The sequence below is a fragment of the Mesocricetus auratus genome, unplaced genomic scaffold, assembly GCF_017639785.1.
Source record: "Mesocricetus auratus isolate SY011 unplaced genomic scaffold, BCM_Maur_2.0 Super-Scaffold_100030, whole genome shotgun sequence".
NCBI lineage: Eukaryota > Metazoa > Chordata > Mammalia > Rodentia > Cricetidae > Mesocricetus > Mesocricetus auratus.
In genome coordinates, this window is record NW_024429211.1 from 421,198 (window position 1) to 548,693 (window position 127,496).

The window sequence follows — 127,496 nt, forward strand, 5'->3', positions numbered from 1 at the left end:
ATGCAGAGCTCTTTGTCCTGAGCTAACATCTGCCTACCTTCTCCAAGGGTTCAATTCCTCTGCATCCCCTTTCAGATAGATCCATGAGAAGGGATAATTCATGTTTTTATCTGCTTGTAGCCTCCCCACTGGATCTTTTCCTCACAATTCAAGCAAAATACATAGTATGTGAAAATGAAAAAAATATGTGAAAAAAGACTCTGTGCACTGATAGAAAACTTTCTCTTCTATCTTTCCCAAACAATTGAATCTTCCTTGGTGTTTTCTAGTACTGTACAGACACAAATAGTTGTGCTTCTGGTCAGCTGATATGAGGTTCTGCTTCATGTAGCAGAAAAGGGTCTTCGATCCTGCAAATAGGAGAATCAAAATAGAGATCTATGCATAAATATAAACTCAACATAGTTTTTAGATTTTTTTCTATTTAAATCAGAAGCAAGGTTGCTTCACATGTCAATCCCAGCTCCCTCTCCCTTCCCTCCTCACACGCCCCCCACCAGACCCTCAGCCCCCCACCCAATCCCCACTGTGTTACCCAGTGAGGGTGAGGTCCTCCATGGTGGGTATCCATTGTCTGTCATTTCATCCAGGGCAGGGCCTAGGGCATCCCCCAATAGTCCAGACTGAAAGAGCATCTCTCATTGTGGGATGGGCACCCAATGTCCATTTGTGTGCTAGGGATAAATACTGTTCTACTACCCAATGCCCCATAGACTGCCTAGGCTTCCTCACTGACACCCACATTCAGGGGATCTGGATCAGTCTAATGATGGCCTCCCAGCCATCAGTCTGAGGTACAAGAGCTCCCCCTTGTTCAGATCAGCTGCCTCTGTAGGTTAAACCAGCCCAGTCTTGACCTCTTTGCTCATCACTCCTCCCTCTATGTCACTGGGTCCCAGGAGTTCAGTTCAGTGTTTAGCTGTGGGTGTCTGCCTCTGCTTCCATCAGTTATTGGTTGAAGGTTCTAGGATGGCATATAAGGAAATAGTGGAACTTGTTATCAGGGAGGGGCGTTTAAGGTAGTCTCTCCACTATTGTTTTTGTTTGCCAGTTGGTGTCATCCTTGTAGATCTCTGGAAATCACATTAGTATCTCATCTCTCCACAAACCTCTAACGACTCCTATTATGGTATGTCTTGCCCTTCTCTCCTCTATTCTTCCCCTGACTCAACTTTCCTGCTCTCCCATGTCCTCCTCTCTCCCCCTCTTCTCCCCTTCTCTTTTTCCCCAGCTCTCCCTCCCTTCTCCCCCCCCCATGCTCCCAATATGCTTAGGAGATCTTGCCTCATTCTGCTTCTCTGGGGTACCATGCAAAGACTCAACATATTTTATATGAATCTTTTATTAATTTCAAGTGCTGATAATATGCATAAGATATAGGGGCTTGTGCCTCCAATGCTCCCTGAACTCTTGAGCTTAACTGAGGATTCATGTACCTTGGACACTTTAGTAGCTAATATTGCTTGTGTACATGACTTCCCTCACATACTATTAATGTTAAATATGATGACTGTAACTTGAAAATTCTTTAAATGTATCTTTCAATGTTAGAATGAACAGAATTTTTTTCTTTAAATTAGAAACAATCTTGTTTTACATGTCAGTCCCAGTTCCCTCTCCCTCTTTTCCTCCCCTGACCCCACCGACGCCCTATCCCATCTCCTTTCTGCTCCCCAGGTAGTATGAGGCCTTCCATGGGGATCTTCAAAGTATGTCATATCATTTGAATCAGGGTGTAGGCCCTTCCCAGTTTTGCTAGGCTGAGAGAGTATCCCTCTATGCGGAATGGGCTCCCAATGTCCATTCTTATACTAGGGATAGATACTGATTCACTACCAGAGGCCCCATAAATTGCTCAGGACTCCTAACTAACACCTATGTTCAGGCAGTCTGGGTTGGTCCTATTCTGGTTTCCCAGCTATCGGTCTGGTGTATATGAGCTCCCCCTTGTTCAGGTCAACTGTTTCTGTGGGTTTCTCCAGCATGGTCTTGACCCCTTTCCTCATCAATCCTCCCTCTCTGAAACTGGTTTCCCGGATTTTGAATCAGTGTTTAGCTATGGGTGTCTGTTTCTGCTTCCATCAGCCACTGCATGAAGGCTATATGATCTTGATTTGAAAATCTACAGTCTGATACAAAGCAACTTTCTGAAATTACCTGAGAGATATGAAAAACAGATAGTCTGGGATGGGGTTGAATCTATTCAAATACTTTGAGATATCTGCAGTATTTCAAGGATACTAGCTTTGGATAAGTTCCAACTTGGAGCCATGAAAGAAGCTGAAAATACAATTGGAAAACATGCACGTTTGGGTTGCTAAAACCAAATATGATAGTTTGCCAGTTAAATCAGGTAGATATGGGAGATTTTCAGTAACAAGAGCCATATAGGAGACACCCAACTCTGTAAATCTACTTTGTCCAACTCTAAATGATCCTAAAAGGATGTATAAAAGGTAGTTTGGACTTTCCAATGAAAGCCTGAACAGAGCCCGTGTTTCCACAATCTGCTGAAGAGGCTGCTTGGTGTTTGTTCAGCCAAGGTAACTGTTTATTTACGCATCTTATAATGATGGTTTGTTTACGTGAACACCGTGATCTTCACAGGATATTTTTTCTCAGAACTCAGCCCCGCTGTCGATTGACAAATGACTGTATAGATGTGTCCATCCTAAGAACGTGTGGCAATCAGGAGTGTTTACACCACGCAGTCTACAATGTCTAGGCATATGAAGAAACAGGAAAGTGTGATGGCATGCCCAGAAGCAAAGACAGGGAACAGAAACACAGCAAACGTCAGCTGAACATCTGGACTTTGGAACAACTAGGAAGACGATTTGGCTTTTAATAACAAAAAGCATAAAGTCTTCTTCAAGCAAATTTGGGACAAAATGCGAACTCAAATTGGAAAAACTTTGAGTAGGCAAGTGTACATTTTGCTGTTGTTAGCTCCAACTTTTTTCCCCAGAGATTTTGATATCTAGAAGCTGCATATTTCTGAAATCTCTGCAGGACTTAATATGTAGATCACATGAAATTTGTGGGGAGAGATTACAATGTTTTAGATTGTGTCCATATATAGAGAATTCTAACCAGTCTTGTTAACAGAAGAAAGGGTGTAAAGTTAGTAGCGGAGACTGGAGTTAGACTCATGGGACCTCTCATGCAAAACCCATGGCTTCTGCTTGCATGGACTCTCCTCTTGGTTTGGGACCAGGACACTCAATGGTAATGGTGTGTATTTGTACATGCCCATCAGCACAGTACCACAATCTCTCCTCCTGTCTCTCTGGTCTCTATCTCTCCCTGTCTCTCTTGTCTGTTACTCTCTCTCTCTTTATCTTTGTCTGTGATTGCCTGTCTCTGTCTTTGTCTCTCTCTGTGCTAAGAATGGCTAATTTGTTTCTCGTTTAGGCTTACTATTTGGATAATCACATGATTTATCATCATACTCATAAGACCATATCCCTGTTTTAAGCACCCACACCCAGAATCCTTTAGTGTTGACCTTTTGTGTAGTCTCCTCAGATTATACCACTGTCCTGAAGTAGAAATTTTTTCTCTTCCTTTTTTTAAAAATTTGAGTTAGAAACAAGTTTGTTTCACATGTCAATCCCAGTTCCCTCTCCCTCCCCTTCTCCCCATCTCTACCCACCAGGCCTCCCAATCCCCCACACAATCTATACTCTGATCCCCATGGTAAGGTAAGGCCCTCCATGGTGGACCTCCAGAGTCTGTCATGTCATCCAGGGTAGGATCTGGGCCCTCCTTCAAGAGTCTAGGCTGAGAGAGCATCCCTCATTGTGGAATGGGCACTCAAAGTCTATTTGTATGCCAGGGATAAATACTACCCAAGGCCCCATAGATTATCTAGACCTCCTCACTGACACCCACATTTTGGGGGTCTGGGTCAGTCCCATGCTTTCCACACAGCCATCAATCTGGGGTCCAAAAGCTCCCCCTTGTTCAGGTCAACTGTTTCTGTGTGGTAAACCAACCCAGTTTTAAATCTTTTTCCCATCATTTCTCCATTTCTGACACTGGGTTCTGGGAGTTCAGTTCAGTGCTTAGCCATGGGAGTCTGCCTCTACTTCCATCAGCCAATGAATGAAGGTTCTGTTTCCCAGACTCTCTGGCCATAGGATTGTAGGCTGGCACTCCCCTGATTCATGTCTAAAATCCACATATGAGTGAGTACATACCATGTTTCTCTTTTTGTGACTGGGTTACCTCCCTCAGGATGGTTTCTTCTAGTGCCATCCATTTGCCTGCAAATGTCAAGATTCTATTGTTTTTTTCTGCTAATAGTACTCCATTGTGTAAATGTACCACATTTTCTCTATTCGCTCTTCAGTTGAGGGGCATCTAGGTTGCTTCCAGGATCTGGCTATTACAAATAATGCTGCTATTAACATAGTGGAACAGACATCCTTGTTGCTTGAATGGGCATCTTTTGGGTATATGCCTAAGAGTGGAATGGCTGGCTCCTGTGGTAGACTGATTCCCATTTTTCTGAGTAATCTCCGTACTGATTTCAAAAGTGACTTACGAGATGGCACTGCCACCAGCAGTGAAGGAGTTTTCGCCTTTCTATGTAGAATGGTTTTAATGTTAAGAGAATCCCCTATGTTGACAGAGAAAATAATTACATTGTCTCTCAGTGAATAAACTAACCAAGCAAATAAGAAGGTGTTATGGTACCACAGGGGGGAAAATCATCCCAAACTCCTTTAATCACATAAACTAGTCATCTGCTTTTTGTAAGAGAATTTTTTTAATTAGATGACAGGATTCTGGAACACAGCAGTTTAAGAGAATATCTGATATTCACATCTGGTTATTATTCTGTAGTCCCAACTGACCAGGAATAGGACTTAGAGAGAGGTCATAGGGGGCAACTGTGGGTGCGTGAGAAGCTGAAGTCAGCATAAACCAGGATGCTCTGTTGCATTTGCCTAAACAAGTCTGCTGTTTAGGGTCACTTTTCTGCAGACTCCAAACCCCTTCATTAGTGCTTACACCAGGCTTCCAGAAAGAAAGATTGTCATGGAGAACATCCTTTAACGGCACTACACCCCCAATGTTCAAAGTGACTGAGCCCGGTGGAACCTTCCCTGTACCCTAAGTGTGATGCAGGCCCACCCTCTGTATCTTTGATCACTCTAGTATGGTGGGCACCAGATGACTTCACAGGGTAGAGCAATCCATCTTCTGTTTCCAGCAGTCTGCCCATCTCTAACTTCACAGAGGTTAGCAAACTAATTTCTTGGTTCTCACATACAGTCGTAAGTGTGATCCTGCTAATGAGCCCCAGCATGCCCAAAGGAGCTTGCCCTGAGATCAGCTAGTGAGAGTGTTAAATAGACCCAGAGGACTCTTGATGTAGACACAAAGGAGCACTTTGGTAGGCAAAAGTTAGTATTGAGGAGCTAGAAAGAAGCTGAAGATTACAGGATAGTTCCCAGGGAACCTTGACATCGTTCCACCAGAAATAAATAAAAACAAAATCAGATAAACAAACAAACAAAACACCCAGCATAGCCCCCAAAGAGGGCAGGAAGAGGCAGCCAAAAAAGGGTAGACTGGAGAGCTCTGGAAGATCAGAAGCAGGGGTCAGGTAGAAGAGGGCAATGCAGGCAGGAGTGCTATAAGTCCTTGTCTAATGAACACCATCAAGAGACTGAATTTAACAGCAAGAATGTCAGCAGAGGCATGAGAAAGAATATTGGAATGGTGGGATGAGAAAAAAAATCTTTTAGCCCCTAGCAGGAGATAAGAACGTGCATAATCCTAGAGAGATATCTTCTTCCACCCTTGTATCTCAGTTTATTCTGAGGACCACTGAAGCCATTTTACAAGGGAGAGCAAACACACAGCCAACCCTACACATACAGAGAAGAATGCACAGACACATACATGAACAGATATACACTCATGGAGACACACACAGAAACACTCACTCAGACACACGGGCAAATGGAGATACCCAAATGCACAAACATAAAACAGAGTCACACACACACTCATAGAAACACATAGACATTCACACACACACACACATAGAGACATTCTCGTGGAGATATGTACACACAGAGATGCACTGGAGACTCACACAGAAACATAGATGTTTACACACTCAGAGATTAATATACGGACACACATAGACACTCACATAGTTACACATACAAATAGACCCAGAGACACAGAGACACATTCACACACACACACACACACACACACACACACAACAAAAGCATGCACACACACACACATACACATATACTAACACAGCCAGACACAAAATTATGCAAACACAGACATTCAAAGAAAAACAGAGGCACACATACAGACATAAATACAGAAACACACAGAGAGATTCACAGAGATACTCAGACACACAGACACTGACATAGCACAGTGACAAATAGACATCTTCATATTAATGCACATTAACACAGACAAGGTATTCTTAAATACACACATGGATGCACATACAAACACACATTCACAGACTCACAGACACAGACATATGCAAACACACAAAGGCACACAGACATACATACAAAGATGCACACAGATATACATACGCAGACACAGATACACATTTGGTCACACACAAAAAGACACGCACCCACTCACACTGATACAGAAGCTAAAATACAATTTAGACATACTAAGACACACATCAAAATCAAGACATAGAGATACACACAGACAGGTACATTAATACAGATGTAAACAGACATGAGTGACCCCAGAGTCACACAGAACAAACACAAAGTTACACACACCTGGACAGTTTTACTAAGACGCCTAGACACACACAGATATTCAGAATCACTCACATAGGTACATAGACACATATAAATTCTCTCTCAAACACACACACACATTCTCTCTCTCTCTCTCTCTCTCTCTCTCTCTCTCTCTCTTTCTGTCAGAGACATGGTCATACACACATACACTCAGTCACACATAAATAGTCACAGACGCTAACACAGATAGAGTCACAGGGACACACTCACAGACACAAGCACAATGGGAACCTCCTCAAATTGACTCACACATACATATGCAGATATACAAATACATTCTTACACGCACACACACACACACAAACACACAGATATTATCTCTATCAATCCATCTCTCTCTCTCACACACACACACACACACACAGAGATCACACCCTTTAGAGACTCACATGTAGACATACCCACACAGATGCAAACAAGCAAACATCCACAAACACACATACCCCCACACTGGCACATAGATATATACTGAGTCATGCACACACAGACACTTGAACAAACATACAGACAGACACACACGCGCGCACGCACACACACACACACTCACACACACACACACACAGAGAAAGAGAGAGAGAGAGAGAGAGAGAGAGAGAGAGAGAGAGAGAGACAAACACAGGTACACTCACACAGATATTCATGCAGACATACATATGAAGACAAATACAGACATAATCATACAAATGCACACAGAAAAATACACACATTCACAGACACTCACACACACACACAGGTACACACATACACAGATACACACATAAGCATACATTTCCACAGACACAGACATATAAATACATTTCTTTCTGTGTCTCTCTGAAAAATACAAAAATAAACGTCTCTGAGTTCATTTCACTCTGCGTGTCTTTCTGTTTTTCTCTGGAAAAACCCACAAAGAAACATTCTTGAGTTCAATTTCTATCTGTCCCCAAATTCTAAAGGAGCACATGCTAGCCTCTGACATATTTCAGGGGCTCTAAAGACATACCACCATTCCAGGCTCTATTCTTTCCTTGGCCAGAAGCCCAGAGTGGGTTTCATGGATGGATAGGTCCAGCTGGAAACCTACAGAAGGCATTTTTGTGTTTGAGTAGGACAGAGGTTTGTGATGGTCATGGTAGACCTTAAAGGCATACATATTTATCAACCTTTGAGGTATTACTTGGTAAGAATCCACAGAAACTATTCTGTACTAAGCATAAGATTAGGGACCATTATCTTCATTATTATGTGTGAGTACACACAGAGATGAGTATATGCTTTGAAAATTCCATAACAGTTTAGTCATTTAAAAATATGCAATGCACAAATGTTCTTAAACATTTGTGATTGCCTCCAACTCCCTGCAGATAAAGGTAACAAAGCGTTCCCCCATTCAAGCTGTTCCTAATCTCCCTGTGGGGTTTTCTAATGTAATTTTAAGACATAAAATGTATTCATGATCACACCAATAATTACATGCTTGGAAAATAAAATGATTTTCTTATTCCCCATTAACATTAATTGTTTCCAGAACTTCAGCCTCTGGCAAGAGCCTATCAGTGCCATAGGGCAGCAGTGCCCTTGGGGCCATGCTGTTGTAGAATAGGAGCTTGGAAATACAAATCATCAATACACTCATTTAAATCTCATGTTGCCATAATTAGATTTTTTCATATAATTTGCCTAGTTTCCCATCCCCTCCGCAGCCTTTTCTTCCAGTGATTTATAGCAGTACCTTCTGTAATGTAGTTAGAAAATTAACAAATATTTTCACCAAGCCTGTATGTTATGTATTTTGTTTCTTTTAAACTGCCTTTTCTTGTTTCGGACCACTGGATGTATTTATTTTTAATAATAGAAGATAGTATTTTAGTTACAGTTTCTCCCAATGGAAATCAACCATATGCTGTGAAATGATTTTTAATGTCTCAGCCCTATCCAGTTGGGAATTATTTGAATTTGTTTGGATAAATCTCCATTTATACATAGATTAAAGACAGGTCTTGTTCCTCCCTACTGCTCCTTTTATTTTGCCCTTCAGCCTCCTGATTCTGCCACCGAGTACACAGTGCCTTCCTTAAATTTATCATTCATATGCATGTTAGCAAAGCCCTCTAAGGGATTTTTTGTTATGTCTCTCCAGCTGGCTCCGCCAATCCACTTGTGGCAGTCTCCTGGACCTCAGTTTAAAAGAGCAACATTCAGGATAATTAAAATTTGATAGAATACTTTTCCACTCGGTTCCTCTTGTCATCTGCAATGTTTGAAGTGCCGTGACCCCACAGCATACACCTGCCAACTGTCAGCCATCTCCCCAAATCTTCTCTAGCAACTCTCTTCAAGTCTTCCCCCTTTATGTCTTATTTCTGTAGATGCCAACAAGCTTGGCCCCTGAGAAAAATCTACCTTAGGCTCTACTGTGCATTTAGGAAAATTTCCCAAGAATGTGTGGGATCAGGAGTCTGGATGGATGATTGAAGATAGCGTTAAGTGTCTTGAGTCCCGGAGGCTGTTTCTCTAATACAGCTGTATTTAAATCCTAAGGAGGGTTCCTGCTTTCCCCTCCACCCAAATCCTGAGACATCTGCTTGTAACCAAAGGAACATATCCCCGCTTCCTTGAGGAGGAATGGGCTGCAGGCACATTGAACTTTGCTGTTTCAAAGTGAATTTTATTCCCTATCCCTTGTGGGTGGTGGGGAGATTTCACTATTCATGTTATAGTGCCATCTAGCAGTCAGAACAGGACGTCTCTGGAGCAAAGCACCTTCAACACAGCCCTGCAGCCGGAGAAAAGAATAGATTCTGAACATCACAGATGCTGATGACTGGGTGATAATGCGGCTAGTTAAGCAGAGTATTTAATACAACAAAAATCATACCTACTACGCATCCTTAAATAGCATATCAGTGTATAAAATAACCATGACTTGGTGGCCCATTCTCCCATCTCTAACAACCAGATGAAATCCTTACTAGAAATAGATCAGCATTTAAAAAGTGATTGATGAATCCAAATACAAAATCAAATGTTGTCTCTACAGAAAAACACAGATTGCTTTTGAATTGTTTTTTGTTATCTGTGATTGTCCTCAATTGGTAAAATCTCAGAGATAATTTTTCCCACCTCTCTGTATATTATTCAGCCCATTATACCCAGGATTGTATGCACCACAGTTTGTAGTCATTCATATATCCATTGACAACTAGAACTTTTCTCTTTTTCTGCTATTGTAAATAATTCTCACCTGAATTTTTTATTCCCTCTGAAAAAAATATCCTTGTGTTGAAGTGAAATAGCCATACGTGGCAGTATATTTTATATTTTGTAAGGCACTGAACAAAAACAATCTTTCCTAGTGGAGAGGGATCACAAAACAGAGGCACCAAGACAGACTTACTCTGATTTCTAATAGGAACTAGGAGTTTTCTCAGTCTCGTGGCTCTTTCTAGACAACTGATCCCTCTAAACCTTCCTTGGCTGCTGAACAGGAGTGTATATCTGAGGACTTCCTATGTGATTCAGACACATGGAGACCAAGATATTGAAGATGAAGCTACCAATTGTGAAATTGAGGGCTTCCAGGCAAAGCTAATTTCATGCCCAGGAGTATGTTCATTGTGTTCCGAGGAGCCGAGGGCTCGGTGAGCTTTGTGTTTGACCGTGCAGAAAGGGAAGTAAAAGCAAATGGTACAGAGGGTTTCATTGCCTTCACCTTCACTCTGCCAAGAATCCAAAGAATTTGAGAATACTGTTTTAGAGACCAGTGGTTTTGCTTTAGCATTTTTTTCCTGGTTTGCCTTTCATTCTAATAATATTCACAGTTCCTAACTTGTCATTTCATCATATGGCCTCACTATTTATGTATCCATTTACTTATCTATTCACCTAACAAAGGTCTCTTTAAATTCTGCTGATTCTGTAATCCCTAGGAGCTTTGGAAACATTTGAGCGTAAAATGAAGATACCTGCTTCCACGTAGATTTTTTCACCAGGCTGTCTCTATATTTGCATGTTATGCATATTAATACAGCGAATAAAAGGGGGGTGAAAATAGCAGACAAAAAAAAATCAAAGCACATGAAGATTGAGTGTGCTAGATGCCAGAGGCTTCAAAACTAATCAAGCGAGCCTGGAAAAAAAATGTGTTTGACTTGAATTTTGATCAAAAAGGTACAAGAGCTGAGTCAATCAATAGAAGTGGAAGGTGAGTCTTCCTAGCTACAGGGACTAGACACTACAGAGCTCTCATATATGCCGGGAGTGACAAGAGGGTCTGTGTGTCTGGGAAGAAGCTGGACTGAGAGGGCCATTCAGAGAGTGTGCAGCGTGTTCGCTCCGGCCGCCACCCCATGTGTCATAATAAGCTACCATTGCGGGTTTTTTTTTAAAAGGGGTTTGCTTCAGCGTGACACGCTCTGCTGTGCAGATGCTATGGGTGTGGGGAGGCATGGGGGGTTCGAGGCAGGGAGCCCCGTTAGTTAAGGGGTTACTTCAGATGCTCAAAGTAAGGTGTAATGGACTCGGGGTCGGGTTTCACCCATGTCCCGGTGCTTTCTAGCTGCCTTTTAGTTTGACGAAACTGTGGTGTTATGTGCCTGACAGAGGTGTGAGGGAGAATCTATAGTAGCTCTATGTAATGTTCCAGGAACAGTGTTGGACCTTAGCAAGTACTAAAATAAGGTGAGAAACAAGTGCTCCGCTGTGCTCCCGGATCCGTGCTGCTCAGAGAAGCCTTGTTTAGCCGAGCTCCCGGACAGGATGCCGAAGGTGTGGCTTGGATCACAGCCACTTCGAAACCAGAATGTTTAAACTTGAGTCTACTGGGAAAATGTGGTTCTTAGCCTCAGGAGAGGGGAAAAAACTGCTCAGGGGGAATAAAAAAACTGTGCAGGCATTTATAAGTAGGGCCAGAGTTCAGTCACCAGGAAGGCTACAAGTCTGCCTCTCCTCTGCCTGCAGACTTCAGGTTACAAATGAGGTCTTTTTCCTCCTTCCTCAGGCTCCCCAAGCTTCTCCTGATTTCCCATACCTGTGAGTTATTAAAATTCCATGGTAGCTCAAAGCCTAATTGGTATACGTCTGCCTAAAGCTTAAAGGGCCGATAATACTAATAACCCTTGATTTAAGAAACACGAAAGCCTCTCCCCACTGACACCCACATCCAGAGAGGAGACCTAGGCAATCTATGGGGTTTTGGGGTAGTAGATCAGTATTTATCCCTGGCACACAAATGGTCTTTGGGGACCCATCTCACGATGAGGTATGCTCTCTCAATCTGGACACTTGTGGGAGGGCGTGGGCCCTCCCGGTAATGAAATGACAGGCTCTAGAGATCCCCCGTGGAGGGCCTCACCCTCCCTGGGGAATGGAGTGGGGATTGGGTGGAGGGCTGGGGCGGTCTGGTTGGGGGTGTGAGTGGGCGTGGAGGGGAGGGAGAGGGAGCTGGGAATGACACGGGAAGCTAGCTGGTTCCTAATTTAAATATATATATATAATAAAAAAGTGCAAAAAACAAAAACAAAAACGAAACACGCAAGTCAGAGGTCAGTTGCCAACGCCATCTCCAGGCTGTGAGCCCAAAGAGCCAGGTAGTCAGTGAAGGTTGAGGAAACCTGATTGCAAGAAACCGGCGCTAATCTGACCTTGGCTAACTGACCCATAGTTAGCTCACTTCCTTGCTTTCAAGTGTCACCCTGGGATCAGGGGCAGGTATGGGGGGGATTGGGGGGATTCTGTTCCAGCAACTGAGAACATTTCAATTACATGTCTGCAGGGGAACCGGTCTCTCACAGCCACCATTTTACAAGCCCTCGCCACCCCTTGAGGGCCTCATCTCCTGTCAATCACCTGAAATGAGAGGCAGAAGGAGATGGGCTGAGAGAGCAGCTCCAGTCTTGGAAGAAGAGAAGGGGGGGTTGGGAGGGGTGCCCTGCTAGCACATGCGCACTCTTTTCGCCGCAGTGCAGGGGTCTGCTCAGAAGGGAGGGGGATTTCCTGGCACATGCGCAGTGAAAACTCACTGCAGGCGCTCCCTTTTGCTCGGGGAGGGGGCTTCCTGGCGCCTGCGCACTCTTACTGCAGCATTGCAGAGTCTACTTTGCGACTGCGCCAGCCAGGCAGCTTCTAGAAAGATCCAGGGCTAGGCAGGGGCGGGGGCATGGGGGGGTTGCAGGCAGAGAGGGAGTTGGGCTGTGGCTCTCTCTCTGCTCCAGCCCCTCCCTCTGCAGCTTTCAAGCCACAAGTGTTCCTTTGCTCAGGTTACTGCGCCAACAGGCGGCTGCTGCATGGAACAGAAAAAGGCCTCTTTCTGTCCCCTGACAGTTTCTGACTGCGGTATTTGTTAGGGCTTGGAAATGTTGGAAATGTTGGAAATGTGCCGTGTGGGTCACCAAAGTAGAATCGAGTCAAATAACACATCCCAATTTTGGAAACAGCAGCTGCAAAGGGGGAATTTGGTTGAGTGGACTAACCAGAGGTGAGCCGCCTAGCCTCAGAAAAGGATCCCCTCAGCGTTTGAGCCTGCTTGCCCCTCAGCTGGCCCCCAAGCCTGGATTCTCTCCACTAGGGGCTCAGTTCCTTGCTAGGCATCTGCATTAAGGGGGCTTGTTAGAAAGACAAGATTCTCAGCTCGTTCCTGTCAGGAGAAAAAAAAAAAAGTTAGGAATTCTGAGACGACCCGCCCTGGTTTGAACAGCTTTGGAGTGATTTTGATGCACACCCCCAGAGAGACACTAAGGAAGGGGGCGCAGGGGACAATGTCCAGTAAGCAAGGGCCTCGATGCATCTTGGATCACTGCTTCCTAGGACCTCACCCTGAAGTCCAACTCTCTTGTGGCTGACCAGAACAGATGCTGGCTACTTGGGCAAAGCAATGGTCGCGGCTGCGAGCCTAGCTAGCAAAGAACTGGGTCTTTCAGAGCCTGTTTGGGAACTTGTGGAACTTAAAACCTTGTCTGTGCTTCCTTCCCCGATATGGTTGTGTGACAGGGTGGAAGTCTAAAGGGAGCTTTCTAAGGACATGAGGTTATCCTTGGGAAGCCTCTCCCTGTCCACTCTTTCCTGAGCTGCTGCTCCCTCGATTTCCCCCAGACCCCCATTCCTGCTTATTTATCTTACAGATCACTTTAAAAAAATGGTGCCACACATTACCCTCGGCATATCTGCTGCACTTCTGTTCATACACCCCTATTCTAAAGCATAGTAGAGCCAGTGAAATTTATTACAAATTCCTGACTTTTCTTTATCACGTACATGAAAAATAGTTCTTCCCTATGTTTTGTTCCCTCTGTGAGTCTTCTACTTATGGGTTGAGCAATTTATTCTTAAAGTTGTCTGTGCTTTTGTCATATTTTATGACGATAGGCTACTAAGTCAACATTTTCGTGGTAAGCTACCTTGTCATGGTCCACAAAATCCATATGTAGCTACTTTGATTCTTCATCAGTGACATTCATCAGTTTTCTGTTTTCCAACCTCCAGTCACTGAAGTTTGATCCCTTCCCCCAGTTTTCTAACACATTTCCTCTTGTTTTCAGTGTGTGCTACTCCAAAGCCGGGAACACAGTTGCTTCTTTCTTACCTAAGTCCAAAGCCAGGGAAACAGTTGCTTCTTTCTTACTCAAGTGTTCCAGCTTGGGGAGTGTGAGCTCACACATTTGTGCCTGTGAGTGGTGTGTGTGTGTGTGTGTGTGTGTGTGTGTGTGTGTGTGTGTGTGTGGACTTTAAAATTAAAAGTTGCAATTATGATATAAGGGATTCCTATTTTTCTTTTAAGACATATTTGTTATGTATTTACATTATGCTTGAATTCTTGCCATTTCCTGTGTGAACGCACTCTCCCTGAATTCAAATGTACAAAAATGTACACAGTTTTATCTTAATCCAATCCAAATACATTAGATAAGGAACATTTTTAAACAAACAGAAAAAAAAGCACATTCAGAGTATATTTGTGGTAAATCAGGCATCACGTAACCGCAGTTCCTGCAAGTTAGGACTGATCAAATTCTATCATCTCTTTCACAGTCCACGTCGGGAATTTTCCATAATTGCCTATGTCCCTTTACAGACCGTATTTTAGGGTTTGAAATAAAAAGTTACGTGTAATTTTATTGTCTTTTTGGTCAATTTTTATCAGGTAAACATTTTTGTCTTTTGTGTTTCTCTTTTGCAGATATGCAAATGTTATATTTTAGACATTCTTCTGCATTGATGCTCACATGATATTTTACTAGGATTAGATTTATATTACATGTTCTCACAGGGATGTGAATCTACGTTACTATACTGCTAATGTCTCTTTGGACACATCATTTTGAAACTTACATATGTTTTCCCAAAAGTATGTAGTGGTTTAATCCATTGCTGGTGATTTTAGTTTTAATCATTTCACTAAGATGAGATCCTCAGTTTCTTCATGGCTTATGCTTTCTCTTTGTGACTAATATGACTGCAGAGAACATTTATTAGTATGTCCATCCTAATAATGGCAGACATTGCTGAGTTTCTAAGTCCCTTGCCATTTCTTAAAGATATTGTTGGGATCATTCTGTAATGAGGAGCATTTTGTCGCCTTCCTTTCATTGATTTAGGAGAATTCACACACAATTCTCATTTTATGCACACAATTAGAATGCTACCACCAGCATCAATTTAAAAACAAACTTTCCTAAAAACTAACTGCAGTGTTCCAGGATCCTATTCAGTATAGCATAGTACATGTACTTGTCATGTCACCTTAGCACCCGTCAAACTGTCCATTTCATTATTTTTCATGTTGGTGCCTTTGTAGGTTTCTATCTGAAACTTTTGCAAAATGACCCTCAACTAGGACATATTGGGTGCTATTTGTGAATTAGCTGCATCTCCAGTTTATACACTCCTTCAATTATACCTAGAGAATTTATGTTAATCTCCTATTCTTGAGAGATGTTTTATATCTCTGACAATTCTCTTTTTAGCTAAAAAATGTAGAGAAATGTCATAAAGCTATTCAACATCGCCATCTGCCATCCAAAAATGGAAGTACAGATGAGACACAATAAAGAGGAATTATGAAGACAAATCAGATTCTGGACACAGCCCCCCAAAATTGTACTGATGGATTTTAATGAATGACAGATTTAAAATACCTTTATGTTTTGTAAAGCATGATTATACATTTCCTAAAATGCTCGGGCATTCAGCTTTTGAGTTCAGCATCAGCCTAGGTACATTTGCAAATCCTGGAAACAAAAAACAATAAATAACAGTAAACCCAAGGCCAAGGAACAAATGATGATACACCAGAAGCAAGGGAATAGTTAAAAGGTTGGCACAGAGCACCCCTTTAATTTTTATTTGCTCACTGCTTTTTAAAAATGAACATGTTAAAAATTTTAAGATCTTAACATGTACTTCACTTTGTATTTCCATCTGCATGGATAAGGTGATTTCTATCAATGTAAAGACAGAGGTTTTAATATCAATACAGGAAAAAATGTCATTATGCATCACCTCTCCATAAGGCAATTGTTTTTTTGTTGAGTTCACACAAACCTAGACATATGTGACAAGAGGGGATCTCATTTGAGGAATGGTGCCCAGCATATTCGCCTTTAGGAAAGTCTATGGAGCATTTTCTTGATTTATGATTGATGTGACTGGGTCCAGCTACCTGGTGGAGTTGCCACCTTTGGGCTGTTGGCCCTAGGTAGTATAACAAAGTAGGCTGAGCAAGTCATGGGGAGCAAGCAATATTCCTCCATGTTTTAGTTCATGCCTCCACGATCCAGCCCTGAGTTCCTCTGTCTTGACTTGGCTCATTGAATTATGACCCATAATATGTAAGCTAAATAAACTCCATTCCTCCTTAAATTACTTTAGTCATGGTGGTTTATAACAGTAATAGAAACCCTACTTAAGACAAATAACAATTTCAATTGCACTCATTCAATATCTACATATATCTTCACAGTTGCCATGGAAAATTATATAGCTAATATATAAAGCTATCTATATGTGATCTTCAATTTTCCCAGTGTTTACCATGAAGAACTTCACTGCTTTTTTCTTTATTTCACTATTTTAGATTTTGTGATGCTAAATATAAATGCCTCTTAAATTCTTTATATGTTTTCAATACATACTTGAATTATTGTTTTCTGTTTTGCAGGAAATACTGCTTAAGTTATTATACCAAATTTCATTCTTTTTTTCTTTTTTTCAATCCCAGTTCCCTCTCCCTCCCCTCCTGTACCCCCATCCCCCATCCTCCTACCCTATTTCCAATTCCTTCTGCATAGGGGACATCTATATTCATTCTTGTTAGCTTCACTATTAATACAGTTTCTGAGCACCCAGAAAATCATCATGATACTAATTCTATAATAAATGATGACATTAAATATGCAGTGTTTATGCTTTAATATCAGTAGCTCTCCTTGTGAAAACTAACTTATCTAGTCTAATCTGTTCGAGTATTCTTTAATTTATTAATTGATTTTGTGGGGGAACAGAGTTTCTCTGTATTGCTTTGGAGCCTGTCCTGGAACTCATTCTGTATACCAGGCTGGCTGCAAACTCACAGAGATCCATGTGCCTCTACCTCCCAAGTGCTGGGATTAAAGGTGTGCACCACCAACACCTTGCTATTAATTGATTTTTAATTAATATTTTATTTACATTAAAAACGATCTCATCTTACATACCAATCCCGTTTCCCTCTCTCTCCTGTCCTCCCATTCCTCTACCATCTTCCCATCCATTCCTCAGAGATGGTGAGGCCTCCTATGGGAGATCATCAAGTCTGTCACATCACTGAGGGCAGGATAGAGGGCCACTGCCCTGTATCTGGGCTGAGAGAGTATCCCTCCCTAGGAAATGGGCTACAAAAAGTCAGTCCACGCACTGTGCAAAATACTAGTTTTACTGCCAGCGGCCCCACAGACTGCCCAAGCCACTAAACAGACACCCCACGTTCAGGGGGCCTAATTGCTCAGGTCAGCTGTTCCTGTAGGTTTCTCCAGCATGGTCTTGACCCCTTTGCTCATCACTCCTCCCTCTCTAAAACTGGACTCCAGGAGTTCGCCTCAGTGCTGAACTGTGAATCTCTGCCTCTGCCTCCATCAATTACTGGATGAAGGCTCCATTATGGCCTTTAAGGTAGTCAGTCATCAATCTCATTATAGGGGAAGGGCATTGAAGGTACCCTTTCCACTCTTGCTTAGATTCTTAGTTGGTGTTACCCTTGTAGATTCCTGGGAAATTTCCCTGATGCTAGATTTTTCATTAAGCCCATAATTGCCCCCTCTATTAAGGTATCACTTTCGTTGCTTTCCTTCTCTGTTCTTACCCCAACTCGACCTCCCTGATGACTCATATTTTACTACCTCTTCCCCATCTCCAATCATTACTCTTCTATATCCCTCCCTCTCCCCATGCTCCTAATTTACTCAGATGTATTCCCTTTCCCCTTCTCCAGGTGTGTCCATGTATGTCTCTCTTAGGGAACTCCTTGTTTTCTAGCTTCTCTGGGGTTGTGGATTGTAGGCAGTCCTTTGCTCTATGTTTAATATCCACTTATGAGTGTGTACATGCCATGGTTTCCCTTCTGTGTCCGGATTACCTCATTCAGGATGGTTTCTTTTAGTTCTATTCATTTGTCTGTGAATTTCAAGATGCCATTGTTTTTTTACCCCTGAGTAATACTCCATTGTGTATGTGTACTAAGTTTTCTTTATTCATTGTTTGGTTGCGGGGCATCTAGGTTGCTTCCAGGTTCTGACTATTACAAATAATGCTGGTATGAACATAGATAAATTGATTTTTCCTTGTGTTATGAGTGTGCATCCTGGGTATATGCCGAAGAGTGGAATTGCTGGGTCTTGAGGTAGATTAATTCCCATTTTCCTGAGAAACTGCCATAGTGATTTCCAAAGTGGATGCACAAGTTTGCATTCCCACCAGGAGTGTTCCCCTTTCTCCACATCCCTTCCAGGTTAAGCTGTCATTCATGTTTTTTATATCACCCATTCTGACAGGTGTAAGATGGTATCTCAGAGTTGTTTTGATTTGCATTTCTGTGATGGATAAGGATGTTGAGCAGTTCCTTAAGTGCCTTTTGGCCATCTGCGGTTCTTCGGTTGAGAATTCTCTATTTGGATCTTTACCACATTTTAATATTGGATTACTTGGTGTTGTGGTGTTCAGTTTCTTGAGTATTTTGTATATTCTGGAGATCAAGCCTCTGTCAGATGTGGGGTTGGTGAAGAAGATATTTTCTCATTCTTATTTTAATATTCTTAAATGCCTACCATTAATTTTATGATTTTTCTCTTCAGAAATTGTCTTTAATATTTTAAGAATTATGAAATCTTTAATAATTGTTAGATAATTATGTGTCCTACACACATACCATACTATATGGTACTAATTTTCATCCAGATATTTAACATTTTACTTTTACTCTATCATGCATGACCAATAGTTTCATATAAAAATCACAAAAAATTTCTGATCTCATGTGTTCACCCTAACTATCAAAAATATACAAATGTTATTTTTTACTTAAAATATCTAGCATTCATTATATATATATATAATGCATTTAAATATATGATAAAAGATAGAAGTTCATATTATTGTAGATATAGTTGAATATCTCCACGTCTCTCCATTAGTAAATATGAACTTTTAAAGTACTGGTTCTTCATTTTGTAGCAAATTAATTCAGTGAACACTAGGCGTGATTAGGACTGGGAATTGCCTGTAAGATGTGAGACACCACCATTTTTAAATCATTTTCTTATTTTACTTCCCAAATATTCAACTATACATATACATGCATGATTTCTGTATTATGCAGCCATGAGTATTATTATTAATTTCATCCTTCCTATAAGCTACTAATGAAAGTGGTAAGACCTAGGAGGACATCAGAGTATGAATTCTACATTAAAAACATAAAATTAAATGAGAACTAACATGTTTTAAGTGAAAAAGAACTACTGTGTAATTTTGCTAGGAAAGTTGGAACCATGAAATCAGATGTATTTACATTTTTTTTCTGTTCAACTGCTGGCAATGGTTAATCAAAACAGGATAAAATGAAAAAGTTAAATACTTGGGAAGTAAATATATTATTCTTATTTTAACATTTGCAGCTGTTGATTTATACTTTTGTTCATTCTAAACCCTCCTGAAAGTTCTTGTCTTAGGACATGTGTGTTCTCTTAGAAGTTCAATTTTAACAAATTCAAGGACAGCTTGCTTTAAATAAAGGTATGAAATGTGTTAACTAGCTCTTCCTTAATGTCCTTAATGAGAAGAATTATATTCTGCTTTCTGCTCTACAGGTGGTTTTAGTTGATTGTGGGTGAACTCAGTGGCAGGGGCGCCACCCCTCCCGGAACTTCGAAACTTGTGGCCTCCTCGGTGGCCACTGGGACTGCTCAGTACCAGTGCACCAGGCTGGTTATTAATACTGGACAGCTATCGAGTTCCTGGACACTGGCAGGCTCTGGAGCAGGGAAGGGTGGCTTTTGTTTGCAGCACAGACGGCTTCTGGCAAGGTTCAATCTTAATCTGGCTCTTACTTGTGAACTGGAAAGCCAATTGTTGAGCATTTGCCTCTCCAGGCAGCCTCCCAGAAGCCTGTGGGCATGGGTCTCAGCTTCCAGCTCCGTAGGCTCTTCTCTTCAGAGTTTGTGGCTGGAACATGGAACTTCCTGCTCTACCCAGCCCTGTCTCTCAGCACAGATTCTGATCCCGCACAGCATATGACAGATAAACTTTTTTCCTTCTGGGAAAACGCGGGTGTGTTTTTTAATATTTATAAAGTCTACAGTCGTGCACAAGTAGATAAAGTTGCATCAAGTAGTTGTATTTGTGCATTTCTTCCGTTACTCAACATAATTGTCAAACAATTAAATTTATGGGTTTGAATTTCCTTCTGTTGTTTTTGTTTTGTTTAGCAAGACTACATTGTTTATTACAAGCAAGTGTAGGTATGGTATTTTTATTTTGTAAATTGTTATTTGTTCATTTTTAATCTTCGTAATTTAAAGAAAGAAATTAATGGAAAGGCAAAACTGAAGCTGAAAAATACTGACACCAAAATCTTCTATGGAAATAGGATTTGTGTCTATCTATAGTCATAACTATATGTAGTTAATCATTTCATTATGTTGACTTTAGAATTTTTGAAGAAAAAATGGTAGAATTCAATTTTACATAATAAATATTTGTACAATGGAAAAAATCACAGTCTGACTTTGAATTCTGCTTTTTGTAACCATCATCTATTTTAACCTATGTGTGCAGCATAAGTGCGTATTCCTATTGGTGTTTGAGATTACAAATAAAGTGTGCCAGCATTATTCAGTTAATTTTGGGTAGATATAGTGTGCCATAGCAGTCCTACATTATTATTAGTGTCCTTTTCAGTTGGTTACAATTTTCTTATTAAAAAAAACATTGTTTCAGGTGTTGTGTGTAGAGCTCAGGAAGGAGCATTAAAGATGCAGTAGGAAAATAAATTGAAAGGCTCAAAAGGATTAAGTGATGTCAAATACCATCTACTTCACAACTATGCAGGAATGTTTGTTCCTCCTGTCCTAGTGCCTGAAAGTTGTTGTTTCTTTCTCTGTTGATGTTTACATATTAAACAAGCATTGGATTATTGGTAATGTTTAAGACCAGTGATAAGTTATGGTATGTTAGTCTTACTTGATTATCATATATTGTGTTTTCCATGTATTTGGCTTAGTTTTCATGTACATTTAATTCGTTTTGACCAAACAATATTGAAATACATATACATATACATTTATCATCACTATTAATATCTTATTTGTAGAACATTGTTTAGAATTTAATTTCTAAATCAATGGATATACAAATCTCTATATTAGTATATGTGAACCCAGGCTTTCTTATTTCTTTCTATGTTGCCATCTTGGAATATTATTTTTATATGATATAAGAATAAATTTTCATATCCTAAATTTATAAATTATATTATTCAGTCAGTTCACATTAGCAACTATTTAAATACTGAATTGTGCATTTACTTATACTTGTTATTTTTTTTCTGCAACATTTGTTTGTAGGTGGCTGATTGGCAGATTCACTGAAAATACATAGTAAACCAGACAGGCTGGAGCAGAATGTAATCACAGAGGGAAAATGCTGTTTAATAAGGCACTGGTCAAGACATTCTGGATTTGAAAAAAATGCGGTAATGTGAGTGTTGGCCATATTGTAAAAGAAGCTAAGTTGCTATGCTTTTTGTTGTTTTCTTTTTGTGATGTTATGGTTCCTGTTTCAAAGGAAATTTTAATTCCTATTTTGGTTTTTTTAAAAAAATGGCAATGAAGATTGTTTTAAGATGTCCTAAGATTCTTTTCCATCACAGTCAATATGTAGGTATTATTCTGAGGACAAGGGAGAACTTATTCTTTTTTTTCTTTTATGGTTTTTCTAGACAGGGTTTCTCTATTGTTTTGGAGCCTGTCCTGGAACTCACTCTGTAGACCAGGCTGGCCATGAACTCACAGAGATCCACCTGCCTCTGCCTCCCAAGTGCTGGGATTAAAGGCATGCACCACCAATGCCCGGCGAGATATTTTATTCCTTTAATTTGGGAAGATGAGATGTTGAAAGCAGGAGGAATGTACCATACATTTTGCAATTAGATTACCTGGCTAGGAGTCACTCAAATTTTCCTTTACAGTACTTTAACTTTTGAGATTATAATATACCACAACATTTCTCCATGGCTTTGCTTTTTCTAAAGCCACAAATTGCCCCACCTGATTCTTCTTAAAATCTGTGACCTCTTCTTTCATGAAATGTTATAGCATGCCTAATATATGCATATATATATTCTAAATATAACCTGCTCAATCTGCATGATGTTACTTGCATGTATGTTTTCAGGGCTGATAATTTTTGAAATATGTCTGTATGACTTATGCACATCTCAGTAAATTTTGTGTTTAACACAGAGGACTAGAATCGCCTGCTGGTGAATCACATAGGCTAACAATTACTTGCTACAGTTTACATGATTCAACAGGGACTCTTTGATCAGACTTTGACAAATAAGATGGGCAATATGGCTCATGTCTCTAATCACAATGCTCATTAGCATGGGTTAGCGAGATTGCTGAGTTCGAGCGTAACCTGGTTTACAATGCGGGACCCTGTCTAACTCCCTAAATTTCCTGTGAGACAATAGAGTATGCTAGATACTTATCAGCCATTATCTTAGAGATTACACGAAGTTTATCTGTTTTTGTAAAGTGAATACAAAGCCTAAACCAATGAAGGTTTGAGAAGTAACATTTATTAATAGATATAATGTGACTCATTTTAAAGCATGAGATACAGTGATGCCATAAATAACCCCTCTTGTACTACACTTTTGTCTGATCTTCATTTTTTTCTTATCCTCTAAATTCATTAATTGTTGATCCACAACATTGATTTCTTACTTAGTCACAAACCACTGGGAAACAGACAGAATGCAGAATAATTACTGCTCAGGCTTATGCTAAAATATGTTTCTGAAGGGATAATGGTAACCTATGGAATTAGTGAATTCCTTATGTGGCTACTGTGGTGTGAAATCCTGAACAGTGAAATGAGGAGACTTGCTTTGAAAAAACAGAGATACATATTTTCTATTAAAAAGTCTTGCTTCCATTTGATGTCTTGAAATGAGGAGATTCCAACTCACTAACCCTCTTATTACTTCTACCTAATCAAAGTCCCAGGGAACTTAACACGCAAGGGATGTGTGGGTTCCAGGAATTTTGCTTAGCATAACAGAACCACAAGCTGGGCTTAATGATGTCACACTTTCAAAATCATGAAAACAGAGTTCTAATGCATTTTCTAGGCATTAACTATAGGATGGTGCTAAATCCAGAGAGTTGATATTGGTGAATAAAAAAAAACATTAGCTGAACTATTAAACCTTAGCTCAACAATTTAAAATGCACTCTAAAACCATATCATGTTCATGTATTTATACGTGCGTATACCTGGCTCTACAGGCTCTTTTGTTTTCAACCTGACAAGTTTTCTTTGAGTTGCTGTGTCCAGCTTAAATAGTCATTCTGTTTCTGTTCTTTACCTGGATTATTTAGGAATAATAGAATCTTCAAGCAGTCAAGTGTCTTGTTTTGGGTTATATATCTATATTCTAATTATTGATTTAGGGTTTATATAGCATTCTACTCAATGAAATTCTTCCGTTTTAGAAACATAAATGCATTTCTCCCTTCCTGATGTTTGTGAAATCGCCACATATTTATTTTATCTGCAATCTCTTTCCCCACTAGAATCACTTTCTAGACCATAGATTATTTGCTAAGTGTATTTAAATAATAGGAATGGATTTTATCTATTTATTCATGTAACTACAGATATTTCTGAATTCCTTTTTTTGTAGACATGAATTTCTTTCTGTTGCTTTCTTCAATTTCACCGTTTTTTTTTTTTTGGTTTTTACGAGACAGGGTTTCTCTGTATTGTTTTGGAGGCTGTCGGTCTGGCCCAGCCTCGAACTCACTGAGATCCACCTGCCTCTGCCTCCCGAGTGCTGGGATTAAAGGCGTGTGCCACCACCGCCCGGCTCAATTTCACCTTTTCTTTCTCCTATTTTCTATTCTTTTTTAGTTTTTGGAGACAGGGTTTCTCTGTGAACCCTTGGCTGCCCTGGAGATGGCCATGTAGAGCAGGATGGCTTCAAGCTCAGAGATCCACCTGAATCTTCCTCCACAGCCCAGCTCAATTTCACACTTATTAATGGCTTGCTAGCAATAAATCATTGAAGTTCACATAGGTGCAAAAAAGCGTTTAAATATTATTGTGAAAATAAATGTTTTCTTTTGTAGAATGCTTACTAACTTCATTTTATCACAACATTTGGAGAGTTAATTCACCCCAAACGTTCTTCTGTTATATTGGATGAAAAGTACGTTATCCTCTTTTTTATCTGTTGTAACAACAGCTAGTTTTGTTTTTCTTTCTTAAGTCTTGATTGCAGCTTGGAGATAAACGAGTAGAACATAATATTGTGCAGCTTGTCTTCATGTTCTTTGTGCTTGGAAGTCAGAACATTTGAATGTTAAGCTAGTTTGGCTTTAGTTACACTTGAACATGAGCTTGAAGCTGCTCACATCACACTCACCAATGCTTCTATCATTCTGGATATATTTCTCTCCTCTTACATTCAAGTCTTCTTCTTCTTCTTCTTCTTCTTCTTCTTCTTCTTCTTCTTCTTCTTCTTCTTCTTCTTCTTCTTCTTCTTTTCCTCCTCCTCCTCCTCCTCCTTCTTCTTCCTCTTCCTTATCTTCTTCCTCTTCCTCCTCCTCCTCCTCCTTCTCCTCCTTCTCCTCTTCTTCTTCCCCTCCTTCTCCTCCCCCTCCCCTCCTCCTCCTCCCCCTCCTCCTCCCCTCCTCCTTCTCCTTCTTCTTCCTCTCCTTCTCCTTCTCCTGCTCCTCCTCCTCCTTCTTCTTCTTCTTCTTCTCCTCCTCCTCCTCCTCCTCTCCCACCTCCTCCTCTTCTTCTCTTTGTCCTTCTCCTTCTTCTTCCTCTAACTCTCCTCTTCCTCTCATTACTATTGTTCTTCTCTTTTGTTTTACATTTAATTTACATTTACATTCCATGTAGTTATTTACCTTTTAAGTTTATTCAATACAAAGCAATTTCTAACTTCACAGAAGTGACAGCTGACCATGTCCATGTCCAATGCCACCTCCAAACTGGTATTCGGTTGCTGAGCCAGCCCCCAGCCTCAGTGTTTGCCAGAGCACTGCTCCTGTAGGATTCTCTGTCTGCCTCCTCTCTTGTGAATCTCGCCATTCATTCACTATCTGGACCTTGCATCAAGGCCTGTCTCATCCATGTTCACTGTAGCACCAGCACAATCTTATGAGGCAGGCAGATGAAATCTCAGAGCTTCTGTTAGCCATCCTTCCTAAAATCTCAATAGAAATATCTCCAGGCAAAGTGTTCCTTTATGTTGTCTCAAGACTTTAAAGACGGCATGACTTTCATTACAAGAAGGTCAAGAACATTCTCTTCTGACATTTTGGCATGTTTGGGCATATGAGCACTTTTCTTAGCAACCAACAATCCTTCCTTAAAAAGGAATTCATAGATGACAATCTCAGTCTTCGTAGGCATTAACATAGCCATGGCTGCAGGGTCTGAGATGGAGACTGAAAAAAACAAACACATTAAAAAAAAAGTGGACTGCAATTTCTAACAGCAATTCCAGGGTAGTATTCTTTTCAAATTTGTGGGTATTTTCAATATATAAAAATCACATCTTTATATAACTGCTAAGCTAATAAATGTACAGAAACCAATGGTTAATCTTTCAGTGTATGTAAACATCTTGTGAATCATTTCCATTTAAATTACAGCTTATGTTTCATGTATCACTAAGCTTTAAATAAATATAGCCCTTTATGGTTTAAAAAACATTTAAATGTGTTTATCTTTTTGGTGGGTACTTATTAAGAAACAGGAAATGGAAATTTTATCTTGTTGGATGATGCACGTTTTTCATGTGTCAACAACATTGAGCATGGTTATAGGACATGGTATTAAAATTAGTTCCCTTGCTTTGTATATTTTCTAGTCACTATTAGTTCATGGGATTGTATTTGATCTGAGAAAAAAGTTTCACTGCATATTCAAAATTTCTTGTTCTCTCTTTCCCATGCCCTGTGAATCTTGAAGTGTAGATGAAGAGAACGAGATCCATCAATTTAGGCTGGTGCTAGTGTGAAACACCTCTAATACATCTCTGCTTCAGCTGTGTTCTTGTTCCAGACTAATGCAACATCCTTCAGGAGTCTCCAGAATCCTGACCCTGAACAGTGATCTCCTTTCTTGACGTTTCTTTAGATTCTCATCAGAGTCACCATTATTTAGAAAATCTGAGCAATATCCTTTTCATACTCAGGCTGCGTGCTGCCTGAAGCCAGAAGTTGGGGCAAAGCGAGTCTCATAACACCCCCTTTGTCTGTCTGTCTGTCTGTCTGTCTGCCTGTCTGTCTGTCTCATATTTCGATAAGCAGTCTTACAAAACATTAATTCATATGTTTATCCATTCATAGATTACCGTGTAACAAGGAATATCTAACCCATATTATTTTTTTCCACAACACCTTCATATATCCTCCTTCAGAGTACCAATACTGTACCTGGTTATGTGATTCCAGGTGGAAACCTTGATACCAGTAAGGAACCAAGGGAAGCAGTCACATCGGCATTTGTACCAAAGGGTTTCGGGCATGGTGTTGATAGCAAGGACTTCCTCGTGTTACATGTTCTCTAAAATAAATCTTGAATGGAGTCATGCATTCCATGTCAGTAAATGAAATCTTAATATTATTGACTGAAATGATACCGCTGTCAGTCATTGTGCACATAATAGACTCTTTCTATGATTATTTATGAAGTCCTACAATGTATAGGAATTTTATTAACATGAAGATGATATCACATGAAGATAAATTAAGCCATGGCCAATACTCTGATTCATCTGAATCTTATTTGATCTAACATGTTAGATTCTCTCTCCCACACCTCCAACTCCTCCACCTCTTTCTCCCTCTCCCCTCATGTTCTCATCTTCTGTATTTCTCTCTCCTTGTCTTCCTCCCTCTCCCTCATTTCTCCCCCATCCTTTCATCTCCCTCTCCTGTCTTTCTTTCCCCCTTTCTCTCTCCCCTTTCTCTGTATTTATGTGCTTATCTGTATGGGCTGAAGTAGAAGGCAGAGTTTCATATTGAAATGCCTTTCATTTATGGCCTTTTAACCATATTTATTAATTTTTTAAAAAAGAGACTTTCACTGACTTAGAGTTTGCAGTTTTGGCTGGCCACAGAGCTTCTGGGATCCATTTGACTTTGACTTGTCCCAAGCATTGGAGCTGCATTATCATAGCAAACCCTATTTTTTTATGTGCCTGCTGAGTATCTGAACTCTGACATGGGGCTTGCATAGCAAGAAAGCACTTTAGCCAGGCATTGGGGGCGCATGCCTTTAATCCCAGCACTCGGGAGGCAGAGGCAGGCGGATCTCTGTGAGTTCGAGGCCAGCCTAGTCTACCGAGCCAGTGCCAGGATAGGCTCCAAAACAATACAGAGAAACTCTGTCTCGAAAAACCAAAACAAACAAACAAAAAACAAAAGGCAAACAAACATATATCTTCCCTATCCCTAGAGACTTGGGTATTTTAACATTATTGTAACTGCTTATATTTTTGTTGTCTCGACACAAACTAGAGTTACCTGGGAAAAGGGCATGCCAATTAAATAATTACCCTAGGTTGGACCGTAGACAGGTCTATGGCACATTTCTTGATAAATGATAAATATGAGTAATTGTTGGTTGTATAGGGTAGCAAGATGAACAAACCTTAGTAGGCATCCAGTAAGTAGCATTCCTCCATGGTCTCTGCTTCAGTTCCAATGGCCAAGTTCTTTCCTTGGGCTCCTGACTTGGCCTCCCTATTCATAATGGGCTGTAATTTGTAAGATTAAATAAACCTTTTTCTTCCCCAAGTTACTTTTGCTCATTGTGTTCGTCACAACAACGGGGAGGAAACTAGGACAGCTACCTTCTGTGGTATGAAAAATGTAGACAAAATGTATTGATTAGCTAGTAACTTGCTTCTAAATTAGGCCAATTTCTCTGACTGCCTAATAGGCAAGCCGTGAAGCGACTTTTGTCAAAGAACATTTATTTGTCCAATGGCCTAGTGTGAGGATAGGATTCCTCAAACAAGAGCATTTGCAAACATTTAGAGGATGGGGAAACGTGATTTAGGGCATGGAAAGGATGATTGGAAGAGAGGTAATCAGTCAGATCACATGTAATCCATCTTTATGATTACCTATGGGTGATATGTTCAAAAAAATAATGGTATTAGAGAGAGTTGAAGGTATTTTGTTTTACTTCCTGATGCCAAATTGTTTACTCATAGGACATATTGAGAGAACCTTAGAAGGTATCAGTGCTCTCAGAAAAGTGACCTTCAAGTTAGTGAAACGTTACCTAGACAAGCCTTATAAACAAGGCTCACATGCTCTTTTATATTTTCTTTTCCACAGTCCCCCCTCTACTCCTCCCACCTCCCCTATGTCACTTCCCTTCTCCCCCGGATCCACTCAGTGCCTGTCTTCCATCAAAAAAGAGTGGGCCTGCAAGAGACAAAACCAAACACATACACACACACACACACACACACAAACAAACACAACAACAACAATAAAAAACCCCAAACCACCACCACCACCATCACCACCACCACCAAAAGCAAAATACAGTAAGACAAGGCAAAATCCTTCACACCAGACAAGGGAAAGGCAACACAACAGGAGGAAATGACTTGCAAGGTCATGCCAAAGAGTCAGAAACACACCTGGTTCCACAGTTAGGAGACCCACAAAACAAGGAAGCTAACATCCACCAACTATGCTTGGAGGACGCGGTGCCGAGTCATAAAGACCCATGCTTGCCGCTTCCGTCTCTTTGCGCCCATATGTGCCTTGCTTAGTTGATTCAGTGGGTCCCTTTTTGCCGGCGCTCTTCATCTGTGCTTTAAAATCTCCCCACCTTTGATGCCCCAGGTTCCTAGGGGAGAGACCCAATGGAGACCTCCCATTTAGACTCTCTCTGCATAGTGCCTGTAGGTCTAGGCACCCCTTCCCATCTGCTTCACAGATAGCTTCTCTGATCATCCGTTATTTCTAACAGAAGCTCGTGGGACATGATTGATAGATTGTTCCACTATGTGATCCAATGTAGGTAAGTTTTTTTCTTTATTTTCCTACTGGGGATGCTTTTATGGCTTTCATGTTGTAGACATCAAGGGCATAAAAGTTGAGCAGATTTATAGGCAATAGGGTAAAATAAAATCCATTTCTAGAGATCATAAATGCTATAAAACCCCTATTTCTGATATAAATGTCTCTGAGTAACATTCATCCTCAGGTACCAATCAATGTATACATCATTTTTGTATATTCATGTGTTCATATATCCTTGCATGTGTGTGTGCAGGTACATATGCATGAGTACATGTTAGAGTTGGGGATAGACTTGTAGAACATGTGTCTCTCTCAAATATTCCACTTTTCTTTTTAAATTGGGTCTCTCTGAATATAGAGCTCACAGTCCAGTTCCTCTGTCTCTGCCTCTCTTGTATGGGATTACAGGTGTGTGTACCGCAGCCTCTAACTTTTTTCATGGGCTCTGTTGACTGAACTCAATTCCTCATGCTTATTCGGCAAGAACATCACCAACTGAGCCCATCATCCCAGTAAATCAATTTGAGAGAAATGTTATTTCTACAAGAAGTTAATGGTATGCAAAAATAAAGAGGACTGGGAAATAGGAGATGCGTAATGAAGAGATTTAGAAAAAATAGAGATTTCGGAGTCTTAAAATGATTTGTGTATGTTGATAAGCTTCCAGCACCGAGAAGATAGTATAAGGGGGATCAGGAGTCAAAGACACCCTCAGTTATTTAGTGACATGTATGTCAGCCTGAGTTACATGAGATTCTGCTTTAAGAAGTATGTGGGGAGAAGCTTTACACCCATTTAAATTGAAATATGTGGTCTCCTCTGAACTCTAATTCACGGGGAACAGCCATAAAAAAAGATGCTTTTGGAAAGTTACTGATATCAGATAAAAATTATCCAGCTATGCAACATAATTTGGGTTTGTGCTCATATGAAGAAATGTCTGGTTTAGAGAAGAATGCTAAAGTATGTACCAATCAATGTCGTTAATTTTTAAAGGCAGGTAAATAGAAACAATGAAAATGGAGCAAGAGGGGTGTTATTTATGCAGATTTATCCCAAGTTTCATCATCATCTATGCAATTTCCATTTTTTATGGATACACAATCTACAAGTTTTGATAGAAATGATCTATCAGAACATGATAGAAATTTCAGGACCTGTTAATTCATGATCAAATAGTGAAGGTCAGGTCAAGACACATAGCTGCCAGACCAAAAATGTTATACATTTTTCTTTTCTTTAATTTTGTTTAAATTAGAAACAGGCTTGCTTCACATGTCAATCCCAGATCTCTCTCCCTCCCTCTCTCCTATCCTGCCCTCCCAACCCCCCACCAATCTCTACTCTACTCCCCAGTGAGTGTGAGACCCTCCATGGGGGGTATCCAAAGTCTGTCATATCATCCAGTGCAGGGCCTAGGCCCCTGCCATGTGTTCAGGTTGAGAGACCATCCCTCCATGTGGAATGGGCTCCTAGAGCCCATTCTTATGACAGGGATAAATACCAATTTACTACTTGAGGCCGCATAGATTGCTGAGGCCTCCTCACTGACACCCAAATTTAGGGGGCCTGGATCAGTCCAACGCTGGCCTCTCAGGATCAGTCTGGGGTCCATGAGCACCCCCTTGTTCAGGTCAGCTGTTTCTCTGGGTTTCACCAGCTGGGTCTTGACCCCTTTGCTCATTATTCCTCCCTCTCTGCAGCCGGATTCCAGGAGTTCCGTCTAGTGTTTAGCTGTGGGTGTCTGCCTCTGCTTCTGCCAGCCAATGGATGAAGGCTCTAGGCTGGCATAAAAGGAAGTTGTCAATCTCATTATCAGGGAGAGGGCATTTAAGTTAGCCTCTTCACTGTTCCTTAGATTGCCAATTGGTGTCATCTTTGTAGATATCTGGAAATCTCATGAGTACCAGATCTCTCCTGAAACCTATAATGACTCCCTGCATTATGGTATCACTCATCCTGCTTTCCTCTGTTCATCCCCTGACTCAACCTTCCTGCTCCACCATGAATGTTATGCATTTTAAAACCAAAATACACAGAGCCATACTGGAAAAATGTGGCAACTAATAAAAATCTGGAAATACTTGTCTAGAGAGACAAGTCAAATAACGCTGAATATTGGATCATGCTGTAAGGGAGTTTATCCGCAAAAAATACAGATGAGGCGAGGATCCATGTTGCCAGACTGTTTACCAGGGATTGATTAGTGGTAGGAATCAGGGGCTGTGTCATCACGTGAGAAAACAGGCAGTGATGCAAAAAAAAAACAAAAACAAAAACAAAAACAAAACAAAACAAAAAACAAAACAAAACAAAACAAAAAAACTCTAGCCTTCAGATCCTCAAATAAATGGTTTGTTTTCATTGGAAAGAAGGTAGAATATAGCCGGGCGGAGGTGGCGCACACCTTTAATCACAGCACTCGGGAGGCAGAGGCAGGCAGATCTCTGTGAGTTCGAGGCCAGGCTGGACTGACAGCCTCCAAAACAATACAGAGAAACCCTGTCTCATAAAACCAGAAAAAAGAAGGTAGAATATAGGCGAGAAATCTGAGACCTTAAGTAACTCCTGTGTCACTCCAGTATAAAGGATAATCTGTGTGCTCCCCTCTCCCCATTTCCAACTACAACAGTGGACTTATAGGGGCAACCGTGAACACAGTTTTCGTGTTTCTTTGTATTTCCCTTTTGGAGTGAAGCATAAAACTTGAATCTGGAATGCACGAGGAAGAGCTGCATGGGGACCCAGAGAAGAGCATCCGAGCAAGGTAGGATGCGTTCTTCATAAGACTAGGTGGAGGATGCCCTGAAGGTGAAGGGCAATGCGAGTCAGGAAAGGGTGTGGGGTGGGAACGGGGCAGGAGATGACAAGAGACCAGTGGTTGGCAGCTCAGCTAGGGACAACCCTGGTGATCATGCATGACCAAAAGGGTGAAGTTAGGAGACAGGATAGGTTAGAGAATCCGGGTGAGAAGGAGATGTGGATGCATCTCCCAGAAGAATGGCTTCTTGTGCTGAAGAATTTTGAAATTTATTTACCGTTGGTTTTTCTTTAAAATATCCTCTAATCCAAGATGCCTGTCCGTGAGGAATGCTTAGAAAGCTGTCTGCCTGGGCTGGTTTAACCCCCAGAAACAGCTGACCTGACATGGGTTATCTCTTGAATCCCAGACTGATGCCTGGGAATGTAGCATGGGACTGATCAAGAACCCCTGAATGTGGGTGTCAGTAAGGAGGCCTAGGTAATGTATTGAGCCATGGGCAGTAGATCAGTATTTATCGCAGGTATACAAATGGACTTTGGATTTCCATCAAACAATGAGAGAAGCACTCTCACCCTGAACTCTTGGGGGAGGGTCTAGGTCTTGCCCTGGATGAAATGACAGACTATGGACACCCACATGGATGGCCTCACCCTCCCTGGAGAAATGAGGGTATATTAGAAGGGGTTGGGGGGAGGATGCGGGAGGAGGAGAGGGAAACGGAGAGGGATCTGGAACTGACTTGTGAAGCAACCTTGTTTCTAATTTACATTTAAATTTAAAAATAAATAATAATAAAAAAGCTAGATGTTGGGTTTTTGAGACTAAGATTTCAAACTAAATTTAAACTGGATGATTGACAGCATTGTGTGGTACTGACACAATCCCCATGATATTTCAATTGGGCTTACTTCATTTCTTGCTACCCTGGAATTAAAGGTGATTCTGGGGTTCCTCTTTACTGGCTCTGAGCCTGCCTAGATCTAGCACATGTGAATGGCTATGAGTCAGTTGGTTAATCTCTGTCAGGCATTGGATGAATTTTGCATCATTTAAGCATTTTTTTAGAAGATCAGTGATGGGTGTCTGTAACTCTTCAAATTACTTATAAAAGGACATTCTTTAGGTTAGATTGTAGTTCAGTTTGGGAGTATGCTCCTAGCATACTTGGGGCTCTGAGTTTGACTTCTACCACTACAAAAAAAAAAAAAGCAATTTAAAAGGAAGTTAATGCCAAAGCTCTCTTTAAATATTGTGTTGATTCTTGGAGTCATGTGGCTTGGGTAAATGATATTGACATGGACCATTCTTAACAATCGGAAATGCACTTTCTGTTGTTTGGAATAAACAAGAAATGCATATTGGAAAAAAAAAGAAAGAAAGCTGTCTGCAAGGCCCCTCCCTGCATGGCTGGGATTAGGTAGGCTATGGGATGCGTGGAAAGGGCTGCTGGGCACGCGGGCTAGGAGGCTTGAGAACACCCTTTCTTCCCTCTCACCATTTTTGAGGACTCCACCCTGCAAGGACAATAAATTCCCGTCAGATTGCTTACGTTTTCAGGCTTAGGGTAAATTCTCTAGACCAGCAGCAGTCAGACTGACTGACAGCTTACATTGCCACCTATTGTCCACTAGGTGGAGGCTGTGAACAGCCTCCAGGAGAAGCTGCGGAATGCGCAGGGTCGGCAGCTGCGCAGTGAAGGAAATGGAGGGGTCTGATGCTGGCAAGACCCGTCGCTCCTCGGCATGAAAGCCTCGGAAGAAGGTAAGCCTTGAGGTCTGTGGCCTGGGACCGGTGATGGGCATCCAGAATATTGAAGAGGGCTTCGTTGTAGGCACGGGGGTGGGCAGTCATCCCTGGGTTCTTAGCGCAGGTACAGATTCTCGGAGTCTGCCTCTTGCATTGTACTGTGCGGCGCAGGCACAATGTGTTCGTGATTTTGCTGTGTGCCTCAAAACCATTAACACGGAATCGGATGTGTTTCTTCTATCCTAAGTCCCCCCCACTGCGTTCCTTATCACGCAGTACTGTCACTATTTTTTTATTGCTCAATTATTTATAAATTTTTTAGCAAACAAAGGGAATTGCCGTATATTGGTATATTTTTTATTTAATCGTTGGTGAGGAAAAATACGTGGTCATTTTTTAAAGGATCCGTTTTTGCATGTCCTAAAGCAAAGGTTGTGCTTGAGACTTGGTGTGTGTCTTATTATTTTTGCATGTCTCTGTTACGCAAATTGTTAAGCTAACACCATTCCTTTGAAAAATTACATTATATTTGCCTAATTAGGTTTCTAATATACGGGATTTAAATTAAATCATTCCTTGAGAAGTTCATTTGTGCATGCAATTTATTTTGAACATATCTATCCTTAAACTCCCCTTCAGTTCCTCCCTGTCTCCCCTCCTCCGTCCCCCCCCTTCCCGCGCCCATCCGAATTCCTGTATTTTTTCCCTAGTAACACGTTGAGTCAGGGTAGTGCTCCCTGTATTTGAAAGGAGCCATCCACTGGAGCTTGGGAAAGCTACCACAATTCACACTCCCCTATGAAAATGTTCTTTACTTCCCCTGGCAGCCATCAATGGGCAGGCTCTGAGAGACATACAGCACACATTCTCTCATATGAGGGTTCTAGCTCTGAATATTTAGATTTGTGTGTTAGGCTTAAAATTCTGTTAGACACCGGAAGATGGAAGATGATTTGTTGGAGGAGTTAACAGAAGGGGAATAGCAGAACTCAAGTGATCCTTTTACGTTTGGGCATTCTTTAAAATGTTGTAGCTTCCCCTATATTCATGCCTTAGTTACATTTAATCGGGCCTTTTCTCTTGGAGTTCGTAGGATGAAAACATCAGTAAGAATTTAGGTCTTCTTTCTTTTATAACCTGCATTCTAGCACCTAGATTCCATTTAAACTTCTGAAACTACAAGGGGGCCTATTTTAATTGTATTTGTTATCTACCCACGTCTAAAGTCCCTCATTTCCTTACAGATACCCCATTTCTTTTTTGAAGATTCTAACGGAGAGGAAAAATTTTACAGCAAATATATTTATGCCCGTAGCCATGTAGAAATGTGACTGCTAGTATGATCAAATCTGGTAACCTATGAATAGTTCATACTATATTGGTATGAATTGGTATTCATAGTAATACCAATTCCTTTAATTATACATAACCTTGTTATTTGTTAATTTGAGAAATCAACCCAAAGATACATGCAGATTGGTTTCAGAATCAGAAGTGCATACTGAGGAAGAAATGTTACCAACTAAATGCTGCATTCTCAGGCAACGCCTTATTTCTTAAGGGGTGGAGTCTCCACTCATTTTCCAAGCTACCTGGGTCAGATCCCCTTCCTCCACTAATTTTAGAAATCATGGATCTTTCATATATTCATAAAAGAGTTATACTGTTTCACCCATATTACTTCGTAGGAAAAATCCTACTCACTGTGTAATTTACAGAGAGAGTAGACTTAATATTTATGTCATAAAATTGTGTAAACTTCCAATATAATGCCATACAAATTATTTTCATTGCAATTAAAAAAATTTGGAGAGTCTCACCTATTCAAACTCCCCATGACCAAAGCACTTTGTCATTACTGCTAATTTTATTAGCTTATTACCTCCTCAACTCACTCTTTTGACGGTGTCGCATAAATGAGGTTAGACAGTGTTTTGATTTTCTTTCTTCCCAACTTAATCCTTTTATTTAATACCACGGCTCTTGTATTATGGGAAGTGCGTTTCACGGCTGTTTAGATACGTAGTTTTCTAAGAATGGAAAGTATTTACAAGCTTTGATAGGCTGATAGGATATTCCTATAATTGCTCTGGAAAATCTCTTTAAATGCTTACTCTTTCATTAAAATACTTATCTTTTAACTTAAGAGTAGTATATATATATATATATATATATGTAATTTTTTTTAAGAAAATACATCCATGTCAGCTATTTAAAGATCACTCTTTGCTCCATTGGATGAGCTTTAATGTCCTTTATCATTTTGTGTTTTGCTTGTATTACCATCTTTGTTTGTTTTGCTGCTGCTGATGCTTTAGGTGTTAATGCTTCAATTCAATTCATATTATATCACAGGAAGAATATGGGAGGACTGAGGTAGCACGGGGGATGCCGTGAGGGGACACGTGCCCATCCAAGCCTGCGCCATCCTGTCAGGTGTGTCTGCAGAAGGGATGCAGGGTGAGTTCATCTGTCTGCTCAGCGTCCTTCGACAGCTCATCAGCTGATCAGAAAGATACAAGGATTGGCTTTGAATGCCGGATTTCCATTTCACTACACTGTAAGTCTATAAACAGCATCAAAATGTTCTAACCACTGCCAACGTGTGTGTTGTAAATTCTGAAAGGAAGGGAGGTCTGTGTCAAGGAAGCCCGTATTTCTTTGGTTTTCAGGAGTATTTTGAGTACACAGGACAGATGTTTCAATTGACATAGAAATGTAGGCACTGAATTTTTTTATTGCAGTGAAAACAGTAAAATGTCTGGGGTTTATGCTGGGCCTTCAAGTAATCTCTAGCTCCTCAGGATATTGATGACATCATAACAATGTTTAGCCTCATAATCAATGAACCTGGGAATTCTAAGATTTGTATACTCCTATTTTATTTTATTTTTGCAAAAAAGGAAATAGATATAAGTATACATAGCCCAAAATTATTTGTTTGTTTCTTTTTTTCTAATTTATTTTTATTATTATTACTATTATTATTTCCTTTTTATTTAAATTAGAAACAAGCTTGTTTCACATGTCAATACCAGTTCCCTCTCCCTCCCTTACAACCCTCCCCTTCCCATCAGGCCCCCCAGTCCCCCACCCAATCTCCACTCTGAACCCCAGGGAGGGTGAGGCCATCCATGGTGGATCTCCAGTGACTATCATTTCATCCAGGGCAGTGCCTAGGCCCTCCCACAAGAGTCCCTGCTGAGAGAGCATCACTCATTGTGGCATAGGCACTCAAAGTCTATTTGCACACCAGCGACAAATACTACCCAAGTCCCCATAGACTATCTAGGCCTCCTCACTGATACCCACATTCAGGGGGTCTGGGTCAGTCCCGTGCTGTCCACCCAGCCATCAATCTGGGATTCAAGAGCTCCCCCTTGTTCAGTTCAGCTGTTTCTGTGGGTTAAACCAGCCTAGTCTTAACTCCTTTGCCCATCAGTTCTCTCTTTCTGACGCTGGGTTCTGGGAGTTCAGTTCAGTGTTTGTCTGTGGGTTTCTGCCTCTGCTTCCATCAGTTGCTGCATGAAGGTACTTCTTAATGGTGTCTAGGTTATGTGTTCAGGTAGGAATGTTTGTGCATCAGTGGGTCAGAAGAGGGGACCTGATCACCTGGAGATAGAAATTATACCTAGTTTAGTTTACCTTGTGCGGTACTGGGGCTGGAACTTTGCTCTTCTGTGAGAGTGTCAAGCTCTCTTAGTTGCTGAGCCATCTTCTAGAAATGTTCAGTTCACAACGTTGTATCATTTGCAATTAGATGCAGTTTAACTTAACTATGAATTGCTCAGTGACCTTTCTCCTTTCCTCTTCCCCTCAAATGTTGTATGCCACAGCTAGTGGCTTGAATGATGATGATGATGATATATATATGTATATATATAGTACATATCATTTCTTACAATATACAGTTTCAGAGATTGTCTTACAGATTATCTAAAGAACTGTAGAATCTGGGGAAATGTGTCTCCGAATAAGATCACATACTGTCCTCAGTTCACAGCACACATATAAGGTGGTTACATCACTATGTGCACATAGACGCACTACCCATATTTACAAAGAAATAAGTAATGAGATGAATCTGAAGGGCTCTACCAGAGACGCATTGTAAGACGTAACTTCTGGTCATTATACACAATCTGGGATACATCACCTGCCCAATAGTTTTACCAGCCTGCCCTTTATGGGCCCTTCTTAATTTCTGGGCTGCCAGCCATATACTACCTGGCCATACAGAGTTCTCTTTGTGTCCCTCCAGGAAAATACGCGCAGCCTATGAAAAGTATGCCCTGACCTAGCTTAAGACTCTTTCATTACCAATGGTCGATGTGTTTTTACATTTCATTAAATAGTATTTAAATTTAGAAGCAGGCTGTTCTCAAAGGTACTCTCTGTGTTGCCCAGGCAGGTCTCCAGCTCTTAAGCTGGTGTGATCTTTCTGATTTAGGCTCCAGAGAGCTGTGACAACATGCACATCACCAAGCCTGGTACATTTTCCTTTAAAATATGTGTTTTTTGAGTTTACATTTGGAACATGTTTTCTGTGGAAATACCAACTGAACATTTACTTTGATCCTAGATACTGCAGCATTGTCAAACGTTTTGTATTTTAAAAAGGGTCTTGTGTTCCTTAGGGTTTTTGTATCCACAATGTTATGTCACTTTCACATAGGTGTATTATGTTTTGTTTAGGCTTGATCAATGGGCTCTGGTAAATACAGGATTCCTTATATTATTTCTTCACTTAAAACATCTGAGAGTAACCCTGGTACAAATGTTGGTTAGAAACATACAGGGGTGCACATATGTTTATTTTTCAATATGTAAAATGGAGCCTTTGAGGATATAATGATGAGTGTGTTTTTTTTTTCTGATGCCATTTTGGTTTAACAAATTCCTTTCAACCCAGGGAGGGTATGGCTTTCCATGAGGGATTTTCAAAGTCTCTCATATCATTTGGAGCAGGGCCTAGACCCTCCCCTTGTGTGTCTAGGCAGAGAAAGTATCCCTCTATGTGGAGTGGGCTCCCAAAGTCCATTCGTGCACTAGGGATAAAAATCCTAGCACTACCAGATGCCCCATACATTAACCACACCTCCAGTCCTATGCTGGTTTCCAGCTATCAGCCTGGAGTTCATGAGCAGCCGCTTGTTCAGGTTAGCTGTTCTGTGGCTTTCTCCAGCCTGGTCTTGACCCCTTTGCTCATCACTCCTCCCTCTCTGCGACTGGATTCCAGAGTTGAGCTGTGTGTGTCTGCTTCTGCTTCTATCAGCTACAGAAAGAAGTCTCTAGGATGTCATATAAGGAAGTCATCAATCTCATTATTGGAGAAGGGCATTTAAGGTAGCCTCTTGACTAATATTTAAATTATTAGTTGGGGTCAACCTTGTAGATCTCTGGACATTTCCCTAAAGTCAGATTTCTCTTTAAACCTGTAATGGCTCCATCTATTATGGTATCTCTTTTCTTTCTCTCCTCTATTCTTCTCCTGACTCAATCTTCTTATTCTCTCCTCTCCCTTCCTCTTCTTTCCTACTCTTTCTTCCAACTCCCTCTCCCCTCCCACCATGCTCTCAGTTAGCTCAGGAGATCTTGTCCCTTTCTTTCCCCTTCTTCAGGGAGTCATGTATGTCTGTCTCTCTTAGGATTCTCCTTGTTTCATAACTTCTCTGATGGTGTGGATTATAGGCTGCTACTCCTTTACCCTATGCCAAATCCATATATGAGTGAGTATATACACTTTTTGTCTTTTTGTGACTGGGTTACCTCACTCAGGATGGTTTCTTCTAGTTTGATCCGTTTGCCGGTGAATTTCAAGATTCCATTGTTTTTTTTCCCACTGAGTAGTACTCCAGTGTTTAAATGTACCACATTTTCTCCATTATTCAGTTGAGGGGTATCTAGGTTGCTTCCACGTTCTGTCTATTAAAATAATATTGCTATCAATGTAGTGGAACAGATGTCCTTGTTGCATCTTTTGGGTATATGCCTAAGAGTGGAATTTCTGGATCTTGTGGTAGACTGATTGCCGTTTTCCACAGGAAATTCCATACTGATTTCCAAAGTGGCATTTGACTGCATTATTTTCTTTTTAAAAGTATTTATTATGAGATCTGTCTGCATGTAAGCCTACAGGCCAGAAGAGGGCACCAGATACCATCGTAGATGTTTGTGAGCCAACATGGTCTTCCTGGGATTGAATTCAGGACCTCTGGAAGAACAGTCAGTGCTCTTAACTTCTGAGTCATCTCTCCAGCCCATTTTTTTATGTGTGTAGTGTAACATATTAACTTCCTTTTAAACTTTGTATATTCATTATTCTTATGTTTAATTTTGCTATTTAACATTGCTTTGAAGGCTTTTAAATTGTGTTTTGTTCATCAGAAGTTTATGAAGAGAAATTAATTGTGCTTTCTAAAATATGCTTTTACAGTAAACTATGAGCACTCTGTATGCTCATTGTGATGGCTCAACCTTAACCGTTAACTTGACAGAATTTGAAATCATTTGGGGGCAAGCTCTTGGGAAAATATCTGTGACAGGTTCTCTTGATTATCTTAGTTGTTATTCAAAGACCCATCTTTTTAAAAATTTTTTTTTTCTTTTTTAATTTTTTAAATTTATTTTTCAGTTTAAATTTAGATTAGAGACAAGGTTGCTTCACAAGTCAGTTCCAGGTCCCTCTCCCTTTCCCTCCCCTCCTCCCGTGCCCTCCCCCCCAACCCCCCAATATCCCCTCATTTCCCCAGGGAGGGTGTTAATTGTCGATAGGAATATCCTCTTAGCAGGAGACCGCAGATTTATAAAGTGAAGAAGGCTAAGAACAGTATGAATGCATTCATTGCTTTTTATTTTGAGAACATATTTTTATTGATTATTTTCTGATCACTCATTTGCCAAACTTCTACCAAACCCTTTCCACCTACCCAACTCCACATCATCTTTATCCCTCTCTCCAGAAAACAAACGGACAAATTATCTCCTTCTTGGCAATGGATACAATGATGTCAGTTGCCTCATGCCCCTTCCTGCCATTGTTCCTTCCCTAATGATGGGATATTACTTGAAATTATAAGTCAAAATACAGTATACCTCCTGATTTCTTTCTAGTGAATCCCTGCAATTCAACGTGGAACTAAACCCCAAAACACCATAGAGCCTGAATGGGACCTGACCAACTGAGCCTTCTGGAAAACATCCTCCTGGATCTCAGTCTATATTCCCAAACAGAGAAAAAAGTGAGTGGTGTATGGGTTAAATATTCAAAATCAGGTATTGATATTAAGTATTTTCAGTCTCTAAGAAAACTGTAGAGGAGATCATGAGTTTTTGGGAGATTGTAGGGAACATCATTTGAGTTAGGAGGTAGAGGGAAGGGTACACATGATGTAAATACAGTACCCATACATGGAATTCTAAAAAAAACTATCTGAAAAACTCAGAATACTGTTGACACTGAGTTCAGTGTACTGTGTCCTGTAACTTGATGTTTCCATCTGTATTGCTCAATTCTCTTTTGAAAGGTATTTCACAAATTTACTTCCCTTAGCTCTGTGCCCCTTAGAGTTGTTTAGTCTCTCTGAAGACTATTTATATTTGGGCTTCTGTAAGATTAAAATTTTGCTTTTATTCTCTTTTTTTTTTCACTTGTAAAACTACTTTGGATACATGTCTGTTAAGGGTATTATTTATGTAGGTAAGATACTCCTCTTTTAATTTTACAGTGGTAAAACATTGAATGTATTCAAGGTAGTAGTTTGTCCTCATCTGTGTGATTTTTTAATAGTGTTATTTCATTGTTTCAGTTGTCATTTTACTTAGTTATGGTGTTCTTGGGATTTTCTGTTGTTGTTGACATCCTTAGTTTTCATCTGTCATTCCAGTGAAGAGACTTAGGCCTAGAAATTCAAGGAACCAATAATCTTCCTGGTTTGGGAGGTAGGGGCAGATTCTCGCAAAGTACACCTGGAAAATTTTCCTGTTTTAAGCCATTCCACTGAAGTCCTTTTTACCACAAGGTCAGATCTTGGGTCTATGCACTAGGAGTCACTTAGTATAGGCTGCTGAATGAAGGATATCTGGGGGAAGGGAAACCGTTTTCTAATTTATCTATCGTTAGCCTCTGGATTGTAGGCAGACTACAGAGTAGTCTTGAAGTTTCCTGAAGTATTGTAGGAAACATTCCTTTAATCATGCCTCCCATGAGTGGGTCTACTTCTTTGTCTGGAATCACAGGGATACTTTTAGCATGGGATTTTTTTTGTCTCAGCTAGGTCCTTCTACCATTCTCTGTCCCAAAGAAGCACACAGATGCTATATTACTTATAAATCTGTTGGCCAGTGGCTAAGGTTTCTATTTGGTTAACTCTGTCTTAATTATTAGCCCATTTTCTAATAATCCATGTATTTCCACATAGTCTTGGCTTACCAGGGAATGTTGGACCCGCAACTCTTTGCCTGCTACATGATGACTACTCAGTGTCTCCACAAATAAGAGAATGATTTCCTGTTTGTCTCTGCTTATATCCTTATTCTGCTCAGCTGCATCACTTCCTGTCTGGCCACTCAGCCAATCAGTGTTTTATTCATTAACCAATTAGATAAGCACATACACAGAAGGACTACTTCCATCAGACACTGGGATCTTGTCCTTGTTCTCCCTGAGAGATGTCAAGTAGAGGCATGTCTGTACCATCCCAGGCTGTAATTGATTATATGAGTCTTCACTTTCTGTTGCGCTCTAAAAGGAGTGAGATGTATAAATTCAGAAAAGGGAGTGGTACAGCAGGATCGGGGTGTCTTTACCTATACAGTGTTAGATGACAGCTATAAATTTGCAGGTGCATCCTTCACACATGCGTCTCTCCTCTATTCTAGACCCCTTACTCAGAAAAGCCTCTCCTCGACTGTATGTTTACTCTCTGGGTTCAGTTGTAGGGCTATCAAAGCAGATAGACTGAGCAAAATGATTATTTATTCCTCCTTGAGTCTAGTGAGGTACAAACCGAGGAAGTACAAGGGGTATCAGCCTCTGATGGGTAGCCCATTTGAGAAAATAGGGGTACTTTTCCATACACGGTGATGTCCCAGGGAAATCCGAAGCTAGAGAACAGTAGAGGCAGAGCAAGCACTTCTTAGAGAAGTAAAGATAAGGAAGGCTATGTAGGAAACCCAGTTAATTGGGGCTATTAGTACAGTGTTCACAGCAAGATCTTTGAGATTTAAAATCTCTGTTGAGTCCCTTGTTCAAGTAAGATCTTTGAAAGATTGAATGCCCTTGGTATATTTAAGTGACACAGACCAGTATGTAAATATTGCATGTAAAGTGATATTACATCTTGGGGAAAAGCAGAGGAAGAGGTTCTATCTTGTATACTGGAGGGAAAAGCTGTCCACATGTGTGTCGAGGTCAAGTTTGTATGGAAAAAAATACTGAAAGAAAGCATAATTCAGTGATTAAAAACTACTGGCATGCTTTCACGCTTCATTAGAACTTCACAGAGAACATCTATGATAGAGCAATATAGGTGAAGCAGATGTTGGTAATTATCCTTTGAGAATAATGAGTTTTTCCTCTATTCAGTGAATAGGTATGCCGGGGAGTTGGTGGTTTGTGCAGCCTGAGATTCTATAAGTAACCACATGTATTGTGTGGAGAGGCAATAGCTGATGCCACAGTCAATGCGCTCTCTGATGATCCAGGTCACAGATGAACGTAGTTTGTTTCTAGTGCTTGTATTTATTTTGTAATTAGGGATGATATGTTAGTGATGAAACAATCGTTTTTTTTCATTTCACATGAATTCTTTTTCTTTATTTCTGTTTTAGCTTTACATTCTAATCACACTTCTCCCTCTCATAACTCCTCCAATGTTAGCTACCCCCCAGTTCATTCCTCCTCATGGGTAAGGGCTCTAATGATGACTCAACATAGTCTCTTACAATAAGTTGGGGCAGGGCCATGCTCCTCTCCCATGAACTAAGGCTGAGTTTGAGATGAATTCTGCATTCCCATTTATTCCTGCAACTGCTTCTCCTTGAAATTATATCGCTTTAAACAGCATTTGACTCTGGCTTTATCTTAAACAACGGTAATTCACCTCAAACTCAGTATGTAACAGAGACAGAAGACCTGCTGTTTCCTACACAGCATTCACTGACCTACCATGTGAAGAATTGATATTTATGTACAGCTCTTCCCCTGTCACCCTGAGACCCTGAAATCTTAGAGCAAAAATATTGTTGATAGCCCTCTTTGTCAGGTAGTTGGTTTTCAATGATATATTTTTATTTCATATAATGTATTCATATTTCTGTTCCCCCTTACTGAAATCCTGCTAGGTCTTGCATGCATACCCATCTGCCGAAATTTATACCCTTCCTTTCTCTGTCTTAGAATATAAAGACATATGATAAAACGGCTTCTCCTACTACTATCGATTCTACTCCTACTAGCAACAGTTACATTAATAGTTAATAATAATAAGCAAACCAGTATAGGATAAAATAAATAAATAACCAGAAGGAAAATAGTGGAACAATTACAAAGATGTGACACAACCTAACTTAGACTCACAAGAATCTTGTAAAACACCACCAGAAGTCATAATGTATAGGCAAGGGAATGGTAAGGTTAAATACAGAACTGCAACAAAGCACTATGAGAGAAAGAGAGAGAGCTTGTAAAATGCAACTGAATGGTTTCTTTGGGAGGCATCTATTGCTGCACCTGGCCTTATTGTTGGTTTCTGTATTCAGTGAGACTTTAGGGAGAAATGCATTTAGCTATCAGTTAGAAATGGCTTCTGATTTAGGGATGAGGGCTTGTGCTGACATTCTCCTGCATGGTACTTACTGGCCATCTCTCAGAGAGCAGAGAACTCTAACAATGGCATCTTCCTTTATTTCCAATCTACTACCGTCTACAGTCTCCCGGATTCTACTTTCCAAACCAGATTCTATTACCAGGTGAAAATTGTTACTGCTGTGGGGCAAATGAATTTTTTACTATTCCTCTCTGCACCCTGTATTATTTTTGATAATATTAGGGAGGAAACTGGTTCATATTCCCATGGAAGAAGAACATTTCTATCAAAATATCCTTCCTCTTTTTTACATTTTTGAGATTATGATTTTATTATATTTCCCTGTTCTTTCCACCCACAATCTATGTGAATTGTTATAAAATCTACGTATTCTTACATATAAGGTTTTTGGTCCATATTACTATTACTTTCAGGTTTCTATTCAGGGCTGAATGTTTAGACTTGTAATCTTCATTGAGTATCTAGCATGTGATTACCAGCATCTGTCACCACCAGTTACTTCAGTGAGGTTAACATGTAAGTTAATGCAGTTAAATTACGTTGAGTTGCTCTTTGAAATCATAAATCATTTTCAATCATATTTATTACTAATCATCCTGTGGATGTTGGATCTTTAATATCAGCTGTTCTCCACTTCCCTAATTTGGCAAACTTTTAATATAGTTTCTTATGTTGTGGTGACTCCTAATCATAAAATTATTTGTTTTCAAACTTATAACTGTAATTCACTACTGTAATGATCTGTAATCTCAATATCTGTGTTTTCTGATAGACTTAGTTGACCCTTCGCAAAGAGTGGTGTTTCCCCCAAAGGGTTGAGAACCATCATCCTATGTAATCTTTTATTTCCTGAAGGCTTCCTTTCTTATGGAATATTTTAAGATGCTAAGAATTCAGGGTCATTGTAATTGTCAAGTGTCACATATTAGAATCAACCCAAAAAAGCCCAAGGAACAATGGATATATTTCCTCACATAAGTATCTCAGAGGAAGAAATTCACATGCCTTAAAGTTAATGGAATTATGCATTCATAACCATACCTTGGACAATTGAAGTTATGATCAGATATGCTCACGTGGCTGATAATTGGTCAAATAGGTATAGAAAGGGAGGGGACCAGGCAGTAGAATTCACATCCTTTTACATCATGCATAGAAGTTTTGAAAAGGCTTTTGCTTCTCTTTCATTATGGGTTCATATGAGGCTAGCAGGTTTCCAGTAGGCCATATCGTAACTACACAGTTACTGTTGTCCTCAGCATGGCCTGTATAAGGCTTACTGGACAAACACAGATTTTCATCTGGCTTCACATTAGGATCTTTCCAGTAGCAACTGACCTAGGATCTGGGTGTTTAAATCAGCTACTTTGAGGAAGATGGGTGATGTAAAGGCTTACAATTATAGTCAAGGATGTGTCATTCTTTTATAACAAAGTTAACTTGATACACAGTGGATGCTGATACATGGAAGTTTGTAAGAATTTAGTATTATTCAAATTGGAGATAGAGTAATATTCAATTCTAGTAGTTCAATTATCAGATGCCATTTTAACTGAATCGATTTTATTTAAGCTTAATTTTAAATTAAAATATAAAATCATATTAATATTTTGTTATCTTAGAACATTATATTACTAAACTCTCACTTGTTTCTCTAAAATGGAAAGTCAGTGGGAGTATCTGTTTCCATGAATAAGAATGCACTTTTCATTGACAGATATTGAAAAGTAGCCACAGAGCTGTCTGAATGTAATTATGCCTTCACATCCTGCCCATAGATGAAAAGTGCATTCAAAAGATCATGCGTGACACTATTACTTTGTCATTTTATTTGACTTATTCTTTGAAATTCTCATGCATTTATTTAATAGAGCTTTATCATCTGTACCATCACTCCAGCAAATCTCAATTTCAAATTCATATTCTCCTTCTATCATAATTTATTCATCCTTCAAACCCCTTGATTTCATTTAGTTCTTCCCATATGTGTTCATGTGTTGAGTATCCACATAAGGTCATCCAAAATTTTCAACAATGAGGGAGGAAGAGAACATGATAGAATGGTTGAGAGAAAACGTAAGCACCGGAGGACAAATTATTTATTGAAATCTGAAAAATTTGCGAAGCTGTCCATATATGAAGGGTTTGGAGTACGCAATTGGAAGCCAGTAGGTTACTGTTTCTGTGTAACTCAGTGGTGATTCAGTTGCATTTCCTGGTGGTCTCTGAGGTGAGAGAGTCTCCGGGATGATACTTACCTGTTCTATCTCTCTTTCCCATAGAATCTGATCAGGAGGAATATTTGCTTCATGTTGATGTCTAGATGGATAATATTGATGGCCTTGGGAATGACAGTGAATTATAAATTTGAAGGGTGAGTGCTCTTAATTTTTCATAACATTGAATTTGTTCACATGAATATGTAGCACAAACTTGCAAGCCTCCATTATGCAGAGTAGTTCTTAAGATTTTTAAATAATAACACCTGACACTAAAAGTAGAAGTACTAATTTGAAAAATTGTTGTAATTTTGTGTAATCATTTTTCTTCAAGTAAGGCCCAGTATGTTCTAGGTAACTCTCCATGGCATTTCCTAAGAAATAGTATGTCACAGACAAAAATAGTTAATTCTGCTAATAATAAGGTACATTATGAATGATATGTTGATCTGACATTTTCACTCATGAATGAAAGTAATATAAATTAAGATAATCACCTTGCACTCACCATCTTCCAGAGATTGTTTTAGCAAAAAAGTTTGAAGCTGCTAAAATATAAATATAAATCTCATAGGAGATTTTGAGACTTTCTTAAGAAATTTTGCATCTTTCCCGCATTGGATTCACATAGGAGAAGACATTATGGGGAAATGAAGGACACAAGGAAAGGAGTCTCTCACATAATCTAACTAAAATTGAAGACAAGGCACACATATGGATTTACTATATTTGCTAAATTATAACACCCCAGATAGTCTCATAAAGTGCTTTATAAAATCAATTTATGTTTATAGGATTGTGTGTAAATATGAAAAACCTGATATCAGAAGAGATCTTTATGCTGTGCTTAAGATTTATTTATCTTTAGATTTATTTACTTTTGATTTATTTATATCATCATTAGATTAAAAGTGAAGTATAAACGATTGAGTCTCATGGTATCCTTCTGACTCCACACTTTTCCCCAGTATTCTCTCTGACACGGAAATCATGCTCAGCCATTGACCAATCAGCTTTTGATTTACAATGAGAGCATCACATGTTCAGTGTATAGAAATATCAATCCAACTCAACAAATAAGGGAAGCAAAGTTGAATGCAGGAGCACACATTACATAAAGAATATTTACATGATTGTTTGACTCTACAGTGCTTTGGGGTTTAGTAGTCTAGTCATGGATAGTACAAATATGTAATGGCATATCTCTAAGGTAAAGCTATCTTGGCAGTTTTATCTGTAGAAGAAATTACTGTATAGTTGCCCTTTTCTCTTTCATATTCTGTGTCAGGAATTATGATTGGGTGGATGTTAGATTCGGGGCTGGCCCATCTGGGGCATAGCTTCCAGTGAACAGTTGAAAAAGAAATATGGATATTAGTACTGTTAATGAGAGATATATTCCAGTGCGACTTGGCAGGGTGAGAGTCTAGGTGTGAGCTGTGCACTGTAGCATATATGGATATAAGCGTGGGATTTTGTGCTTTGACATAGTGAGCAAACTGGATAAAAGAGGAGAAATATTGGCGCTGTATATTTTGCTTTTTGTGTGAGAGTATGAAAAAAGAGCACAAATTATAGCAATGATATAGAACAGTGCCAGGGATTCCAAAATTGCAACCCGTGGGAAGAAATATGTAGTAAATAGAAAGTACATGGTATGTAAAAACAAACAGTTACCATATGAGTACTGTCTTTGCTACAAAGGAAAATCTATGAGACAACATTTAGGCGTAGGCATTACTTTAGATCAGATGTGTGCTGCAATGGTAATCAAAGATAATTCAACATAGATAATTGTGGTGCTATGCTCAAGCTTTAACAAGAAAATGATACTCTCACAGGCTGACTTGTGTAGCTATGCTACAAGGGGGAACCCAAGATCAGTCTTCGGGCTGTGGAAGCCTAGAAAATGAGAAACATAAGTATTTATTCTCCACTGAGACACAGAATGCATAAACTGTTGTAGTACAATCCACATCATTCTCTGATAAACTGGTTCGTGTAGCTATTAGAGATACATATCCATCAACAGTGAATTCCCCAGGGAGGTCAGAATCTAAAGGACAGAAGAGGTAGAGCAAGAAATTCTGAGGGAACTAAGTGTGAAGATAATAATTTATGCTCTGTTCACAGCATGGGCTTTGAGACTGCCATGGACACTTAGTGGCTTTACTGACATTATGTTCAGCAAGGTCTTTGGAATATCAAACGTCCTTTGCATTTTTAAGTGACATAGACCAGCATGTAAAGAGTGTCTATAAAGCGGTATTGCATCTTGGATGATGTCATATGAAAGAACGTATGAGCAGAGGAAGAGGTCCAACTTGTGTTGTCAGAAAGAGTGTTGAAGCAGAGTTCCCATGGAAAAAACCGCTGAAACAAAGCATTAATTCATGGTAAAGAACTGGGAGGCTTTCAACACTCATTAGAACTTCACAGAGAGACTCTATGACAGAGCAACGTAGGTGAAGACAATCAAGCGTATCCTTGATGTGGGCAACGATGCTTCCAGATTAATATCTTTGCTCCTGTCTTCTGTGGAAATGTAGGCTAGGAAGAGGATGATCTCCACAGTTTGGGCTTTCATCAGCAGCAAGGTATGCTGGATGGAGAGAAAATTGCTGCTACTTCAGCCACAAAGCACACCCTTAGTCTCCCCGATGACTGGGTTATTACAAAAATGGTTTAGTCTGAATGTTCCAGTGTGATTTTTGTAAATAGAGACTGTATGTTAGTGAGAAAGCACCCTTGATTTTCCTCTTCTTTTGTTCTCATACATGTGATTCCTTAAATTTGCCCCATCAGTTCCTTTCATAGATTTTATTTAGGGAAATAATGAACAGACCTTGTTTATTATCTTGAAGACAGTGCACACACAGGTTTCATTGACTTTTTTTGTGGTGTTCTGGTCCTTGTACACGTTAGGCAAATTGTCACCCATGAAGCTATAGATGTGGTTTTTATCACATCCTTCTGTGTGACTATTATAGGTTAGAAAGGTATTCCTTCTTAATAATGCTAAAGTTATAAAGAAATGGTGCACAACTAAACATGTAATCAATAAAAAATATAAGGCAATGTATTCTGAAGTTTACATGGAACTCAGGCCTGCGATAGCGTACTTCAAATGTTCATAAATATATTCTTCAGTTAATTATCTGATACAAGTCCTCCCCTTATTTCCCTACTGCCTGGATCCTTAGGAAATTTTATTTTCTCTAGCATCTTGTGCCAGGGTAGGAACCTGTGGAAACACACCAAGGTCACCTGTTCACCAGAGGAGGCATAGTGGAACTTTATCTCCTTTTCAAGAAAAAATCTATATCTATTGCTGCACACCTTAGAAAGTATTTATTAATGCTTCAGGGATTAAATTTAAGATATATTATCTTTGTATAATTTTAAAATTATACCTTTATTTTGGTACATGAGCTGTTTTATCTTACTTAAGTACATTAAAAAATTTGACTTTACAATATAATTGCATCTTTTTACCCTTTACCTTTCTTTTTCCCAAATCCTCTTATTTTAGCTGGCTTGTTCACTTTTAAATTTATGGCCTCTTCTTATCGTTTGTTCTTACACACATATGTTCTCTCTCTCTCTCTTCCTCTCTCTCTCTGACATATAGACAAACACACACACTTCTGAATATATAAATACAAAAATCAACAGTATGTGTATACAAGAGAAAAATTAAATTTTACTGTATTATTCATTTATGAGAACATTTGAGAAACTTTTTACCTAGTACATCTTTTGGCAATTCTTTTTTATTTTATCTTATTTTTTGTTCATTTTTCCAGACAGGGTTTCTCCATGTAGCATTGGGGCCTATTCTGGCAGTTGCTCTGTAGACCAGGCTAGCCTTGAACTCACAGAGATCCGCCTGCCTCTGCCTCCTGAGTGCTGGCAATTCTTAAGACAAGTTAAGTGATTATTAGTAAATGATATTTTTGAGTGATTTATTTATCTCAAATAATTTTGTATTTATAAGAGTGTGCATTGGTACGTGCGTGCATGTGTGTGTTCATGCATGCATGTGTGCACGCATGTCTGTGTGTGTGTATGTGCGTGTGTGCGTGCGTGCGTGTGTGTGGTGTCATATTGGAGTAAGTTTTGAAATCAGGAAGTGTGGGTGGAATGCTCCTGTCTTGTTTTTTTTCGCACTACAATATCATTGACACTTGATTTCTTGTGGTTCTGTTCAAATGTTAGAATAATTTTGATCATTAGGAAAAAAAGAATATCACATATGGAGATCTGTATACCCCATGTACATAATCTCTACATTGTGAATCTTGCATTCATAATATTAAAACTTCTTGTCTAGGAATTTGGGACTTTCTCTACCTTATGTAGATCTTACTAATCATATCAAAATGATTTTTTGCTTAAGTGTATATGTTTTTCATTTTCTCATTATTTATACCTAAAAATTTTCCCTCTTATTTCAAGATCCTGATGTAAGGTCTTACAATCCTGCTCATGGTAATCTCAGACTAAAGCACAGAAGAAAAGCTTCTCCCCAACTTCTGAGAAGGCTTCCTTGAAGACATGCTCACCATACCTAGCTTGTGGTATCATGTCTTGTTTTATTTTGTAGCTTTCATATTCAATTACTAATTTCTTGAATGCAATAATCCATTACATTTTATCTTATCATGTTTTAACATGTCTGATGACTGTATTTATGTATGTGTCTTCCTATTTCTGTAGAAATAAGACATAGTTTATTTTTTGCCATAAAAACACATAATTCTCATTTTCTTCAATAACTGCCCTGACGTCAATGTCCATTACTTGTTCAGGGAAGTGGCACCTACTTGTAGTTTTCCTTTTGGGATTTGAGAAAGTACTGAACCTTTTAGGATCCTAGGAATTTCCTTCTATTTAAACTCATGAAAATCTAGTTCTATGTATGACCCGATTTGTTGAGTCTTTTCTTCTTCTTGGATTGATCTTTCTTAATAAATGTTTTCATACATTCATATAATTCTTGGTTACTTTAATCATCATTCTCTCTGTTCTCCCGTTCTTCTGGAACTGTGTTTTCTAAGTTCCCTTGTCATACTCTATACTTTATTGTACAAAATATGAGAATTTAATGCAAGACATAAACATTCATGTAATTTCCATGTAGCCATCTCTCAAACTCTTACTGTACACTCCTCAGTCCACTGTCAGATCCATTACCTCCTCATCAATTATTATTGTTATGTGTATATAAACACAAACACACATATGTATGTTAATATGTAAACACAATCTGTTGAATCCATTTGTTGTTCCTAGCTCCCCGATATTCTGTGGATATGATAACAAAATAGTAATGCAGCTAGGCTTTATAATGTTTGATGAAAGTGTTGCTAAGGATATCTATGTTCCATGGATTCACTAACCCTGTGATTTTCACTGATTTGAAATATTAAACATGGTTTACCTCTTTTAAAGAAGGACTTCGGTTAAGTTATGGATATATTAGTTATTGATGAGATATACGAGTCAATAGTACACCTTTAGTTAAATTTAGCCATGATGTTCATTGTCATTCCAAGGTACCATAACTAAATTGGACAACTGAGTAGCTTGCTTCCTCAATGGCTTTCCTAATGCCTTTCTGGTCTCTGAAAGCTAATCCTCAGGTGTCTTGATTTTTATGTAGTTCCTGTTCAAATGTCTATAGATCCATAACAAAAAATTAGTGTTTCAGCATTCATGCCTTAACTTCCACTTCTTCAAAGCAAACATGAGCAGTTGTTATAGACTATTTTCTGTGTAGTCTCCTGGACTCCATTATCAACACTTTGAAAGGAGTTTCTCCTGACTGTCTGTGATATTCTTCCTAGGTAGTCACGGCCTCCAAATTTTGTATAATCCCCTGTAAGCTACTCCTATGATTCATATGTATTAGATAATTTGGAATGCATACAAAATGATTCCTTGTCATTTTTGATCATCCTTAAGGTTTTGATTTATTCATTTTGTAAATTTACTTCTTGAATCCTCATATAACTTCTTTGATGAAATGACTATTCAGAGGGTTAGCGATGTAGTTCTCATATTTGTATTTTTAACTTTAACTTTGTAGAGTATTTTATACTATCTGAACAGTGAACTTAATCCAATGGGATGTTTAAAATACTGAATTCCCTTGATTGAGCTATCTTTTTGTCCAAAGTTATGTCAGGACTTGTGAATTTTGATTTTGATTTTGATTTCATTCTTTGTCTGTCATTGTGTGGTGGTTGGTGTTTTATATGTTATCAATTTGTTAGGATCTGTGATCCAAACGAGACATTATATAGGAAAATTTATGTAATAGAGGGAAGGTTTTGAACACATAAGTGGAGATATCTTGCAGGACATGGGACTTGTATGTAGATTGCCATTTCTTCTTAGGCTCCTCCCACACATTACCCGATTGGCAAATATTGCCCCTGCAAAGTCCTGTATTTGTGTCTTCATACCTGTTTGAGTTTATGGTACATTTTATAAAATTTACATTTGGTGTTAATTGCAATACTCCCTCTTTTTTTTAGTCAATTCTGTCCCCAACTTAATTTTTTTATTAGTACTGTGTTAACTAATTCAAAATGTGTTGTCTTTGCTAAGTTTTCATATTTATTTATGTATTAGCATATGGGAAATTTATATGGATTTTGTGGAGCAACAACATGCCAGGGCATTAGCGTGTAAGCCACAGCCTCGTGGAAATACATAGATTGGTAGAAATGGGTTAACAATTAAGACAGAACTAGCCATCAGCTAAAAGTTTTCATAATTAATATTGCGTCTTTGTGTTTATTTGGGGTGACAAGTATCGTGTGACTTGGGGAGACAACAAAACTTTCATCTATACCTTATGATGTTTAAATCAGTTTTTGAATAGAGAAAATACTAATACATCTTCACTATGGATGTTATACTTTAAATCTCTGAATATCTTTGAAAAGTATTAACTTCTTTAAAACCGAGTTGCAACATTTAAAATATAAATGCATGTTATTAATAATCTTAAATTTATTTTTAGCATTAAGAATACTCACATTCATTTCTCCATGTGTTGTATCTTAATTTTTGTCGTTTATCTCTGACACAGATTCTAAACATTCTGCTTAGTGTGACACTTCAACCAGTAAAGCTGTGTTTCCTCTCTGCATCCCCAGAAGCTGACACTGGAGAAGTCCATTTCCCTGTGTTTATGGTATTGTAAAACCACTTGTTTCCTGATTTTTTAATTGTAATTGCTCATGTAAATAAATAGATTCCATCTTATTTTTTCTTTTATGTTATATTCTGGAATTTGCACATTATTAGACCTAAGTACATTTTTGGTTTCTAAGTCCTTTACTTTACACAGAGTTATGCCCTTTCACAAAAACTGTGAAAATCTGGTTTACGTTTGGCAACAGATATATAAGAAACAGAAGTATGTAGCATTTATTTTCCACAATAACTCTTTAGAGGAAACCTTCAAGGATATGTGAAACAGAGATGACAAGGGTGAATATTCTTGATTATTACTATCCCTTAAAGATGTACAGATGTGCTATTTCCATATATAATCCATTACATTTTCAATATGCTGGAGGGTTTTGTTTTGATTATTAATTATTATTTTGTCCAGTTTGTTGTCATTGTGCATGCGGATTTATGATTTTCTTGCCTTTCGCAGCTTTAACTATTTTATTATCAAATAGTGCCCAAGAATTAAGTATTAGCACAAACTTTTTAAAACTATTACCTGTATTCCCAAGGGAAAATTTCCTGCATAGTCAGAAAATGAAACAGAGCCACAAAAAGATTAGGAGCCCATGGAAACACAGCAGTGTAGCCCATCCACCAGATGGGTGCATAGGGGAGTTTTATCTCCTTTTCAATAACATTTTTGCTGAACATCTTAGAGAGTATTGTTTTCTATTAAGGTTTCAGAGATGAATTTTAGGATATAAGATATTTGTATAATTAAAAATTATACCCTTGAGGTCTAATACTTGTGTTTATTTCACTATATATATTTAACTGCTATTACAATATAATTTCATCATTTTTCCATTTTCCTGCTTCATTACCAGTCTCTCATATAATACTCTTTGGTTACTTTTAATTTATGGTTTCTATGTTATTGCTCTTCCAATCACATACAAACAAAAGCACACAAATACGCACACACACACACAATTCATAAAACATGTGTTATATAATTGAACTATATGTGTTATGTAAATGAAAATACAGGCTTACAATGTTCTTCATTTATTACAGAACTATTGAGAAAAACATTACCCTGTATATCTTTGGGAAATTTATAAGACAATTTAAATTATTAATAGCAAATGAATTTTTTGAATGCTTAGCTCATATCAAATACTTTTGTATTAATAACAATTTGTGTGTTTGTATCTGTGTGTGTATATGTGTGTGTGTGAGCTGTCTAATTGAACTAAATATTGAAAATATGAAGTGAATAGAATGCTCATACAATGATCTTATTTTCACAACAAATTCAAGAAAACAGGATTTCTAGTGGTTATGTACAAATTTATAATGCTTTTGGTTATTATGAGAAATGAGTAACACATACGGAGTTATGTATGCCCACTGCAGTTAATCTCCACATTGCTTGTGAATGCTGCATTCCCAGTAATACTGAAACTATTTGTCTAGGATTGGGGAAGATCTCATGTAGATCTTCTAATTAATTGCACCTGATTAACACGTGTTTAGTATTTATTCCTAAACATTTCCCCTTTTATTTAAAGATCCTGTAATGTCTCACAAACCTGCTTATGATAATCTCAGAGTCAATCACAGAGGAAGTGCAACTCCCCAACTTCTGAGAAGCTTCTATTGAAGATACAGTCGCCACAAATAGTTGGTGGTATTATAAATCTTGAATTTTCCATTTCATTGCAATTATTAATTTCTATTTTGTAAAATTCAATTACATTTTATGTTTCTTGTGTTAGCATGTTTTTGCTATATTTTCAAATATATTTGTTATATGTATGTATTATTATTTCCTTTGAAGTCATACATGATGTACTTTGCAACTAGACAGTTTATGGTTCTTGTCCTTGGAACACCTACTGCTCATTTTCTCCAGTAAATGCTCTGAGGACAATACCCAGAAAATGATCAGTGAAGTGCCATCCACTTAAAACTTTTCAGTTTCTAGTGTTTGAAAGTATAATGAACCTTTTATGAGTCTATATATTCCTTTTCATTTAAATTCATAAAATTCCAGTTGTATGCATGGACCTGATGTTTTGAGTCTTTTCTTCTTTTTGGATTAAACTTTCTTTAAAAATGATTTAACATTTTCTTGCATTTGTATGTGTTTTGGTCATTTTCATCCCAATTCCTCTATCTCACTCCAGCCTTTGGCACAGAATGTACTATCTAGCTCTCGTTGCTGTGTTCTTTTTTTTAATATTAAAATTTATTTTTAAATTTAAATTCAAATTAGAAACAAGGTTTCTTCAAATGTCAATCTCACGCCCCTCTCCCTTTCCCTCCTCTCCTCCCACCCCCCTCCCACCACCCACCCAATACCCCATCCTTTCCCCAGGGAGGAAGAGTTCTTCCATGGAGGAGTCCATAGTCTGTCATTTCATCCAGGACAGGGCCTAGAACCTCCCCCAAGATTCCAGGGTGAGAGTGCATCTCTCATTGTGGGATGGGCAACCAATGTCCATTTGTATGCCAGAAATAAATACTGGTCAACTACCAAAGGCCCCATAGATTGCTTAGGCCTCCTCACTGACACCCCCATTCAGGGGGTCTTGATCAGCCCCATGCTGGATTCCCAGGAATCAGCCTGGGATTCAAGAGTTAACCCTTGTCAGGTCAGCTGTTTCTAGGGGTTGAACCAGCCCAGTCTTAATCCCTTTGGTCATCAGTCCTTCCTCTCTGTTACTGGCTTTCTTGAGTTCAGCTCGGTGCTTAGCCGTGGGAGTCTGCCTCTGTCTCCATCAGCAATTAAATGAAGGTTCTGTTTCCCTGACTCTCCAGCCATGGGATTGTAGGCTGTCACTCCCCAGATCTATGTCTAAAATCCATATATGAGAGAATACATGCCATGTTTCTCTTTTTGTGACTGGGTTACCTCACTCAGGATGGTTTCTTCTAGTGTCATCCATTTGCCTGCAAATCTCAGGATTCCATTGTTTTTTTCTGCTGAATAGTACTCCATTTTGTAAATGTACCACATTTTCTCTATCCACTCTTCGGTTGATGGGCATCTAGGTTGCTTCCAAGTTCTGACTATTACAAATAATACTGCTATGAACATAGTGGAACAGACATCCTTGTTGTATGAATGGGCATCTTTTGGATATATGCCTAAGAGTGGAATTTCTGGGTCTTGTGGTAGGTTTATTCCCATTTCTTGGGCAAATCTCTATACTGATTTCCAAAGTGGCTGAACAAGCAGGCACTCCCACCAGCAATGGAGGAGTGTTCCCCTTTTACCACATCCTCTCCTGCATAAATTGTTGGTGTTTTTGATTTAGCCATTCTGACAGGAGTGAGATGCTATCTAAGAGTTGTCTTAATTTGCATTTCCCGGATGGCTAAGGATGTTGAGCACTTTCTCAAGTGATTCTCAGCCATTTTAGACTCCTCTATTGAAAATTCTCCATTTAGTTCTGCAGCCCACTTTTAAATTGGATCCTTTGGTGATTTGGAGACTTGCTTCTTGAGTTCTTTGTAAATTTTGGAGATTAACCTTTTGTCAGATGTGGGGTTAGTTAATATTTTTTCCCATTCTGTGGATTGCCTTTTTGTCTTGCTGACTGTGTCCTTTGCCTTACAGAAGCTTCTCAGTTTCAGGAGGTCCCATCTATTAATTGTGGATCTCACTGTCTGTGCTACTGGTGGTATGTTCAGGAAGCTGTGTGCTGTACCAATTGATTCAAGGGTACCACCCACTTTCTCTTCTAAGAGGTTCAGTGTGGCTAGATTTATGTTGAGGTCTTTGATCCATTTGGACTTAGGTTTTGTGCATGGAGATAGACATGGATCGATCCGCAGTCCTCTACATGCCAGCCTCCAGTTATGCCAGCACCATTTGTTGAAGATGCTTTCTTTATTCCATTGTATATTTTTAGCTTCTTTGTCAAAGATCAGATGTTTATACGTGTGTGGGTTAATATCAAGGTTTTCAATTAGATTCCATTGGTCTACCTGTCTGTTTTTGTGCCAATACCAAGCTGTTTTCAGGACTATAGCTCTATATTAGAGCTTGAAGTCAGGGATCGTGATGCCTCCGGACGTTGACTTGTTGAACAGGGTTGTTTTGTCTATTCTGGGTCTTTTGTTTTTCCATACAAAATTGATTATTGTTCTTTCAAGGTCTGTGAAGAATTGTGCTGGGATTTTAATGGGGTTTGTATTGAATCTGTAGATTGCTTTTGGCAAGATTGCCATTTTTACTACATTGATCCTACTTATCCAAGAGCATGGGAGATCTTTCCATTTTCTGAGGGCTTCTTTAATTTCTTTCTTTAAAGATCAAAGTTCTTGTCATACAAATCTTTCACTTGTTTGGTTAGCTTTACCCCAAGGTATTTTATGTTGTTTGTGGCAATTGTAAAGGGTGATGTTTCTCTGATTTCTTTCTCAGCCCTTTTATCATCTGTATATAGTAGGGCTACTGATTTTCTTGAGTTGATCTTGTATCCTGCCACTTTGCTGAAGGTTTTAGTCAGCTGTAAGAGTTCCCTGGTAGAGTTCTTTGGGACATTTATGTAAACTATCATATCATCTGCAAATAGTGAAAGCTTGACCTCTTCCTTCCCAATTTGTATACCTTTGATTCCCTTTTGGTGTCATATGGCTCTGGCTAGAAATTCAAGTACAATATTGAAAAGGTATGGAGAGAGTGGACAACCTTGTCTTGTTCCTGATTTTAGAGGAATTGTGTTGAGTTTCTGTCCATTTAGTTGGCTGTTGGTTTACTGTATATAGTTTTTATTATGTTTAAGTATTTCCCTGTTATCCCAGATCTCTCCAAGACCTTTATCATGAAGGGGTGTTGGATTTTGTCAAGGCTTTTTCAGCATCTACTGAGATGATCATGTGATTTTTGTTTTTCAGCTTGTTTATATGGTGGATTACATTGATGGATTTTCATATGTTGATCCATCCCTGCATCCCTGGGATGAAACCTACTTTATGTGGTGAATGATTGTTTGATGTGTTCTTTGATCCGATTTGCCAGTATTTTATTGAGTATTTTTGCATCAATATTCATGAGGGATATTGGTCTGAAGTTTTCTTTCTTAGTTGTGTCTTTGTGTGGCTTGGGGATCAAGGTTATTAAAGCCTCTTAGAAAGAGTTTGGCAAAGACCCTTCTGCTTCTATTGAATAGAATACTTTGACAAGAATTGGTTCAAGTTGTTCTTTGAATAACAGCCTCTGCCTATTATGTGCTGACGTTAAAGGCAAAAATCACCACTCCCTGACTTTAATAGGAAACTATTAATCTCTGAAGAGCTTTGAGAATCATTGACGTTTTCATATTTATATTTTTTATTTGTTTATTGCCTTCTCAAAGTCAATAAATTGTGATACTAAAACTGTAATTGCATGTTATTTGTACTCTTAAACACATGTTCATATCTTTAAGAAAACTGACATTTATTCCTATGATGTTCATTAATTTATATCACTTTTTTCTGATACAGAGTCTGACTGTGCTGTTTAATGAAGTTGCATTCAAAAACTACAACCATGCTTCCTTTCTGCATCTTGAGAAACTGACATTGGAGGAGACCTCTTCCCTGAGCTTATGGTATTGTAAAACCAACTGCTTCCACATTTCATTTGGATTGTGGATTACTCATGTAGACATTTAGATTGAACTTTATGTCTAATTATATTTTGGAATTTGCTGAAGATATTAGAGATAAGTACATTTCTTGATTACTGAGTTCTTCATTTACACCAGGTTAGGTCTTTTCAAAAAGGCAGCAAAAATATAGTTTGTATTCAGAAGTCATGTCTTCTAAAGATCTGCACATGTGCTACTTCCATACATAACAATGTCATACTTTCTATATGTTGGAGAGTTTTATTTTGATTATTAACCCATATATCACAAAGATTATGGTATGGATTCTACCTCTGAAGAGGCAACCAGACACACAAACATACAGGCTATCACACTTGTCACAGAGGAATATGACAGAGAGTGGTAATACTAATATTTAAGGAACACATACAATACACAAACCTACTGTGACTTTAGTGGTATGGAGGATGCATTGACTAGCTGTGTATTAGATCACAGTTCGTTCTCATTGACAAGCATAAGATTCATGAACTTCTACAACCCTGGTGAGGCCCACCCAGGGGACCCATATACAAAGAATTTTCAGATAGCAGCTTGTCATTTATGTGCTGTTACAGCCATTCTGCTTGAGAATAAGATATGAGCAGAATATCCAGTTGTAATCAATATTCTTTGAGGTTATGATTTTCAATAATTTTGTTAATCAGGAAACACTAAAAATGGTTTCTGTTTCTAAGCCCAAGAGATGAGTTGGTAGGAGATCTGGTTCAGCTTGAAACATTAAAGTATATCAGGACGCCATGTGTTCTGTTACAAGTACAGCGTAGGTGGTCTGTTTAAAAACCAATCCTGGCATTTCAAGACAGTGAGAGGTAGATGTTTAACAAGATTTCCCAAGATTCGACTCCAGTATCTGCTGCTGCCCCTTAAGCCTTCTTAAACACTGATACGGCTGCTGCCCTTTTTCTGCTACTTCCAGAAATATTCTTGCCAGTAGTGGCAGCAGTGGAAGTCAGTTACCTGCTTCTTGCTCTATCTCAAGAAGCTCCAGATGGCGTCTTCCGGGGGCAACGCTTCCGACAGCACAGAATCAACGAAACGTATGCATTCCCACCAAGGCTTAGCAGAGTTGGCCCATCGCGAATATCAGGCAGGAGATTTCGAGGCTGCTGAGAGACACTGCATGCAGCTCTGGAGGCAACAGCCTGATAATACTGGTGCCCTTTTATTACTGTCATCTATACATTTCCAATGTCGAAGGCTGGACAGATCTGCTCACTTTAGCACCATGGCAATTAAACAGAATCCCCTTCTAGCAGAAGCCTATTCGAATTTGGGGAATGTGTACAAGGAAAGAGGGCAGTTGCAAGAAGCAATTGAGCATTATCGACATGCTTTACGTCTCAAGCCTGATTTCACTGATGGCTATATTAACCTGGCAGCAGCCTTGGTAGCAGCAGGTGACATGGAAGGAGCAGTACAAGCTTCTGTCTCTGCTCTTCAGTTCAATCCTGATTTGTACTGTGTTCGCAGTGACCTGGGGACCCTGTTCAAAGCCCTGGGTCGCTTGGAAGAAGCCAAGGCATGTTATTTGAAAGCAATTGAGATGCAACCAAACTTTGCAGTAGCTTGGAGTAACCTCGGCTATGTTTTCAACGCACAAGGGGAGGTTTGGCTGGCAATCCATCACTTTGAAAAGGCTGTCACCCTTGACCCAAATTTTCTAGATGCTCATATCAATTTAGGAAATGTCTTGAAAGAAGCACGCATTTTTGACAGAGCTGTTGCAGCTTATCTTCGCGCCTTAAGTTTGAGCCCGAATCATGCGGTGGTGCATGGCAACCTGGCTTGTGTGTACTATGAGCAAGGCCTAATCGACTTGGCTATCGATACCTCCAGGCGAGCTATAGAACTGCAGCCGCATTTCCCCGATGCTTACTGCAACCTAGCAAATGCTCTCAAAGAGAAGGGCAGTGTTGCTGAAGCAGAAGATTGTTATAACACAGCTCTTCGTCTGTGTCCTACCCATGCAGACTCTCTGAATAACCTCGCCAATATCAAACGGGAACAGGGCAATACCGAAGAGGCTGTCCGCCTATATCGCAGAGCATTAGAAATCTTCCCAGAGTTTGCTGCTGCACATTCCAATTTAGCAAGTGTGCTGCAACAGCAGGGCAAGCTGCAGGAAGCACTGACGCATTATAAGGAAGCCATCAGAATCAGTCCTACATTTGCCGATGCTTACTCTAATATGGGAAACACTCTAAGGGAGATGCAGGATGTTCAGGGAGCTTTGCAGTGTTATACTCGTGCCATTCAGATTAATCCTGCCTTTGCAGATGCACACAGAAATCTGGCTTCTGTTCACAAGGATTCAGGGAATATCCCAGAAGCAATAGCTTCTTACCGCACAGCTCTGAAACTTAAGCCTGACTTTCCTGATGCCTATTGTAACTTGGCTCATTGCTTGCAGATTGTCTGTGACTGGACAGACTATGATGAGCGAATGAAGAAATTGGTTAGTATTGTGGCCGATCAGCTAGAGAAGAATAGGCTGCCTTCTGTACATCCTCATCACAGCATGTTGTATCCTCTTTCCCACGGCTTCAGGAAGGCTATTGCAGAGAGGTATGGGAATCTCTGCATGGATAAGATTACTGTCCTTCATAAACCACCATATAAACACCCAAAGGATCTGAAACTCAGTGATGGACGATTGCGTGTAGGATATGTGAGTTCTGACTTTGGGAATCACCCTACTTCTCACCTTATGCAGTCTATTCCAGGCATGCACAATCCTGATAAGTTTGAGGTATTCTGCTATGCTCTGAGCCCAGATGACGGAACAAACTTCCGAGTGAAGGTGATGGCAGAAGCCAATCATTTCATCGATCTTTCTCAGATTCCATGCAGTGGAAAAGCAGCTGACCGAATCCACCAGGATGGAATTCACATCCTTGTAAATATGAATGGGTATACCAAGGGTGCTCGTAATGAGCTGTTCGCTCTCAGGCCAGCTCCTATTCAGGCGATGTGGCTTGGATACCCTGGGACTAGTGGTGCACTCTTCATGGATTATATCATCACTGATCAGGAAACTTCCCCAGCTGAAGTTGCAGAGCAGTATTCTGAGAAACTGGCTTACATGCCCCATACGTTTTTCATTGGCGATCATGTTAACATGTTCCCTCAACTGAAGAAAAAAGCAGTCATTGATTTTAAATCCAATGGGCACATTTATGACAATCGCATAGTTCTGAATGGCATCGATCTCAAAGCATTTCTTGATAGTCTACCAGATGTGAAGATTGTCAAGATGAAATGTCCTGATGGAGGTGACAATGGAGACAGCAGTAACACAGCTCTTGATATGCCTGTCATTCCCATGAGCACGATTGCAGAAGCAGTTATTGAAATGGTTAACAGAGGACAGATTCAGATAACAATTAATGGATTCAGTATTAGCAATGGACTGGCAACTACACAGATCAGTAATAAGGCTGCAACTGGAGAGGAGGTTCCCCGTACCATTATTGTAACCACCCGTTCCCAGTATGGGCTACCAGAAGATGCCATTGTGTACTGTAACTTTAATCAGTTATATAAAATTGACCCTTCTACCCTGCAGATGTGGGCAAATATTCTGAAGCGTGTACCTAATAGCGTGCTTTGGCTGTTGCGTTTTCCAGCAGCAGGAGAACCCAATATTCAACAATATGCGCAAAATATGGGCCTTCCCCAGAACCGTATAATTTTTTCACCCGTGGCTCCTAAAGAGGAGCATGTCAGGAGAGGTCAGCTGGCTGATATCTGCCTGGACACTCCCTTGTGTAATGGGCACACTACAGGGATGGATGTTCTCTGGGCAGGAACACCCATGGTGACTATGCCAGGAGAGACACTTGCCTCTCGGGTTGCAGCCTCTCAGCTCACTTGCCTAGGATGTCTTGAACTCATTGCTAAAAGCAGACAAGAATATGAAGACATAGCTGTGAAATTGGGAACTGATCTGGAATACCTGAGTAAAATCCGTGGCAAAGTCTGGAAACAGAGACTATGCAGCCCTCTGTTCAACACCATACAATACACAATGGAATTAGAGCGACTCTATCTGCAGATGTGGGAGCATTATGCAGCTGGCAACAAACCTGTCCACATGATGAAGCCTGCTAAAGTCACTGCGACAGTCTGAAAAAAGACTGTGCACAGGACAATTACCCCTGTACCTGAGCCTTGACCTTCTGTGGGAAAGGGAACTATATAACATGCCTTGTGCTTGTCTGTACAGTACCGTGTAGCAGATCGGTGATATATAACGATAATACAGTTGCACAGCTAGGCTTGCTTCCTGCTTGATAGGGAGACACAAGAGCTAAGAAACTGCGATTTCACAAGGAATCTCTGTAGAGTTTTGCAGCAAGCATTGTGCGGAGGTCTGGATGGTCTGGTCTCCCTTGGTATTCCATGGGATTCTTAATGTGTGTGGAGGGTGACAGAGATTGTCCAGCTCTTTTGTGATTCCATGGATTGCTTGAGTCTTCTGATCCTTGTTTTCCGTATATTTTGGGTATTGGAAGTTTTAAAAATGTTTGCTTTCAGTTATTTTTAAACTCATGTGAAGTGATTTTGATTCTTGGAAGACAAGGTTTTAAACTAAGATTTCGCTTCCTGTTTTAGTGTCTGAAGTCAGCCATGGTAACAGTGACCCTGCTGCTGTATTCTTTTTATAAGTTTTTTAAACCACTTGAGGCTATATCAGGCATTTTAGTGTCTGACTTAATGCTTGCTGCTTTCAGTGCTTTTTTGTTGATTTAGTGACTCAAGGTTTTTCAATCTCTTTCCTATTTCTTTTCCACAACCTCCCTTTAGAAATTCTCCTGTTACTGCTAACAAAACCAAGTGTTGTTTCAAACATCAGAGAGTGTTTCTCTTAAACACACCATCTGGTGCCAAATATAAATTGTAAGGGTTGAATATTAATAATAATGGGCAGAGTTGTGGTACTGTGATTGTTTGTAATGTAGATCATTTTTTGTCTAATTTTTACCTATTTCACTAGTGTTTAAGCCCTTGTCTGCCCCTCTATGCTCCTTCCAAAGGTGATAGTGTGATCCGATGTTTACTGTCCTTTTTCAAGTTTGTTGTTTTTTTTAAAGTGAGTCCTGTTCTTCCTATTTGTTTCAGAAGAAATGAAATCCCAGGTATGTATATGTATTCAAATATTTGATTAGTAAGTTGCTGTTATCTCTAGTACATTAAATAATGTTCACCGACAGATTTAGAGGTAAAAGCTCTGCAGGACCATCTCTATACATGCAGTTAGTTTTCAAAGTGTTTTAGTGTATATGTTCTGGACATAATCTCTAAGTCTATGGATTCAGTCATGGTAGTACTGAATTTATGTCCCTACTTGGTTTATAGTACAAGTTAGACTTTATGTATCCTCCTGGAGCTTGAATTCTTGGTGATAAAAATGCGTTTCAATAAATGCTTGAGGCTTAAACAAACAAGCTAACACATGACTATGTTTTTCTGCTTTGCTTACTGTACTTAGACTCTCTAGTCCATATTGAGAAAGGATCCTTCATTGTGGGAAGGGGTCCCCAAAGTGCATTTGTTATTCTGAAATCTCATAGACTGCCTGAGTGTCCTCACTGACACAAGCATTTAGGGGGTCTGGATCAGTCCTATGCTGGCCTGTCAACCATCAGTCTGGGGTTCAAGAGCTCACCCTTGTTCAGGTTAGCTGTTTCTCTGGGATTCACCAGCCCAGTCTTGAACACTTTTCTCATCACTCCTCCCTCTGTGTCAATTGGTTCTCGGGGTTCAGTTCAGTGTTTATCTGTGCGTGTCTGCCTCTGCTTCTGTCTCTCACCGGATGGAAGTTCAAGATGATATGTAAGATAGTCATCAAAATTATTATTAGGGAGGGGCATTTAAAGTAGTCTCACCACTTCTGCTTAGTTTGCCAGTTGATGTCATCCTTCTAATTATCTGGAGTCCTCACTAGTGCCATATCAACCCTCAAACCTTGAATGGCTCCCTCTATTATGGTATCTCTCATTCTGCTTCCTCTAGTCTTCCCTCAACTCAAATTACCTGCTTAACCATGTCCTCCTCTCCCTTGATTTCTTAATTTATTTTTAACTGAGTAAATATCAGATAAAAGTTGCCAGCATGGTTACAGGTAAACTGATTTTCAGAATTCACTGAACTACTAAATGTGGGCTTGGATAATAGAATTCTAGTGTGGCTAAATCTGTGGCCATTTTACATAGCACGTAATTCCCCCTATAAGGATGAACGTTTTTCTGGCATGAAAAGTAGCCACTCTGGTTGAAGCTATGCTTATTGTAACAGGCTTTCACTCCAGGTAACATGTCTGTAAAAGCTTTAATACCGATAGTTGTAGATATTACTAGAAACTAATTTATGTTTTTTTGCTATTATTCACTGCTTTATTTGAAAAAGTAAAACATTTCAATCATGCTTCAGAAAATAAAACAAAACAAAAAACAAAAATCCTTAGAATATACAAAGAACAAATAAACAAGGCAGCATTATGTGCAACCTTTACATTTCATCAAACAGTTTGTAGTGAGGCTTTATATTTCCAGTGTATGTTAGAATTTATTTACTATAGTTAAGTTCTTGACAAGTCTTTATTACAGCATATATATTCATGAAATCCTGATTTTCTCTCTCTTCAGTGGATATATCATGCTCAGTAAGAACAAGGGAGAAAATTTTATAAGCATACTTTACCTTAAAATGAGTAAAATATTTTTTGTGCCTCCTCTTCTGATCATGGTTTCTCCTGCATCTCATAGGTTCTGTCCACCTCCTCACCCAATTAACTCCAAACATTTTTAGTTACTCTCTTTAGAAAATTCATAGGCAAACAAATAATTTAAACAATACATGATAGTATAGAAACAGAAATAGAAAAATCAATGGAAAAACAACTGAAAAATTGATCTATATTCAGAGACAAATGAAATCACAGAACACCCTTAAAATAATATAAGCAACACCACAGTAATAATAAAAAAGTAAAAGAAAGCAAATCAAAACTACCAAGACCAATCTGAGAAACAAAAAAAAGGAATGTATGTACATATAATTTTGTGGAAAGCAAATAATTTTGTTTCAGTTTGGGGAACTCTTTCTGGGTATGGTGCTTTCATTAGTGTAGTTTGTTTACACAGTGAAAATGAGGTGGAAAATATTGGTTTTTTCTTTTTATGTAGCTTTCAGTTGGAAATACCTTATTGCTTAGAGATAGCGAATCATTTTCCCTTCCTCTTCTCACTGTTAGGAAGCTATCTGGCTTGGTTCTGTGCAGTCCTGTGTTTCTCGCCAGCGTCTTTGCGAGTTTACATGTGCATCAGTATTGCTGTGTCTGTAAGAAGCTGTCTGCTCTGTTTCTTCCACCCCACTGGGTTATAACTGGTTTTCTAAAATATCCCTTAAATTATTTCTTTACATTTATGACATTGCCATACACTCCACGCTATCTTGGAGTTTTGTGTGAAAAGGTGTTGACACCACATCTCTTTATTTAATCCTAGCATGTTAAGTACACTGTAAAAGGAAAAATGGTCTAACCCAGTGCTATACATTATGAATATAATTATAGCGTTTGTGAAACTGACACAGGGAAATTGAAGAGTCAGCATGATGCTGTAATTATCAGCCCAGAGTCATAATCAGAATGCCCAGACAGAAATGGAAGCTTTCTGGTGAATAGACAGGAAGGCCTGTGAAGACAGAGAGATGTTTAGCCTCTCCGCACCACTAGATTGTTTTGTCTGTAGACAATTGTAGACAGTGACCAAGTAAATTCCATTTTCTGTCTTTTCTTTTCACTTTCCTTGTTTCTGTTCACAGCACCTAGTGAAGAAGGCTATCTGGATTGCACAACAAAGTTCCAATGACTCTACTTGGATTTCTAAAAAGTTACTCAATTATTGTTGAATGTTTCATGTCCAAGTATCTGTAAGTCTCCCTTCATCATGGAACTTGAGTGAATGTGCTATGGAGAATGGGATTAGCTTTTACAAAGTGGTAGAATTGGAAACAGAGAAAGGCCATGGTCAGGTGAATTATCATGCATATCCAGTACTCATTGTGTTGTACACTCAGATACACGTTTCTAATGTTCATCTTTTTTGTACATGTCAGTTTGGGCAGTACCACGTGCTGAGTAAAATTGCTATTGTCCTCCATGTAGTTTCGACATTCATGATGAGGGTTTCAAACTTAAGATCCTCCACTGGTGAAGAGAATCAATAACCCTTTTAATATGAGTCTCTAGGAGTTATTCCTTTTCTACAGATAAGGGGAGGACTGCATCTTCTGGCCTACATAGAATAACCCAGTAGTTTTCACATAAGGTCAGGTTATGGAGATAAGGGCAGCAGAAATCTACCAAGTCTTGATTCCCTGTTCATCTTTACCATATAATGAGGCTAACAAACCGATGACTCTGGTGAGGTTGTGTACCTTCTAAGAGAGAGCATACTACATGTGTTTTGACATATAATGCAGTTCAAGTATATCTGCATAAATTATAGATATTTTTGAAAGTGGGAACCTCATTTTCCTAATTCTTTTACAGCATATATTCCAAAATAATAGTTCTTTATATGACTCAGTTGGTATAATCACTAAAGCTTAATAAAGTTATGAAAGACTTTTGTGAAAGATATATATATATGTATTTCGAGTCAGATTTTTGATTTGCCATAAGTATTATTATTTCATTACCATATGTAAACATTTATTATATTTGAAATGTGAAAGTCATAAATAAAACCTTTAATTAAAACCTTTAATTTCTATCTTCCATTATTATTGCAGTATTCCAGTTCTGCAGCTTCCCTGAAAAATAACTATTGCTGGGTTGAAATTACAGATTCTGCATGTATCTGAATTCCATCTGTAGTCCCCCAAAACTCATCGGCTAAAGAAGAAGCAGTTTATTGCCTCTATTTTAAATTCATGTATTTTACACATGTACACACCCACACACAGACACACACATACCACACATACAAACACTGACAAAGTCCTAAATACACAAACAAATGACTACAAAATGTGTTATATGAATGGGAATCCAATTTTCCTGTATTATCCGCTTGTATTAAAACTTATGAGACATATTTTACCTTGCATATATTTTGGAAACGTGTATGATTAGTTAAGTGATATTTTTGGACCCCAACTTAGCCGAGATAGTTTTCTATTCATATGAATATGTGTATGTGTGCCTGTGTTTTAAAACAGAAATTTGGTTTCGTTCTCCTGTTCAGAATAATTTCATTATACAAGATCTGTGTGATGTCTACAAGTGTTATAGTTATTTTGTTTATTAAGACAAAAAGGAATGACCCATAAGGAAACCTGAATACCAACTGCACCCAATATATGATTTATAATATTATCAATAAGTATGATCTACAAATTGGGTATTTTAAACTATATTTAGATGTCATTGATCATATGAAAGTGTTTTACTGATTGTATGTATGTATACATATCACACATTTTATTTTAAACTTTTTTTTTTAATTTGAGAAAAGCTTGCTTCACATGTCAATCCCAGCTCCCTGTCACTCTGGTCCTCACCTTCCTACCCAACCACCACCCCAATCCCAACTCCATTCTCTAGGGACTTTGAGGCCACTCATGGGAGATCTTCAAAGTCTGTCATTTTATCCCGGTGCAGTGGCTAAGTCCTCACCAATGTCATCAGGCGTAGAGAGAGCTTCCCTCCATGTGGTATGTGCTCCCAAAGTCCATTTTGATGCCAGGGATAAATAGGGATCTATTACCTGGGGCCCCAAAGAATACCGAGACCTCCTCACTGACACCCACATATGGGGGTTCAGGATCAGTCACATCCTGGCCTCTCAGGTATCTGTCTGGGTTCCATGAGTTACCCCTCATTCAGGTCAGTGGTTTTGTGAGTTTCACCAACCCGGTCTTCACCAGTTTGATCACTGTTCTTCCCTCTCTGCCACTGGTTTCTAGGAGTTCAGTTCAGTCACATGCTGGCCTCTCAGCTATCTGTCTTGGTTCCATGAGCTACACCTCATTCAGGTCAGTGGTTTTTGTGCATTTCACCAATCTGGTCTTGTCCAGTTTGATCATTGTTCCCGCTCTATCTGCCACTGGTTTCTAGGAGGTAATTTCAGCTGTAGGTGTCAGCCTTGGAGGACATCCTTCTCTGCCTTTTCCTGAGAAGCTATGTTGAAGACATAGACATGACATCTATTGGGTAATATTGTAATTTGAGTAACTTCGTGCCTTAATTTTTCATTAATATTTTATCAATATTTTCATGTATGAACCACCCTGAAATTTTTTTATGTTTCTGTGCATTAGCATGTTTTCTGGCCACAGTCTTAGATGCATATATTTTGTACAGGTCTTAATATTTCTGTAGACATGACATGTTGTTTTTTCTACCTATATGTAGTTGATATCTTTAGTGTCAGATGCACCTACTGTTCATGTTCTCCACTAACTTTCCTGAGCAAAGTTTCTAACAAATGTTCTGTGAAGTGGCTATATTTATCTGTTACTTACTTTTCATGTCAAATATACATTGATTTATTAACTTAAACTTTTTAAAGACTTTTAGTATCCATGCACACAGTGTCCTGCCAATGTGTATGTCATCATGTCAGAAGAGAGTACCAGATCTCATAGATGTTTGTGAGATACCATGAGCTTGTGTGCCATTGGACTCAGAATCTATGCAAGACCAGGCCATGCTCCAATATTCTGAACCATCTCCCCAGGCCAGATGTGTTAATTTTGCAGTAGAAAATTAGTGACCTTTTTAGGATTCTAGGCATTACCTTCCATTGAAATTAATGAAATTCCATTTTCGTGTATGACCTGAGTTTTTTTGAGTACTTTCTTCTACTTAGATTAATCTTTCTTCACAAATACCATGTTTTCATACATTTTCACAGTGAGTTTCAGTCATCTTCATTTCAAATGCTTCACCAAATCCTATTCTTCTGCCAAAATCTTACTTTCTAAATCTCCTTATTATGTGTTTTATATTTCCAGTGACTGATGAAAGCAGAGGCAGATACCCACAGACAAACACTGAATTGAACTCCATGAATCCAGTGTCAGAAAAGAAGAACTGATGGGCAAAGAGTTAAGACTGGGCTGGTTTAATGCACAGAAACAGTTGACCTGAACAAGAGGGAGCTCTTCGACCCCAGATTCTATGGAAATCATTGACCTGACCCTGACTCCCTGAAGGTGGGTGGCAGTGAGGAGGCCTACGTAATCTATGGTGTCTTGGGTAGTAATAATCCCGGGTGTACAAATAGACTTTGAGTACCCATGCCACAATGAGGGATGATCTCTCAGCCAGAACTACTTAGGGAGGGCCTAAGCCCTGCCCTGGATGAAAAGGCAGTCACTGGAGATCCACCATGGAGTGCCTCATCCTCCCTGGGGATCAGAGTGGATATAGGAGGGGAAGGAGAGGGAGCTGGGATTGACACACACACACAAACACACAAACACACGCACTCACACAGAGAGAGAGAGAGAGAGAGAGATCATATACATGCACAAATACCTATACACAAAGAAGAGAATCATCAGTGTTAGCACAGTATTGATAGTAGGGTTGTGTAGAGATTTTAGGTTAATGCATCTAGAATGTTTTTATACAAACACACAATATTTATGTAGTTATATGTTTATATTGTATAAAATATTTATAAGCATGTAGGATACCAAAGAATCAATAGAAGGGTTTGTCCTCTGGCTGTCTCCATGAAGTTGTGTGTGCCAACCCCACATTAAAACTGCTTGTGCATACATACACCGATACAAACACACAAAAGCACACACATGCACACACACACAGAGTGTAAGAAAGACTTAGAGATAATCAGTAATATATACATAATTTTAACATTGCTTTTCTATAACGCATCCTAACTCATTTATATAACATCATGTCATTTTAGGACTCTCCATTGTCACTGTGTATATTGGTAAACTGTATCTTGAGACATCATTTATTACTGTAATTCAGGCAGATTTTTGTAAGGAACACTTTGATCTACATAAAGTTCTAAACAGGAAGATGGCTCAGGCATACAATCAAAGCACTTGGGGAAACTAACACAGGCAGGTTGCACATTGTCATCAGACATCAGAATATCCCAGAATAAAATGGAAGTTTCTTAGTAATCATCTGATTGTAGGTTCAAGCACCATGATGCATGCTCAGCCTCCAGGTACCCCTGGGTGATTTTGTTTGTTGTTAAATGTAGCAGCATCCCACATCAAATAACATTTTAACCAGACATTTTCTTTCAGTTTTCCTGCTTCTCCTGCAACAGACAGAAGTCCCTTCACAAAGAGCTTTCCTTCCAGGCTCCCAGATGTTGTTCAGGTCTCAGCTGGGTCCAGTCTCTATGTCCTGAAAATACACTTGTCTGCAGTGTTCTCTAAAGTTTGCATTAATCCCAAGACTGCAACTTTGTACCTCAAATTTCTAGACATTTTTTTCTTCAGTTAATTATCTGCAACCAGTCTTGCTCATTTGATTCCCTTATTGCCTAGGTTCTTAAGAAATTTTATTTTCTCCACTGTCATGTGTCAGGGAAGGAGTTTATAGAATCACCAATCACCCATACATCAGAGGAACGTTATCTATTTTAAGAAAATCTATATCTGCATACTTTAGCAGGCATTGTTTTCATTAATGCTTCATAGATTAATTTTAAGAATATGATCTTTGTATAAATGTACAATTATACCTATATTTTAGTGTATGAGTTGTATTATTTTTTAAGAATAGTTTAGCAAACAATATTGCAATGAAATTGCATCATTTTATTGATTCCCATCTTCTTTCCTATTCCTCACATTTATCCCTCCTTGTTCACTTGTCTATTTATGGTCTCCTTTACATTGTTCATTCTTACAATAATACATAATCTCTCTTTCTTACAGGAAAACACACATTGATAAATACATTCTACAAAAGTAAATAATATGTGTTGGGTAAGTGAGAAATCCAATTGAATGTATTATTCCTTTATGACAATTTTTAAAGAAAATTTAATCATATTTTTATTTAACTTTTTTCACATGACACTCTCAGTTCCCTTTCCCTCCCATCCTCCCTAAACACTCTGTTTCCCTACAACTCACCCGCTCTTGCTACCCCTACTCCTCCACAGGGAGGGCAAGGGCTTCCACGAGGGATTTTCAGATTCTGTCACATCATCCCTGAAAGGGCCTAGGTTCTCCCCCATGAGTCCAGTCTGAGAGAGCATCCATCCACGTGGTATGGGATCCCAGAGTCCATCTGTATGCCTTATATAAGCACTGCTCTATTCTCCAAGGTCTCACAGTTTGCCAAGACCTCATTTCTGTCACTCAGTTTTGGGGAGGGATGTCTGTAGCTGTCCCATGCTGGCCCCTTAGTCATCAGTCTGCGGTCCATGTGTTCCCCCTTGTTTAGGTCAGCTACCTCTGTGGGTTTCACAAGCCTGATATTGATTCATTTACTCATCACTTATTTTTGCAACTGGGTTCTAGGGTTTCAATTATGGTCACAGCTGTGTGTGTCTGCCTCTGCATTCATCAGCCACTGGATGAAAGTTCTAGGATGTCATATAAGGTAGTCATCATCCTCGTTATCATGGGAGGGCATTTAAGTTAGCGTTAATGCGAGTTGGTATCATTCTTGTAGATCTGTGAAGATTCCACTATTGCCAGGTCTCTCCTCCAGCTTATAATGGCTTCCTGTTTTTTGGTATCTCCCATCCCTTTGTTCTCTATTCTTACCCTGGCTCAACCTTCCTGCTCTCCCATGTTCTCCCCTCCCTTACTCTTTTCTTCCTCTCTTTTTCCCATCTCCTTCTACCCTCCCGTGACATTTGCAGGCAAATATATGGCACTAGAAGAAACCATCCTGAATGAGGTAATCCAGTCACAAAAAGACAAGCATGGTATGTCCTCACTCCTATATGGATTTTAGACATGGAGTGGGGCATTGTCAGCCTACAATCCCATCGCCAGAGAGTCTGGGGTGTAGGGAGTTCTCTAAGAGAGATATGCATGGTAACCCGGAGATGGGTTATGGGTTGAGATCTCCTAATTGGTTTAGGGGGAGGAGAAACTTTTTTACATCTTATATCTTTTTGAAATTAGTAAGGATAGTTAAGTGATTATGAGTAAATGATATTTTCTAAAAATATTTTATTTTATTTTTATTTTTTTACTATCATTTTTTATTTTAATTTTAAATAGCTTGTTTTAAATGTCAATCCCAGTTCCCTCTCCCTACCCTCCTCCTGCACACCCCTTCCCCCCCAAGCCTCCCACCCTATTGCCAATTCCTTCCACACAGGGGATATCTAGAGTCTGTCACTTCACTCCGGGTAGGGTCCAGGCATTCCCCTAAGAGTCCAGGCTAAGAGAGCATCCCTCTTTGTGCTATGGGCACACAATGACTGTTTGTATTCCAGGGATAGACACTGATCCACTGCTCCAGGCCCCATAGGTTGCCCACTCACATTTGGGGGAGTCCAGAGCAGTCTCATGTTAGCCTCCCCGCTGTCAGTCTGGGGTCCAAGAGCTCTCCCCTGTTCAGATCAGCTGTCTCTGCTGGTTTTGCCAGCCCATTCTTTGCCAATTTGCTCATCACTCCTCTCTCTCTGCCACTGGGTTCCTTGGGTTCAGTTCAGTGTTTAACTGTGTGTTTGCCTCTGCTTCCATCAGCCACTGGATGAAGGCTCCCGGATGGTTATAGACATCAAGTTCATTATCAGGAATGGGCATTCGAGGTGGTCTCTCCACTATTACTTAGCTTGTCAATTGGTGTTATCCCTTTAGATCACTAGAGGTCACTCTGGTGCCTGATCCATCTTCTAACCTATGATTCCCTCTTCCCCCTATTCTACCCCCACCCACTCAACTTCCTGTTTCCCCATGAACTACTCTCTCTTTCTCTTCTCCCCCTCTCTTCTTCCCAGCTCCCACTCCCCCTTACCCCTCACTGCGTTCCCCATCCATTCAGAGGATCTTGTCTCAATCCTCTTCTCTTGGGTACTATGCATATGTGCATATCTTTTATGTTCTTTCCTGTTTCCCAGACTCTCTAGAAACCATATATGAGTGAGTACATACCATATTTGTCTTTTTGCGACTGGGTTACCTCACTCAGGATGGCTTCCTCCAGTGCCATCCATTTACCTGTGATTTTAAGATTCCATTGTTTTTTTCTGCTGAGTAATATTCCATTGTGTAAATGTACCACATTTTCTCCACCCATTCTTCAGGTGAGGGGCATCTAGGTTGCTTCCAGGTTCTGGCTATTACAAATAATGCTGCTATGAACATAGTGGAACAGATGCCCTTGTATGAATTTGCCTCATTCGGATATATGCCCAAGAGTGCAATTGCTGGGTCTTGCGGTAGATTAATTCCAATTTTCCTGAGGAATCTCCACACTGATTTCCAAAGAGGCTGTACGAGTTGGCACTCCCACAAGCAGTGGAGTAGAGTTCACCTCTCTCCACATTCTCTCCAGCATAAATTGTCTTCAGTGTTTTTGATTTTAGCCATTCTGACAGGAGTAAGATGGTATCTCAGAGTTGTTTTGATTTGCATTTCCCTGATGGCTAATGATGTTGAGCACTTTCTTAAGTGTCTCGTGGCCATTTTAGCCTCCTCTGTTGAGAATTCTCTATTTAGATCTGTACCCCACCTTTTAATTGGATCCTTTGGTGTTTTGGAGACTTGTTTCTTGAGTTCTTTGTAAATTTTGGAGATTAGCCCTCTGTCAGATGTGGGGTTAGTGAATATTTTTCCCATTCTGTGGACTGCCTTTTTGTCTTGTTGACTGTTTCTTTTGCCTTACAGAAGCTTTTTAGTTTCAGGAGGTCCCATTTGTTAATCGTCGATCTCAGGGTTTGCGCCACTGGTGTTATGTTTAGGAAGTGGTCTCCTGTACCAACTCGTTGAAGAGTATCTACCACTTTCTCTTCTAAAAGTTTCAGTGTGGCTGTGTTTATGTTGAGATCTTTGATCCATTTGGACTTAAGTTTTGTACAAGGTGATAAACATGAATCTATCTGCAGTCTTCTGCCTACCAGTACCCAGTTATGCCAGCACCACTTGTTGAAGATTCTTTCCTTTTTTCCATTGTACAGTTTTAGCTTCTTTGGCAAAAATCAAGTGTTCATAGGTGTGTGGGTTAAAATTAGGGCTTTAAATTCGGTTCCATTGGTCTACTTGCCTATTTTTGTGCCAATACCAAGCTGTGTTCAGGACTATAGCTCTATAATGGAGCTTGAAGTCAGGTATGGTGAAGCCTCCTGAAGTTCCTTTATTGTATAGGGTTGTTTTGGCTATCCTGGGCCTTTTGCTTCTCCATATAAAGTTGATTAATGTTCTTTCCAGGTCCTTGAAGAATTGTGATGGAATTTTGATAGGGATTGCATTGAATCTGTAGACTGCTTTTGGCAAGATTGCCATTTTTATTATGTTGATCCTACCAATCCAAGAGCATGGGAGATCTTTCCATTTTCTGGTATCTTCACTGTGCTTGTCTGCCTGTGTTCCAACATTTCGCAGGCTGGCCATGAAGTCCTAGTCTTGATGAAACCTCCCTTTCCCAACTCTTACCAGCATCTCTCATTGCCTACATACCATCATTGATAGGCCTTTCCTCTAATTAGCACAGCTTTCCTTTAAGCCTGCCTCCATAAGTATGTGGTAATTTTTCCTCTTGACACTTAAAACAGTACATTTTCCTCAAGGAGATTTTCGTATTGTTGAACAGAAGCTTGGAATTTCCAATATTTGAAACTTATGTTCCCTTCCTAATACATGCTGCTTACTTTTCTTCCTTAATATTGGGATGCAAATGAACAAAATGTTTAATTTTTTTAAAATTTATTTTATCATTTTATCGTTTCCCCACTTTCAAATTCCTCTCATTTAACCCTGCTTTTTCACTTGTCAATTTATGATCTCTGTCTCTCGTTCTCTCTCTCTCTGTTTCATTCTCTCTTTCTCTCACACACAGACACACAGAGAAAGAGAGAGAGAGAGAGAGAGAGAGAGAGAGAGAGAGAGAAATGCACTGTGAAATACATAATACAAAATTAAAGAATATGCGCTGGATAAGAGAATAATCCAAATTTACTGTATTATTCATTTGTGAAAATCTTTTTTACCTCCCAGTGGTTTTAGATAGTATGGATATCCCCTATGTGGAAGTTAGTGGTGATAGGGTGGGAGGTTGTGGGCGGTGGTGTGGTGGTGCGGGAGCAGGGGAGGGAAAGGGAACTGGGATTGACATGTGAAGCAAGCTATGTAAAATTACAGTAATTAAAAAAAAAGAAAAAATGATATTAAGTAGAAGTCTTCAAACCGATATGTGTGCTTGTGAACTGACATTCATCCATAACCCCTGAAGTGAAAATACAGTCATTTGCATTGGAAGCAAGGTAGTTCCTGTCCATGTTGCTGTTGACATGTTCTTATGCTGTTGCACTGAATGGTGGTGACTTTGATGATGCCAGGAAGGTAAAGGCTCCGTTGGCCCAACAAAACCAAGGCCACAGAAAACAAGCAGAGTGGATGTTTGTATTTTATATCTGATGAGATAGCAAACAAAAGGAAGATAAGCCTCTTCCTTCCCAATGTTGGAATAGTGGACAGTATTTTCTTTGTGATTCAGGTAACAGTGTATATTTATTTAATGTGCCATCTTCTTTTTTATTAATTTTCATTTTTCAATTTAAATTTAAGCTAAAAACAAGGTTGCCTCAAATGTCAATCCCAGGTCCATCGTCCTTTCCTGCCTCTCCTCCCATGCCCTACCAATAACCCTCCAATATCCCCTCAATTCCCCAGGGAGGGAGAGGCCCTCCATGGGGGTGTACATAATCTGTCATTTCATCCAGTGCAGGGCCTAGACCCTCCCTCAAGAGTCCTGGTTTAGAGTGCATCTCTCATCGATGAATGGGCATCCAAAGTCCATCTGTATGCCTGGGATAATTACTAATCTTCTACCCAAGGCCCAAGTCCTAGGACTCCTCACTGAGGCCCACATTCAGGAGGTCTTGATCAGTCACATGCTGGATTCCCACCCATCAGTCAAGAGCTAACCCTTGCCAGATTATCTGTTTCTGGGGGTTAAACCAGCTCAGTATTAACCCCTTTGCTCATCAATGCTCCCTCTCTGTCACTGGGTTCCTAGATTTCAGCTTAATGTTTAGTTTGGCAGTCTGCTTCTCCTTCCATCCGTTTATGACAATTATTGAAAAAATGTTTCAACCTCGTATATCATTTGGCATTTTAAAGAAGAATAATGATTATTAGTATATGGTATTTTTAGCGATTTATTTTTTCTTTTGAATGATTCATTCATCTCAATTTTTTGTATTCATAAGAGAGGGTGTATGTTTGTGTGCAGTAAGTTTGAAAAAAAGAAGTAGGTGTGGAATGCTTCTATCTTGCTGTTTTCTTTCTGCATAATGTCAATGACATTTAATTTTTCTTGGTTCTGTAAAAATGTTATAATAATTATTTATGATGAAACAGTAAAACACATGGAGATTAATTGACCCACTCTGCATAATCCCTATATTACTTGTGAATAATGAATTCATCAAAATATTAAATCTACTTATGTAAGAATTTGAGACTCTAACTTATGTAGATATTACTAACTATATGAAATTGACATTTTGATTACATTTATATTTTTTACAGTTTCTCACTCCTTAATTCCTAAAATTTCCACTCTTATTTCAGGATCCTGATGTAGGGGTCACAAGCCTGCTCATGGTAATCTCAGACTAAAGCACAGAAGAAATGCTTCTCCCCAACCGCTGAGAAGGCTTCATTGTAGACATGCTCACCATACCTAACTTGTGTTAGTATAAATCTTGTTTTTTTGTAAGTTTTATTTTCTAGGATTATAGTTTCAAGCAACATTCCATTATGTTTTCATGTATTAACATGTTGGCTAACCATATTTGTGTTTGTCTTACTATTTCTGTAGAAATCATATGATATTCTTTTCAACTAGACATGCTTTATATTTCTTGCCATAGAATAACATACTGCTCATTTACTACCTCATTTGCCCTGAGGGCAATGTCTGGTAAATATTATTTGATTTGGTATCCACTAATACTTTTCCTTTATGACTCTTGGTAAAGTACAGAAGCTTTTAGGATCCTTCATATATCTTTCTTTTAAATTGATAAAATTCCAGTTTTGTATATGATTGATATGTTGACTATTTTCTTCTTCTTGGATTCATCTTTCTTCATACATATGTTTTCATACATTTATATAAGTTTTGGTAATTTTGATTCCAGTTCTCATTATTCTTTTCTTCTGTTGAAGCTGTACTTTCTAAGACCCTTTGCCATATTATTTTCGTTATTATAAAATTATGAGATTTTAATGGGCATGTATATAATATCCACATAACTATGTCTCAAAATTTTACTCTGCATTCTTCAGTTCTCTTTCAAATTCCTTAAACCCTCATTAATTGTTGTTTTTACATACACACACATCCAGATACATATATATTAATATGTAAATATAATTTACTGAATATATCTATTGTTCTTACCTCTACAATATTCTGTGGATATGATGACAAAAATTTTGGTTGTTTACAAACACCACGCCACCCACACACTTAATTTTTCATTTTGTAGCACCTGTTTTTTATTTTATGAATTTTTATTTAACCATAACCGAATGACTTCATGACATGTAGTTTTTCCTAAGTTTTGAAATACAACTGACATTTCAAGTTCTCAATCTTTTCTTTTTTTATGTGTATATTGTGTTAATGTTAGCTTTCTCATGGAAGTTCCTTACCAACATCGGATCATCTTATGTATATAAGTCTCTCTTATGGGTTCATGAAAAAAATACTGTTCAGTCAAATGAGGCAGGAAGATAGGCAGGACTAGCAGATGAGGAGAAATATGGAATAGTAGACAGGAGCCCACCAGAGTCACCATGCTGCTGAATGAATAACAACATGCCAGGCCGTTTCCTTGTAAGCCACAGCCTCTTATTAATTAATACATACCTTTATTGAAATGGGTTAATAATTAAGACAGAATTAGCAATCAGGTAACAGTTATCAAAATTATCATATAATCTGTGTTTTTATTTGGGGCAGAGCAATGCAGTGGGTGTTGGTGAGATAAGAAATCTTTCATGTACACTTTATAATGTTTAAATCAGTTTTTGAATAGAGAAAATACTAATACATCTTCACTATGGATGTTATATTTTAAATTTCTGAATATCTTTGAAAATTATTGACTTCTTAAAAACCGAGTTGCAACATTTTATATATAAATGCATGATAATAATAAATTTAAATATATTTTAGCATTAAGAATACTCACATTCATTTGTCCCTGTGTTGTGCCTTAATTTTTTTCTTTTGTCTCTGACATAGATTCTGACCATTCTGCTTAGTGTGACACCTCAAACAGTTTACGCATGCTTACTCTCTGCATCCAAAGAAGCTGACATTGGAGGAGACCATTTCCCTGATTTGATGGTATTGTAAAACCACTTGTTTTGTATTGTAATTGTTCATGTAAATAATTAGATTATATCATGTATTTTGTTACATGTTACAATTTGGAATTTTCACATTGTTAGACCTAAATAAATTTTGTATTACTGAATGCTTTCCTCAACACAAAGTTATTCCCTTTCACAAAACCTCTAAAAATCATGTTTGCATTTGGCATCAGACATCTAAAACCAGAAATGTGTAGTATCTATTTTCCATTGTTTATATGAACCCTTCCAGGAAATGTGAAACAGAGGAGAAGGGTGAAGATTCTTGATTATTACTGTCCCTTAAAGATCTGCACATGTGCTACTTCCATATATATTACATCACATTTTATATGCTGGAGGGTTTTGTTTTAATTGTTAAGTACACTTTTCTCCAGTTTATTGTCAGTGGGCATCCAGATTTATAATTTTCTTCCCTTTCACAGTTTTAACTAGTTTATTGTCAAATAGTCCCCAAGAAGGATTTTGAAATTAAGTATTACACAAACTTTTTAAAATTATTACCAGTGTTCTCAAGGGAAAATTTTCGGCATAGTCAGAAAATGAAACCGAGCCACAAAAAGATGATCTTGGAAGGAGATACAGAATAGATGAACCTTCACTACTCTCCCAGGACTTGGGCATGAAATATGTTTTCTCTTGTGGGATGAAGAGTAAGACAGGTATGTATTTGAGCCAGGAAGATCTTATTTTCTAGAAAAAAAGATGATTATACATCTTGAATTAGGTACAATTTGCTCTTCTGGAAATGGGCGAAATGATGACTCTTGAGGACAAGTGGCAGAATTACTGGAAATCTTGGAGTTTCCTATGTGAATTCCTAGGACTGTCAGCAATGTTTGTTTACACTTACAGAGTCATGTCTAAATGAAGTTCAAAAATAGGATCATAGATAACTATGAAATTCATTTTGTCTCTACCACCTTGATTATCTAAGAAACTTACATATCACTATAATATTATTTAAATTGTATTTTAGTTAGTGGAATCTCCTTATTTACTAAGGTTCTGTACATATTTTGTCGTTATGTTGATTCTCACCCAGTGTTATATTGTTAATTTTCAATAAGTTACACGTGTAGATTCTCAAGACAGTGATGTATCCTTAGTTTTCAAGAAGTTACGCTTACAAATTGTCACAGTGCTATATCATTAGTTTTCAATATGTTACATGTGTAGTTTCTCAGACAGTGTTGTGTCCTTTATTTTCTTTTTCTTTTTTCTTTTTGGTTTTTATGAGACAGGGTTTCTCTGTATTGTTTCAGAGGCTATCAGTCCAATATATAAACAGAATCTCATGAATCCCATTGGTATTCCTGGGTAAATAATAATCTTTAGGTATAAGGAAAGAGTTTCATATGAAGTTAAGAACCATAATGGATTATTAATGTAGTGACAATTTCATCTAAGTTATATGGGGTCATCACTCAAATGACCTTTACTTTTTTACTTTATGAGACATGATGATTTTCTGGTTTGGCAAGTCTTGGATCCCAACAGGTAGCTTTTAGTTTGGACAAGCTATAAGAGCCACTAATTTATATTTTGTTTCCTCTTTTATTGAATTTAGAAACAAACTTGTTCCGCATGTCAATCACAGCTCCCTCTCCTTCCCCGCCTTCCCCCATCAGGCCCCTAACCCCCCACCCAATCTGCATTCTGATACTCAGGGAGGGTGAGGTCCTTGATTGAGGATCTCCAGAGTTTGTCATTTCATCAAGGGCAGTGCCTAGCCACTTGTTTATCTTTAATGATACATAGCTAAGCTGGAAACTACATCTGTTTTGAGGATTTACGTGTCACTCCTTGTAATCAACCAGGTCCAATGGTAATATACTGTACTCCCTTGATACTCTCTTGGACTCCACTTGCAAAACAACTCAAAATTGGTTTCTTCTGTGTATATCTGTAGGTATTTTGCGATTACATATATTCTCTTGGTGGGTGTATCATCTCTCCAAGCATTTTAATTTCAGTTAAATACATTCACATATATTTAATAGTATCATATCTTTTGGGGGTAAAATAATAATTTCATTGTTATTTTTTTCATGGAAAGAGACTAGTAAAGTGAAGATAAAGTGTGCAAATTATCTTTATGGTTTGTCTTTGTAAGAGAGTAGGATAGCTCATGGTAGAGTATGGCCAACAGAGAGTGTGGTGTGGTATAGTGCTAAGATGAGGTCACCTGGACAATGGCAATGACTTGAGAAATCTCTGGTCAACAGTCTCTTTTTCCTTGGTGGCAGGTATATGTGACAGCTGTATGACTGATTTCTCCCTGGGAATGCCACATCGGTGACAGAAGTATTTTTAAGTAGCTGCAGAGCAAACATGGATCCTTCTGTGTTTACAGAGAAATGTGATTTATGATGACTTTCAGCTCTGAGAGATACAATTGTTGTAGGTAAGAACTGTATCAAAAAGCAGTGTTTGTTCACACTTACATAGTCATGTCTGAATGAAGTTCAAAAATAAGATGATAGATAACTGTGAAATTCTCTTTCTCTCTGCCACCTTGATTATCTAAGAAACTTACATATCACTACAATACTATTTAAATTGGATTTTAATTAGTGGAATATCTTTACACATGTATATAAAATTCCTTTTATCAGAGACGATAATTTGATGCTAATTTTAGGTAGATTAATTCCCATTTTCCTGAGGAATCTCCATACTGATTTCCCAAGTGGCTGTACAAGTTGGCACTCCCGCCAGCAGTGGAGGAGTGTTCCCCTCTCTCCACATCCTCTCCAGCATAAATTGTCTTCGGTGTTTTTGATTTTAGCCATTCTGACAGGAGTAAGATGGTATCTCAGAGTTGTTTTGATTTGCATTTCCTTGATGGCTAAGGATGTTGAGCACTTTCTTAAGTGTCTCTTGGCCATTTTAGCCTCCTCTACTGAGAATTCTCTATTTAGTTATGTACGCCACCTTTTAATTGGATCCTTTGGTGTTTTGGAGACTTGCTTCTTGAGTTCTTTGTAAATTTTGAATTATTGTTATGGTATCCTTCTACGGGAAAATGAAGCTACTTTTTGATGGTGAGTGCTACACTCATCTGTGGGTAAAAGAATAAATATTTTAAATGCATATAGAAAATTTACTGTTTTAAGAACTTCTGTCAGTAGGTTCTCTTTGAATACCTGTTTTCTCAGTGTCTATGGATAGTTGGCCAGATTTACAGTGTTTCGCATAATTTTCCCCTTGACAATTATATACATCTACTCCATTGACTAGAGATACCACAAACGATTCATATTTGGATTTGAAATGCCAGGACTCTGATAACCAGAAAGGGCTAAGTTTTAGGAAAAGATGATGCTTGGGGAAAGTTAGGAAAATCATGAATTTTACAATGTTCTCCAGTAATTTTCCCAGCAGTGGATGCCTTTAGATTGTATGGTCGTAAGGAGTAGCCCAAATATAAGCTGAATGGAATACAATACTCTCTCAACTGCATTAATACTGTAAGAAATTCTATAATCAATCTTTTTGAAATTATAGTAAGTGTGATTATTTGCAGAGAAGCTTGGATCACACATGATATAGAATGCAGTAAAGATTCCTATGTGATGCTCATCTTCCACTACATCTCAGTGGCTCAAGTGGAACAACAGAGACACTTTCCTGCTTTTCAGTACTTCACAAATATAAATTGAATCTTCAGGTAGAACTTAGTGATATGGTTGAAGAATTCTGGAGATTTACATTGAATGGCTACCCTTATGCCTGGCTCCAGCCAAGATGGGAAGGTCTGTGGCACTCCCCAGGCAATCCCCAGGCACTCTGCCTTTATTTTTTATTAATATGTTCTTATATTTATGACCCAGTTAAGATTTTTTGTATCTATGTATTAGCATGTTTTCTGAGCATAGATTTAAATCTATACTTTTTGTACAGTTCTTAATATTTTTGTAGGTATGACATGGTTTTTTTCTACCTATATTTAGCTTATATCTCTAGCCAAAGTAATACCTGTTGTTCATAGTCCGCACCAATTTCCTTGAGCATGGTGTCCAATAAATGGTCTGTGAAGTGGCATCTAATTTTATCTGTTGAATTCTTTTCTATGTAGATTACAAAGTGATTTATTAACTTTATTTTTATAGATTTTCATTTTTCATATACATGGTGTTCTGCCAATGTGTATGTAAATTTAGAAGAGGGTATGAGATCTCATTATAAATGGTTATGAGGTACCTTGTGGTTGCAAGCCATTGGATTCAATATCTATGGAAGAGCAGGCAGTGCTTCGAAATTCTGAGTCATCTCCCCAGGCCATATTTGTTACTTATTATATGGAAAATTATTGATCCTTTTAGGATTCTAGTTATTACCTTCCATTTAAATTAATGAAATTCCATTTGCATGCATGACTTGAATTTTTCAGTATTTTCTTATTATGGAATTAATCTTTCCTCATAAATACCATGTTTTCATACATTTATACATGGAGTTTTAGTCATCTTCATTGCAACTCTTCACCAAATCCTATTATTCCGCCTAAATCATTCTTGTTAAGTCTGCTTATTTTATGAAATTGAGAACTTTCTTCAAGACTACACAATTCCCCATATCTGACTCTCCAAATCTTCCTGTGTACTCCTCATTTCAATATCAAATTCATGACCATTTTTTCAGTGTCTTCGGTATACACACACACACACAAATACACTCAAACACACACACACACACACACAGAGAGAGAGAGAGAGAGAGACTGATAGAAGATGTCTAATATATACATATGATTTCACAGCTATTTTTCTAACACACGTTAAGTTATTTAGTTACCATCATCACACTTTAGGACTCTCCATTCTCACTGGATATATTGGAAAACTGGAGCTTGAAATCACCATTTCTACTGTAATGCAAGCAGATCTTGTGATATACATGAATTTCTAATCAGAGAGATGGCTCATGCATGTAATCATAGCACTGGGGAAAACTGAAAAATTCAGGGTGCTAATGGTCATCAGACATCAGAATGGCCCAAAACAGAATGGAAGCTTCTGGGTAATCATCAGATTGTAGATTCAAGTTCCAGAGTGCATGCTCATGCTCCAGATACTACTGGGTGATTCTTTCTGTTGTTAAATGAAGCAGGATCCCACATTAAATAACATTTTAGACAGACATTTTCTTTCTATTTTCCTGCTTCACCTGCAGCAGACTGGGAGGGGGAGAGATAGATGAGACAGCAGCTTTGATAGAAATCTAGGTAGTTATTGCAGAGTTTGGATTTCCACAACTAGGTTTAGGATCTCTCTCTCTTGAATGGCACAAATCAATTCAATATCATATTGTACACAGCCATAAGAGGCAACCACAACTTATATAATTTCCTTCACACAGGGCTTTTGCAGCCACATTCCTAAATGGAGTCCAGATCTCAGACCATCCCAGCTTCTGACTAAGTCATGAATATAATTTATATGCAGGATTTTCTAAAGTTTACATTAAACCCCAGCCTGTAACAATGAACCTCAAATTTTAATAAGATTATTCTTCAGTGAATTCTGTGAAAACCGGACTGCTGCTTTGATTCCCTTACTGTCTTGGTTCTTAGAATATTTTCTTTTCTACAGCATCATGTATCAGAGTAGGAATTTATGGAAACACAATCAGAGCAACCTTATCTCCATTTCAATGAAATTTATAGATACCTACCTTGAAGGTAATGTTTTTATTAATGCATCATATATTAATCCTAAGACAAATGACTTTTGTATAAATTTAAAATTATACCTCTATTTTGGTGTACGAGCTGTTTTATTTCATTTCAGTATATTTCAAAAATGGCATTGCAATGTAATTTTATCATTTTATAAGTTCCCCTCTTTCCAATGCCTCTCATTTATCCCTCCTTTTTCTCTTGTCAATTTATGATCGCTCTCTCTCTCTCTCTTGCTCTCTCTCTCTCTCTTTCATTCTCTTTCTCTCACACACACACAAAGAGAGAAACACAGAGAGAGAGAGGGAGAGAGAGATAGAAATGCACTGCTAAATACGTAATACAAAAGTAATGAATATGTGCTGGATAAGAGAATGATCCAAATTTATTGTATTATCCATTAACGAAAATCTTATTTTACTTCCCCAGGCACTGGAACACAGGCGCAGAAGTAGGGCCTGTTGTACCTGATGCCGTCGCAGGAATAGCTGCTTCCCAGGTCTCCCTGGCTCCTCTCATTAGTTTTTAAGAAGTTACATGTGTAGATTTTCAAGACAGTGATGTATCATTAGTTTTAAAGAATTTACACTTACAGATTTTCACAGTGTTGTATCATTAGTTTTCAATAAGTTACAAGGGTAGATTCTCAGACAGTGTTTTTTCATTAGTTTTCAATAAGTTACATGTGTAGATTCTCAGAGTGTTGTGTCGTTTGTTTTCCAGAAGTTATTAATGTAGTTTCCAACACAGTTATTTCATTAGTTTTCAAGAAATTATGCATTCAGTTTATAACTCAGTGTTGTATCATTAAAGTTACATAGATAGATTCTCACACCGTGCTGTATCGTTAGTTTTCAAGAAGTTACACACATAGATACTAACACAGTGTTGTGTGGTTTGTGTTTAAGAAGTTACACATGTAGATTATATCAGAGTGTTGTTTCGTTAGTTTTCAAGATGTTACACATGTAGTTTCTCAAACAGTGCTGTGTTGTTAATTTTTATATGTTACACGTGGAGATTCTCACAATGTGTTTTATGGTTAGTTTTCAAGAACTTACATGTATAGATTCTCACTCAGTGTTGGATCGTTAGTTTTCAAGAAGTTACACGTGTGGATTCTCACACAGTGTTGCATGTTAGATTTCAAGAAGTTACGTATATAGATTCTCACACAGTGCTGTATTGTTAGTTTTCAATAATTTGCGAATAAAGATTCTCACACACTGTGGTATCATTTGTTTTCAAGATGTGACTCACGTAGTTTCCCACAAAGTGTTGTTTCCTTTGTTTTCAATAAATTATATGTATAGAAGTACAGGAAGATATTTATCGATAGTTTTCAAAAAGTTACACACGTAGTTTCTCACACAGCTTTGTATTTTTAGTTTGAAAGAAGTTACACGTGTAGATTCTGAGACAGTGCTGTGACCTTATTTTCAAGAAGTTACCCATATAGATTCAAACACAGGGTTGTATAGTTACTTTTCAATAAGATGCATGTAGATTCTCACACTGTGTTGTATCGTTAATTTTCAATAAGTTACTCGTGTAGATTTTCAGACAGTGCTTTATTGTTAGTTTTCCAGAAGTTACTAATGTAGTTTCTCACACAGAGTTATTACCTTAGTTTCAAGAAGTTATGCATTCAGTTTAGAACTCAGTTTTGTATCCTTAGATTTTGAGAAGTTACATAGATAGATTCTCACACAGCACTGTATCATTAGTTTTCAAGAAGTTACAAACATAGATACTCAAACAGTGTTGTATCGTTTGTTTTTAAGAAGTTACACATGTAGATTCTCTCACAGTGTTGTATCATTTGTATTCAAGATGTTACACATGTAGTTTCTCAAACAATTTTGTGTCATTAATTTTTATAAGTTACACGTGGAGATTCTCACATTGGGTTGTATCGTTAGATTTCAATAAGTTACACGTGTAGTTTCTCAGACAGTGTTGTGTCCTTTATTTTCTTTTTTTTTGGTTTTTATGAGGCAGTGTTTCTCTGTATTGTTTCAGAGGCTATCAGTCCAATATATAAACAGAATCTCATGAATCCCATTGGTATTCCTGGGTACATAATAATCTTTGGGTATAAGGAAAGAGTTTCAAATGAAGTTAAGAACCATAATGGATTATTAATGTAGTGACAATTTCATCTAAGTTATATGGGGTCATCACTCAAATGACCTTTACTTTTTTACTTTATGAGACATGATGATTTTCTGGTTTGGCAAGTCTTGGATCCCAACAGGTAGCTTTTAGTTTGGACAAGCTATAAGAGCCACTAGTTTATATTTTTTCTTCCTCTTTTATTGAATTTAGAAACAAACTGCTTCCACATGTCAATCGCAGCTCCCTATCCTTCCCCGCCTTCCCCCATCAGGCCCTCCAACCCCCCCACCCAATCTGCATTCTGATATTCAGGGAGGGTGAGGTCCTCCATTGAGGATCTCCAGAGTTTGTCATTTCATCCAGGGCAGTGCCTAGCCACTTGTTTTTCTTAGTGATACAGAGCTAAGCTGGAAACTACATCTGTTGTGAGGATTTATGTGTCACTCCTTGGAATCAACCAGGTCCAACGGTAATATACTGTACTCCTTTGTTACTCTCTTGGACTCCACTTGCAAAAAAACTCAAAATTGGTTTCTTCTGCGTATATCTGTAGGTATTTTGCGATTACATATATTCTATTGATGGGTGTATCATCTCTCAAAGCATTTTAATTTCAGTTAAATACATTCACATATATCATATCTTTTGGGGGTAAAATAATAATTTCATTGTTATTTTTATCATGGAAAGAGACAAGTAGAGTGAAGATAAAGTGTGCAAATTATCTTTATGGTTTGTATTTGTAAGAGAGTATGATAGCTCATGGTAGAGTATGGCCAACAGAGAGAGTGATGTGGTATAGCGCTAACATGAGGTCACATGGACAATGGCAATGACTAGAGAAATCTCTGGTCAACAGTCTCTTTTTCCTTGGTGGCAGGTACGTTTCACAGCTGCATGACTGGTTTCTCCCTGGGAATGCCACATCGGTGACAGAAGTATCTGTAAGTAGCTGCAGAGCAAACATGGATCCTTCTGTGTTTATAGAGAAATGTGACTTATGATTACTTTCAGCTCTGAGAGATACAATTGGTGTAGGTAACAACTGTACAAAAAAACAGTGTGAAGCTGTCAATTCGGCAATGGCTTCTCATACAGCAGGCATATTGAACAAAAGACAACATTTGCAAATTTCAGTTGTCATTCTTTGTAGGCATGGACGCCGATATTGTAATAGGGCACAGTTTAGACCAATAGTTCACAGCAGCCACTGGCACCTCCAAAGCTGGACCCTGATGGATTCATGTTGCTATTAGTTCAGATGTCTGTGGTAATGATCATCAAGGATTAATCAACATCAAAATTTCTAGAGTTGCAGAAAAAATTCCATGATTCATATTTTTAATTTTTTATAGTGGCATATATTTTACTATGTTTAGTTAAAGAAAACACCCGAATTCTTTGGCATTTTTATATTTTTCATATAGAGTATGCGAGGAAGTCTTTAGGGCTTCCTTCTTTTTCCCCTCTGTCCCATGAAATGTCTCATCTTAGATAAATCTGCTACATTATATTTTAGCATGTATCACTGCAGGTAGCTGTTTAACTATCAGTTACACCCTGTGATGTTTTTTCCCTATTCAGTTTGGCATTTTTTTAAAATTTTGAGATAGAAACAATGAACCTTTATAGTCGTATATAAATAATGCTTCCTCATAGCAGGCATTGCATTCCTCTGTATCTTATTATCTTTCTGCCACCTCTTCCACAATATTATCAAAATGTTTTCTTTTTGTGTTTATCAATTATTATTGGGCATAACAGGGTCTGTTGCATTTTGACCATTGAATTATTGTTGTATCTTTCTTCTGGAAAATAAAGCTACTTTGCTGAGGGGGGGTGCTACACAGATCTGTGGGTAAATGGATAAATATTTTAAATGCTTATATACATTTTATTGCCTTAAATGCTTCCCTCTGTAGGTTCTTTTGAAATACCTGCTATCTGAGCATCTGTTTATAGTTGGCCAGATTTACACTGTTTGCCACAAATTTTCGCATGCCCATTATATAAGTCTACTCCATTGACCAGTGAGATCACAAAAAATTCACATGTGGATTTGAACTGCCAGGCGTCTGATAATTGAGTAAGGACTAAGATTTAGTAAATGATGATGCTGGGGGAAGGTAACACAATCATGAATTTCAGTTAAGTTCTAATGTAATTTTACCGGTAGTTAGTGAGCTTAAGATTGCACGATTGTAAGGATTAGCACCAATATAAGTTGAACCATATACAAGATTCTCTTTATCACATTAATATTGTAAGAAATTCTGAAAAAACTTACAGGAAATATAGTAAATGTGAATTATTGGAGAGAAGTTTGGCTCACATGAGCCGTACAATGTAGCAGAGATTCCTATGTGCTACTCATGTTCCCTTACATCTTAGTGGCTCACAGTAGGACAACATAGACACGTTCCTGATTTTTATTACTTTAGAAAAATAAATTGAATATTGAAGTGGCACTCAGATATGGTAGAAGAATCACATAGAATTATAGAATATTCACGTTTATGATATTTTAATTTTATACAATTGTCAGTTTTTAGGTCTTTGAATTACATTCATTGTTCAATCATATAGACCTTGAAATATATTCAATGAGTTCTTTTTTTTTAGGACAAATATGCCTGGGTGGGAAGATGGTTTAGGCAAACACACTATTTTAATTATGAGCACCAGACTTTATTCCTAGAATACAGAATTAAACATTCACAAATAGTTGTGGCTTTGCAATTCAAGTCCATGATGAACACTGACAGAAACATCTGTATTGGTTGCAAGAAAAGTAAGATTATTTTGTGAATTTTTTTAGAATTATTGTCTCAAATGGGCCATTGGTAGTAGATATTTGAGTCAATTAATATTTGTTGAACACAATAGCATAATGGCACTCATGAATCCCTCAAGTTATAACTCTTTGTACAAGACTTGCTTGGCTCAGGTCAAGTTAACAAAAGTCTTAGTAAATCATGATACCTCACTTATATTTTTGTACCTATTGGCATTTCATGGATTTATGGAGAATGGACTGTCAGTTTTCTTCAGGGCCTTTGTTTTCTGAAGTTATCCTCAACTCCCTAGTTTTCTGCACATGCATGTATAGGGAGGCAGCCCTAAAAGTGTATTATATAGCTTTTCATTTTGGAGTTTCATACCTCGCTATTTTTATAATGTTTTTATTTAAATTAGAAACATGAATGCTAACATGATTGCTTTGCATGTCAATCCCTGCACTCTTTCCCACCCCTCCTCCCTTTTCCATCCACCAGCCACCCAGCACCCCACACAATCCCCACATCATTAACCAGGGATGGTAAGGCCCTCCTTGGGAGGATCTCTAAAGTCTTTAATTTCCTTCATGGCATGACCTAGGCCCTTCCCCATATTTCCAGGCTGTGAGAGTTTCCCTCTATTTGGAATGGACTCCCAAAGATCATTCATATGCCGTGGTAAACACTGATCTACTACTCAAGGCCCCAATGATTTCTGTGGTTTCCTCACTGAGACTACATTCAATGAGTCTGGAACAGTCCCCTGTTGGCCTCTCAGGCACCAGTCTGGGATTCAAGAGCTCCCCCTTATCTGGTTTGGTGTCTTTCTGGGTTTCACTATCATGGTCTTGACCCCTTTGCTCCTCACTCCTGCATCTCTGTCACTAGGTTCCAGGAGTTCAGTTCAGTGTTTAGCTGTGGGTATATGTCTCTACTTCCATCAGTAACTGCATGAAGTTTCTATGATGGCTTATAAGGTAGTCATCACCTTACCATCAATGAGGGTCATTTAATGTAGTCTGTCCACTATTGCTTAGTTTGCCAGTTGGTGTAATCCTTGTATATATCTGGAGATCTCACTAGTGTCAGCTCTCTCCTCAAGCCTATAATGACACAATGTATTATTGTATTTCTAATATTATTCTCATGTATTCTTATACCAACTCAATCTTCCTGCTCCCCCATAACTTCTTCTCCCCTCCACGTATGCCCCTCTCTTTTTTTCTGGCTCCCTCTGCCCTCCCCCAATGTTCTCAATCTGCTCACGAGAACTTGCCTCATTCCACTTTTCTGGGGTATCATGCATCTCTCTTGGGAACCTCCGTATTGCCCAGACTCACTGGCATTGGTATTTTTGGCTGAGACTCCCATAATCCATATCTAAAATCCATATATGAGTGAGTAAATACCATGTTTGTCATTTTGTGTATGGGTTACCTCACTCAGGATGGTTTCTTCTAATGCCATCCATTTGCCTTCAAATTTCAGGATTCCAATTGTTTTTTGCTGCACACGTCACTATTTTAATAGTTTATATACATATTTTTAAATTTAAATTATAAACAAGGCTGCTTCTCATGTCAATTCCAGGTCCCTCTCTGTTTCTATCCCCTCCTCTTGTGCCCTCCCACCAACCCCCACAATATTCCCTCATTTCCCCAGGGAGGGTGAGGCCCTCTATGGAGGTGTCCATAGTCTGTCCTTTTATCCAGGGCAGGGCCTATACCCTCCCCAAAGATTTCATGGTGAGACTGCATATTTCATTGTTGGTTGGGAGTCAGAAGTCCATTTGTAAACCCGGAATAAATATTGATCTACTACCACGGCTCATTAGATTACCTAGGCCTCCTCACTAACACCTGCATTCAGGGGTTCTTGATCAGTCCCATGCTGGATTCCCAGGCATCAGTCTGCCTCTGCTTCCATCAGCCACTGAATGAAGGTTCTGTTTCCCAGACTCTCTCGCTATGGGATTGTAGGCTGGCACTCCCCAGATCTATGTCTAAAATCCATATATGAATTTTGAATTTTGAAAATCAATGTTTTTCTTGCTATGGGTCATAAGACATATAGCACATAGACATTTCTGTCCCAAAAGCCACTTTCCAAATAGCTGCCAGAAAATTAAAATTAACAGTGAATGGCTGTCTTGGGACTTACACTTTCCATTAGGTAGCTCCCAGAACATAAATTAACTCGTTTCTATTAATCTGTGTGCTGACCTGAGGCTACTTTACCTCATGTAATACTTCTCATCATTTTAGATTGGTGTCTCAATGTATCTGTCTGAAGCCACATTTCTCTCCAGTATTGACATTTTCCCCAAAATCCTGCCTAGTCACTTGCCAATCAGCATTTTAACAATAATTAGTGCAATACATCTTCAGAGTGTATGGAAGGATTATTCCAACCCAGAACGTGATTTGCCAATGCTGTGCCAGGCATTAGTCTTTGTGGGCTGTATTGATTCTTCTCTGATTCTGTGCCATCTGAGGCATACATGTCAGTGGACAGCTAAAAGGACAACATGGATACTACTACTGGTAGTGAGATTGCAGAGGTGTGACCTCTCAAATAAGCTGTGGCTTGTAGCTAGGAAGGGAAAGCAGAATGGAATTTCATGCTGACATCTGACACAGTGAGTGAATTGGACAAAAATGGAGAAACGGTGGTGTCTGATTTTTCCTTGTTTGGGTGAGTATATGGAGAGAAGGAACATATTATAGCAATAGTGTAGAATAGTCCCAGAGATTCCCAAACCTGGACCCTTTGAGAAAAATCATGTAATAAATAGGAAGCAAGTGACTTATAAAAACAAAGATTTAACAAATGTGTACTGCTCTTAGTACAAGTAACATACCTATCCTAAGCGATATAATGCAGACACACAAAAAAACCATGGCATATACTCTGTTATTAGTGGATATTACACATCGATCAAAGGATAAACAGTCTACAATCCACAACCTCATGGAAGCGAGAAAACATTGTGGAGTATGTGAGACATACATTGCGCCCCCTTGGAGAAGGATCAAGTCCTCTTGAATCAATTGGGAATGTGGAGGGAGGATGGAGAAAGGGAATGGGATAAAAGGAGAGGGGAGGACATTAGGGATCATTGAGGTCAACTCTGGGGGAAGAACAGAGTAAGATTGCAAAGAATTTGATACCTTAATAGAGGGAGCCATTCTGAGCATAATGATAAACCTAGCATTAGGGAAATGTACTGGGATCAACAAAGATGACCGCAAATAAGAATCTCAGCAAAACTGGAGAGGCTATGTTAACTTTTCTTACCCTGTAATGAGATTTATGTCTGTCTGAAATGCCATCATAGAGCTTTCATCCAGTAGCTGATGGAAGCATAAGCAGAGACCCACAGCAAACTACTCAGGCCAACTCCTGGAATCCAATTGTTTAGATGGAGGAGTGATTAAAATTAATTAAAATCTATTTGGCAGCAATTATTCATAAGTCGTATTTAGGGTCAGATGTGTAAGACACAGTAATCAAAAATAATTCTACATAGAAAATTCTGATGTCATGAACAAGTTGTAAATAAGAAAATGAGAGTCTCTTGCGGAAGGACTTATGTTTCTGTGACACATTGGGGGCCAGACAGGATCAGTCTTAGTGCTGTGAAGACCCTGATGATGAGATATATAAGCATTTTCTTGAGGTACAGAATGCATAATCTGTTGTACAAACCCCATTATTCTCTGATTGACAGGTTCATGTAGCCATTTAGGATATTTTTCCATCACCTGTGAATTCCTCAGAAGTCAGAAGCTAAAGGAAATTAGAGATGGGGCAAATACTTCTGGATGAATTATATTCTCTCCAGTATTCTTTCTTTTCCTGATATGAAAGAAAGATTTTTGTCTTTTGAGCATTGCCATGGACACTCAGTTTTCTAAAGTCCACATGAATATCCAGCTGGCTTCCCTGTATTCCATATTTTAAGAAGTACATTCTTCAGTTCATGGCTTGAAACCAGGTCTGCGTTATTCTTCTCCTACTTCACGGATCCTTAGGAAATTTTCATTTCTATTTATAATGTGGCAGATTAGGAGGCCTTGGAAACCCAGCAGTGTAGCCCATCCATCAGATGGGTGCATAGGGGAGCTTTATCTCCTTCTCAGTAACAGTTTTTGCTGAACATCTTAGCAAGTGTTGTTTTTTATTAATGTTTCAGAGATGAATTTTAGGATATAAGATATTTGTATAATTAAAAAGTATACCCTTGAGGTGTAATACTTTTGTTTTTCTCACTATATTTATTTAACTGCTATTACAATATAATTTCATCATTTGTCGGTTTTCTATCTTCATTACCAGTCTCTCATATAATACTCTTTGGTTACTTTTAATTTATGGTTTCTATCTTGTTGCTCTTGCAATCACATACAAACACAAGCACACACACAATTCATAAAACATATGTGTTATATTATTGAACTGTATGTGTTATGTAAGGCTTAGAGTGTTCTTCATGCATTACAGAACTATTGAGAAAACATTACCTTTTATGTCTTTGGGAAATTTATGACAATTTAGATGATTAATAGCAAATGAATTTTTTTGAATGCTTAGCTCATCTCAAATAATTTTGTACTAACAACAATGAGTGTGTTTGTGTCTGTGTGTGTTAAGTGTCAAATTGAAGTAAATATTGAAAATATGAAGTGAATAGAATGCTCCTACAATGATCTTATTTTCACAACAAATTCAAGAAAACAGGATTTCTAGTGGTTATGTACAAATTTATAATGCTTTTGGTTATTATGAGAAATGAGTAACACATACGGAGTTATGTATGCCCACTGCAGTTAATCTCCACATTGCTTGTGAATGCTGCATTCACAATAATATTGAAACTATTTGTCTAGGATTTGGGGAATTTCTAAATATTATGTAGATCTTCTAATTAATTTTACCTGATTAACACATGTTTAGTATTTCTTCCTAAACATTTCCCCTTTTATTTCCAGATCCTGTAATGTCTCAGAAGCCTGCTTATGATAATCTCAGAGTCAATCACAGAGAACTGCATCTCCCCAAATTCTGAGAAGCTTTCATTGAAGATACAGTGTCCACAAGTAGTTGGTGGTATTATAAATCTTGTATTTTCTATTTTATTGCAATGATTAATTTCTATTCTATAAAATTCTATTACATTTTATGTTTCTTGTGTTAGCATGTTTTTGCCATATTTTCAAATATTTTTCTTTCGTGTATGTCTTAGTATTTCTTTGGAAGACACATATGCTGTACTTTGCAACTAGATATAGTTTATGCTTCTTGTCTTTGGAACACCTATTGCTCATTTTCTCCTGTAAATGCTCTGAGGACATTATCCAGAAAATTATCAGTGAAGTGGCATCCACTTAAAACTTTTCTTTTTCTAATGTTTGAAATTATAATGAACCTTTTATGAATCTATATATTCCTTTACATTTAAATTCATAAAATTACAGTGGTATGCATGACCTGATTTTTTGAGTCTTTTCTTGTTTTTGGAACTCTGAAACTCTTACTGTGCACTCATCAGTCAACTCTGAAGTCCATTACCGCCTCATGAACTGTTTTTGTTATGTATGTACACCTAATGATACTGATGTATTTTTTATGAATATATGACTTGGATTATCCATTTGATGTTCCTAACTCTGAAATATTTTGTGAATATTGATAATGCATTACATATTATAATGTTTTATGAAAGTGGTGATATATATAGGCCTCTATTTCCATGGACACACTAGTCATGTGACCCTTGCTGGTTTACATTATTAGGCCAGATAGTAAAATTGAATACCTCTCATCCTTAACGGCTGTCCAATATTCTTCCTCGCCTCTGTAAGCCAATCCACAAGTACCAGGGCTTTAAGTAGTCCCTGTTCATCTTTCCCTATAGTTATCTCAGTATTGGTCTTCCCTTTAAACAGGCTGCTAAGCTATAGGTTAAATGACAGACTGTGTCCCTGAAAATAAGCTGAAATTAGATAGAAAAAGGGATTTGATGTTCACTTTGCCTACGTAATCCTGAGTACATATTCCAGATTCCTCACACTCCTATGACCATGTACATAAATGTCTTTAAGTGCTGATTTTGGTACATCAGGTTTTATTTCAGTAATCTATATTTAATCATAACCAAATGACTCCATGACAACTAATGGTTCTATGATTTGAAATATGAGAGAAAGTTAAAGATCTCCATCTTAACTTTTCTAACTGCATATTTTTAAAAGTTTGCTATCTCATGGCAGGTCCTTAAGATATTTAAATTGTTTTACTGTAAAGAAAATATTAATATATCTTCACTATGGATGGGACACTATTTTTTTATTGAGACAGGTTTTCTGTGTGTTGCTTTGGAGCCTGTCCTATTACTAGCTCTTGTATACCAGGCTGGTCTTGAACAAACAGATATCAGCCTCTTCTTATTATGTGATGATGTTAAACGCATAAATCACCACTCCCTGGCTTGAATAGGAAACTATTAATCTCTGAAGAGCTTTGGCAATTATTGACTTTTTTATTTTTATATTTTTTATTTATTTATTGTCTTCTTAAAGTCACTAAATTGTGACATTAAAACTATAAATGCATGTTATTAATAATCTTAAATATATGTTTATAGCTTTAAGAAAACTTACATTTAACCCTATGATGTTCATTAATTTATATCATTTTTTTCTGATACAGAGTCTGACAGTGCTGTTTAATGTAGTTGCATTCAAAAACTACCACCATGCTTCCTTTCTGCATCTTGAGAAGCTGATATTGTAGGAGACCTCTTCCCTGAGCTTATGGTAATGTAAAACCAACTGCTTCCACATTTCATTTGGATTGTGGATTTCTCATGTAAATATTTAGATTGAACTTTATATCTAATTATATTCTGGAATTTGCTGAAGATATTAGAGATAAGTACATTCCTTGATTACTGAGTGCTTCACTTACACCAGGTTAGGTCTTTAAAAAACAGCAAAAATGTTGTTTGTATTCAGAAGTCATGTCTTTTAAAGATCTGCACATGTGCTACTTCCATACATAATAATGTCATACTTTCTATTGGAGAGTTTTATTTTGATTATTAACCCATATATCACAAAGAGTATTGTATGGATTTTACCACTCAAGAGGCAACCAGACACACAAACATACATTCTATCACACTTGTCACAGAGGAATATGACAGAGAGTGGTAGTACTAAGATTTAAGGAACACATATAATACAGAAACCTACTGTGTTCCAGCATTCTGAGCCATCTCCCCAGGCCAGATGTGTTACTTTTTGCAATTGGAAAATTATTGATCTTTTTAGGATTCTCAGCATTGCCTTCCATTTACATTAATGAAATTCCATTTGCATGTATGACCTGAGTTTTTTGACCTTAGATTAATCTTTCTTCACAAATATCATGTTTTCATACATTTGCACAGTGAATTTTAGTCATTTTCATCCCAATGATTCACCAAATTCTATTCTTCTGCCAAAATCTTACTTTCTAAATCTCCTTATTATGTGTTTTGTATTTCCAGTGACCAATGAAAGCAGAGGCTGATACCCACAGAAAAACAATGAATTGAACTCCTGGAATCCAGTGTCAGAAAGGGAGAACTGATGGGCAAATAGCTAATACTGGGCTTGTTTAATGCACAGAAACAGTTGACCTGAACAAGAGGGACTTCTTGGACCCCAGATTGATGGCTGTGTGGAGAGCATGGGGCTGACCCAGAATTCATGAAGGTGGGTGGCAGTGAGGATGCCTAGGTAATCTATGGTGTCTTGGGTAGTAATAATCCCGGGTGTACAAATAGATTTTGAGTGTCCATGCCTCAATGAGGGATGATCTCTCATATAGGAGTATATGGGGAGGGCCTAAGCCCTGCCCTGGATGAAAAGACAGTCACTGGAGATCCACCATGGAGGGCCTCATGCTCCCTGCAGATCAGAGTGGATATAGGAGTGGATGGAGGAATAATATTCCTCTTCATCTTATGGTCTTTCTTTCAACCCTTCCACAATATATCCCAAGTGTGCAGTGTTGAGTGAGTTTTTTTTAATTCATCAATTGTTATTGGTCATAGCAATGTCAGTTGTATTTTGACCAGTGGATTATGGTTGTGGTATCCTTCTACTGGAAAATGAAGCTACTTTGTTGAGGGTGAGGGCTACACTATATGTGGGTAAAAGGATAAATATTTTAAACGCACATAGAAATTTTACTGTCTTAAAAACTTCTGTCAGTAGGTACTCTTCGAATACCTGTTATCTCAGTTTCTGTGGATAGGTGGCCAGATTTACAGTGTTTGGCATGACTTTCCCCTTGACCATTATATAAGTCTACTCCATTGCCTTGTGTTTAGTTTGGCAGTCAGAGTCTCCTTCCATCCGTTTATGACAATTATTGAAAAAAAAATTTGACATCGTATATCACTTGGCATTTTAAGGAGAGTAATGATTATTAGTGTGTGATATATTTAGTGATTTATTTTTTTCTTTTGAATGATTCATTCACCTCATTTGTCTTTGTATTCATAAGAATGTGTGTGTGTTTGTGTGCAATAAGTTTTGAAAACAGGAATTGGGTGTGAAATGCTCCTGTCTTGCTTTTTTCTTTCTGCATAATGTCAATGACATTTAATGTTTTTTGTTTCTGTACAAATTTTATAATAATTATGACAAAACAGTAAAACACATGGAGATTCATTGGCCCTCTCTACATAATCCATATATTACTTATGAATACTGAATTTATAATAATATTAAATCTACTTATGTAAGAATTTGAGACTCTAACTGTATAAAATTGATATTTTGATTACATTAATATGTTTTACAGTTTCTCACTACTTATTCCTAGAAATTTCCGCTATTATTTAAGGATACTGATGTAGGTGTTACAAACCTGCTCATGGTAACCTCAGACTAAAGCACAGATGAAATGCTTCTCCCCAACCGCTGAGAAGGCTTCGTTGAAGACGTGCTCACCATACCTAACTTGTGTTAGTATAAGTCTTGCTTTTTTGTAACTTTTGTTTCATAGGATTAATTTTTTTCATGCAACATTCCATTATGTTTTCACGTATTAACATGTTGGCTAACCATATTTGTGTTTGTCTTACTATTTCTGAAGAAATCATATGATATTCTTTTCAACAAGACATGCTTTATATTTCTTTCCATAGAATAACCTATTGCTCCTTTACTTTAACAATGCACCGAGGGCAATGTCTGGCAAATATTCTTTGATGTGGTATCCACTAGTACCTTTACTTTTTGACTCTTGGTTAAGTACAGAACCTTTTAGGATCCTTCATATATCTTTCTTTTAAATTGATAAAATTCTAGTTCTATGTATGACTTGATATGTTGACTGTTTTCTTCTTCTTGGATTCATCTTTCTTAATACATATATTTTCATACATTTATATAATTCACATGTGGATTTGAATTGCTAGGAGTCTGATAATTGAGTAAGGACTAAGATTTAGGAAATGATGATGCTTGGGGAAGGTAAGACAATCATGAATTTCACTTAAGGTCTGAAGTAATTTTACCAGTAGTTGGTGAAATAAGATTGCACTATTGTAAGGATTAGCACCAATATAATTTGAACCACATACCACATTCTCTTTATCACATTAATAATATAAGAGTCTGAAAAAAAACCTTACATGCAATATAGTAAATGTGAATGCTCGGAGAGAAGTTTGGCTCACATGTGATGTAGAATGTAGCACAGATTCCTATGTGCTGCTCATCTTAAATCATAGTGGCTCACAGTAGGAAAACATAGACACTATCCTGATTTTTAATACTTTAGAAAAATAAATTGAACATTGAAGTGACACTCAGAGATATGGCAGAATAGTTACATAGAATTACATAGAGTATCCATGTATATGATATTTTAATTTTATACAATGGTCAGTCTTTAGGTCTTTGAATTACATTCATTGTTCAACCATATAGACCTTGAAATATATCCTATGTGTAAACCTTTCTTTTTTATTTTTATTTTTATTTTTTTATTTTATTTTCCAGTTTAAATTTAGATAAGAAACAAGGTTGCTTCACAAGGTCAGAATATGCCTGGGTGGGAAGTTGGTTTAGGCACAAACACAATTTTAATTATGAGCACCAGAGTTTATTCCTAGAATACAGAAGTAAACATTCATGGATAGTTGTGGCTTTGCTATTCAAGCCCATGATGGTCATTGACAGAAACATCCGTATTTGTTTCAAGAAAAGTAAGATTATGTTTTGAATTTAAATGTTAATTATTGTCTCTACTGGGCCAGAGGTAATAGGTGTTAGATCCCTCAACTTATAACTCTATGTACAAGACTTGCTTGGCCTAGGTCAAGCTAACAACAGTCTCAATCCCAGCTCTCTCTCCCATCCCTCCTCCATTGTCCCTCCATCAGACACCCAGCACACCCCCAAGTGGGGTAAAGAAAAAATAGATATATCTTCATTATGGATGGGATACTTTTTTTTTTTACTGAGAAAGGGTTTCCATGTGTTGCTTTGGAGCCTGTCCTATTACCAACTCTTGCATACCAGGCTGGTCTTGAACTCACAGATATCAGCCTCTGCCTATTATGTATTTGTGTTACACACATAAATCACCACTCCATGGCTTCTATAGGAAACTATTAATCTCTGAAGAGCTTTCAGTATTATTGACTTTTTTATTTTTATATTTTTTGTTTATTGTACATTTAAGTCAACAAATTGTGACATTAAAACTATAAGTTCAAGTTATTAGTAATCTTAAGTACATGTTTATAGCTTTAAGAAAACTGATATTTATCCCTATGATGTTCATTAAGTTATATCATTTATTTGTGTTACAGAGTCTGTCAGTGCTGTTTAATGAAGTTGCATTCAAAACCTACAACCATGCTTCCTTTCTGATCCTGAGACATCTTCCCTGAGCTTATGGTATTGTAAAATCAACTGCTTCCACATTTCATTTGTATTGTGGATTACTCATGTAAATATTTAGCTTGAATTTAATATCTAATTATATTCTGGAATTTGCTGAAGATATTAGAGATAAGTACATTCCTTGATTAATTAGTGCTTCACTTACACCAGGTCATGTCTTTTAAAGACATGTTGTAGGCTTAGGTTCAATTGTCTTCTGTTCATCTTATATGTACATGTCAGTTTGGGCAGTACCACATGCTGAGTAAAACTCCTAATTGTCCTCCATGTAGTTTTGACCTTCATGATGAGGGTTTCAACCCTAAGATCCTCCACTGGTGAATAGAATTAATCACCCTTTTAATATGAGTCTCTAGGAGTTATTCCTTTTCTATAGATAAGGGGAGGACCGCATCTTCTGACCTACAAAGATTCCCCCAATAGTTTTCACATAAAGCCAGGTTATGGAGATAAGGGCAACAGACATCTAGCACGTCTTGATTCCCTGCCATCTCTGCAGGGAATGTTTGCCATCTTTGTATCTGCAGATACACTATTTTAATTATGAGCACCAGAGTTTATTCCTAGTATACAGAAGTAAACAATCACGGATAATTGCATGTTTGCTATTCAAGTCCATGATGATCATTGACAGAAGCATCCATATTGGTTGCAAGCAAAGTAACTTCATTTTGTGAATTTTAGTGAGAATTGTTGTCTCAAATGGGCCAAAGGTAGTAGATATTCGATTCAATTTATATTTGTTGAACACGATAGCAGAATCCCTTGTTATAACTCTATGTACAAAACTTGCTCAACCCAGGTCAAGCTAACAAAAGTCTCAGCAAATCTATTGGAGGATCTCATGATACCTCACTCATATTTTTGTAGCTACTGGCATTTTATGGATTTATGGAGAATGGACTGTCAGTTTTACTCAGGGCTTTTGTTTTTAGAAATTATACTCAATCCCTTAGTTTTCTTCAAACACATGTAAAAGGAGGCAGCCCTAAAGTAGTATTATATAGCTTTTGGATATGGAGTTGCACAGCTGGTTATTATTTGTAAAGTTTTTATTTATATAAGAAACATGAATTCTTCACATGTCAATCGCAGCTCCCTTTCCTACCCCTCCTCCCTTGACATTCCACCAGCCACCCAGCACCCCATCCATGTGGGATAAAGAAAACTTTAATATATTTTCATTATGGATGGGATACTATGTTTTTACTGAGACAGGGTATCTGTGTGTTGCTTTGGAGCCTGTCATATTACTATCTCTTGTGTACTAGGCTGGTCTTGTACTCACATGTATCAGACTCTGCTTAATTATGTGCTGTGGTTAAATGCATAAATCACCACTCCCTGCCTTGAATAGGAAACTATTAATTTCAGGAGAGTTTTGAGTATTATTGACTTTTTTATTTTTATATTTTTTATTTGTTTAATGTTTTTTAAGCCAATAAATTGTGACATTAAACTATAAATGGATGTTATTAGTAATTTTAAATAAATGTTTATAGCTTTAAGAAATCTGTGATTTATCCCTATTATGTTCATTAATTTATATCATTTATTTCTCTTACAGAGTCTGACAGTAATGCTTAATGAAGTTGCATTCAAAAACTACAACTATGCTTCCTTTCTGCATCTTGTGAAACTGGCATTGGAGGAGACATCTTCCCTGAGCTTCTGGTATTGTAAAACCAACATCCACATTTTATTTGGATTGTGAGTTCTTCATAAAAATATTTAGATTGAACTTTATATCTAATTATATTCTGGAATTTGCTCAGGATATTAGACATAAGTACATTCTTTGATTAATGAGTGCTTTAATTACACTAGGTCATGTCTTTTAAAGACATGTTTTAGGCTTAGATACAATTGTCTACTGTTCATCTTATTTGTACATGTCAGTTTGGGCAGTACCATGTGTTGAGTAAAATTACTATTTTCCTCCATATAGTTTCAACATTCTTGATGAGGGTTTCAACCCTAAGACATCCACTGGTGAAGAGAATTAATCACCCTTTTAATATGAGTCTCTATGAGTTATTCCTTTTCTATAGATAAGGGAGAGGACTGCATCTTCTGGCCTACATAGATTTTCCCCAATAGTTTTCACATAAGGTCAGGTTATGGAGATAAGAGGAGCAGAAATCTAGTATTTCTTGATTCCCTGTTCATCTTTACCATATAATGAGACTATCAAACCCCTGACTCTGGTGAGTTTGTGAACCATCAAAGAGAAAGCATACAACTTGTGTTTTGAGATATCATGCTGTGCAAGTACATCTGCATAAATTTTAGATGATTTTGAAAAGTGTACTGCCTTAAACTTTAGTTTTACTTTAAAGTTATTTTGAGTTTCTTGCTTAAAATTTAACTTAAGTTCATATACAGAAGACAATATAATGGAAGTTATATGTTACTATTCTCCTCCAAGACTGTGTAAAATGAATTACATTTGTGTTCTTGTAGGTTACAAACAGATCTGCTGGAAATCTCCATAATAACTGCAGAACTTGGATTTCCATCACTATGTTTAGGATGTCTCTCTTTATTGGCACAAACCTATTCCCTATATGATGGTACACAACCAATCACAGGAACCACAACTCATGTGAGTCCCTTCACACAGACCTTTCCTTCCAGGCTCCTAGATGGTGTTCAGCTCTCAGCTGGGTGCAGCCTCTAATTCCTGAATATACACTCTCTGCAGTGTTCTCTAAAGTTTACATTAAACCCATGACTGTAACTCTCTACCTCAATTTTCTAGACATTTTCCTTCCGTTAATTATCTGCAACAAGTCCTGCTCCTCTGATTCTCTTACTGCCTAGATTCTTAAGAAATTTTATTTTCTCCAGTGTCATGTGTCATGGTAGAGTTTATGGTATCACCAAGTCACACATGCATCAGAGGAACTTTATATACTTTTCAATAAAATCTATACCTGCATACTTTAGAAGATACTGTTTTTATTAATGCTTCATAGATTAATTGTAAGATATATGATCTTTGTATAAATTTAAAATTATACCTATATTTTGGTGTATGAGTTGTTTTATTTTTAAGAATAGTTTAAAATGAGATTGCATTGCAATTGAATCATTTCATCGATTCTCATCTTCTTTTCAATTCCTCACATTTATCCCAACTTTTTCACTTGCCTATTCATGGTCTTGTTAACATTGTTCGTTCTTACAATAATACATAATCTTCCTCTCTTACAGGAAACCAGACAATACTGCAAACATAATACAAAATAAAGAATACATGTTGGGTAAGTGAAAAATCCAATTTAATGTATTATTCCTTTGTGACAACATTTGAGAAACTTTTTTATTATCATTTATTTTTAAGTTTAAATTTAGATTAGAAACAAGATTGCTTCACAAGTCACCTCCAGGTCTCTCTTCCTTTCCCTCCCCTCCTCCCTTGTCCTCCCCCCAACCCCCCATTATCCCCTCATTTCCCCAGGGAGGGTGAGGCCCTCCATGGGGGTGTCCATAGTCTGTCATTTCATCCATGGCAGGGCCTAGACCCTTCCCCAAGATTTCAGGGTGAGAGTGCATCTCACATCGTTGGATGGGAGTCCAAAATCCGTGTGTATACTCGGGATGAGTACTGGTCTACTGCCCAAGGCTCAATAGATTACCTAGGTCTCCTCACTGACACCCACATTCAGGGGGTCTTGATCGGTCCCATGCTGTATTACCAGGCTGATGCCTGGGATTCAAGAGTTAGCCTTTGTCAGGTCAGGTGTTTCTGGGGGTTAAACTGGCCCAGTTTTAATCACTTTGGTCATCAGTCCTCCCTCTCTGTTACTGGCTTTCTTGAGTTCAACTCAATGCTTAGCCATGGGAGTGTGCCTCTTATTACATCAGCCAATGAATGAAGTTTCTGTTTCCCGGACTCTCTGGCCATGGTATTGTAGGCAGGCTCGCCCCAGATCTACGTCTAAAATCCATATATGAGAGAGTACATGCCATGTTTCTCTTTTTGTGACTGTGTTACCTCACTCAGGATGGTTTCTTCTAGTGTCATCCATTTGCCTGCAAATCTCAGGATTCCATTGTTTTTTTCTGCTGAATAGTACTCCATGGTGTAAATATACCACTTATTTATATGAGTGTGTGTGTGTGTGTATATTTCTGTGTAGTGTCACAAGGCAGCAAGTTTTCAAAATTCCTGCATTACTCTCTTTTTTCCAGCACAGTTTCATTGATATTGGAATTCTCTTGGTTCTGTACAAATTTTATAATAATTTCCTATAACAAAAGAATAAAACTTGTAGCTGGTCAGTGGTGGTGCTTGCATTTAATCCCATCACAAACAAACAAAAAAAACGAAAAAAAAATAAAACTTGTGGAGATCTATTGGCCCACTCTACATAATATCTACATAATTGTGAATACTTCATTTATTATAATATTAAAACTACTTATCTAGGAATTTGGGACTCTCTCTAACATATGTAGATCTTGCTAGCTATATGAAATTGACATTTTGTTTACATTCATGTGTTTTATAGTTTATCACTATTTATTCCTGAAAATATCTCCTTTTATTTCAAGATCCTGATCTAAGATCTCACAAGCCTGCTCATGGGTCATCTTAGACTAAAGCACCGAAGAAAAGCTTCTCCCCAACATCTGACAAGGCATCATTGAAGACATGCACACCATACTTGACTTGTAGATCTTGTTTTTTCTTTTATGTTCATATTGTATTACTACTTTCTTTCTTACAACATTCCATTTGTACTGTTCTTTCTTTACTCCTAGGGCAGTTCAGAACCTTTAGGATCCGGGGTATTTATTTATTTTAAATTGATAAAATTCGAATTCTGTGTTTGAACTGATTTGTTGAGACTCTTTTTCTTCTTATTAAATTAGTGTGTCTTTTTTTCGGTTTTTTTTCTTTTCTTTTTCCTTTTATTAATATTTTTTTCCATTTTAAATTTAGATAAGAAACAAGGTTGCTTCACAAGTCAGTACGAGGTCCCTCTCCCTTTCCCTCCCCTCCTCCCATGCCCTCCCCCCATCCCCCCCCCATTATCCCCTCATTCCCCCAGGGAGGGTGAGGCCCTCCATGGGGGTGTCCATAGTCTGTCATTTCATATAGGGCAGGGCCTAGACCCTTCCCCAAGAGTTCAGGGTGAGAGTGCACCTCAAATTGTTCTATGGGAGTCCAGAGACCGTGTGTATACTTGGATGGGTACTGATCTGCTGTCCAAGGCTCAATAGATTACCTAGGCCTCATCACTGACACCCAGATTCGGGGGGTCTTCATCAGTCCCATGCTGGATTCCCAGGCTGATGCCTGGGATTCAAGAGTTAACCTTTGTCTGGTCAGCTGTTTCTGGGGGTTCAACCAGCCCAGTCTTAATCCCTTTGATCATCACTCCTCCCTCTCTGATACTGGCTTTCTTGAGTTCAGGTCAGTACTTAACCAGCCAGTAAATGAAGTTACTGTTTCCCAGACTCTCTGGCCATAGGATTGTAGGCTGGCACTCCCCAGATCTATGACTAAAATCCATATATGAGAGAGTATATGCCATGTTTCTCTTTTTGTGACTGGGTTACCTCACTCAGGATGGTTTCTTCTAGTGTCATCCATTTGCCTGCGAATCTCATGATTCCATTATTTTTTTCTGCTGAATAGTACTCCATTGTGTAGATGTACCACATTTTCTCTATCCACTCTTCGGGTGAGGGACATCTAGGTTGCTTCAAAGTTCTGGCTATTACAAATAAAGCTGCTATGAACATAGTGGAACAGACATCTTTGTTATATGAATGGGCATCTTTTGGATATATGCCTAAGAGTGCAGTTGCTGGGTCTTGTGGTAGGTTTATTCCCATTTTTCTGAGGAATCTCCATACTGCTTTCCAAAGTGGCTGAACCAGTTGGCACTCCCACCAGCAATGGAGGAGTGTCCCCCTTTCACCGCATCCTCTCCAGCATAAATTGTCATTGGTGTTTTTGATTTTAGCCATTCTGACAGGAGTGAGATGGTATCTCAGAGTTGCTTTGATTTGCATTTCCCGGATGGCTAAGGATGTTGAGCACTTTCTCAAGTGCCTCTCAGCCATTTTAGACTCCTCTATTGAAAACTCTCTATTTAGTTCTGCAGCCCACTTCTTAATTGGGTCCTTTGCTGTTTTGGAGACTTGCTTCTTGAGTTCTTTGTAAATTTTTGAGATCAACCCTCTGTCAGATGTGGGATTAGTGAATATTTTTTCCCATTCTGTGGGCTGCCTTTTTGTCTTGCTGACTGTGTCCTTTGCCTTACAGAAGCTTCTCAGTTTCAGTAGGTCCCATTTATTAATTGTTGATCTCACTGTCTGTGCTACTGGTGTTATGTTCAGGAAGCTGTCTCCTGTACCAATTCGTTCAAGGGTACCACCCACTTTCTCTTCTAAGAGGATCAGCGTGGCTGGATTTATGTTGAGGTCTTTGATCCATTTGGACTTAAGTTTTGTGCATGGCGATAAACATGGATCGATCCGCATTCTTCTACATGCCAGTCTCCAATTATTCCAGCACCATTTGTTGAAGATGCTTTCTTTATTCCATTGTATATTTTTAGCTTCTTTGTCAAAGATCCATTCTGCTAGTCTGTGTCTTTTTATGGGTGAGTTAAGGCCGTTAATATTGAGGGATATTAATGACCATTGATTGCTCATCCTTCTTCGATTTGCGATGGTTGTTGTTGGTGGAATTATGGGTGGAATTTCACCCCTTTGTTCTTTTGGCTGTTGGTAGAGAGGGATTCTCTAATGCTTATGTTTTTCTGGTTGTAGTTAGCTTCCTTGGGTTGGAATTTTCCTTCCAAAATTTTCTGTAGGGCTGGGTTAGTGGACACATATTGGTTGAATCTAGTTTTGTCATGGAATATCTTGTTTTCTCCGTCTATAGTGATGGAGAGCTTTGCCGGGTATAGTAGTCTGGGCTGGCATCCATGGTCTCTTAGTGTAGGTAGAATATCTATCCAGGACCTTCTTGCTTTCAGAGTTTCCATGGAGAAATCAGGTGTAATTCTGATAGGTCTGCCTTTATATGTTACTTGACCTTTTTCCTTAGCTGCTCTTAATATCCTTTCTTTATTCTGTATGTTTGGGGTCTTGATTATTTTGTGGCGAGGGGATTTTTTTGTGGTCCACTCTATTTGGTGTTCTGTAGGCTTCTTGTACCTTCATTGGCATGTCTTTCTTAAGGTTGGGAAAGTTTTCTTCTATGATTTTGTTGAATATGCCTTCTGCCCCTTTGAGGTGGATTTCTTCTCCTTCTTCTATACCTATTATTCTTAGGTTTGGTCTTTTCATGGTGTCCCATAATTCCTGGATGTTTTGTGTTAAGGATTTGTTGGATTTAAGGTTTTCTTTGGTTGATAAATCCATTTCTCCTAGTGTATCTTCAACACTTGAGATTCTCTCTTCCATCTCTTCTATTCTGTTGGTAATGCTTGTATTGGTAGTGCCTGACTGTTTGTCCAGCTTTTCTATTTTCTGCCTTTCTTCAGATTGTGTTTTTTTAATGTCTCTATTTCAATTTTCAACCCTCGCAGCGTTTGCATTGCTTCTTGCAATTTTCTGTTTATCTGTTTGTCCGTTTGTTGCCTTTTATGAACCTTTTGGTTTTTTCTTTCTTCCATTTCTTGCCTTTTTTGGTTTGCTTTATGTTCCATTTCTAGGATTTTGTGCTTTGTTTCTTCTTCCATTTCCTGCCTTTTTTGGTTTGTTTCTTCCTCCATTTTTTGCTTTGTTTTTTCTACCATTTCTTGCATTTTTTGCTTTGTTTCTTCTTCCATTTCCTGCCTTTTTTGGTATGTTTCTTCTTCTAATTCTTGCATTTTTTGCTTTGCTTTTTCTTCCATTTCTTGCATTTTTTGCTTCATTTCTTCTTCCATTTCGTGCCTTTTTTGGTTTGTTTTTTCTTCAAATTCTTGCATTTTTTGGTTTGTTTTTTCTTCCATTTCTTGCATTTTTTGGTTTGTTTTTTCTTCCATTTCTTTGAGGGATTTTCCAATATCCTCTTTAGGGCCTCTATCATTTTCATGAAAGTGCTTTTAAGGTCGTTCTCTTCTGCTTCCTTCGCGTTGGAATATTGGGGTCTTGCTGGTGTGGAGTCTCTAGAATCTGGCGATGTCATATTTGTTTTTATGTTGCTGACTGTGTTTTTGTATTGTCTCTTTCCCATCTCTTCTTCTAGTGGGTGCAGAAAGAGCCCCTTCCTGGTCTGGGGACCAGAGTTCCCTTTTGGTGGGTGCTAGTAAGTCCAGTAATCTGGTGGTTCTTCTATACCTTGTCCAAATGGCTGGTCCGTGGGTAGAGAAGAAGAACAGGAATCTGGGGCGCTTAGCCTCCTACCTGGTCCTCTGGACCCTATGCTGGGTCCTGTTGTACCTGATCTGGAACAGCTACTCCCCTGGTCTCCCTGGCTCCTGTAGTTTCCTGGTCTCTTTGGTGGGAGAGAAGATCTGGAGTCTGGGGTGCTTGGCTCCCGCTGGGATTGGGAGCTCTGTGCAGTTCCCAGGCGATCTGCAGGCTCTGGAACACAGGCCGGGAAGCTGGCCTGTTTACCTGATGCTCCCACCGGGATTGGGAGCTCTGTGCAGTTCCCAGGCGATCTGCAGGCTCTGGAACACAGGCCGGGAAGCCGGCCTGTTTACCTGATGCTGCTGGAGGGACAGCTTCTTCCCTGTACTCCCAGCCTCCTCTAGTTTCCTGGAATCGTTGGTGGGAGAGAAGATCTGGAGTCTGGGGTGCTTGGCTCCCGCCGGGATTGGGAGCTCTGTGCAGTTCCCAGGTGAGCTGCAGGCTCTGGAACACAGGCCGGGAAGCTGGCCTGTTTACCTGATGCTCCCGCCGGGATTGGGAGCTCTGTGCAGTTCCCAGGCGATCTGCAGGCTCTGGAACACAGCTTTTTTTCGGTTTTTCAAGACAGGGTTTCTCTGTATTGTTTTGGAGCTGTCCTGGAACTCACTCTAGTCCAGGCTGGCCTCGAACTCACAGAGATCTGCCTGCCTCTGCCTCCCGAGTGCTGGGATTAAAGGCGTGTGCCACCAACGCCCGGCTTAAGTTAATGTTTCTTAATGCATGTTATTTTATACATTCACATAAATTTTAGTCATTTTAACTCCAATTCTCTTTATTCTCCTCCTCTGGCAAAACTCTACATTTTAAGTCCGTTTGCCATATTCTTTTATTATAAAAATATGGGATTTCAATAAAAGAGATTTGCATTTACATTATATCTACATAACCATCTCTCATACTATTACTCTGCACTCATCATTCCACTTTCAAATTTGTCACCTCCTCTTTAATTATTATTGTTACACACATACATATCCAAATACATATGAACCTGTAAACATAACCCTCTATATTCTTCTGTTGTTCTTACATCTACAATATTCTGTAGAAATGATGACAAAAATCGCTGGTGTCTTACACACATACACACACAAAAACACTCTGTTGTCTCAGAACTGTCCTAACATTGTAACAGGCTGCTGAGCTCTAAGAGCAATGAGAGATTCTATGTCAAAGAAAAGATCGAGGATCTGGATTGAGGTACTGACCTAGTATTGTCCTTGCCTCCATACCTGCGTGCATATATAGCATAACCCACATACATCCATGGCCATATACACAAATATATTAAGTTTTTCATTTTGAGTCACCTGTTTTCATTTTACTAATCTTTATTTAACAATGTCCAAATGCCTTTATGACAACAAGTTTTTCCTATATTGTTTAATTTCAAGTTCTCAATCTTTCTTTTTTCTACCTGTATATTTTGTCAATAAATATGAATTCACCAAAACTGTAGTTTATTTAGGATGAACCAGGATTTTGTTTTTGATATCGGGAAATTGAATAGTAATTGAACATAAAGTGTGGAAATTAACTTTAGGTTACAGTGTCAATTTTTTGACCTTTGGTTCGTATTTGGAAGAGATCAGGATGTTTCTTTAAAGGGTCATGTACAACAGACAGTGTGGTGAGCTATATCAGGAAGATTAGGTTACCTGGAAAATTGCATTGATTTGAGAAATCTCAGGATTACAGATTTTTTCTCCTTGATGGCAGGTATGCTTCATACCTCTGTGACTGTTTTCTACCTACATGGATCCTTCTGTGTTTACAGAGAAATGTGACTTATGATGACTTTCAGCTCTGAGAGATACAATTGGTTTAGGTAAGAACTGTACCAAAAACAGTGTGAAGCTGTCAATTCGGCAATGGCTTCTCATACAGCAGGCATATTGAACAAAAGACATCATTTGAAAATTTCATTTGTCATTCTTTGTAGGCATGGACGCTGATATTGTAATAGGGCACAGTTTAGACCAATAGTTCACAGCAGCCACTGGCACCTACAAAGCTGGACCCTGATGGAGTCATGTTGCTATTAGTTCAGATGTCTGTGGTAATGATCAGCAAGGATTAATCAACATGAAAATCTCTAGAGTTGCGGAAAAATTCCATGATTCATATTTTTAATTTTTTATAGTGGCATATATTTTACTATGTTTAATTAAAGAAAACACCCGAATTCTTTGGCATTTGTATATTTTTTCATATAGAGCATGCGAGGATGTGTTTACGGCTCCTTCTTTTTCCCCTCTGTCCCGTCAAATGTCTCATCTTAGATAAATCTGCTACACTATATTTTAGCATGTATCACTGCAGGTAGCTCTTTAGCTAGCAGATACACCCTGTGATGGTTTTTCCCTATTCAGTTTGGCATTTTTAAAAAAAATTAAGATACAAACAATGAACCTTTAGAGTCGTATATAAATCATGCTTCCTCATAGCAGGCATTGTATTCCTGTGTATCTTATGGCCTTTCTGCCACCTCTTCCAAAATATTATCCAAGTGTTTTCTTTTTGTGTTTATCAATTGTTATTGGTCATAACAAGGTCTGTTGCATTTTGACCAGTGGATTATTTTTGCCGTATCCTTCTACTTGAAAATAAAGCTACTTTGCTGAGGGGGAGTGCTACACAGATCTGTGGGTAAATGGATAAATATTTTAAATGCTTATATACATTTTATTGCCTTATTTTTTCCATTAAGTTTTCATGTATTAACATGTTGGCTAACCATATTTGTGTTTGTCTTACTATTTCTGTAGAAATCATATGATACTCTTTTCAACAAGACATGCTTTATATTTCTTGCCATAGAATAACCTATTGCTCCTTTTCTATAGCAATGCACGGAGGGCAATGTCTGGTAAATATTCTTTGATGTGGTATCCACTAGTACCTTTATTTTTTGACTCTTGGTTAAGTACAGAACCTTTTAGGATCCTTCGTATATCTTTCTTTTAAATTGATAAAATTCTAGTTCTATGTATGACTTGATATGTTGACTGTTTTCTTCTTCTTGGATTCATCTTTCTTAATACATATATTTTCATACATTTATATAATTCACATGTGGATTTGAACTGCTGAAAAAACCTTACATGCAATATAGTAAATGTGAATGCTCGGAGAGAAGTTTAGCTCACATGTGATGTAGAATGTAGCACAGATTCCTATGTGCTGCTCATCTTAAATCATAGTGGCTCACAGTAGGAAAACATAGACACTTTCCTGATTTTTAATCTTTAGAAAAATAAATTGAACTTTGGAGTGACACTCAGAGATATGGCAGAATAATTACATAGAATTACATAGAGTATCCATGTATATGATATTTTAATTTTATACAATGGTCAGTCTTTAGGTCTTTGAATTACATTCATTGTTCAACCATATAGACCTTGAAATATATCCTATGTGTAACTTTTTCTTTTTTATTTTTATTTTTACTTTTATTTTTTTATTTTATTTTCCAGTTTAAATTTAGATAAGAAACAAGGTTGCTTCACAAGGTCAGAATATGCCTGGGTGGGAAGTTGGTTTAGGCACAAACACAATTTTAATTATGAGCACCAGAGTTTATTCCTAGAATACAGAAGTAAACATTCATGGATAGTTGTGGCTTTGCTATCAAGTCCATGATGGTCATTGACAGAAACATCCGTATTTGTTTCAAGAAAAGTAAGATTATGTTTTGAAATTAAATGTTAATAATTGTCTCTACTGGGCCAGAGGTAATAGGTGTTAGATCCCTCAACTTATAACTCTATGTACAATACTTGCTTGGCCTAGGTCAAGCTAACAAAGTCTCAATCCCAGCTCTCTCTCTCATCCCTCCTCCATTGTCCCTCCATGTGCTGTGGTTAAATGCATAAATCACCACTCCCTGGCTTGAATATGAAACTATTAATTTCAGGAGAGACTTGAGTATTATTGACTTTTGTATTTTTATATTTTTTTGTTTAATGTTTCTTAAGCCAATAAATTGTGACATTAAACTATAAATGCATGTTATTAGTAATTTTAAATACATGTTTATAGCTTTAAGAAAACTGTGATTTATCCCTATTATGTTCATTAATTTATATCATTTATTTCTCTTACAGAGTCTGACAGTAATGCTTAATGAAGTTGCATTCAAAAACTACAACTATGCTTCCTTTCTGCATCTTGTGAAACTGGCATTGGAGGAGACATCTTCTCTGAGCTTCTGGTATTGTAAAAGCAACTTCCACATTTTATTTGGATTGTGAGTTATTCGTAAAAATATTTAGATTGAACTTTATATCTAATTATATTCTGGAATTTGCTCAGGATATTAGAGATAAGTACATTCCTTGATTAATTAGTGCTTCACTTACACCAGGTCATGTCGTTTAAAGACATGTTTTAGGCTTAGGTACAATTGTCTACTGTTCATCTTATTTGTACATGTCAGTTTGGGCAGTACCACGTGCTGAGTAAAATTACTATTGTCCTCCATGTAGTTTTAACATTCATGATGAGGGTTTCAACCCTAAGACCTCCACTGGTGAAGAGAATTTATCACCCTTTTAATATGAGTCTCTATGAGTTATTCCTTTTCTATAGATAAGGGAGAGGACCGCATCTTGTGGCCTACATAGATTTCCCCAACAGTTTTCACATAAGGTCAGGTTAAAGAGATAAGGGGAGCAGAAATCTAGTACGCCTTGATTCCCTGTTCATCTTTACCATATAATGAGACTATCAAACCCCTGACTCTGGTGAGTTTGTGAACCATCAAAGAGAAAGCATACTACTTGTTTTTCAAGATATCATGCTGTGCAAGTACATCTGCATAAATTTTAGATGATTTTGAAAAGTGTACTGCCTTAAACTTTAGTTTTACTTTAAAGTTATTATGAGTTTCTTGCTTAACATTTAACTTAAGTTCATATACAGAAGACAATATAATGGAAGTTATATGTTACTATTCTCCTCCAAGTCTGTGTAAAATGAATTACATTTGTGTTCTTGTAGGTTACAAACAGATCTGCTGGAAATCTCCATAATAACTGCAGAACTTGGATTTCCATCACTATGTTTAGGATGTCTCTCTTTATTGGCACAAACCTATTCCCTATATGATGGTACACAACCAATCACAGGAACCACAACTCATGTGAGCCCCTTCACAGAAACCTTTCCTTCCAGGCTCCTAGATGGCATTCAGCTCTCATCTGGGTCCACCCTCTAAGTCCTGAATATACACTCTCTGCAGTGTTCTCTAAAGTTTACATTAAACCCATGACTGTAACTCTCTACCTCAATTTTCTAGACATTTTCCTTCCGTTAATTATCTGCAACAAGTCCTGCTCCTCTGATTCTCTTACTGCCTAGATTCTTAAGAAATTTTATTTTCTCCAGTGTCATGTGTCATGGTAGAGTTTATGGTATCACCAAGTCACACATGCTTCAGAGGAACTTTATCTACTTTTCAAAAAAATCTATACCTGCATACTTTAGAAGATACTGTTTTCATTAATGTTTCATAGATTAATTGTAAGATATATGATCTTTGTATAAATTTAAAATTATACCTATATTTTGGTGTATGAGTTGTTTTATTTTTTAAGAATAGTTTAAAAATGACATTGCAATGCAATTGAATCATTTCATCGATTCTCATCTTCTTTTCAATTCCTCACATTTATCCCAACTTTTTCACTTGCCTATTCATGGTCTTGTTAACATTGTTCATTCTTACAATAATACATAATCTTCCTCTCTTACAGGAAAACACACAATACTACAAACATAACACAAAATAAAGAATACATGTTGGGTAAGTGAAAAATCCAATTTAATGTATTATTCTTTTGTGACAACATTTGGGAATCTTTTTTTATTATCATATATTTTTAAGTTTAAATTTAGATTAGAAACAAGGTTGCTTCACAAGTCACTTCCAGGTCCCTCTTCCTTTCCCTCCACTCCTCCCTTGTCCTCCCCCCAACCCCCCATTATCCCCTCATTTCCCCAGGGAGGGTGAGGCCCTCCATGGGGGTGTCCATAGTCTGTCATTTCATCCATGGCAGGGCCTAGACCCTTCCCCATGATTTCAGGGTGAGAGTGCATCTCACATCGTTAGATGGGAGTCCAAAGTCCGTGTGTATACTCGGGATGAGTACTGGTCTACTGCCCAAGGCTGAATAGATTACCTAGGCCTCCTCACTGACACCCACATTCAGGGGGTCTTGATCGGTCCCATGCTGTATTACCAGGCTGATGCCTGGGATTCAAGAGTTAACCTTTGTCAGGTCAAGTGTTTCTGGGGATTAAACTGGCCCAGTCTTAATCCCTTTGGTCATCAGTCCTCCCTCTCTGTTACTGGCTTTCTTGAGTTCAACTCAATGCTTAGCCATGGGAGTGTGCCTCTTCTTACATCAGCCAATGAATGAAGTTTCTGTTTCCCAGACTCTCTGGCCATGGTATTGTAGGCTGGCACACCTACATATATGAGAGAGTACATGCCATGTTTCTCTTTTTGTGACTGTGTTACCTCACTCAGGATGGTTTCTTCTAGTGTCATCCATTTGCCTGCAAATCTCAGGATTCCATTGTTTTTTCTGCTGAATAGTACTCCATTGTGTAAATATACCACTTATTTATATGAGTGTGTGTGTATGTGTATATTTCTGTGTAGTGTCACAAGGCAGTAAGTTTTCAAAATTCCTGCATTACTCTCTTTTTTCCAGCACAGTTTCATTGATATTGGAATTCTCTTGGTTCTGTACAAATTTTATAATAATTTCCTATAACAAAAGAATAAAACTTATAGCTGGTCAGTGGTGGTGCTCGCCTTTAATCCCAGCACAAACAAACAAACAAAAATCAAAAACAAAAAAGAATAAAACTTGTGGAGATCTATTGGCCCACTCTACATAATGTCTACATATTTGTGAATACTTCATTTATTATAATATTAAAAGTACTTATCTAGGAATTTGGGACTCTCTCTAACATATGTAGATCTTGCTAGCTATATGAAATTGACATTTTGTTTACATTCATGTGTTTTATAGTTTACTTCTATTTATTCCTGAAAATATCGCCTTTTATTTCAAGATCCTGATCTAAGATCTCACAAGCCTGCTCATGGGTCATCTTAGACTAAAGCACCGAAGAAAAGCTTCTCCCCAACATCTGACAAGGCATCATTGAAGACATGCTCACCATACTTGACTTGTCGTATTGTAGATCTTGTTTTTTCTTTTATGTTCATATTGTATTACTACTTTCTTTCTTACAACATTCCATTTGTACTGTTCTTTTTTTACTCCTGGGAAAGTTCAGAACCTTTAGGATCGTGGGTATTTATTTATTTTAAATTGATAAAATTTGAATTCTGTGTTTGAACTGATTTGTTGAGACTCTTTTTCTTCTTATTAAATTAGTGTTTCTTTTTTTTTCGGTTTTTCAAGACAGGGTTTCTCTGTATTGTTTTGGAGGCTGTCCTGGAACTCACTCTGTAGTCCATGCTGGCTTCGAACTCACAGAGATCCGCCTGCCTCTGCCTCCCAAGTGCTGGGATTAAAGGCGTGTGCCACCAACGCCCGGCTTAAGTTAATGTTTCTTAATGCATGTTATTTTATACATTCACATAAATTTTAGTCATTTTAACTCCAATTCTCTTTATTCTCCTCCTCTGGCAAAACTCTACATTTTAAGTCCGTTTGCCATATTCTTTTATTATAAAAATAAGGGATTTCAATAAAAGAGATTTGCATTTACATTATATCTACATAACCATCTCTCATACTATTACTCTGCACTCATCATTCCACTTTCAAATTTGTCACCTCCTCTTTAATTATTATTGTTACACACATACATATCCAAATACATATGAACATGTAAACATAACCCTCTGAATTCTTCTGTTGTTCTTACATCTACAATATTCTGTGGAAATGATGACAAAAATCGCTGGTGTCTTACACACATACACACACACGCAAACACTCTGTTGTCTCAGAACTGTCCTAACATTGTAACAGGCTGCTGAGCTCTAAGAGCAATGACAGATTCTATGTCAAAGAAAAGAGCGAGGATCTGGATTGAGGTACTGACCTAGTATTGTCCTTACCTCCATACCTGCGTGCATATATAGCATAACCCACATACATCCATGGCCATATACACAAATATATTAAGTTTTTCATTTTGAATCACCTGTTTTCATTTTACTAATTTTTATTTAACAATGTCCAAATGCCTTTATGACAACAAGTTTTTCCTATATTGTTTAATTTCAAGTTCTCAATCTTTCTTTTTTCTACCTGTATATTTTGTCAATAAATATGAATTCACCAAAACTGTAGTTTATTTAGGATAAACCAGGATTTTGTTTTTGATATCGGGAAATTGAATAGTAATTGAACATAAAGTGTGGAAATTAACTTTAGGTTACAGTGTCAATTTTTTGACCTTTGGTTCGTATTTGGAAGAGATCAGGATGTTTCTTTAAAGGGTAATGTACAACAGACAGTGTGGTGAGCTATATCAGGAAGATTAGGTTACCTGGAAAATTGCATTGATTTGAGAAATCTCGGGATTACAGAATTTTTCTCCTTGATGGCAGGTATGCTTCATACCTCTGTGATGTTTTCTACCTACATGGATCATTCTGTGTTTACAGAGAAATGTGACTTATGATGACTTTCAGCTCTGAGAGATACAATTGGTTTAGGTAAGAACTGTACCAAAAACAGTGTGAAGATGTCAATTCAGCAATGGCTTCTCATACAGTAGGCATATTGAACAAAAGACAACATTTGCGGATTTCAGTTGTCATTCTTTGTAGGCATGGACGCCGATATTGTAATAGGGCACAGTTTAGACCATTAGTTCACAGCAGCCACTGCCACCTACAAAGCTGGACTCTGATGGAGTCATGTTGCTATTAGTTCAGATGTCTGTGGTAATGATCATCAAGGATTAATCAATATCAAAATTTCTAGAGTTGTGTGAGGAGCCGCCCTCGCTATCGCTATTGCCATTAGAAGATGGCGCTGACATCTGCTGTCAGTTGGAGTTTACCGTTTAAGCTGTGCCTCACCCGTCATCTGGGGTGATGAGCAAACCACCAATCCCGGCTCTACACGTCTCACTCGGAGCTCCTAGGCTTATATAAGGGGCTGGGTTTCTTAGCTTGGGGTCTCCCTCTCAGAAGCTGATCATCTATCTCTCAAGATGTATTAAAGCTTTACTGCAGAAGGATCCGAGTGTCCTGCGTCGTTCTTGCTGGCGAGACGGTAGCGCGGGACATCTGGTGCCGAAACCCGGGAACTCTTCAACATCGCCGGTGCCGCGGGAGACCCCTCGGAAGACGGGGCGGATTCAGAACTGCAGGGACGTAAGTTCAGAGAGGTATGCTTGATCCTGAACACCCCTTTTCTCGACTTTGGCCTTAGTTTGTCATCACCGTGGGACGGGTCAGTGGAGGCTTTGGTGCTAGTCCTGTTTGTCCTTCTTCATCGTGGCTGGTGCTGACAGAATGGTGCTGTCAGTCTGGTAAAGGAGTTGAGCGCCGTTTTTTAGATAAGCCGCTAGCGCGATGGGGTTGTCACAGTCAGTGGTTACTGCCCTACAGACTGTGCTAAAACAAAGAGATCTCAAAATTGCACCACGAACACTTCAAAATTTTGTGAAGGAGGTAGATAGAGTGGCACCATGGTATGCTTGTTCCGGGTCCCTCACTGTGGCCTCATGGAACAAGCTAGGTAAAGAACTAGACAGGAAGCATGCAGAAGGAGATCTCCACTTAGGTACCAAAGCCATTTGGAAGCTAGTTAAAAACTGCTTGGAGGATGAGGCCTGTCACCCTGCTATAATAGAAAGTCAGGGAACCTTAGAGGAAGTTCAGGATAGCATGTCAGAAACTGAACGGAGTGAGAGAATGGGAGCTCGCAAAAGGAAAGACATGTCTAAGAAAAAGGCCCTCCCCAAGAAGTTAAGAAAGGGGGAGAGAAAGAAGGAGTGATCATTCACCCCTAACAAATCTAAGAAAAAGAAAAAGCCAGAATCTAGCCTATACCCTACGGTAGAGCTAGAAGCCTTAGAGCTAGATAATTCTGATTCTGACACTCTGGATTCTAGCGAAGAAGGTGGTCTAGAGGAGGAGGTGGCACAGTATGAGGAAGAAAGATATCACCCTGATAGACACCGGCCACTGAAAACAAAAATGAATGTGAGGCCACCGCCTATAAATCCGGCGGGCTCACGCCCCTCGGCGCCTCCGCCGTATGAGCTTCGGCTGAATACTGGTACTGACTCCTTTTTACCTTTAGAGGAACGGAGAAAAATACAAATGGCTTTTCCAGTATTCGAGAATGCGGAAGGCGGAAGAGTACATACCCCCGTAGATTACAATCAAATCAAAGAATTGGCCGAATCCGTTCGTAATTATGGGGTCAATGCTAACTTTACCACAATACAGGTGGAAAGGCTTGCTAATTTTGCCATGACTCCCACTGACTGGCAGACGACAGTGAAAGCAGTGCTTCCCAACATGGGACAATACATGGAATGGAAGGCTCTCTGGTATGATGCAGCCCAGGCACAAGCTAGAGTTAATGCCACAGCTGAAGATGAGAATCAGAGGCAGTGGACATTTGAAATGCTGACAGGTCAGGGTCAACATGCCCTTAATCAAACCAACTACATCTGGGGCGTCTATGGTCAGGTATCGGCCACCGATATTAAAGCATGGAAGGCCCTCACAAAAAGGGGAGAATCCAGTGGACACCTTACAAAGATTGTCCAAGGACCCCAAGAGCCATTTTCAGACTTTGTGGCCAGAATGACCGAGGCCGCCGGTCGCATCTTTGGTGATTCAGAACAAGCTATGCCCCTGATTGAGCAACTTGTCTATGAACAAGCAACCCAGGAGTGTCGAGCGGCTATCGCCCCTCGCAAAAGCAAAGGTTTACAAGATTGGCTCAGAGTGTGCATGGAGCTGTGGGGACCCCTAACCAATGCAGGACTAGCTGCCGCCATTTTACAAACGCACAGGCGTAGAGATTTATCTAGTTGAAAAGCTTGTTTTAATTGTGGGAAAATGGGGCACCTTAAGAAAGATTGTCAATCCCCTGAAAGAACAAGAGAACTGAAGCTTTGCCGTCGTTGTGGTAAAGGTTATCATAGGGCTAGTGAATGCAGGTCAGTCCGGGATATGAAAGGGAGGCTTCTGCCCCCTATTGAAGAACCCAAGGTACCCCAATCAAAAAACGGGTCACGGGGCCCATGGTCCCAGGGCCCTCAGAAATATGGGAACCGATATCAGAAAAGCAATCAAGAGGAAGTAGAGGCTTCCGAGGAACCCCCGGAATGGACTTGCGTGCCGCCTCCGACTTCTTACTCATGCCCCAAATGAATGTTCAACCGGTCCCAGTCCATTCCCCTGGACCTTTGCCCCCTGCCACCATTGGGCTTATTCTGGGCCGTGGCTCCTTAACTTTACAGGGACTCATTATATATCCTGGGATTGTTGACCCGTATCATAAAGAGGAGATTCAAGTTCTCTGTTCTAGCCCTCGGGGTGTATTTTCTATAAAGCAGGGAGATAGAATTGCACAACTGGTGTTGCTGCCCTCCCTCGGGAATCGAGAAACCTACACTTTACAAAAAAGGGCTATGGGATCTTCTGGAAGTGATTCAGCCTATCTGGCTATACCCCTAAATGAGAGACCTACAATAAAATTGTTAATTAATGGAAAAGAATTTGAAGGGATAATGGATATGGGAGAAGACAAAAGCATTATTTCACTCCATTGGTGGCCGAAGTCTTGGCCCACTGTTGTTTCATCTCATTCTCTACAAGGTCTTGGATACCAGTCCTCTCCTGCCATCAGTGCCTCAGCCTTAACCTGGCGGAACGCTAAGGGCAAACAGGGATGTTTTACCCCCTATGTGTTGCCACTCCCTGTAAATTTATGGGGACAGGATGTGTTACAAACCATGGGCATGACCTTAACTAATGAATACTCCCCCCCAGGCATCAGCCATTATGGCAAAGATGGGGTATACAAAGGGTAGAGGCTTGGGTAGGCAAGAACAAGGCAGAATAAAACCCATTACGCAACATGGAAATCGGGGTAGAAAAGGACTGGGTTTTATTTAGGGGCCGTTGAGGCTTCACGACCCATACCGTGGAAAACAGAGGAGCCGTTATGGGTCTCTCAATGGCCTCTATCCTCTGAAAAATTAGAGGCTGTCACAAGATTCGTGCAAGAACAGGAACGGCTGGGGCATCTAGAGCCTTCTACCTCCCCATGGAATACACCAATTTTTGTTATTAAAAAGAAATCTGGGAAGTGGAGATTACTCCACGACCTGCGGGCCATTAACAATCAGATGCATCTTTTTGGCCCTGTTCAAAGAGGACTTCCTTTGCTTTCTGCACTTCCTCAAGATTGGAAGCTTATTATTATAGATATTAAGGATTGTTTCTTCTCTATTCCACTTTACCCACGGGATAGACTAAGGTTTGCCTTCACTATCCCTTCTCTTAATCATATGGAACCAGACAAGAGATTTCAGTGGAAGGTACTGCCGCAAGGCATGGCCAATAGCCCAACAATATGTCAGCTGTATGTGCAGGAGGCTTTGGAGCCAATTAGGAAGCAATTTACATCTTTAATCATGATCCATTATATGGACGATATTCTTATTTGTCACAAAGAGTTAGATGTTTTACAAAAGGCTTTTTCCATGCTGGTGGCTGAATTAAAACAGTGGGGATTAGAGATTGCCTCAGAAAAGGTTCAAATTGCAGATACAGGCCTCTTTTTGGGCTCAATGATTACTCCCAAAAATGTAGTTCCTCAGAAAATAGAAATTCGCAAAGACCACTTACAAACATTAAATGATTTTCAGAAACTCCTGGGAGATATAAATTGGTTGAGGCCCTTTTTAAAAATTCCATCTGCTGATCTAAAACCCCTCTTCGATCTCCTGGAGGGTGAGCCTCATATCTCCTCACCCAGAAAATTTACCCCTGCCGCCCACCGAGCCTTACAGATGGTGGAAGAGGCCTTACAGGAAGCACAATTACAACGTATTGAGGAGTCACTACCTTTTAATCTGTGTGTTTTTAAGACAGCTCAATTGCCAACTGCAGTCCTGTGGCAACATGGACCATTACTTTGGATTCATCCAAATGCTTCCCCTGCTAAGATTATTGACTGGTACCCTGATGCTGTTGCACAGCTTGCGCTTCGCGGAATAAAAGCAGCTGTTACACATTTTGGCAGGGATCCTGATTCCTTGATTGTGCCTTATACTGCTGCACAAGTTCAGACCTTGGCAGCCACATCTAGTGATTGGGCAGTTTTAGTTACTTCCTTTTCAGGACAAATTGATAATCATTTTCCAAAGCATCCAATTTTACAGTTTGCCCTAAACCAGGCTATAGTGTTTCCACAAGTGACAGCTAAAGACCCACTCCCAGATGGGACTGTGGTGTACACTGATGGATCAAAAACTGGTATGGGAGCTTATGTGGTCAAGGATAGGGTTATATCTAAACAATATAATGAAACTTCACCTCAAGTTGTAGAATGTCTGATAGTACTGGAGGTTCTTGAGGCTTTTCCAGGACCCCTCAATATTGTATCAGATTCCTCTTATGTGGTTAATGCAGTTAATCTCCTTGAGATAGCTGGAATAATAAGATCCTCCAGCAGAGTTGCTAACATCTTTCAGAAGATACAAGCTGCCTTGTTAAATAGGAGATTTCCTGTTTTCATTACCCATGTCCGAGCACATTCTGGACTCCCAGGTCCCATGTCCTTAGGGAATGACTTAGCGGACAAGGCTACAAAGCTGGTGGCCGCTGCCTTGTCTACCCATGCACAAGCAGCAAAAGAATTCCATCAGCGCTTTCATGTGACGGCTGAGACCTTGCGCCGTCGTTTTGCTCTATCCAGGAAAGAGGCTAGGGAAATTGTTACTCAATGCCAGAATTGCTGCGAATTCTTACCTACTCCCCACATGGGAATAAACCCACGTGGCATTAGACCATTGCAGATGTGGCAGATGGATGTTACTCATATTCCCTCTTTTGGAAGGCTTCAATATGTTCATGTTTCTGTTGACACCTGTTCTGGCGTAATGTTCGCCACACCCCTAACAGGGGAAAAGGCCTCATATGTGATTCAACATTGCCTTGAGGCCTGGAGTGCTTGGGGAAAACCCAGAATTTTAAAAACAGACAATGGACCAGCATATACCTCTCAAAAATTCCGACAGTTTTGTCGGCAAATGGATGTTACCCATCTAACTGGCCTACCTTATAACCCTCAAGGACAGGGCATTGTGGAACGTGCCCATCGTACACTCAAATCATATCTGATTAAACAAAAGGGGAGTATTGAGGATGTTCTACCCTCGGTACCAAGAGTTGCTGTATCCATGGCACTTTTTACCCTTAATTTCTTGAACTCTGATGCCCAAGGCCACACTGCGGCTGATCGCCACAGTTTAGAGCCTGATAGGCCAAAAGAAATGGTAAAATGGAAAGATGTCTTGACTGATCTCTGGAAAGGCCCGGATCCTATTCTTATAAGATCCAGGGGAGCTGTGTGTGTTTTTCCACAGGAGGAAGAAAACCCCCTGTGGATCCCTGAAAGACTCACTCGAAGAGCTCCTTCACAACTCCAGAATAAGAAGGATGGAGGCCAAGTGGGTGATGAAGACTCTCCTACTCGGGATGATGGTTCCTAGTATGATGGGAGAGTTACGGTGGGCCATCATGTCTACCTTCCCCTACCGATGCCAGTGATGCATAATGCCCAGGTGTTCCCTAGATTTTTCACAACTAATAGAGAGTTGGGGCTTGCCTTTTGCCTTTAGATCCTCAGATACAGAGTTTTCAGGATGAGAGAACCTTGTCATTGGTAGGAAGCTTGTGCTTTACTGTGATTTCTTCATTAAAGGATAATTTTATTCATATGGATCCAGAAAGATCTAATGCTAATCCTTTTGAATTAATGGAAGCTGTACTGATCTTTCTCCTATGGCAATGATTGTTGGAGGATATAGTGAGAAGGGACAGATTACTTTTGATTGGAAAGGGGCATTAGGCAACAGTCTGAGTGAGGGACAGAGCTCTGGATCATCTGATTGGTCCTCCTCCAATGTTAAGTATACCCCTTTTAAGAGAACTAATTATTCAGCTGCTCCAATTTGTGTTTGGCTGCCCTTTATTTGGGTTGTGAGTAATGATACCTTAGGTAAGAATCAGAAAGAAATAAATTGCTCTGCTTAGAATTGTTTTTATGCATTATGCTGGGATGCTATTAAGCACCCTTTTGCTTTGGTAATGCGCATGCCTCGATTTGTTCCAGTTCCTGTTGAGGTGCCAAGTAGTTTGAGTTTGTTTAGGGAAAAGCGAGATTTTTGGGATCTCTGCTATTATTGTGGGCCTGATAGCCGCCGCCGCGGTTACTGCTTCGGTTACCGCCTCGGCCCTTGCACTTTCTGCCACTGTGCAGACAACTCAAACCATTAATGAACTATCGGCCACTGTGACCATGGCCCTAGATAAACAGGCCACTGCCAATTCTCAGATACAAGGAGGCCTGATGTTGGTAAACCAACAGATTAATTTGGTTCAGGAACAATTGGATATATTGTGGCAGATGGCCCAATTGGGATGTGAACAAAAGTTGCCTGGCCTTTGTGTTCACTTCAGTACAATATGAGAATTTTACAAGAGCAGCTAACCTGTCAAAAGCTCTGTCTCAACATTTATTACAGAATTGGACTTTTGAGTTTGAGCAGACACTCCGTGAGTTGAGAGTGGCGATCCTGCAAGTGAATTCGACGCGTCTGGATCTTTCTCTGATGGAAGGCCTCTCCTCCTGGATTTCATCTGCATTTTCTTATTTTAAGGAATGGGTGGGGGTGGGATCATTTAGCCTAGTTCTCTGCTGTGGAATAGTGTTGATGCTTTGGATGGTGTGTAAGCTCAGAGCCCAAACAAAAGAGACAAAGTGATGGTGGCACAAGCACTTGCTGCCTTAGAACACGGAGCCTCCCCTGACATTTGGTTAACCATGTTAAAGCAATAGGTCGCTGGCCTCCCGGCTCTTGCACCCCACGAGGCTAGTCTCATTGCACGGGATAGAGTGGGTAGGCTTCAGCAGCCCAAGGAGTTGCAAGGCTAAGCACTGCACAGGAGAGGTCTGCGGTATAACGACTTTCTCCTGGGAGATAAGTCATCTTGCATGAAGGTTCTATGTCATGATCTCCTTCCCCCAGATAAACGACATCGGGACTGGTCAGGGCTCCCTCTGGGGATAAGACCCTGGAGAGGAGCTTTGTACATGTTCCAAATTTGCACATGGGGATTTGACCTCTATCTCCACTCCAAAGTTGTGGGTGTCCTATGGCTTCAAAAATAAATGAATAGGGGGAGATGTGAGGAGCCGCCCTCGCTATCGCTATCGCCATTAGAAGATGGCGCTGACATCTGCTGTCAGTTGGAGTTTACCGTTTAAGCTGTGCCTCACCCGACATCTGGGGTGATGAGCAAACCACCAATCCCGGCTCTACACGTCTCACTCGGAGCTCCTAGGCTTATATAAGGGGCTGGGTTTCTTAGCTTGGGGTCTCCCTCTCAGAAGCTGATCATCTATCTCTCAAGATGTATTAAAGCTTTACTGCAGAAGGATTCGAGTGTCCTGCGTCGTTCTTGCTGGCGAGATGGTAGCGCGGGACAGAGTTGCAGAAAAAAATTCCATGATTCATATTTTTAATTTTTTATAGTGGCATATATTTTACTATGTTTAAATAAAGAAAACACCAGAATTCTTCGGCATTTGTATATTTTTCATATAGAGCATGCAAGGAAGTCTTTAGGGCTGCCTTCTTTTTCCCCTCTGTCCCATGAAATGTCTCATCTTAGATAAATCTGCTACGTTATATTTTAGCATGT

General features: G+C 38.7%; 1 protein-coding gene and 2 long non-coding RNA genes across 16 annotated transcripts; all 3 read left to right on the forward strand.

Moving 5' to 3' along the window:
• Positions 1 to 34,050: 34,050 nt before the first annotated feature.
• On the forward strand, positions 34,051 to 65,479 carry LOC101843738 (UDP-N-acetylglucosamine--peptide N-acetylglucosaminyltransferase 110 kDa subunit). 6 transcript variants are annotated; one of them, XM_040733318.1, is made up of 9 exons: positions 34,051 to 34,139; positions 36,480 to 36,684; positions 41,238 to 41,365; positions 47,236 to 47,327; positions 51,631 to 51,752; positions 54,275 to 54,379; positions 55,938 to 56,056; positions 59,866 to 59,972; positions 60,952 to 65,479. In XM_040733318.1, exon 9 carries the CDS (start codon positions 61,024 to 61,026, stop codon positions 64,162 to 64,164), a length of 3,141 nt encoding a protein of 1,046 aa, XP_040589252.1. In that variant the 5' UTR covers positions 34,051 to 34,139; positions 36,480 to 36,684; positions 41,238 to 41,365; positions 47,236 to 47,327; positions 51,631 to 51,752; positions 54,275 to 54,379; positions 55,938 to 56,056; positions 59,866 to 59,972; positions 60,952 to 61,023; the 3' UTR covers positions 64,165 to 65,479. The 6 variants fall into 6 exon arrangements, with proteins under 6 accessions (XP_040589252.1, XP_040589251.1, XP_040589254.1 ...); XM_040733317.1 differs by having other exon boundaries at positions 55,938 to 56,053; XM_040733320.1 differs by having other exon boundaries at positions 55,938 to 56,049.
• A 7,479-nt stretch (positions 65,480 to 72,958) lies between these two features.
• LOC121134791 lies at positions 72,959 to 86,782 on the forward strand. Its single transcript, XR_005872017.1, has 6 exons — positions 72,959 to 73,028; positions 78,801 to 78,921; positions 80,485 to 80,589; positions 81,123 to 81,277; positions 82,865 to 83,022; positions 86,213 to 86,782. It is a non-coding gene; the product is annotated as an uncharacterized LOC121134791 (long non-coding RNA).
• A 1,473-nt stretch (positions 86,783 to 88,255) lies between these two features.
• Positions 88,256 to 118,002, forward strand: LOC121134767. 9 transcript variants are annotated; one of them, XR_005871988.1, is made up of 14 exons: positions 88,256 to 89,360; positions 96,185 to 96,302; positions 97,905 to 98,011; positions 98,746 to 98,953; positions 100,071 to 100,212; positions 102,070 to 102,157; positions 103,731 to 103,873; positions 104,627 to 104,768; positions 105,380 to 105,429; positions 112,250 to 113,399; positions 114,640 to 114,746; positions 115,535 to 115,676; positions 116,290 to 116,339; positions 117,623 to 118,002. It is a non-coding gene; the product is annotated as an uncharacterized LOC121134767 (long non-coding RNA). The 9 variants fall into 9 exon arrangements; XR_005871989.1 differs by having other exon boundaries at positions 112,250 to 112,358; XR_005871987.1 differs by having other exon boundaries at positions 112,250 to 114,782.
• Positions 118,003 to 127,496: the final 9,494 nt, after the last annotated feature.

What these genes read in the sequence shown, in the direction of transcription:
- LOC101843738 (XM_040733318.1), top strand. Translation starts at nt 61,024, where the DNA reads ATGGCGTCTTCCGGGGGCAACGCTTCCGACAGCACAGAATCAACGAAA.